Below are 144,179 nucleotides of genomic sequence, written 5' to 3' on the forward strand. Positions count from 1 at the left end.
ATCCGCAAGGTATCCTACCACCCAAGCTCTCCTACCCGCCAAACACTCCTACCCCCAAACTCTCCTACCCCGCAAGCTCTCCAACCACCACAATTCTCCTGACCCCAACTCGCCTACCTACCCGAGCTCACCTAACCCCCAAAGCTCTGCTAACACCCCAAGCTCTCTTGCACCCCCGCCCAGCTCTCCACTCCATCAAGCTCTCATACCACCAAGCTCTCCTAGCCACTCAAGCAATTTTACCCCCACAGTATCTGTTACCGACCACAAGCTCTCCAATCCAGAACTGTCCTACTCCCCAACCTTTGCCACACTGCAAGTGCTCCTACCCCACACCAAGCTCTCTTACCCACCAAGTTCACCGACCATCCCAAGCTCTCCGACAACCAAGCTCTCCTGCGCCTCAAGCTCGCCTACACCCCAACCGCTCGTACACCACTAGGTCACCTACCACCCCAAGCTCTCCTACACCCAAATTCTCATACCTCCAAGCTCTCCTATCACCCAACGAGCTATCCTACCCACCCAAACTCTCCTAACCCCCAAAGCTCTAATAACACCCCAAGAGCTTTTGCCCCTCCAAGCTCTCCTCCCCCCAGGATCTCATAACCCCCAAGCTCTTCTGCCCCCCAAGACCTCCGAAATCTGCAAGCTCTGCTAATCCTCCTAAATAGTCCTACCCGCCCAAGCCCACGTACCACCAAGCTCTCCTACCACGCAAGCTCTCCTACCTCCCAAGCTCTCCTGCTACCCTCCGAGCTCTGCTGTCGATCAAAGTGCTCCTACCGCTCAAGCTCTCCTACCTCCCAAACTTCAGAGCCCCCAAGCTCTCCTACCTCCCAAACTCTCCGAGCCCCCAAGCTCTCCTAACCCCCAAAACTCTCCTACCCCCGCAAGCTCTCTACCCCAAAGCTCTCCTACCCACCAAGCTCTCCACAACCTCCAAGCTCTACTAACCAACCCAAACCTCCCTACCCGCGCAAGCTCACGGACCCCCAAGATCTGCTTCACACGAGCTCTCCTATATCCCCAAGCTCTCCTAGTCCCCCGAAGCGCTCCCACCCCCCAAGCAATCCTACCTCCACAAGCTCTCCTAACACCTCAAGCACAACTAGCTCCCAAGATCGCCAAACTCCCTATTTCTCGTACACCCCAAGCTCTGTTTCCCCCCAAACTATTCTACGCCCAAGCTCTCCGACACACGCAAGCTCTCGTACCCCTCCCTAAGCTCTGCTTCCCCGAAGTTCTCCTACCACCCCCTACGCTCTCCTACCCCTGCAAAAGTTATCCTACCCGCTAAGCTCTCCTATCACCTCAAGCTCACCTATCCGCGATGCTCTCCTTCCACCGCAAGCTATGCTCCTCCGCAAGCTCTCCTAACCCCGCCAAAGTCTCCTACCCCGCAACCTCACGTACTCACGCAAGCGCTCCTGCCGATCGCAAGCTATCCTACCTCCCAAGTCCTCCTATCACCCAAGATGTCAGAATCCCTAAGCTTTCATGCGCCGCGAGCTCTCCTACCCCTCAAACTCTACTACCCCCGAACCTCTCAACCCCCCAAAGCTCTCCGACCCGCCAAACACTCCGAAACCTCCAATTTCTCCTAACCACCCCAAAACTATCTACCTGCCCTAGCTCACGAACTCCCAAACTCTCCTGCACTCCAAGCTCTCATACCACCACCAAGCTCTCCTAAACCCCAAGCTCTCCTACCCTGCCAAACTCTCCTACCCCTCCAAGCTTACCTACTGTCCAAGGTCTCCTAACCCCCAAGTTCTCCGACCTCGCAAAGCTCTCCATCATCCAAAATGTCGTACCCCCAACCCCGAGTTGTTCCACCAGCCCCAGCTCTCCTATCCCAACGAGCGCTCCGAAACACCAAGTTGTCCTACCCCCACAAGCTCCTACCCACCCAAGCTCTCCTACCTCCCCAAGCCCTCCTGCACCAACAAGCTCTCTGACAACTCCAAGCTCTCCTGCACCAACAAGCTCTCTGACAACTCCAAGCTCTCCTAACCCCCGGAAAATTCTCCTACCCCCAAGCTCGCACACCAGCCAAACGCTGCTACCCACCCTAAGCTCTCCTACCAGCCCGAAGTTCGCCTACACCGTAAGCTGCCATACCACCCTCTGATCTCCTAGCCCCTGTACTCTCCGATCCCCCAAGCTCTCATACCTGCCCAAGCTCTCCTACCACCCTCCGAGCTTTCGTACACACCCAAGCTCTCCTAACCCCAAAGCTCTCCGAACACCCCAAGGTCTCTTGCCTCCAACCTCTCCAAACCCCCCAAGATCTCATAACCCCCAAGCTCTCCGATGCGCCAATCTCTCCCACATGCTTGAAGCTCTCCTACCCCAAAATATCGCCGAAACCTGCACGCTCTCCTAACCCTCTCAAATTGTCCTATCTGCTAAAGCTCACGTAACACCAAGCTCTCCTACTCCCAAAGCTCTCCTATACCCCGAGCTCTCCTTCGCACCCCAAGCTCTCCTAGCTCCCAAGCTTTGCGACCAACCTCCGAGAACTCCGACCCACCCAAGCTCTCCTAACCACCAAAACGTTCCTAACAGCCCAAGCAGTCTTGCCCCCCAAGCTCTCCAACCCACCAAGCTCTCATAACCCCCAAGCTCCACTACCCCGCAAGTTCGCCTACTCCCCGCAAGCTCTCTACGCTCACAAGCTCTACTACCCCAAAAGCTCTCCGAAACCTCCAAGCTCGCCTAACCTCCGCCAAAACCTTTCTACACGCCCGAGCTCACGTATCCCAAAGCTCTACTTCACCTCAAGCTCGCCTACACTCCGAGCTATCCTACGGCACCAAGCTCCCTTACTCAACAAGCGTCCCCACCCCCGCCAAGCAATCCTAACCCCACAAGCTCTCCTAACGCCTCAAGCTCTCCTAGCGCACAAGCTCACAAAACATCCTACTTCTCATACACCCCAAGCTCTGTTAGCCCCCAACTTCACCCAACCCTCAAGCCCTCCTACCCGCAAGCTCCCCAAACCGCCCCCAACTTCTCCTACCCCTCCACAATTTCTCCGACCCACCAAGCTCTTCTACCCGCGATGCTCTCCTACCACCCTAAGCTCTTCTTCCCCCGCAATCTCTCCTTACCCCGCCAAACTCTCCTTCCCACCAAGCTCACGTATTCCCCAATGGCTCCTACCAACGCCAAAGCTCTCCTACCTACCCCAAAGCTCTCCTACCTCCCATAGCTCTCCGACACCAACAAGCTGTCCGACGTCTCCAAGCTCTCCTAATCCCCGACGAACTCTCCTACCCCCAAGCTCACATAGAAGGCAAGCGCTCCGACCCACCCCAACCTCTCCCTCCTGCCAGAAGCTCATCAACACCCCAAGCTCTCACACACGCCCAAGCTCTCCTACCACCCACAGAGCTCTCCTACGCACCGAAGATCTCCTAACCCCCAAAGCTCTCCTAACACCACAAGATCTCTTGCCTCCAAGCTCCGCAAACCACTAAGATCTCATAACCCCCAAGCTCTTCTATCCCCCAAGCTCTCCTATATGTCTCAAGGTCTCCTACCCGCCAAAATCTCCGAAAACTGCAAGCTGTCTCAACCCTCCCAAATGTTCCTACCCGCCCAAGCTCACATACCACCACGCTCCCCTACTCCTAAGCTATCCTTACCCCGCCAAACTCTCCTACCCCAAAGCTCACCTACTCCGAAAGTGCTCCTACCCAGCCCAAAATCACCTACTCCCCGCAAGTCCTCCTAACTCCAAAGATCTCATAATCTCCAAGCTCTCCTTCACCCCGAGCTCTCCAAACGTCCCAAACTCACCCATGACCCCAACTCTCCTCTCTCCATCTATCCAACACCACAGGCTCTCATACCACAACCAAGCTCTCCTCGAGCTCCATGATCTCCTAACCCACCAAGCTCTCCTTCCCCTCCAAGCTCTCCTACCATCCAAGCTCACCAGCACCCCATAATCTATTACCCCGCCAAAAGTTCTCCTAAACCTTAGATCTCGTACCACCAAATCGAGATGTTCTGACAGCCCCGAGCTCTCCTATCCCATGGAACGCTCCTAAACGCCAATTCTCGTAACCCACTCAAGCTCTCATCAACCCAACTCGCCTACTTCCCCATCTCTCATTCACCACCCAAGTTCTCCGACTGCACCAAGCTCTGCTAGTACCCCCGCAAGCTCTCCTATCCCCTGAGCTCTCCTACCCCGCAAGCACTCCTATACCACCCAGGCAACCCTACCACCCCATGCACGACAAACGCCTTAATGCTCCTACCGGCCCAAGCTCTCCTACACAAAACAAGCTCTCTGACCACCCCAAATTCTCCTACCTGCACCCCACTCCTATCCCCCCAAGCCCACCCACCCTCACAAGCTCTGCAACCCCTCAAGCACTCCATGCTGCCAAGCTCTCCGACCACCCCAAAGCTCTCCTACACGCAAATTCTCACATCCCAAACTCTCCTACCCACCAAGGTTCTCCTACACGTACAAGCTCTCCCACACACCCCCAAGCACTCCAACCACCCACAAGCTCTCCTACCACCCCAAAGCTCGACTACCCGCAAGCTCTCCCACCTTCCAGAAGCTTGCTTGCCGCACAAGTTATTCTACCCGCCAAGCTCCCCTATGCCACAAGCTCTCCTCCTCCCTGAAGCTCTCCTACTTCCCAAAAGCTCCTCCTAACCCCACAAGTTCACCTACCCCCGCAGCACTCCTACCCCCCAAGCTCTTTTAACCCCACAAACTCTCCCACCCAGCCATGCACCCCAACCCCCCGAGCGTTCCTACCACGCCCCCGCCTGCAACCCCAAGGTGTCCTACCCCACAAAATATTCCGACCACCACAAAGATCTCCTCCCCCCCAAATACTACTTCCCCCACTCCCAAACACTCCACCCCCACAAGCTCTCGCACCTTCATGCTTTCCTACCCCCCAAAGCTCTCCTTCAACCCAAGGTCTCCGAACACCCCAAGCCCTCCTTCCCCCCAAGCTCACCTAAGCCCCAAGCTCTCCGTCCCTCCCAAACTCTCCTACCACACCAAGCTCTGCTACCCCTCTAAACTCTCCTACCCCACAAATTCTCCAACCATCACTAGCTCTCGTACTCCTCAAACTCTCTTATCCCAAAAGTTCATCCACCCTCAAGCTCTCCGAGCACCCCAAGATTTCATACTCCCACCAAGCTCTTCTACACCCCCTCAGGCTCTCCTGCATCCACCCGCAAGCTCTCCGACCAATCCCGAGCTCTGCTAACCCCCACGTCTCCTGCCCCGCATGCTCTCCGAACCCGACAAGATCTACTTCGCCAGCCATGCACTCCTACCACGCCAGGCTCTCCTGCCCCGCGCCCCAAGCTCTGCGAACCGCACAAGATCTCTTACCCTGCTCAGCTCTCCTGCCCGCCAAACTCTAGTACCCCGCCAAGGTCCAGGACCATTAAAAGCTATTGTACTCACCGAGCATGCCTAACCCCGCACGCTCTCCGAAACCTCAAGCTCTCCGGCCCCTCCTAACAAACGTAACCCCCCAAACTCACCTACCCAAGTCAACGACCTCCCAAACTCTCCTATCCCCAAGCTAGTCGACGCCAAGGCTGTCCTACCCCTAAGTACACCTCGCCCACAAGCTCTCTTCTGCTCCTCCCCCTCTCTTCAATACCTGCATACTCTCTTCTACTCCCGCTCCAAGGTCTCTTGTACTCCCCAAGCTCTCTCTCCCCAACCAACTCTCGGTCTTCAACTCCAATTCCCAAAGTCGCTCTCTTTCTCCTCCGACACAATTCAATCTCTCTCTCACCTCCCCCGCCTCCCGCCCAAGCCTTCTCTTTTCCCCGCTCCATCTCTTTCTTTCCCACCCACCAAAGCTATCTCTCTTCCCGCCATCCAAGCCCTCTCTATTCTCCCTCCACCCAAGCTCTTTCTCCCATGCCCCCGCCAAGCTCACAGTCTCCACTTCCCAACAAGCTTGCTCCACCCTAAGCTCTCGAGCTCTACTCCCACACCCTAGGCTCTCTCTCCCTCGTGACAAATGCTATTCTAACTGGCCCGAAGTTCCATTCTACCCTTCCAAGCTACCTAATGCCCATACATCCAATCTCCTACCCCGCCCCGCAACGCTCCTCTACCCCTTACAATCTCCAAGCTCCTACTACCTAAAGCACTCCGACGCCAAAAGCTCTGCTACAACCCCAATCTGTCCTAACTCCCCAATCTCTCCTACCAACCCCCAATCTCTCCTACACCTCCAATTCTAACTATCCACCGAGGCTCTCTGCCCCCAAGATCTCTCCCCGCCAAGCAAGCTCCCTGCCCCCAAGATCTCACACCCTCCCCCACGAGCTCTCTTTCGACCCCCAAGATCCATTCCCCACAAGCTCACTCCCCCAAGCACACTTTCCCCCACATGCTCCCTTCTATTCCCTCCAAGCACATTTCTAACCGCCCCCAATCTAACTTCTACGCACCAAGGCTCTCCTCTACCCCAACACAAGCTCTCTTCTACAACCAACACTCTTCTACCCCACTCCCCACTTCTCTTCTCCCCCGAAGCTCTTCAACCTACCAACCAAACCCAGTCCCCACAACCTCTTCTGTACTCGCAAGCCCTTGTGCGCCCTAAGCTCGCCCCAAATGTCTCTACACACCAAGCTCTCTCACCCATCTCTCCAATCCCTGCAAGCATTCCTAAACCCTCAAGCTCCTCCACAAGCCCCCATGCTAATTTCTCCTACACCCCTCCCCAAGCTGTGAAACTTTCTAATAATCCTACTTTTCATCTTTCAGGAGCAAATTCCACAGTTTCTCGACGTTATTCCCATATTTCTGGCGCTAACTAACTTGTTTCTGCGCTAACAATGCACATCGAGCAGCGAATTCGATGCTGCCCATTTTGCACCTCTGACCGAGATAAATTTCGAGGCCATACTTTGTAATATTTTGCAGCATGATAAATGCTTCCTGCAATGATCAGTGGCTATTCTTTTCACCCCCAAATTCCAAACAGCAATCAAAATAGATGGATGACTCCTGAAAAGTGTGCAGCAGTATTCATAATTCTCCATCTCTTTAGCATACCTTTGTTCTGTTGCACTGTTCAAGTAAATACGAAAGCAGAATATTATCTCAATGCCGGTAGATTAGGAAAAGAAGAGGTGCAACTCGACCTGGACCTCTTCAAAAATCAGTCATTGAAAGTTGGCATGAAGGTATAGCATTCAGTGAAAAATGGCAAATTATATGTTGACCTTCATACCTAGGAGATTTGTGTATAGGAGCAGGGAGTTCTTACTGCAGTTATACAGAGCCTTCGTGAGGCCTCATCTGGAATATTTTGTTCAGTTTTGGTCTCCTAATCTGAACAAGGACGTCCTTGATATTGAGAGAGGGCAGACTGATTCCAGGGATGGCAGGACTGACATATGAGGAGAGAGTGGATCGACTGGGTCTGTATTCATTGGAGTTTAGAGGGATGTGAGGCGATCTCACAGAAACATATACCATTCTGAAAGGATTGGACAGTTTAGATGCAGGTAAAGTGATCCCGACGTTGGGGAGTCCACAGCCAGAGGACACAGACTAAGGATAAGGAGTAAGCCATTTAGGACTGAGATGAGGATGTGGCCCTTACGGCTAAAGGAATCAAGGGGTATGGAGTGAAAGCATGAAACAGGTACTGAGATGAATAATCAGACATGATCTTATTGAATGATGGTGCACGCTCGAAGGGCCGAATAGCCAATTCTGCAACTATTTTCTGTGTTTCTATGTTTCTAATTCCCGTGTTCCTGGAGCTCCAACTGGCCCTCTTCCTGCAACTCGCAATTTCCTTGCACCTACATGGAATGCTCCTGCATCTGTAGATAATTCAACTGTTTCTGGAACTAATAGCAAGGACAGCTACGTCACCTCTATCTAGAGCTAACTCTGCAATTTCTAAACAGAATTCTCCGGTGGCTGGAGCTAATTGCGCTGTTTCTGGTGCTGTTAATTTTTCAGTCTGTGGAGCTCCTAATTATTCTGTTTTTTGAGCACCTTCCCCTATTCCTGGAACTAAACACCTTGTAACTATAGCTGAAAAGTCCTCTGCTTCTGGAGCACCTGATTGCCCTTCTTTCTGGAACTAATTGCGATATTTTTGGACATAATTCTCCTCTTTCTTGAGCTCCTAATTCAGGTGTTTTAAAAGCACTTAATTCCCCAGTTTTTGGAATTAACTCCAACAGTTCCACGATTCAGGGATTAATTCCTGTAATTAAAGATATTCCTTTCCCGTGTTTCTAGAGCTATATCTCTTGTTCCGGGGTTAGTTTAAATGTTCTTGGAGCAGCTAAGTCCCAGCTCATGTGAACTCCAAATGCAACTGTTGCTGGAGCTCCAACTACCCGAGGTTATGCAGGTCCTAGTTCCCCTGTTTCTGGAGCTATTTCCGTTGTTTATGGAGATCTTAATTTCCCTCATCAGGATCTACAAATTGCACTGTTTATGATGCAACTTATTGTGCTTTTTATGTGGCTACCATTTTCCCGATATATTTAGCTACGAATTATTCTGCTTATGTTGTGCTCTCCTAAATTCCTTGCGACAGGAATAGCTCGATACCTGTTTCTTGAGTAAACTCTTCTCTTTCTAAATGTAATTCCTGTGTTTTCATTGTGTACTGAACAAATTCCAGCGTTTCTGGAGCTCCTAATTCTCCAGTTACTCCAGTGCCCAATTTGACAGTTTCGGTTAATCCTACGCCTCATCTTTCTCGAACTAATTCCCGCCTATCTGGTGCTAATACGGATGTTTCGTAACTAACTCCAGTATTCCTAGAACTCCCAGTTCCCCGCTCTGCAGCTCCCAATTCCCATGTTCCTGGAGCTAATTCCCCTGTTTCTGGACGTCATCTTTTTTCTGGAGTTCCGAATATCCCAGATTGTGGATTTCCTAATCTGTTTCTGGAGGTAACTCCCCTGTATCAGTTGCCAATTCAACTGTTTCTGGAGCTAATACTTTTTTTTTCTGGCGACAATTCCTGTGGAGCTTCAAATTTCCATATATCTGGAGCTCAAAATTGTGTGTTTTATGAAGCACATAATTTTCCTTTTTACGTGTCTAGTAGTAAGCCGATATATAATGCTCCGAATTGTCCAGATAATAGTGCGCTCTCCTAATTACCCTAAAACATGAATAGAAAATTCACCTTTTCTGGAGGTAACGCTCCTCTTTCTAAATATAATTCCCATGCTTCTGGAGCTAATTACTCTGTACTTTGATTATTCCTGTGTTCCTGGAGCTCGTTTCCCCTGTTTCTGCAGCTCTGTATTGCCCTGTTTCTGGAGCTGCTAATTTACCAGCTTCTGTAAATCCTACTTTTCTTCTTTCAGGACCTAATTCCACTGTTTCTAGATCGAATTCCCTTGTTTCTGCGCTAATTCCCGTGTTCCTGGAGCTGCTAGTTCCCCTCGTTCTGCGACTCCTAATTTCCTCGTTCTTGGAGAGCATTCCCCTGTTTCTGTCGCTAATTCAACTGTTTCTGGTGCTAATACCTATATTTCCAGAAAAAATTCCAGTTTCTAGAAGTTCTTGTTCCTCTATTTCTGGAGATTCTGAGTTGTTTATGGAGCTCGTAATTGGCCTTTTTCTGCCGCTCCAAATTGCGATGTTGAAGAAGCACCTAATAGTCCTATTTAGTGTCTACTATATATCCGAAATGTACTGTATATGGTGCGCTCTCTTAAATCCTCTGCTGGAGGGACAGATAAGTCATCTATTTCGAGAACTCACGCTCTTCTTTCTAAACGCAATTCCCGTGTTTCTGGAGCTAATTATGCTGTTTCTGTAGCTAATGCCGCTGTTCGTGGAGCTAATAATTTCCCAATCTATGGATCTCCTAATTCCTCTGTTTCTGGGAAATTCCACGGTTTCTGCAGCTAATCACCTAGTTTCTGTAGCTAATAAGTCCATGTATCTGGAGCACCTGATTCTCTATCTTTCTTGATCTAGTCACTATATTTCTGGACATAATTCCCTTCTTTCTGGTGCTTCTAATTTTGCTGTTACTGGAGCACTTAATTCCCCAGTATGTGGATTTTACGCCAATATTTCTGGAGCTAATTCCCCGGTTTATGTAATTAATTCCTGTAATTAAGGATATCCCATTGACCCTGTTTCTGGAGCTATTTCCCTTGTTCTGGGGTAAGTTGCAATGTTCTTGCAGCTGCTAAATTCCACGTTATGGGAGCTCTGACTGCCGCTATTGCTGGAGTTCCTACTATCCCAGGTAATGCAAATCCTTGTTCCACTCTTTCTGGACCTATTTCAGTTTTTTGTGAAGATCCTAAGTCCCCTCTTTCTGGAGCTTCATATTGAGGTGATTATGAAACACCTACTTGTTCTTTATATGATGCTACCATTTCGCTTAAATATTTAGCTCTGAATTAATTGCTTATGGTGCGCTCTCCTAATTCCCCTGCTACAGGAATAGCTAGTTTACCTGTTTGTTGAGCCAACTGTTCTCATTCTAAATGCAATTCCATTGTTTCTGGAGCTAATTCCGCTGTACTGAACACATTCCGGTGTTGCTGGAGCTGCTAATTCCCCAGTTTCTCCAGTGCCCAATTCGGCAGTTTCTGTAACTGCTAATTCTCATATTTTTAGATATAATTCGCCTTTAGCAGTTGCTAATACTGTTGTCTCCGAACTAATTCCAGAATTCCTGGAATTTATAATTCCCCTCTGTGCAGCTACTAATTCCCCTGTTCCTGGAGATAATTCCCCTGTTTCTGGAGCTCATGTTTTTCTGGAGTTCCGAATATCCCAGATTGTGGATCTCTGATGCATCTGTTTCTGGAGGTAACTTCCCTGTTTCTGTTGCTAATTCAACTGTTTCTGGACCTAATACCTTTTTCTCTGGGGAAAGTTCCTGTGAAGCTCCACATTTCCATATTACTGGAACTCCACATTGTGTGGTTTATAAAGCACATATCTGTCCTTTTTATGTGTCTAGCATTTTGCAGAAATATATGGCTACGAATTGTTCTTTTTAAGGAGCGCTCTCCTAATTACTCTGCAACGTGAACAGAAAATGTTTCTTGAGGTAAATCTCCTCTTTCTAAACATAATTCCCCTGCTTCTGAAGCTAATTGCGCTGTACTGCGATTATTCCTGTGTTGCTGCAGCTCATTCCGCTGTTTCTGCAGCTCACCATTACCCTTTTTCTGGAGCTAAATCGACTGTTTCTGGAGTTGCTATTATTCGAGTTTCTGTAACTCCAACTTTTCAACTTTCTAGATGTAATTCCACAGTTTCTAGACCTAATTCCCTGTTTCTGAAGCTAATTACCTTTTTCTGCTCTAATTTCCGTATTCCTGGAATTCCACCTTTCCTCTTTCTATGACTCCTAATTTCCCTGTTCCTGGAGGACATTCTCTGTTTCTGCAGCTAATTGTCCTATTTTAGTGTCTACTAGTTATAAATGTATATCTACGAAATGTCCTGTTCGTGGTGCGCTCTTCTCAATCCCCTGCTGCAGGGTCAGCTAAGTCACGTCTTTCGAGAGCTAACTCTGCTCTTTTTAAATGCAGTTCCCCTATTTCTGGAGCTAATTGCGCTGTTTCTGCAGCTAATTCCAATATTCCTGCAGGTGTTAATTTCCCAGTCTTGTGGAGCTCCTAAGTCTTATATTTCTGGATCAACTTCCCCTGTTCCTGGAGCAAAACCCCTTGTCTCTGTAGCTGAAAATCCTGTGTTTCTGGAGCACCAGATTCTCCCTCATTCGGGAGCTAATCACCATATTTCTGGACATAATATCCCCCCTTTCTGGAGCTCCTAATTCCGGTGTTTCTGGAGCACTTAATTCCCCTGTTTGTGGAGTTAACTCCAAAAGTTATGGCACTAATTCCCCGGTTTCTGGAATTAGTTCCTGTAATTAAGGATATCCCATTTCCACTGTTTCTGGAGCTATTTCTCTTGTTCCAGGGTTAGTTTCAATGTTCTTGGAGCTGCTAACTCCCATCTTATGGGAGCTCCGTTATGCCGCTTAACCTGATGCTCATGTTACCCCAGGTTATGCAGGTCGTTGTTCCCCTGATTCTGGAGATATTTTACTTGTTTGTGGAGAACCTAATTGGCCTTTTTCTAGACCATCAATTACCCTGTTTATGAAACATCTAATTGTGCTTTTTATGTGGCTACCATTTCCCCAATATATTTAGATCCGAATTATTCTGCTTATAGTGCGGTCTCCTGTTTCTTGAGCCAACTCTTCTCTTTCTAATTCCTTTGTTTCTGTAACTACTTCTGCTGTCCAGAATAATTTCCCGTGTTGATGGAAATCCTAATTCCGCAGTTTCTGCAGTGCCCAATTCGGCAATTTCTGTAACTCCGAATGCTCATCTTTCTAGTCCTAATGCACCTGTTTCTGGAGCTCATACCCATGTTCCTGAACTAATTCCAGTATTCCTGGAACTCTTAATTCCCCTCTCTGTAACTCCTAATTCCACTGTTCATGGAGCTAATTCCCGTTTCTGGAGCTAATCTTTTTTCTGGCGTTCGAAATATCTCATCTGTTTCTGGTGGTAAATCCCCTGTTTCTGTTTGCTAATTCAACGGTTTCTTGTGCGAATACCTTTTGTTCTGAGGTAAATTAAGGTGGTGATCCAGATTTCCATATTTCTGGAGCTCCACATTGTGCAGATTATGAAGCACATTTTTGTCCATTTTACTTGTGTACTAGGCTAGTAGATATTGCTCCGAATTATCCTGTTTATGGTGCGCTCTCCTAATTACCCTGAACATGAAAAGAATATTCATCTTTTCTGGAAGTAACTCTCCGATTTCAAAACATAACTCCCCTGTTTCCGAAGCTACTTATGCACTACTGTGATTATTCCTGTGTTCCTGGAGCTCGCTTCCCCTGCTTCTGCATTTCCCCCTTGCCCTGTTTCTGGAGTGAATTCCATTGTTTCTGGAGTTTCAGATATTCCAGTTTCCGCACCTGCTATTGTCATCTTTCAAAACGTAATTCCACGGTTTCTGGAACTAATTCCCTTATTTCTGCGCAAATCCCCGCGTTCCTGAGCTCCTACTTCCCCTCTTTCTGCAATTTCTAATTTCACAGTTCCTTGAGTGAATTCCCCTCTTTCTGTAGCTAATTCAACTCTTTCTGGAGCTAATAACATTGTTTCCAGAGAAGATTGCATGGTTTCGGTAAGTCCTAGTTCCCCTCTTTCTGGAGATTCTGATTTGTTTGTGGAGCTCCTAATTGTCTATTTTCTCGAGCTGCAAATTGCGCTGTTTGGGAAGCACCTAATTGTCCCATTTAAGTGGCTATTAGTTATATATATATTTGTATATCACCGACATGTCCTATTTATGCTGCGCTCTCCTAAATCCCCTGCTGCAGGGACAGCTAAGGCACCTCTTCCTGGAGCTAACTCTGCTCTTCACAAACGTTTCTGGAGCAAATTTCGCAGGTTCTTGCGCTAATATCCCTGTTCCTAGAGGTACTAATTTCTCAGTCTGTGGAGCTTCTAATTCCTCTATTTCTGGAGCAACGTTCCTTGTTCTTGGAGCTAATCACCTTCTTTCTGTAGCTGAGATGCCCACTATTTCTGGAGCACCTGATATTCCCACTTTCTGGAGCTAATCATATTTCAGGACACAATTCCCTTCTTTCTTGAGCTCCTAATTTTGGTGTTACTGGAGCAATTAATTGCCCAGTTTATGGAGTTTACTCCAATATTTATGGATTTAATTCCCCGCTGATGGAACTAAAGCCTGTAATTAAGTCTGTCACATTGCCCCTGTTTCTGCTGCTATTTCGCTTGTTTCAGGGTTCGTTGCAATGTTCTTGGAGCTGCTAAATCCCACCTTATGTGAGCTCCGAATGCAGCTGTTGCTGGAGTTCCTACTACCACAGGTTATGCAGGTCCAATTACCCTGTTGCTGGAGCCATTTCAGATATTTATGGAGATCACAATCACCTGTTGCTAGACCTTCAAATTTCGCCGTTTATGAAAAATCTAATTGTGCTTCCATTTACCCGATATAATTCCTTTGCTTCTGGGACTACTTCCGCTGTACTGTACAATTTCCCCTGTTTCTCGAAATCCTAATTCCACTGTTTCTGCAGCGCCCAATTAGACAGTTTCTGTGACTTTTGATTTTCATCTTTCTAGAACTAATTCCCCAGTTTCTGGAGATAATACCCTTCTTTCAGAATTAATTACAGTAATCCTGGAACTCCTAAGTCCCGTCCCTGCAGCTCCCAATTCCACTCTTACTGGAGCTAATTCCCTTGTTTCTGAAGCTCATCTTTTTTCTGCAATTACAATATCCCAGATTGTGGATCTCCTACTGCAGTTGTTTCTGGAGCAAATTCCCCTTTTTCCTTTGCTACTTCAACGGTCTCTGGAGATAAGAATTTTTCTGTGGGAATTTCCTCTGGAGCTCCTAATTTCCCTTTTTTGTAGAGCTCCAGGTTGAGCGGTTTATGAAGCCCATAATTGTCCTTTTTACGTGCCTAGTACTTTGCCGAATTGTCCTGTTTATTGTGCACTCTCTTAATTAAGCTGCAACAAGACATACTTCCACAGTTTCAATATCTAACTCCCCTGTTTCTGGCGCTAATTCCCTTCTTTCTGAGCTAATTCACGTCTTCCTGGAGCTCATACATCCCCTCTTTCTGCGGCTCCAAATTCCCCTGTTCCAGGCGTTAATTTCCCTGCCTCTGGAGCTATTGTAACTTTTTTCTGGATGTCCTAATTTCCCAGTTTGTGGAGCTTCTAATCCGTTTCCGGAGGTAACTCCGCATTTTCGGTAGCTAATTCAACAGTTTCTCGAGCTAATGCCGATGTTGCTCGAGCTAATTCCCAAATATCTGGAGGTCCTAGTTCTCCTGTATCTGCAGATCCTAATTCCTCTGATTCTGAGGCTCTCAATTGCCCTGTTTATGTTATATCTAATTGCGCTTTTCATGTGGCCACTCATGATATATATATCTCGAACCACAGTATATTGTTTATGATACGCTCTCCGAATTCCGCGACTACATGATCAGCTAATTTACTTGTTTCTGGAGCTGGCTCCACATTTCCCAGATTCTGCAGCCTGCTTCAGAGGCCCACGTTGATGCTGCAATCTCCTAATTACCCTCTATCTGGATCAACTAAATCTCTTGTTTCCTTTGCTCCAAATATATTTGTTTATGGAAACATACTTCCCTCGATTGTGGATCGTATAATTCCACTGTTTTTGCAGCTAATTCCCCTGATTCTGGAGATCATAGCACTGCTTCTGGAGTTGAGTCCCCTGTTTCTGGCGCTAATTGCCTTGCTTAATAGCTAATTCACGTCTTCCTGGTGCTAATTCCCATGTTTCCAGACATGATTTAGCTTTTTTCTGAAGCTCCGAATTCATCAGTTTCTGGAGAGAAAATCCCGGTTTCTGTAGATATTTCAACGGCTTCTGTAACTAATAATTCTGCCTCTTGATCTGAATCCATATATTATGGAGGTACTAGTTCCCCTATTCCTTGAGATATATCAGCTGTTTCTGAAGATCGCAATAACCCCGTTTCTGGAGTTAATATTGCGCTTTTTATCGAGCAGGTAATTGTCGTTTATACATGGTTCATGTCCCATCCACCAGCGCAAGTTCGGGCCCCATTCCAGCCCAATTTTCTGCACCATGCCGATCCAAGTTCCTGTCCATTCCCCAGACCATTTCACAATTTATGGAGCCTGCTCCTAAGTTCTATGGTGAAGGAGTCCTCTCCTAATACCCTTGCATCTGGATCTACTAAAGCGCCTGTATATTTTGCTCCAACTTATTTTGTTCATGGAACCATACTTCCCTTGTTTCTGGAATTTATATTTCCCCAGTTTCAGAATATAATTCCAAATTTTATGGATTAATTTCCCTGTTTCTGAAGATAATGGCCTTATTTCTGAGTTAATTTCCGTGTTCCTGGAGCTCCAATTCTGCAGCACCCAATTCCCCTGTTGATCGATCTATTACCTCTGGTTGTGGAGGTAATTCATATTTTTCAGGAGCTCCTAATATCCCAGTTTGAGGAGATCCTAAATCCTCTGTTTCTGGATGTAACTCCTCTGTTTCTCTTGCTAATTCAACTGTTTAAGTCGGTCATACCTCGGTTTCTGGTGCTGATTCCACAGTTTCTGGAAGTCCTATTGCACCTGTTTCTGGAAATGTTGCAATTGTTTGCGGAGTTTCTAATATCCCCGTCACTGGAGCTCCAAATTGCGCAGTTTATGGAGCACACCATTGTCCTTTTCTTGAGGCTATGATTTCCCCTATAGCTCCGAAGTGTCCTGTTAATGGTGCACTCTCCTATTTCCCCTGCTTTAGGAACAGCTAATTCGCCTTTTTTCGGAGCTGTCTCCAAATTTCCCACTTTCTTGTTCCCTCTCCTATGTTCCAGATTGAAGCTGCAATTTCCTTATTTCCCTGTATTCAGATCTCCTAAATCTCCTTTATCTTTTGCTTCAAATTGCATTTTTTATTGAACCATACTTGCCTTGTTTCTGGATCTCGTAATCTCAGTTTCTGAAGCTAAACAACCTGAATCTGTAGCTACGATGTCTTCTGTTTCTGGAACTCTTGATCTGCCCCTTGGTGGATCTAATTCCAATATGTCTGCAGGCAATTCCCCTGTTTCGAGAGCTCCTAATACCTGTGTTTCTGGAACTAATTACCTGTTTTGGGGATTCACCTTCTATTCCTGGAGCTGGTATCATCAATTTATCTGGAGTTTCTAATACTCCAGTTACGAGAGTTCCCATTATTCCTGTTTCTGGAGCTATTTCACTTGTTTGTGGATCTCCTCATTGCGCAATTTCAGGAACTCCAAATTGCACTGTTTATCGAGTACTTAATTATCCTTTTTATGTGGCTACTATTTGCCCTATATATATGTTACCGAATTGTCTATTTATGCTCCACTCTCCTAAATCTCCTGCGAAAGGAAAACCCAAGTCGCCTTTTTATAAAGCTGTGCCCAATTTCCCAGTTCCTGGATCTGTCTGCTATGTTCCATGTAGATAGGGCGCTCTCCTAATCCACTCTATCTCGATCTCATAAATCTCCTGTTTATTTTGCTCCAAATTACATTGTTTATGGAACCTAAACTTCTTTTGCTTCTAGATCTCATGATTTCCCTGTTTCTATAGTCGGAATGTCCTCTGATTCTGGAGCAACGGATTCTCTCTCTTTCCGGAGGTAATTACCATATTTCAGGGCATAATTCACCTCTTGCTGTAGCTCCTAATTCCAGGGCTTCTGCAGCACATAATGCCTTGGTTTGTGCAGTAAATACCAGTGTTTATCGAGCTAATTGTCTTCTTTCTGGAATTAATGCATATATTTAATGAGGTAATATTCCGTCTATTCTGGAGCTAATTCCCTTGTTCTGTGGCTCATTTTTCTGTTCCTGGAACTGTAAATTCTCATCTTTAGGAAGTTCCTAATGCCCCTGTTGCTGGAGCTTCTAATACCGCAGGTTATGTAGATATTTCTCTTGTTGTGCAACTCCTAATTCCCCTGTTTCTGAAGCTGAATTGCACGGTTTACGAAGCTTCTAATTCTTTTTTAATGCGGCTCACATTCCCCCGATATATATAGCTCCGAAGGGTTCTGCTTATGGCGCGCTGTGCGAATTCCCCTGCGACAGGAACAGCTAATTTTCCAATTTATTACACTAACTCCCTTCTGTCTAAACCCAATTCCCATGTTTCATATATAATTCCGCTGTAATGAGCGAAGTCCTGTGTTCCTGAGCTCCTAAATCCCCAGTTTCAGCAGCGTACAATTATTCTGTTCCTGGAGCTAATTCCACTGTTTCTGGAGCTGCTAATTCACCACTTCATGTAACTCCTAATTATCCACTTTCTGGACACAATTCCTCTGTTTATAGAGCTAAGTCCCTTATTTTGCGCTAATTCCCGGGTTCCTGAAGCTCCTTCTTCATCTTTTTTCTGGAGGTCCAAATATCCCAGTTTGTGAAGCTCCTAAATGCTGTTTCTAGATGTAACTCTCCTGGTTCTGTAGCTAATTGAACTGTTTGGAGCTAAAACTTTGTTACTGCGAAAAAAATCCCCCAGTTTCTGGAACTGCCTCCAAATTTCCCACTTTGTCGAGCCCTCTCCTAATTTCTATGTTCATGCTGCCCTCTCCGAATTCCCCTGTTTCTTATCTGTATCACCTAAATCTCCTCTTTCTTTTGCTCCAAATTAATTTGATTCTTCAACCATACTTTCCTTGTTTCTGTATCTCTGAATTTCCAAGTTTTTGAGCTAATTCTCCTGATTATGAAGATAATTTGCGTGTTCCTGCAGCAATTCACGTGTTTCTGGAGCTAAATCATCTTTTGATGGGGAGTTACGAATATCCTAGTTTGTGGAGCCACGAATTCTTCTGTTTCTTCAGGAAACTTCCCTGATTCTTTAGCTATTTTATCTATAATGTAGTGTAACAAATGAATACACCAGTCGATGACTGTTGAATGTCAAAGAATCGATTATTCACTTGCAAGTGAAAATCGGGTAGTTGATAATTAGCCCTTAACTGAGCTCTCCGCCCCGATCTCTTCGATAAACTCTTGGTCTGGGACAGTTATACATTGCAGCAAATAGTTGTGTACCATACATTGCAGCCATTGTCCTTTTATATGCCCTTTTTCAGTCCGACACAGATATATGATCTATATGAGGCTTACATCCTTAATTCTAAGCAGCTGCGAGCGAGGCTTCCTGTAATGCAACACTCGTCTGAACCACATGAGTCGAAATATGGAATTGATGATGTATGTTGCTATCGGCAACTTGAAAACTCTATCATTGAATCAGATACAACGGAGGCCCATGGAATACTTCAATTCCCCCTTTTGCTCCTTGACTCCCCACCTCAACGTAACCAGCCCTTCTAAATTTAACAGTTGCGGTAATGAGCCTAGTGCACATGTAGCTATATTGCTCCCTCTATCTCAGTAGGTTACTCTGCTTCTTTACTATCGCTTTAACCTTGCTTTTATTCCTACATTTCGACTAAGCTGCACCTGTCTTTACATGCCAGGCTAATACAATAACAATTGTAGACCTGCCAGCACACGAGAGATGATGCTTTAGAATTTGGTAAATTTGTATATTCTCCTTCAGTGGATCCTTTTTCTCATTTATGTCGTCTGGTAGATAGGGTATGGGTGCTGGGAGATGTTTCTCATACAGCCCCAGTTCTGCCCTTCATTCGTCCGTTAGATTCAGAGCAATAGATCACCATGCATGAATGTAGGTTCATGAGTGTCCTATGCTAACACGTAGGATGAAGGTGCAGCAGACGCTGGGGTTAGTAATGTTAGAAAAAAATTATTAGCTCCACAAGCCGTTGAATTAGCTACAGATGCAGGATAGTTATCCCCAGAAACATATGCATTCGGAGATCCACAACCTGGGATATTAGGAACTCCAGATAAAACCGGGGCTCCAGAAATAGGGGAGTTAGCTGCAGGAACAGTGATATTAGGAATTGCAGAGAGGGGAATTAGGAGTTCCAGGAATACTATAATTAGTTCAGAAACAAGGTTATTAGTACCAGAAACATGGGAATTAGGTCTAGAATCATGACAATTAGGAATTACTGAAACTGCGGAATTGGACACTGCTGAAGCTGACGAATTAGGAGCTCCAGAAAACGGGAATGTGTTCAGTTCAGCGGAAAAAGCTCCAGAAACAAATGAATTAAATTTAGAAAGAAAAGAATTTGCTCAAGAAACAGGAAACTAGCTATTCCCGTAGGAGGTGACTTAGAAGAGAACACCATACGCAGGGCATTTCGGATATATATGTAGACATATATATATATATATATATATATATATATATATAAAACTAGTAGACACTTAAATATTAAGTGGGGAACTAGGACTTCCAGAATCCATGGAATTTTATGCGGCAACAAAGGTATGAGCGAGTTTACTCCAGAAAGAGGTAACTTAGCGCTTCCTGCAACATGGGAATTAGGAGCGCGCACCATAAACAACACATCTCCGATAGGTATATATATATATAACTAGTCGACACTAAAATAGAACAATTAGCTGCTTCATCAACAGTGCAATTTGGAGCTCCATAATCAGACGAACAGGGGCTCCACAAACAAAACATAATGTCCACAAAGTGGGGAACGTGGACTTCAAGAAACTATTGAATGTTCGACGTAAATAAAGGAATTAGCTCCAGAAACAGTTGAATTACCTCGAGAAAATAGAGAAACATGGACATTCCATGTAGGTATAGGGAAATTAGGAGTCTCAGAAAGAGGGTTAGTAGGAGTTCCAAAAACATGGGAATTAGAAACATAGAAAATAAGTGCAGGAGGAAGCCATTCGGCCCTTCGAGCCTGCACCACTGTTCAAGAAGGTCATCGTTAAACATTCACCTCAGTACCCCTTTCCTGCTTTCTCTCCATACCGCTTGATCTCTTTAGCCATAAGGGCAATATATAAGTCCCTATTGAATACATCTAACGAACCAGCATAAACAACTCTCTCCTGAATTGGGTTCCACAGGTTAACAACTCTCTGAGTGAAGAAGTTCGTCCTCATCTCAATCGTAAATGGCTTACCCCTTATCCTTAGACTGTGTACACTTGTTCTGGACATGCTCAACATCGGCAACATTCTTCCTGCATTCAAACAATCCAGTCCCGTCAGAATATTATATGTTTTTATTAGATCCACTCTCATCCTTCGAAACTCCAGTGAATACAGGCCCAGTCGAACCAGTCTCTCCTCATATGTGGTCCTGCCATCCCGGTAATCGGTCTGGTGAACCTTCGCTGCACTCCCTCAATAGCAAGAACGTCCTTCCTCAGATTAGGAGACCAAAATTGAACACAATATTCCAGGTGAGGCCTCACCAAGGTCCTGTACAGCTGCAGTAATCCCTCCCTGCTCCTCTACTCATATCCCCTCGGTATGAATGCCAACATACCATTTGCCTTCTTCACCGCCAGCTGTACCAGCATGCCAAATTTCAACGACTGATGTACCTGACACCCAGGTCTCGTTGCACCTCTCCTTTTCCTAATCTGCCGCCATTCAGAAAATATTCTGCCTTCGTGTTTACTGGAAGAGAGCATTAGATCTAAGGTATGCTAAAGTGATTGGAGAATAATGAATACGACTCCCTTTTCAGGAGTCATCTATCTTTTTTGACTGCTGTTTGCAATTTAGCGGTGAAAAGAATAGCTACTAATCATTATAGGAAGCATTTTATGAGACAATATATTATAAGGTATGGCCTGGATAATTATCTCGCACAGTGGTGCAAAATGGGCAGCATCGGATTCGCCTCTCGATGAGCATTGTTAGCACAAAAGTAAGGGCGTTAGCGACAGAACCTGTAATTTGGTCTAGAAAATGTGGATTGTGGTCTTGAAAGAGGAAAAGTAGGTGTTTTAGAAACTGGTAAATTAGCAGCTCCAAAAACATTGGAATAAGCTCCAGAAACAGGGCAATGGAGAGCAGCAGAAATTAGGGAAGCGAGCTCCATGAACACAGGAATAATCACAGTACAGAGCAATTAGTTCCAGAAACAGGGGAATAAGGTTTAGAAAGTGGAAAGTTACCTGCAGAAAAGCTGAATTTTCTGTTCATTTTGCAGGGTATTTAGGCGAGTGCACCATCAACAATTCGGAGCCATATATATCGGCAAACTACAAGACACCTATGAAGGATAATTATGTGCTTCACAGCTTGGGGGGTAGGAGAGCAGGGGGTTTAGGAGTGCTTGTTGGGTAGGAGATCTTGGGGGGGTAGGAGAGTGTGGGGGTATAGGAGAGCTTGGAGTGTTAGGAGAGCTCGAGGGTATAGGAGAACATGCTTGTGGTGTTTCGAGAAATTTGGGGGGTAGAAGTGCTTGCGGAGGGGGCTAGGAGAACTTAGTGACATTGGAGAGCTTGGGTGGGTTAGGAGAGCTGCTGGGGTAGGAGAGGTTGGGGGCTAGGAGCGCTGGGGTGGTTGAAGAGCTTGGGGGGTAGGAGAGCTTGGGCTGGTGGGAGAGCTTGGGGCGATTGGAGAGCATGGGGGGTAGGAGAGCTTGGGGGGTGCTAGTCGAGCTTGCGCCGGTATGAGGGCTTGGGGGCGTAGGAGGGCTTGGAGGGTTGAAGAGATTGGGCGGGTCGGGAAGCTTGGGGGAATAGAACAGAATGGGAGGCTGGAGAAATTGACGGATGGTAGGAGAGCTATGGAAGTAGAAGTGCGTGCAGAGGAAGGAGAGCTTGGCGGTTACGGGAGCTTGTGGGGAGAAAGAGAACTTCGGGGATGAGAGACCTTGGGGGGAGAAGTGCTTGCGGCATGCAAAAAATGTTCGGGGTTTGAAGAGTTTGGGGGGTTGAAGGGCTTTTAGGCTAGGAGAGCTTGGAGCGGCAGGAGAGTTTGGGTGTAGATGAACTTCTGGGATAGGAGACTTTGATGATTCCGAGTGCTTAATGGGTAGGAGAGCTTGAGGGTAGGAGAGATTGGCGGCGTAGGAGAGCTTGTGGGGAGGAGAGCTTGGGGACTAGGAGATCTTGGGAGTTTAGGACAGTTTAGGGGATATGTTGTAGGAGGTAGGCACCTTTAGAATATACCAGAATACTAGGTGTTAGCGTTAGTGTTTTCTCAGAAGAATCACTCAACACTCAGAGTCGGTTCCAATGCTGATGCGGTCTTTATTACGCTTAGTGGGGAGGAAATCACAAGACTGAGTCCAGGCTTCTCTCCACAGAACAAAGGGTTACATTCACCTTTATATGTTTCACAACAGTTACAAACATTTTACTGCAGTTACACAGCCCATCACGGCTGGACACAAGCCAATCACAACGATTATAGATTACATATAGGTTCTTTTAATCCAATAGAATTCCCCTTATGTCTCAGGAATCATGACTTCGTCTCTTGTCAGCTTGGGCTGATTGATATAGGTTCTCTCACTAGTTCTTTCTTCTTGGAGAAATTATTGGTTTATAACCTTGTTTACAGGAGATGGGTTCTTTTATCTCTTTCTTCCTGGGGAATTAATTGGTTTATGGCTTGAATACGGGAGATGGGTTCTCTCCTCATTCTTCTTATCCTGCATCCAAGGTATTCCTATAGTGGGCCTCACAGGGTTATGGCTCGGTCATTGAACATTCAACAGTTCACAGCTTGACTACCTGATTTCCCATCATGCCTGGGCAGCCATTTTATGTGTGGCCACTTTAAACTTATATGCTTTTAGATATATCTAGCAGGTGCCTAATGCCTAGTACTCTGGTATATTCTAAAGGTGCCTAACTCCTACAACAACTCCCCCTTTCGGTAAAGGGACAAGTCCTAGTTCCCTTTAACCGACCATTCGACCTTTATTAGATTTTGTGCACGGCCCGGTACTCCCTGCCTCAACGTGCTGGCCAGTCACGCGGTTTCAGGAGTCCCGGTTGCTTAAATCGAATTGACAAAGGCCAAATCCTCCTGCCCCTTTATTAAACAGGCTTGTTTAGTATCCGGGGAACGGTGATTTGTCCGTCTTCATTGTGCGTGGTGTCTGCATGCCTGGCAGGCGATTACGCCCCATGTTATTGCTAAGATCAATTGTATCCGGACCAGTATATGTGAAATTATTCGAATCCATGGGTCGATGTTCACATTTATTCCCCAGTCCCAGACCTTTCTCCACCAACTCTGACTTTGTAAGTCTACCTCGGTATCTTCTTCCAGTACTTTGATTTTAGTTTGTAGTTGGTGGTAAAGCTTTACGGATTGACCCACTCTGAGCCTCAACTCTCGTAATACTTCGGTTAGATGTGGGATAAGGACCTGATCTGGTTCGTCAAAATCCTGTAAATGATCATGGAGCTGATCGGTTACCTCAATAACTTCGGACTTCCGGCGCCTAACCTGGGTGATATGCGCTTGCCCAATCGCGACAGCTCGTAGTGGTGTAAAGCAAAAGTTTGACTGTGGTATCGGGCACTGCAGGTCATTATACTGGAATGAACGCTCAGTAGTAGAGACGCAGTATCTTCCCTTCCCTCCGGAGCCTGCCCTCGCGAAGTGCATGTGTGCGGGCACTATTTCTAGTACACACCCGTCGGTTCGATTAAACCCGCACACGTCTAGCTCCCCTCGGCCCACCGGGTGAGGGCATACTGTGATTTCCCGCTTTTGATTGAAATCTGCTAGGGAAATCCCGGTAAGTATGTTGTTTCGACGAACGGCAGAGGTGGTGGTCAGGTAGTAGCGTATGGAGACATTTTCCCGAATTATTCCGATATTCTCTCGTTGGTATAGGGGGAACGGCCCTGAGTCCGATGTGGCTATAGGCATCATCAGGACTATCCCTATCCCGGTAGTCCTACATCTGGCAATCTGGAATTGCTGTGTATACTCTGGTCAGTCCCTTCAGAGTACAATTATCCAGTGTCCCCCTTTGGTTAGCCAACTGAGCTAAATGTGAACTGTCTATCCAATCGGCTACTTCCCCGCGTTGGATCTGGTCGAGATTGTGGCGGATCTGTCCCACCATCCACAGACCATAAGCCTGACCGAGTTGCCCCTGTCTTTGCTTTCCCTGTATCTTCCTGTTCTCTATCAATGAGGTGATTGATGGTTCTGGCGTGAGCTTCCAGGACTGAGATGCCATCCAGCTGGATTTTGGCACCCTCCTTTCCGAGGTTGGCTTGGTCTTCCTGGTTTTGCTCCACCCTCTCCAATAACACCTTCATCACCCCTCTAAGCTGTTCCACCCTCTCATTTAATCCTTGTATGTCTATCGAGTTCACTACGGAGGTCCCTGTATTGAAAACGGTAGCAACATCATTAACTATTTCCCTCTTCATCCTGGGGGCTAACCCCCGTCCCCGGAACCTACTGGCACCCATTGCATCGGCAGCCTGCTGCATTAAAATTTTACATATTACATTGTAAATCTTCCTTGACTGTTCTGTACAGTATTCCGGCATCTGGATGCCTGAAATATTGATCAGAACAGGCACAATTTCATGTTTAACATTATCATACAACAGTTCCCCCTTGTTGTACATTACAATTCCATTCTCTGGTCCCTTCGAAGTTATGGGACAAGGCAGTTCCTCGGGCAATGTAGTGATTCTTAAGGGGCGCGGTGTCGGAGGGGGTGGGAAACATACATACAATGATATTGCAGACGCCACCGCCTCCTCGTAATACCCACACAGCCCCATTACCTTCTTGCGGATGACTGATTGCTGGGATTGTCCCGGAGGCGCGCAAATTATGCCGAAAGTACATTCATCAGGCCCTTTGACATCCCTCCGTTTAATGCATCTGCTCCTTATACCCGTTGAGCACTGTACACATAATCTTATTCTTTTAGGATTCTTATTAGTATTCACTTGTAACCATGCATTAAAATAAGTCCTGTCCTTGCTCCAGTCCTTGGCTGCTGGGATGCACATTCCGTCCGTTAAATTAAACAAGACTCCATAGTTCATGTAGTTGTTTATTTCCAGCGTGCTCTGCGTGCGGTGTTGCCCAGCGTACGTGAATGTCGCAGGGCAATCCATATTACGAGTAGCGCCTTTCGTATTCCCATTCCGGTATGTATTATCTGTAATTTTAAACAGACGGCCTGGTCGTCACCAAGGGTTAAGTTTTTTGCTCTACGAGTGTCCCTGTCATCCTGCAAAATCAGAAGCACAAGGTTATAATCGAACCATTTCGAGCTGAATCTATAGGGCGTGCGCCCATGTCTTTACCCACTTAAATATTACCCAAACTCCTATTATGACCAAGGCCAAAGCTATTCCTCCAAATATCGCTGTCTGCTTTACCGTTAGGTTGAGTTTGTGGACTACACCTACCCACCATGGGGTACATTGGCTCTATTGCCAGAGGTGATGGTGCTATGGCTGCGCACTGCACTATCCGTCTAGTCCCGTTATCTCTTCCAGCCTGTTTATCTTTGCTTTTAACTCTTCAATTTGTTTTATTGAGTATCTATTTCTTTATTGTATCAGGCAAGTATTATTACATAAGCTAGTTCTGTTTTTATTTTTGTTTCCTCCGTTAGGCGAGTCTTTTTTTTCCTATTAAGAAGTCCAAATTAATAATGTTCAGTATAAAACCGCTGTCAATGGAAAGGTTTAACTCCTTTCTAGGATTGTAAGAAGACCTGATGTCATTCCGTGACTTCACGTAATCATCAAAAAAAAAGTCTTTGTGCCTTCAAAACTGGCTTCGAAATTAGGAATCCGTTAAAAACAGCATAAATCATTAGAGTAAACTCCAATGTTTTCTTAACTTCTAATTCAAGTACTTGCCAAAGAATTTTATTTTAAATTGTTTTAAAACAGGACCACACATACAATAGCAATTTTGTTTACTGAAATTCAATTCTGTTTTTTTTTTATTTCTCTCTTTCTCCTCGTTATCTCCAAAACCCTTCTGCTTGTTTAGACTGTTCGAGACTTTTTTTGATAAACACTGTCCATTTTGGAAATCTTTTCAAACTGCATTGAAACTTTTTCATAATTTAAAATTCGAATCCATGTAGAGTGTTTTTTACTTATTCAATTTTTTTTTCCTTCTAATTAAACCAATATCTTTTTCACAGCAAACATCAACTAGTATTTAGTAAGTTATGTCTTTTTCCATTTAGTCCGTTACATCTTTTTTTTCTTTCTTCAAATTAGGTTTTGTATTTTACATGGAGGGTTCGAACTCTATTAAGTTGTTAATTTAAAATCATTTATTTACTTTCAAAGTGACATCTTTATCTTTTTCTTTTTCTCCATAACTGGAATGGAGTCCAGCTTTGAGAGATTGAGGGCTGCCTTTCGTTATCTCAAAATGCTCTAGTTTCAAAGTCGTTACTAAAGCTTGCTGTTTTTAACATTTTCCAAAAGTCCCTTTTATACCTTCGCAGATAGCTCGCCATTCGCCCAGAAGTTTGACCTGATCAGATTTAATTTAATAATTTTTTTTTTGAATCCACCTCAGTATTTTCTGTGCCTTCTCTGAATATCTCAAAATCCCAATTCAAACTTTGTAATTTCAATCTTTATTCAAAACTTATTTTTTTTTGATAGAAGCTCTTTTTTTTTAAAGCATTCTTTATCTCATTCCGAGACTAAATTAATGTCTTTCAACCCATGTTTTCTTTCGGCAACTACGTGAGCGTGTCAAATAAATTTTTTGCTCAACAAACCTATCCTTTATTTGTTTATTTTCCTAGCTCCGTAACTTATCATCCGAATAAATCCACACCTGCGTTTCTAACTTAAATGTCTTAAAATTTCCAACATACAGGACAACATTACAAAGGGTGAAAAAAAGACTTTCACTCTGGTTCTAAAATAAACAGACACTTGCATTCCTCTTCCAACCAGGCTTTCGGAACATGAAAACATAAAAAAATTCATTCTGCAGTCAAAAATCACACAGACACTTCTCACTCAACGAGCAGACATTTTTACACAAGTCTCTCTTCTTGTTTTGGCCGGCTCTATTTTTGGATCCATGACCTTTCAGGGAATTCGTAGTTTTATCTTAAGAATTCCTCACATAACTAGTTCCTGAGGATTCCACCCTGCTTTAATCAATTTTTCGATTAGCTTCTTTTGTTTCTCCGCCAGGTGGCGGGTAAGCCACCCTTCTGGTCCCCACTCGAGTTTAATTGTTTTCATGGCCATTCCTGGGTAGGACTAGTACCATTAGGAATCTAATCTCAGAGGTTCGCTTTCGTTCCAGCGCGACTTGTAGTAAACTGTCTCTTGGCTAATGTCAGGTCACAAGTTCTGCTGTTACACAAACTTATAATATTCTTAAAAACGCGTTTAAGCAATTCCCGCAGTGCTCTACGTATCTTTAACGACTACCTACCACCCCTCGGCCCGTTGGTCCGACCCTGTTCACAGTTTTGGATTCCGTTAGCCACTGTACACCGCTTGGTTCTACCCCGGGGTATTTCAAATTACACTACTGGGTCCGGAAGATGTCCCTCGATATCACGATCCCACGGTCTAATTGTGTTCCCTACGCCGACTTGGTTCCTGGCCGTCACGTGGGACAAAAGTCCTCTTAATTCAGGCTCAGGCTAGGCGTTTGGGATATTAGACCGTCTCCTCGTGTCGATCAACCAGCTTCCACCTTCCGCACCCTTTATACTTAAAAATCGTTTTGTTTTTTATAAACACCCGGGTTTTTCCAAGAGCGTCCAGCGACTCCGGGAAATCCTGCCGACTACGCCACTGTTAGCGTTAGTGTTTTCTCAGAAGAATCACTCAACACTCAGAGTCGGTTCCAATGCTGATGCGACCTTTATTACGCTTAGCGGGGAGGAAATCACAAGACTGAGTCCAGGCTTCTCTCCACAGAACAAAGGGTTACATTCACTTTTATATGTTTCACAACAGTTACAAACAGTTTACTACAGTTACACAGCCCATCACGGCTGGACACAAGCCAATCACAACGATTATAGAATACAAATAGGTTCTTTTAACCCAATAGAATTCCCCTTATGTCTCAGGAACCATGTGTTCGTCTCTTGTCAGCTTGGGCTGATTGATAACTTTACTTCAGGAGATCAGTGGTTCTCTCACTAGTTCTTTCTTCTTGGAGAAATAATTGGTTTATAACCTTGTTTACAGGAGATGGGTTCTCTTATCTCTTTCTTCCTGGGGAATTAATTGGTTTATGGCCTTGAATACGGGAGATGGGTTCTCTCCTCGTTATTCTTATCCTGCATCCAAGGCATTCCTATAGTGGGCCTCACAGGTTTATTTCTCGGCCATTGAACATTCAACAGTTCACAGCTTGACTACCTGATTTCCCATCATGCCTGGGCAGCCATTTTATGTGTGGCCACTTTAAACTTATATGCATTTAGATATATCTAGCAGGTGCCTAATGCCTAATATTCTGGTATATTCTAAAGGTGCCTACCTCCTACGACACTTTGATTCTGTCTTCACGAAGGAAGACACACATGCGGATATTAATGCTCGGCCGTATATTTCCAAAAAATGGTGGTCACTTTATATTTTGGGGCAAAGTGGTCGACATAAGGGCGTTACACATCATTTTCGCGTTACAAAATGACGATAAGTGGGCGTTATGCATGCCAAAATAATACAACGTCTAGTTCAGACTGTGTAACAAGTGTCTCTGTCTTCAGTGTGTGTCTCTCCCAGTGAGGATTCAGACTGTGTAACAAGTGTCCCTGTGTACAGTGTGTGTCTCTCCCAGTGAGGAGTCAGACTCTGCCAGAAGTGTCCCTACAACGTTCCGCAATCTCTCCACTGCTATAAGCTGTTGGGCGCTCTCGATGTTCATCACATTGGCGCCCATGATTTCAGCTGCCAAGGTCCTAAACTCTGAATTCCCTCCTAAAATCTCTTCGTAGCTCCACCTCGCTCCTGCTCGTTCAAACGCGACTGAAACCTCTCGCTTTCACTGAACTTATGAGAATCTGTCCGAACATATTTTTACGTGGCTCAGTGTCAGATTAACTTGGAACGTTTCAATACAGTAAAGCCGTTAGAAAAATGCAAGTCGTTCTTGTCCCGGTGTTGTGTTAATAAAACTCTACCTCTTACTGCAGCTTGAGGCTGATCTCCGAGTTATTTTCATCACACCTGGCTTCATTGTTTGAATATATTAAATAAAGGTTCCTTCTCCAAATGACCTATCGACAAGAACTGTCCGCCTGTGGGTCCTACTCGAAGGATAGATAAGCAATTTGCACACGATGGTGAGACTGAGTGGGAACAGAATAGCAGAGCTGCGACTATGAAAATACCATCACACAGATTACCGGGAAATGGCCCCATAAACCTGCAACAATTGAGAGAATTAAACAGGTCATTCGGCCCATCCACTCTCTGCTTGGTAGAGGGACCAATCAGTGCCTCGCTCTCCCTGTAGCCCTGCAAACTATTTCTTAACAAGTGTACACAGCATAACAACACAATGCATAAAAAAGTCCTCCTCATCTCTGCTCTACTTGCTTTGCCAATTATTGAAAAACTGTTTCCTTTGGTTACCCACCATCCTACCACTCGATATATTATCTCTCGAATTACTCCATCAAACCCCCACAAGTTGCCTCCATGTCCCCTCCAGATTGTCGCCTCACTCCCAAACAGGTGCATTACATTGTACTCTTCATCCATACGTTCACCTTTCCATCCATACTCTCCTCTCAGATCCTGTTCAGCAGACAGCGAGTTAACATTTGTTTGTTGCATTGCCAGCCGAGCAATTTAAACTCCGGCGTTAACCTCTTTAAAACAAAAGGGCCGCAACGAATAGAAACTTAGATACCTGGAAATTTACAGTGCAGAAGCAGGCCAGTTCGGCTTATCGTATCTGCGCTGCCCGTCAAATATCTACTCGGCCCTCGGTCAGTGGCGCTGAATGTTATCTATACAACTGTGAACAATGAACAATGGCGGAAAGGCAAAGAACACCCTGCCAAACCAGTCCGCCCCACACAACTTCGACACGCCTTACACCCTTACACTGAAACATTATGCTCTCCACCCCAACTTGAGTCATGTGATCGACTTGTAGAGGAATAATCAGATTTAAACCTCCAGGACAATTTAGTGGAAAGAAGGTTGGGAAAATTCGCCTCGAACCAATGCAGGCGATCGAAACTAGTTCAGAAGATGGCCGTGGCCGTATTCCATTCCCTGCAGTACTTACCATCGTACATTAACGGGCCAACAAGAGGATATCCAGTCGAATCGCACGAACCAGCTCCACGTCGGTAAACCTGCAGGTTACGGCACTTTAAGTTCCCATCCAACCATGTCTTAAATATGGTGAGGATTTCTGCATCCATCGCTCTTTCAGACCGTGAGTTCTAGATACGCGCAATACTGATCATAAAGAAACACCTCGTAAAACCTCTCTAAACTTTTCAATAACCACCTTTAAACTATGCTCCAGCTTACTAGTCACTCCACCAATGGAAATTGGCCCTTATTCTCCACTATGTACAGGCCGCTCAATATTTTGTACACCTGTACACATAGTTTTGCATACAGATAGAGCAGGCAGTGAAGAAAGCATATGGCATGTTGGCAGTCATAGCTGGAGGATTTCAGCATAAAGCAGGGAGGTCTTACTGCAGTTGTACAGACCATTGGTGAGGCCACGGCTGGAATATTGTGTTCAGCTCTGGTCTGCTAATCTGAGGAAGGACGTTATTGCTATTGAGGTCGTAAAGCGAAGCTTCACAAGGCTGTTCCTGGGGTTGCCGGACTGACTGGATCAACTGGGCTTGTATCCACTGGTGTTTAGAAGAATGAGGGGGGGGTCTCATAGAAACATAGACAATTCTGACGGGATTGCACAGGTTAAAGGCAGGATGAATGTACCGTTGCTGGGGAGTTCCAGAACCAGGGGTCACAGTCGAAGAATAAGGTGTAAGCAATTTTGGATCGAGATGAGGAGAAACTTCTTCATTGAGAGAGTGTCTAACGTGTGGAATTCACGATCGCAGAATGTTGCTGAGGCCAGTTCGTAAGATGTATTAAAAAGGGAGTTATATATGGCCCTTACAGTTAAATGCATTAATGGGTATGGAGAGAAGCAGGAAAGGGGTTCTGAAGTTGAATGATCAGCTATGACCTAATTGAATGGCGGTGCAGGTTTAAAGGGCCGAATGACCTGCTCCTGCACCTAATTTCCATGTATCTATATTTCAATGAGGTCTCCTCTCAACCTCCTCTGTTCCAATGAGAAGAAAATCCAGACTATCCAATCGGCAACATGTTAACTCGAGATAACAAAACAAGGGCCCAGAGACAGAATTAAACGCCAGGTAATAAACACAGAAAACTCAAGTGAATCCCTTGCGTCCAAATTCTGGTTAGGGTCCCCGTCAGTCCGCTGGGGATTGGTCCCGGTCAGTCCTCTAACGACGAGGTCTCGTTCAGTACCCTGGTCAGGGGCCTGTGTCAGTCTCATGTGGAGAGGTTTCCAGTCAGTCCCCTGGGCAGGGGGACGTGGTATGTCCCCTGGGGAAGAGGACTCGGCCAATCCACTCTGGAGAGGGTCTCATTCACTCCCCTGGGGAGAGGGTCTCGATCAGTCCCCTTGGGAAGTTCTTGGTCGGTTCCCTGGGGAGAGGATCTCGGTCGGTCCCCTGGGGAGAGGGTCTCGTTCAGTCCACTCCAGAGGAAACCTCATTACGCATGGAAGCCACAGCCAGTAAGGGACGCTGTCAAAAGTGACACAACCGGGCTGCAACTCTTTCAAAAATCAATGCCATGAGAGAGTGTTTATATGTGAGTATAAGTTTGTTAGTGTATTTCGGAGTATGTCTGTGTCACTGTCTGCATCAGTGTATCTGTGAATGTGAGTGTGTGTGAGTGGCTGTGTGTGTGAGTGTCAGTGTGTGTGAGTGTCTGTGTGTGTGTGTTTGTGCGTGTGTCCGTGTGTGTGTGTCATTGTGCGAATATCAGTATGTGTGTCAGTGTGTGAGTGTGTGAGAGAGCTTATGTGAGTGTGACTGTGTGAGTGTGACTGTGTGTGTGTGTGTTTCTGTGTCAGAATGTATGCGTGCGTGTGTGAGTGTGATTGCGTGATTGTGCGTGCATTTGTGTGTGACTGAGTGTATGTGAGTGTGTGAGAGTGTGTGAGAGTGTGTGTGAATGTGTGTGAGAGTTTGTGAGAATCTGTGTGCATGAGGGTGTGTGAGATGTATGTGTGAGTGTGTGTGTGAGTGTGTGTGTCAGAGTGAGAGTGTTTGTGTGAGTGTGTGTGAGAGTGTGTGAACTTGTGCGTGTGTGAGGGTGTGTGAGAGTGTGTGGGAGAGCGTGTGTGAGTGTGTGTGTGAGTGTGACTGTGTGTGTGTGAGTGTTTGTGTGTGAGAATGTATGCGTGTGTGTGTGAGTGTGATTGCGTGAGTGTACGTGCCTGTGTGTGTGTGACTGTGTGTATGTGAGTGTGTGGGAGTGTGTGAGAGTGTGTGAGAGAGCGTGTGTGAGTGTGTGTGTGAGTGTAACTGTTTGTGTGAATGTTTGTGTGAGAGGGAATATGCATGTGTGTGTGAGAGTGTGTGAGAGCGTGTGCAAGACTGCGCGAGATTGTAAGTGTGTCTGTGATGGTGTGTGTGATAGAGTGTGAGCTTGAGTGTGAGCTTGAGTTTGTGTGTGTCTGTGTGTGTGTGAGTGTGTGAGTATATGTGTGAGTTCGTGTGAGTGTGCGTGAGAGTGTGTAATTGTAAATGTGCCTGGTCTCCAGCCACAATCGTATTAAATGATGGAGCAGGCTCGAGGGGCAGTATGGCCCACTCTGACAACTATTTCGTAAGTTCTTTTAATTGACGTCAGCGCGGACACGTTGAGTCGAAATGCCCTCCTCCTGCTGTCTAAAATTCTAAATGATTCTATGTTTCTATGTTCTCGATTAGTTTGTGGGGCTGTGTTATTTTGAGGTTCTCCATCACTTTCTGGTTCACTATTGGTTTGAGGATTTGTATTAAATTCAGGTTCTCTATTAGTTTATCTTTCTCTATTAGTTTGACGATCTGTACCAGTTTGACGTTCTCTATCAGTTTGAGGTTCAGTTTTAGTTTGAGTGCATATGCTAGTGTGAGGGACTGTATTAATTTAAGGTTCTTAATTAGTTGAATGGCTGTATTATATTCAGGAACACAGCAACAAAAGAGATAGAATCATGACTTGGCCACTTGGCCTCTCGAGTCTGCTCCACCGATTAATAAGATCGTGGCAGTTCTGAAAAAGGAGTGAGCTGCACTTCCCTTTCCGCTAACCCATAACTCCTTATTCCCATATCGCTCAAAAATCTGTCTATCTCCGCGTTAAATATAATCAATGGCCCAGCATCTACAGCTCTCTGCGGCAGAGTATTCTGCAGCTATGCAACCCTCGGAGTGAATTAATTCGTCCTCATCTCAGTTTTAATCAGTCGACGTTATCCTGAGACGATGTACCCAACTATTACTTTCCGCTATGAGTTGAAATATCCTCTCTGCATCCAGTCTGTCAAGCGCCTCATTATTTCACATGTTTCGATAAGATCAACATTCATTATTCAGTGCTCCAGTGAGTATATGCCCAAACTACTCAGCTTAAATTGATAAATCAATCCCACCCATCTCCGGAATCAACCGTCTCGAAATAGCCTCCAATCCAATTATATTCTTCGCATCAACAGAGACCAAAACAGGACTCAGTACATTAGTGTGGCCTGTACAATGCCCTGTACAGTTGTAATAGGACCTCGCTGCTGTAAAGTCCATTCCCCTTGCAATAAAGGGCAACATTCCATTTGGCTTCCTGCTTACTTGCTCTCCCTGCATATCAACTTTCTGTGCTTCATGCACAGCGGCTCACAGGTCTCTCTGTACTGCAGCACTCTGCACTTTTTCTCCAATTAAATTATTATTTGCTTTTCTATTTTTTCTGCCAAAGTGGATAACCTCATCTTTTTCCCACATTATTCTCTATGTGCCAATTTTTTCCCACTCACTTAGCCTCTCTCCATCTGTTTCAAGATTTCTTTGCTGTTGCACCCATTTTTGTAAGATCAACAAACTTGGATATGTTACACTCGGTCCTTGAATCCAAATCATTGTAAGTATTTGAGGCCCCAGCACCAATCACTCCGGCACTCCAATTGCTACTGTTTGCCAACTGGAAATATCAGTTTGATATACTGTATGAGTTGAACATGCTGTATGAGTTTGAGGTGCTGGAACAGTTTTAGATTACTCTATGAGTAAGAGGCAATATATGAGCATGATGGGGTCTATTAATGTGAGGTGCTGTACGAGTTTGAGTGGCGGTATTGTTTAGAGGCGTTGCGTTAGTGTGATCGGCTGTATTAGTTGGAGGGGATGTATTAGGTTGAGGGGCTCTATTATTTGAATGTCTTTTTTCGTTTGATGACGATTGACATAAATTAATCTCTTTAATTGTTTGTCTGAACGGCCAGAGTTAAGGAGCGCAGCTGCATCCTCGAGTCGAATCCAACAGGCCTGGACGGCCACTCTAACATTGGGATTGGGATTACTGAACGGCCACAGCTGATTGAAGTACTGTACCGAAAAAATATACGACGTAAAGATGGGCCTGATTGTGTTTTATACAACAACCACATTGCTGGCAGAATGCAGATGACGACTTTCAACGTTTAATTAATTGGATCAGAATTGTGCAGTCTTTGGGGTTTTACATTTCAATCTCTGCACTGAATATATTCCATGACAACAGAGACGTATCTGTTTGTCGTAATCTGTTTGTTCAAATTGTTAAAATAACTATGTTGAGCGATGTTGCATCCTCAGTGTCCCCATGGAGAAACCGCAGGGTATAAATTTAAGGCGCTGGGAAAGTAGCGTCTCAGAATATAATTCCTGGAGATTGCCTGCAGCACAAAGGGTCACATCGCTTCACACACAAAATGCATCAAACACTTTACAGTGCGAAGAAAATATACTGTGTAATCGTTGCCGTTATTGGTGTTCCTGGTAATTGAATATAACCATTGAAGTTGCGTAAATCTGTGTCTGAGCTGGTCTCTGATTTCGATCTATGACTGATAATGTTACACGCTGGTGTAGTGGTCACGATTTTAAAGACACAAGCTCCGAGAATACATTCTGTTGCGTCAAGCGTTCTCATTATCCTCTGCGAATTGATTCCATTGAATCAGCTGAATATAAATTTATGTTTGTAACTAATAGGCTTGTATAACTATCAAGTTATTGCCCTTAGTGGAATTTCGTGTACTTTTGAATCAGTCCTCAGTATACCCATCTCTCTGATAGAAGGTAGGAATGGCCGTGTCTTGCCCCTACACAGCTGTACTGTGTGAGGGTCTCAAGCCGGTGTGTAAAACATACCGTGACCATGTATTTATAGGAGTGTAGTTCAATGTGGAATTTACTGAGTGTGGTTCGCCAAATGGTGTGGAACGCCGTATCCCAGTGACCATATATTTATGGGAGAGTCTGTCATTGTGGGATGAACTGAGTGCTGATTACTAATCTGTGTAGAACATCATAGCCCAGTTATCAGGTGTTACTGTGAATACAGCAACATAGAAAATAGGTGCAGGAGTAGGCCATTCGGCTCTTCGAGCCTGTACCACCATTCGATAAGATCATGGCTGATCATTCCCTCGCCACCCCTTTCCTGCGTGCTCTCCTTATACCTTGAACCCTTTAGATGTAAGGGCCATATCTAACTCCCTCTTGAATATATCCAATGAACTGACATCAACCACTCTCTGTGGAGGCGAATTGCACAAGTTAACAACTCTCCGATTGAAGAGCTTTCTCCTCAGCTCAGTCCTAAATGGCCTCCCCTAATCCTAAGATTGTCTCCACTGTTTCTGGAATTCCGCAACATCGGGAACATTCTTCTCGCATCTAACCTGTCCAATCGCTTCATAATTTTATGGTTCTATGCGATCCCCTCTCATCTTTCTCTGTTGGATATACTGAGTATGGCTCACTTACTGGTGTTAAGTAATTTGCTTCTATTTTTCAGTTATTGCTTTAGATGACTGATCTCTGCATGCAAAGGAGCGGCATGTCTATTTTATGAATGTAGTCGATGTCAAATGAGAATGTTGAAGATGGCTGACAATACGTGCATTGATATTGCTCCCTTTCCTATTGAACTCAACCTATAGAAGCACATGTTAACTATCTACTGACATTTACAGAGCATCACAGCAACGTTACATTATTCAAATACACTGTATATTGACTTATTCTTCATTTAAGCATAGTTAGTGCAAACACATTAAATTTTTGGTGCTGATTAATGTTCTACCCCCCCACACGGTCATGAGAATCTGTGGGTCATGTGTGCTGTATTTAGTGATCCTGCTATTGCACAGAGTGTATATTGGGCTGATGTTATTGACTGTTCCACTGCTGTAACAATTTAAGGTTTGACGAACCGCTTACTAATTATGATTCAGAGTCTCCGCCCAGATAATGATGCCTGAAGCAAAGAGAGGACAGTTACGTATAACTGAAAAAAACACACATCGGGTTTTCATAATACAGAGTCCGTCCGGGGCCAGTAAATAATAACATTATTAAATCGATAATAATGAAATAAATAGTGCAATGGTTCATTAAATAAACCATTTGAAAATCTGCAATGTTGTGATATAATTGATGACAGTTGTTAGTTTGTACGCAATTACGAATAACTGCATAGAAATTTCAGTGCAAAACAGGCCATTCTTCGAATTAATTAATGCCGGCGTTTAATCTGCATATTTGCCTCTTCCCACCACTCTTCATGTAACCCTATCAGCATAAACCTCGACTGCATTATACCCCATGTACTTGCAAAGGCTAATGAGTCCTTCGTCCCTCATATCTTTTCGGCCATCGATGTGCGGCCCTAATTTTTATATAAGTAACTGTAAATCTTTGACACAAGGTTGGTTGAGCAATATCATATATAAATGCAAGTTATAACTTCAGATGTACAAAATATAATGTCGTTACTGCTCAAGGTGTGTTTAAAATTAAGTGACAATCAGAATGAGTAAAAAATGCCCCCCAAATATTGCCTGGAGAGTTACGTATGCTGTTCGTAGGACAAATGTACAGGAAGAAACTACTCTTTGGTTTAAGAGACGTATTCAGAGAATTTGCTGTTTGATATCGCAGTTGAAGCAAGGAAGAATCCAATCTCTGCTTCAACTGTATAATGTTTGTGCTGTTATTTTTAATGTACATGGCTTTGATTTTTGCACTTTGTTTGCCACAGTCAAGACCATGATCTTACCAGTCTTTCTGCCAATTTCCGTTTGATATCACTGTTTAAATCGAGGAAGAAACCATTCTGTGTTTCAATTGTATGCTGATTTTTTAACGCACATAAGTTTAATTTGTGTCAGTTGTTCAATTTGGATAAATAGTCAATTATATTTGTTTGATGATTTTATGAATTGTTTGCAAAATATTGTATTAATATAGGGCCTTCGCTACTGTTAGACTTAGATGTGTTAGTTGTTAAATTTGGATAAATAGACAATTATATTTGTTTGATTATCTTCTGAATTGTATGCAATATATAGTATTAATATAGGGCCTTCGCTCATGTTAGCCTGAGGCCTCACAGAGCCGTAAATGACCCTGTGTACTGGTATCACTCCCCGTTACCTGCTCATCACTTCAAGTACTCCAACTTGTCGTAAGTTCCACATTCTCACCCGTCTCAAAGTCAATACATTTCTCATCAATTACTTAACTGATTTGTTCTTGAACATTTTACATCGATAATCGACATTGATGGGCTGAAGTCATCAGTGCAAATATTTACCTTATGTTCGTCTTTCATAATGTAAAACGCCTCTTTCAGGCCAGCCCTCAGCCTTCTCCTTTGTAAATAAAACAGCCCAGCCTGTGCAACCTTGAATGATGATGATAATCTCAGTTGTGTTATAATTTTTTAACACGATTTGCACTTTCACCAGTGTCTCGATATCGGATTAGTTATATGAAGACCAGAGTTGTATACATTGCGCTAATTATGATATAGTCATGGTTATATGCAATTGTATAATAATCTCTTTGTTTTTGATTAAATTCCTCTAGCAACGAATCCCAGAACTTTGTTTGCATTTCGATGGCCTTGTTCACGTGCTTTGCTGCAGTAAATGATTTTTGAAATTATGCCTCTGAAAATCTTTGCCCCTCTACCCCTTCCAGGCTCTAATTTAGCAAGTGTAATTTCTTCCTACCGAAATGCAGCGCCTCACACTGCATTATTCCTCTGTATAAACGTGCAAATTTTGAATTTGTGTTTTTCCTGCTCGATTCAATATAGTTTATGTAAATGTTGATCAACACAGTTATCAGTGCCTATCCTGGTGAAACAACACTTCTCCCGTTATGCTAATCTGAGTAAATGCCTTTTTCCCAAACTCCCTTTTTCTACTTGTGCAGCCAGCTCGCTAACCATTCTGTTGTTGTCGCCTTACTCCACTTGCTGTGTGATTGTTCATGACTCTGCTATATGGTATCTTATCGAAGGAATATTTATGAATCAATCCGTATTGCCTCCAGTGCCTTACCCTCATCTACTGATTCTGATCCATATTCAAAGATTTCAAGAAGACTGGTCAAGCATGACCTTTGCTTTTTGAATATCTGCGGACGACAGGAAGATATCAATCAACTGGTCGGGTGGGCAGAGTAGTGGCAAATTAATTTAATCCGGAGAAGTGTGAGTTAATGCATTTGGGCAGAACTAACAAAAAAGGGAATACACATTAAATGGTAGCACATTGAGAAGTGTAGAGCAACAAAGGGACCCGGAAGTGGATGTCCACAGATCCCTGAATGTAGCAGACCAATTGGATCAGGTGATTAAGAAGGCATACGGAAAGCTTGCCTTTATTAGCCGAGGAATAGAGTATAATAGCAGGTGGGTTATGCTTGAACTGTATAACATTTTGGTTTGGCCACAGCTGGAGATCTACGTGCAGTTATGGTCACCACATTAAAGGAAGGACGTGATTGCACTAGAGAGGGCACAGGGGAGATTTACGAGGATGTTTCTGGGAGTGGAGAATCTTTGCTATGAGGACATATAGGATAGGCTGGGTTCCTTTTCCTTAAAATAGAGGGGGAAGCTCAATGAGGGGCCTAGATATAGGCTTATTTCCCTTAACCGAGGGGTGAACAACCAGGGTGATATACATTCAAAGTAATTTGAAGAAAGAGGAGTGGGGATTTAAGGGCAGACTTCTTCACTGCAGAGCGTTGTGGGGGACTGTAACACGCTGCCTGAAAGGTAGGGAGAGGCAGAAACCCAAAACTGATTGAAAAATATGTGCATGCGCACTTGAACTGCCTTAAGCAGAGCTGGAATGAGGGATTAGGCTGGATAACCTTTTGTTGGCCGGCTCGTTACGATGGGCATACATGACCTTCTTCCGTGCTGTAAACTTCTCTGATTCTATGATTCTGTGATTATCTTTGTGTTTCTCGTTGTTTTTATTTTATTTTTGAAGTATTCCATTATCTTTCTCAGCACCGCCAGTATGTGAACTGATCTGTAGTTCTTCCAAGTTGTTCTGCCTTCCATTTTAAATACAGGAAAAACATGTAAAAGTTGAAGCACATGGAATTGTGGGTACTGTGCTGACATGGATTGAGAACTGGTTTGCAGACTGGAAGCAAAGAATATGAGTAAATGGATGCTTTTCAGAATGGCAGGCAGTGACTAGTGGGGTACCGCTAGGTTCTGCGCTGGGGCCACAGCTGTTTACATTGTACATTAATGATTTAGACGAGGGGATTAAATGTAGTATCAAATTTGCGGAAGACACTAAGTTGGGTGCCAGTGTGAGCTGCGAGGAGGATGCTATGGGGCTGCAGAGTGACTTGGGTCGGTTATGTAAGTGGGCAAATGCATGGCAGATGAAGTATAATGTGATAAATGTGAGGTTATCCACTTTGGTGGGAAAAACAAGAGACAGCCTATTATCTGAATAGTGACATATTCGGAAAAGGGGTGGTGCAAAGAGACCTGGGTGTCATGGTACATCAATCATTGAAGGTCGGCATGCAGGTACAGCAGACGGTTAAGAAAGCAAATGGCATGTTGGCCTTCATAGCGAGGGGATTTGAGTACAGGGGCAGGGAGGTGTTTCAACAGTTGTACCGGGCCTTGGTGTGGCCACACCTGGAGTATTGTGTACAGTTTTGGTCTCCTAACTGGAGGAAGGACATGCGTGTTATTGAGGAAGTGCAGCGAAGGTTCACCAGACTGATTCCCGGGATGGCGGGACTGCCATATCAAGAAAGACTGCATCAACTGTGCTTGTATTCACTGCAGTTCAGAAGAATGCGAGGGGATCTAATAGAAACGTTTAGAATTCTGACTGGTTTAGACAGGTTAGATGCAGGAAGAATGTTTCCAATCTTGGGGAAGTCCAGAACCAGGGGTCACAGTCTAAGGATACGGGGTGAGCCATTTCGGAGCTTGGTGAGGAGAAAACCCTTCACCCAGAGAGTGGTGAACCTTTGGAAATCTCTACCACAGGAAGTTGATGAGGCCAATTCACTAAATATATTGAAAAATATGTTAGATGTAGTCCTTCCTACGAGGGGGATCAAGGGGTCTGGCGAGAATGCATAAATTGGGTACTGAAGCTGCATGTTCAGCCATGAACTGATTGAATGGCGGTGCAGGCTCGCAGGGCCGAATGGCCTACTCCTACACCTATTTTCTATGTTTATATGTTTCTATGCATCTGAGAAGACTTCATTCTTCTCATCCAAGGACTCACCTCCTCTGTGGTGGACAGTGCCCGCGACCCTGTCAATCCTGCATTTCTGCCACCACCTTTGCAGCAAAAACCGTATGTACTTTCAACTTGACGTCACCTTCCACTCCACCCGCCTGCACATTCAACCAATTGTCCTCGAACATTTTCGCCACAGCCAGCTAAGACCAGTACCAAACCTATCTTCCCCTGCGCTTCCTTGCACCCGCGATACACTTGTCCACTATTCCATCACTCCCAACACATCCGCCCCTTCACCAGCAACTCGCTTTGCAAGCACAGGAAATGCAATACGTATCTTTCCCCTCTTTCCATCCCCACAGCCATGGCCCCAAATATTGCTTCCACATGAATCAGTGATAGACTTTTACTTCTTGTAATTTGGTGTCCTGTATTGGCTGATCAGGATGCAGTCTCCTGTATATTGAGGAGGACTAAACGCAGATTGCGTGATTGCTTTGCTGAACGCCTCTGTTCAATCCACCAGCGTCACACTGAGCTTCAGCTCATTTGCTCATTTAATTTTACATCCCGCTCCCAGGTTTGTGTCTCTGTTCTCGGCCTCCTTCACTGAGTTGCTGCTCGCTGTCCGCTACACTGTTTATCTGTTCTCAAATTCCGACGCTGTTCCTCCGTTATATGTGTCCTATGCTTTTACTCTGTTCCGAGCCTTCTACACGGTTCTCGGCCTCATGCAGTGTTCCTCCTTTCTCAACCTCATGCATCATTCTGTACTCATGCACTGTTTATCAGTTCTCGGTGCCATACAATGTACTGGCTTCCTACACTGTTCCGATGATCTCGCCCTTCTTCACCGTTTTGGCCTCCTACACTCTTCAACTGTTCTCGGCCTCGTTCACTGTAAACATAGAAACATAGAAAATAGGTGTAGGAGTAGGCCATTCGGCCCTTCTAGCCTGCACCGCCATTCAATGAGTTCATAGCTGAACATGCAACTTCAGTACTCCATTCCTGTTTTCTCACCATACCCCTTGATTCCCCTAGTAGTAAGGACTTCACTAACTCCTTTTTCAATATATTTAGTGAATTGGCCTCAACAACTTTCTGTGGTAGAGAATTCCACGGGTTCACCACTCTCTGGTTGAAGATATTCCTCCTCATCTCGGTCCTAAATGGCTTGCCCCTTATCCTTAGACTGTGTCCCCTGGTTCTGGACTGCCCCAACATTGGGAACATTCTTCCTGCATCTAACCTGTCAAACCCGTCAGAATTTTAAATGTTTCTATGAGGTCCCCTCTCATTCTTCTGAACTCCAGTGAATTCAAGCCCAGTTGATCCAGTCTTTCTTGATAGGTCAGTCCCGCCATCCCGGGAATCAGCCTGGTGAACCTTCGCTGCACTCCCTCAATAGCAAGAATGTCCTTCCTCAGGTTAGGAGACCAAAACTGTACACAATACTCCACGTGTGGCCTCACCAAGGCCCTGTAGAACTGTAGGAACACCTCCCTGCCCCTGTACTAAAATCCCCTCGCTATGAAGGCCAACATGCCATTTGCTTTCTTAATCGCCTGCTGTACCTGCATGCCAACCTTCAATGACTGATGTACCATGACACCCAGGTCTTGTTGCACCTCCCCTTTTCCTAATCTGTCACCATTCAGATAATAGTCTGTCTCTCTGTTTTTACCACCAAAGTGGACAACCTCACATTTATCCACATTATACTTCATCTGCCATGCATTGGCCCACTCACCTAAACCATCGAAGTCGCTCTGCAGCCTCATAGCATCCTCCTCGCAGCTCACACTGCCACCCAACTTAGTGTCTTCCGCAAATTTGGAGATACTACATTTAATCCCCTCGTCTAAATCATTAATGTATAGTATAAACAGCTGTGGCCCCACTCGTTACTGCCTGCCATTCTGAAAACTCGCCATTTACTCCTCTTTGCTGCCTATTCTGACAACCAGTTTTCAATCCATGTCAGCACTCTACTCCCAATCCCATGTGCTTTAAATTTGCACATTAATCTCTTGTGTGGGACCTTGTCGAAAGCCTTCTGAAAGTCCAAATACATCACATCAACTGGTTCTCCCTTGTCCACTCTACTGGAAACATCCTCAAAAAATTCCAGAAGGTTTGTCAAGCATGATTTCCCTTTCAAAAATCCATGCTGACTTGTACCTATCATATCACCTCTTTCCAAATGCACTGCTATGACATCCTTAATAATTGATTCCATCAATTTAACCACTACCGATGTTAGGCTGACCGGTCGATAATTCCCTGTTATCTCTCTCCCTCCTTTTTTAAAAAGTGGGGTTGCATTGGCTACCCTCCACTCCATAGGAACTGATCCAGATTCAATGGAATGTTGGAAAATGACTGACAATGCATCCACTATTTCCAAGGCCACCTCCTTAAGTAATCTGGGATGCAGTCCATCAGGCCCTGGGGATTTATCGGCCTTCAATCCCATCAATTTCCACAACACAATTTCCCGACTAATAATGATTTACCTCAGTTCCTCCTCTGTACAAGACCCTCCGACCCCTTTTATATCCGGAAGGTTGTTTGTGTCCTCCTCAGTGAATACCGAACCAAAGTACTTGTTCAATTGGTCCGCCATTTCTTTGTTCCCCGTTATGACTTCCCCTGATTCTGACTGCAGGGGACCTATGTTTGTCTTTACTAATCTTTTTCTCTTTAAATATCGTCTTAATGTACCCTGCAAGCTTCTTCTCGTACTCCATTTTCACTGCCCTAATCAAACCCTTTGTCCTCCTCTGCTGAGTTCTAAATTTCTCCAAGTCCCCGGGTTCGCTGCTATTTCTGGCCAATTTGTATGCCACTTCCTGGGCTTTAATACTATCCCTGATTTACCTTGATAGCCACGGTTGAGCCACCTTCCTTTTTTTATTTTTACGCCAGACAGGAATGTACAATTGTTGTAGTTCATCCATGCAGTCTCTAAATGTCTGACATTGCCTATCCACAGTCAACCCGTTTAGTATCATTCGCCCATCTATCCTAGCCAATTCACGCCTCATACCTTCAAAGTTACCCTTCTTTAATTTCTGGACCATGGTCTCTGAATTAACTGTTTCATTCTCCATCCTAATGCAGAATTCCACAATATTATGGTCACTCTTCCCCAATGGTGCCTCGCACAACGAGATTGCTAATTAATCCTCTCTCATTACACAACACCCAGTCTAAGATGGCCTCCCCCCTAGTTGGTTCCTCGAAATATTGGTTTAAAAAACCATCCCTTATGCACTCCAGGAAATCCTCCTCCACCGTATTGCTTCCAGTTTGGTTAACCCAATCTATGTGCATATTAAAGTCACCCATTATAACTGCTGCACCTTTATTGCACGCACTCCTAATTTCATTTTTGATGCCCTCCCCAACATCACTGCTAATGTTTGGTCTCCTCCATAGTCCCGATGTTCTCGGCCTCCTTCACTGCAATTGGCCTCCTTCACTGTTCCTCTGTTCTCGACCTCCTTCAACTTAAAAGGCCTCTTACTTTGTTCTCGGCCTCCTTCACTGTTACTGCCTTCCAAAACTGCAGCTCTGTTCTCGGCCTCCTTCACCTTAATTGGCCTGCTACTCTGTTCCTCAGTTCTCGGCCTCCATCACTGTAATTGGCCTCCTACTCTGTTCCTCTGTTCTCGGCCTCGTTCACTGTTATTGGCCTCATCCATAGTCCTTCTGTCCTCGGCCACCTTCACTGAAATTGGCCTCCGACACTGTTCGTCTGTTCTCGGCCCATTTCACTGTAATTGGCCTCCTGCTCTGTTCCTCTATACTCGGCCTCCTACATTTTTCCTCTCTTCTCTGCTGCCAACATTGTTCATCTGTTCTTGGCGTCTTCCACTTCTCGTCAGTTCTCGGCCATCTTCAGTATTCCTGGCCCCCTATGCTGTTACTCAGTCCTTGGCATTCTTCACTTTTCTCACCCTCCAACACCGGTTTTTAGCTTCCTACACTTTTCGCAACTGCCTACAATATGCTCTAGCTCCAACTCTATTCTCAGTCTCCTAACTTATTTCTCCATTAAACTCAATGAGGAACAGCAATGTTTTCGATTCGGCATTCTGATACTTGACGGAGTCAAATCTGAGTTTCAAAACTGCAGTTCATAACCTCCGCTTCCGCTTTCTCGGACGACAATTGCTGCTGATGGTGGACTGCTGCACTCTAACCTCTGCGGGTGGAGCAGTTATGGGCTGCTTCTGTGGATTCCTGGCATTGGCCGCCCGGGCTTGTCTACACAACTGCGGGTGGAGAAGATATGGGCTGGGACTTGGGATGGAGGGGATCCCTGATACAGGTACGGCGGGGCCATACACTGTGGTCTACCCACATTTCTCTGCACATTTGTCATGCTGCACTCTCTCGCAGATCTGCTGCAAAAATTTAGAAACATAGATACAAAGAAAATAGGTGTAGGAGTAGGCCATTCGGCCCTTCGAGCCTGCACAGCCATTCAATGAGTTCATGGCTGAACATGCAACTTCAGTACCCCATTCCTGCTTTCTCGCCATACCCCTTGATCCCGCTAGTAGTAAGGACAACATCTAACACCGTTTTGAATATATTTAGTGAATTGGCCTCAACAACTTTTGTGGTAGAGAATTCCACAGGTTCACCACTCTCTGTGTGAAGATATTTCTTTTCATCTCGTTCCTAAATGGCTTACCCCTTATCCTGAGACTGTGACATCAACTCTGGGGCCAACTTCTATTTCTTTAATTGCCTCATTAGCTTTGCACCTTCATCACTTTTGTCGTTGAATAAATCTTGCCCAACAGCCAATCAAAGACTTTCCCGTTTTCCTCTCCTCATCCTACCCCAATGTTCTCTGTCTCTATCATCGCATTAATGCTGTTCATCTCTGATATCTTCCATTTCTGACCAAATCTTATCGACATTAAAAGTTAACTCTGTTTTTCCCTCCATAGATGCTGCCTGACCTGCTGACTCTTTTCAACATTGTTACTTTTCAGTTATATTTATTGCAGTATTTTGAATTTGCTCAAATATTGAGGCATGGATATTAACAAGGGTGGCTTATGTCGGCGCTGGGCATGAGGAAGGGGTTGGAACATTGTTTCAGACAAGATGCACAAGGGTCTGGATATTTACAGGGTTGGTTATGTAGGCGGTGGGTGTAAGGAAGGGTAGGAGTGGAATTTCAGACATGATAGACGGAGGACTGGATGTTGGGAAGACTGAAATCCTCAGTGTACGCCCTTTGTCCCTGATGGGTAGCACACGCTGGAATTCAGCCAGATTGATATTCGGACTTCCAGTCCATCGAAGGAAACGGAGACAGGACTCAGTAGGAATGATCCAAGCCCAAACGCAAAGCTTTCTGTTTTACAAGTCAGCCCTTACTGCCTGCACTCAGGCACCGAGTATGTTTCTTCAGTAATTATAGTCTATTTTCACTTCTCTTTATTGAAGTGAATTTAGTGGCGATTGTGATCCTGTCCCGGGGACAGTGCGGATTGTCGAGCTGCACCACTCGCTACCTGGTGGCCATGGCAGCGGCGGATCTACTGGTTGTCACCACTGAGGTCACACTGAGGCAGGTCAATTGGTATTACTTACCGATCTGTTTTCTGCATATTACCCCTGTGTATCGTGTGATCGCTGTCCTCTCCAGTGCGGCGACAGACTGTTCTGTCCGTTTAACCGCCACTTGCACCTTTGATCGTTTTGTGGCCATTTCTTGCCCGAAGCTGAGAACCAAATATTGCACCGGGAAATCTGCGGCTGTGGTTCTGGCAACAACCGGCATTCTCCTCTGTTTAACAAACGTTCCCACCTACTTTACACATACAGCCGCGATGATAATCGACAATTTGCCATGGTTATGTATCCCAATCCCAACCTATTCTACTGAGCCAGGATGGTGGGGATTTATTTGGTTTGATACAGTTTTAAACCCACTGCTCCCATTCGGTTTAATTTTGTCGCTCAGTCAGTACGGCAAATTCTACTGGGCAGCCGAGTCCGTAAAGGACTGAGGGGTGAGAGCAAGGGAGGGAATGGCAGTGACCCAGAGATGGAGAGCAGGAGGAAGTCAATGATTTTACTCTTCACCATATCCGGAAGCTTCATACTGCTGTGGCTGGTATATGTTGCAGATGACTTATATTATATTATTACAGAAGCAGGTGGCTATGAAACCTATGGTTCTTTGTATATCTCTGCACAAGCAGGAATTATGCTGCGGAATTTATGTTGCTGCACAAACACATTTATTTACAGGGTGACCAAGTCCAAGTTCAGAGAGCAGTTGAAGAGCGCGGTAATATATCCGGTTACCTCAATTATACAATTACTCAATAATCAGAACAACTGAGCGCAGCCCAGAGGCGGGTTCCAGAGTTTCCATACCAGAAATGTAATATTTAGCTGCAGACTTCCGATTTTAGCTGCTCCACCAAAGGCAGGCGGGCTTTCTGCTGCCTGGGCCCCAAGTTCTGAGATTCCCTCCCTAATACTCTGCACCTCGCAAACTCTCCGCCAACTTCTGGCATTGCTGTAAGTTCTGGGATTCCCTCCCTAAACCTCTCCACCTCGCGAAATGTCCTGCTCCTTCAGCTGCCTGGGTCCCACGTTCTGGGATTCCCTCCCTAAACCTCTCCACCTCGCGAAATCTCCTGCTCCTTCAGCTGCCTGTGTCCCAAGCTCTGGGACTCCCTCCCTGAACCTTTCCACCTCGCGAACTTTCTGCCGACATCTGGCTGGGCTACAAGTTCTGGGATTCCCTTCCTAAACCTCTCCACCTCACGAACTCACCTCCACCTTCAGCTGCAAGCCCCAAAAAGCTTTGCGTACTCTCCCTAAACGTCCATTCCTTTGTAACTTTCCTCCTCCTTTAAGAGACTCCTTAAAATTAAATATTTGACCAAGATTATATCCTAAAACCTCATTTTGTGCGTCGATGTCAAGATGCCTTGTATTCCCTGTTGCATTTATTAATAGCATCATAGAAACAAGAAAATAGGTGCAGGAGTAGGCCATTCGGCCCTTCGACCCTCACCGCCATTCAATGTGTTCATGGCTGGACATGTAACTTCCGTGCACCATTCCTGCTTTCTCGCCATACCCCTTGATCCCCCTAGTAGTACGGACTACAACTAACACCTTTTTGACTATATTTTGAGCATTGGCCTCAACAATTTTCTGAGGTATAGAAATTCACAGGTTCACCAATCTCTGGGTGAAGAAGTTTCTCCTCATCTCGTTCCTAAATGGCGTACCCCTTATCCTTAGATTGTGACTCCTGGTTCTAGAATTCCACAAGATTGGGAACATTCTTCCTGCATCTAACCTGTACAAACCCGTCAGAATTTTAAACGTTTCTATGGGATCCCCCCTCATCCTTCTGAACTCCAGTGAATACAAGCATAGTTGATCCAGTATTTCTTGATATGTCAGTCCGGCCATCCTGGGAATCAGTCTGGTGAAACTTATCTGCACTCCCTCAACAGCAAGAATGTCGTTCCTCATGTTGTGTGACCAAAACTGTACAGAATACTCGAGGTGTGGCCTCAGGTGTACAACTTGAGTAAAATCTCCCTGCCCCTGCACGCAAATCCACTCGCTATGAAGGTCAACATGCCATTGGCTTTCTTAACCGCCTGCTGTACCTGCATGCCAACCTTCAATGACTGATGTACAATGACACCCAGGTCTCTTTGCACCTCCCATTTTCCAAATCTGTCACCATTCAGATAATAGTCTGTCTCTCTGTTTTTGCCACCAAAGTGGATAACCTCACATTAATACATACTATACTTCATCTGCCATGCATTTGCTCACTCACCAAACCTATCCAAGTCACTCTTCAGCCTCACACCATCATCCTCACAGCTTACACAGCCACCCAACGTAGCGTCATCTGCAAATTTGGAGATACTACATTAAATCCCCTCGTCTTAATCATGAATGTACAATGTAAACAGCTGTGGCCCCAGCACAGAACCTTGCGGTACCCCACGAGTGACTGCCTGCCATTCTGAAAAGTACCCATTTACTCTTACCCTTTGCTTCCTGTTTGCCAACCAGTTCTCAATCCATGTCTGCACACTACCCCAAATCCCATGTGCTTTAACTTCGCACAGTAATCCCTTGTGTGTGACTTTGTCGAAAGCCTTCTGAAAGTCCAAATACACCACATCAACTGGTTCTCCCTTGTCCACTCGACTGGAAACATCCTCAAAATATTCCAGAAGATTTGTCAAGCATGATTTCCCTTTCACAAACCCATGCTGAATTGGAGCTTGGCTGTTGTAAATCTATGACACTGAGATTTGGTCTCTCTCGCGAGTTTAAACATCTTGTCTCCCTCTATCCTATCCAAGCCTTTCATATTCAGAAAGAAAAAAATCTGATCTTCACTCCGTCTTCCCTTTGGTAAAGAAAAGATCCAGGCCTTTTCGAAATTTCCTGATCGATATACCCCCTCAGTTCTGGTCGCATATCAGGTAATCACTTTGCACCTTCTCGAGCACCTCGGTTACTTTATTGAAGATTTATAACAGTGATCTATAAGAATATAAGAACATAAGAATCAGGAACATGAGTAGGTCATCTAGCCCCTCGAGCCTACTCCGCCATTCAAAATTATTATGGTTGATCTGGCCGTGGACTCATTTCCACTTACCCGCCCACTCCTCATAACCCTTAATCCCTTATTGATTAAAAGTCTATCTATCTGTGATTTGAATACATTCAGTAAGCTAACCTCAACTGCTTCCTTGGGCAGAGAATTCCACAGATTCACAACCCTCTGGGAGAAGTAATTCCTTCTCAACTCGGTTTTAAATTGGCTCCCCCATATTTTGAGGCTGTGCCCCCTAGGTCTTGCCTCCATGACCACTGGAAACAACCTCTCTCCCTCTATCTTATCTGTCCCTTTCATTATTTCAAATGTTTCGATATGATCACCCCTCATCCTTCTGAACTCCAAAGTAAAGACCCAGTCTACTCAATCTATCATCATAAGGTAACCTCCTCATCTCCGGAATCAGCCAAGTGAATCGTCTCTTTGCCCCCTCAATCTTTTATTATTCTATCCCTCTAGACATGAAAACAAGCGCGTTCTTTGTTTTTAGCAGCTCCACCAAAGCTAAATATATAGCAGTTAATAATGTGAGCCGATAAATTGATAGGCAGGAATTAGACTCAGTTGCATAGTGTTAATTAATTTTTCCTTTTACCGATGATCTTCTTAATCTTTCTCATGTTCACCAGTCTGCCTATTACCTCCTGCAGTATATCACTATTGTCCGAATTGTGTACTGCACTTCTTCATGTTGTATCATCTATGAACTGTAAAATGATACATATATACGCAAATTCAGTTGATGAATAAATTTATAAAAAGTAGTCCTGCTGTCACCGCTCCCTGAGGTGGACAGCAGTATAGAACCGTTCAGTCTCAACAACAACCAGTCACGCATAATCATTGTTATCTATGTCTCAGCCATTGGCATGTCCATGCTGCCCTGCCCTTTTAATCCTATGTGATAGAAATTTATGAACTAGTCTGTGAAGTGATAGTTTGTCAAACGCCTTTTCAAAATCTGTATCATCATCAACAATAACTGGATATTTCGACATTTATATATCCAGATTCCAAAAAAAAGTGTATCATCTGGCATTCATGTACAATAAAGATCACTTGCAACAACTGCACAGGCTGCATTTCTCCTATTGTCTACTGGGAATCTCCTTTAGACAAAAGCGTCTTCAATATAGGATGAAAAGCAACTTTTATTTATTAAAAAGCAATAATGTTCAGTCAAGCAGACATCTATAGCATTGTGAGGTTTGGGAATTTGATGAGAAATGCGGAAGGTTAATTAGCGGAGCAGGCTCGAGGAGCCAATTGGGCTACTCCTTCTCCTATTTCTTACGTTATGTCACTTTGTACCGCTGCTTTTCAGGAACGTTGGTGGAGATATTATTTATATCAACTACAAGAACCGTCGCCCTATTTACATCAGCCTCACTTTGTGTCACTCCATATCTAACAATGCACCAAATATCCTTATCTCCTCTCCATCACCCCAATTTCCTCCGATCCTACTCACCGGACCCAATATCCTCAGACCTATCCCACAGAAAATCCTCAGACGCTATCCATCCCGCACAATATCTTGAGCTCCTCCCCACCCCACCCAATATCCTCAGTTCCTCCACACCCCACGTAATATCCTCAGCTCCTCTCCACTCCAACCAATATCCTCAGACCCTCTCCACCCGACCGATGATCCTCAGCTACTCCTCACCACTCCCAATATCCTCAGCTACTCCCCACCACAACAAGTATTCTTAGCTGCTCCTCACAGCACATATTACCCTCAGCTTCTTCCCTCCCAATCTATTATGCTCAGCTCCTCCCCTCCAAATCTAATATCCTCAGCTACTTCCCACCAATGTTCTCTCTATATTTTGTTGTAATGATCGGGTCAGAAACTTATTTTAGTGTGAGCTTTTCACTCGAAGGCATAATTTACAACAACAATATTTACAACAGCTTTTTCAACAACGACAGCACCAGCAACCACTTGAAATCATTTATAGCATTATGACATATCGGCACAGCACAATATCACGTCATTAGGCAATCACCCAAGATTCGACACAGGTTTTAGATAACTTCTCTCCTTTTAATTCTAATCCTCTCCAAAGGAACTACAGTGCTACATTTGCATGTGTATGGCTTTGTTATCCTCCATTGCTGCAAAGTGACTTTAGTATGTGTACCCCAAAGGTCCCTTTGCACTTCCAACATATCTATGCTCTTATTTTCAAGGGATAGGTAGGGTTTTTAGCCCTCCTTCCAAGAGGTATCAACGCACTCTTATCTATTAAGAAAATCATTTGTTATTTACAAGCCCATTGTGCATGTTTGGTTGCAGTATAATTAATTAATAGCTTTTAGTTCGTTATGTAGATAAATCTGTTTAAAAATATAACTAATCAGAAATGTGTGGGATAGATACGAACGGCAAAATATGCGGTAATACTTCAGAAACGTCACTCAGTTACATGGTTATGCATCGACAAACTAGCCAAAAGCCCAAGGAGATCTGAAAGGGGCATATGTATGCTTGCAAATTGTATTAATTTTAAAGTTGTCAATTTATTAACCCTATCCCTCATTCACCATATCAATATCTGCATAAGCAGCAGGGTAATTGCCATTCGTATGGTGCTGAAATCCTGGACGTCCACATAAGTAAGTAGAATATTATTCATAATGCAAACAAACAACTCGCAAATAAAAATGCCGTGGCTCTTTAGTTCAGGCTATTAAAGAGAATTGAACAAAACTGACCCGAATTTCCAACTACAATCACCTCCATTAATAAACTTGTTTTTCTTGTACCAATACCACCACATGTAACATGTCAGAAATGAATCACTTATTCACAAGTGCAGATCAAAACATACACAATGTGCTTCACCGAATTAAAAACAAAATGCAGGGAACTCTATGAGTTAACGAAAATAACGATTCATCTTTCTTCCTGTGTTGGGAAACCAATCAGAATAACATCGAAATTGATTTAACAAGGTGTAGTAAAGATATTAATTTACGAATTTCTCTTCTCATGTTTTTCGCTGAATGAATGAGGTACTCCTGATTAATTAGTGGGACATAAACCTCATTATACTCTCAGTTTTTAATCTCCTATTTTAAAAATATACACCAAATCGAAATTGTTATGTTATCAGTTTAATCAAAGTAATTTGTGTGTTTCTCTATAAACAATTGTGGAATCTTCTAACGTTGCCGCCTGCCATATTTATACACATTTACATAATTCTTATTTCTATTAACATTCTACTGGACGTTTCAGACAAAATCTAATTTACATTTTACAATCGGACTTGTTTGGACAATGGAAAGACATCCCAAATAAAATAGTTCACAATTGCTAAATAGAGAGAAATAGAGAGAATGCTGTAATCCTAAACGAAAATGCTAGAACTACTCAGCAGATAAGGCAGCTTCTGTGGAGAGAAAAACAGTGTATAGGTCTGTGACCTTTCGTCAGAACTGGAAGACGTTAGAGATGTAACAGATTTTAACCAGGTGTCGAGGCAGGATTTAACCGCTCCTGCCTTCCACCATAACACACACCTTCCCTTTTGATCTTTCCTCCCCTCCCAACGTTCCCTGCCTCTGCACCTGATTGAAATCTGTTCTATCGTTAACATTTTCCAGTTTTGATGAAAGGTGACAGACCTGAAACAATAACTCTCTTTTTTTTCTCCATATTAACTGCCTGTAATGCTGAGTATTGACAACATTTTATTTTATTATTTTGGAAAAGAGATGGCTGAGTGGAGATCTGATTGGGGTGTACAAAATTATGAATATCCTGGATAGATTGGACTGGAAGGACCAGTTTCCTTTTGCCACGTTACCAACAACTAGGGACATAGATTTAAAGTAATTGGGCGCGGTTTAGTTGAGATATGAGATTAAATATCTTCACCTAGTGGGTGGCGGGTATCTAGAGCTCACTGTCTGAAAATTTGGTGCAGGCAGAAAGCCGCACCACATTTAAAAATACTTGGATGTGCAATTAAAATGCATGCACCTACAAGGCTACGGACCAAGAGCTGGAAAGTGGGATTCGGCTGAAAAGCTCTTGGTTGGCTGGTGCGGACACGATGGGAAAAAACGTCCTCCATCTGTGCTGCAAATTTCTCTGATTCTAAACCACACCTAGAATAATGCGTACAGTTTTGGTCTCCTTAAGTAAGGAGGGATATACTTGCATTGGAGGCAGGTCAGATAAGATACATGAGGTTATCTTATGAAGAAAGCTTGAGATGATTGGGCCTAAATTTATTGGAGCTTAGAAGAATGAGAGGTGTACTTTTGGAATCTCCTAAGTCTCTGAGGGGGCTTGACAGGGTAGATGCAAACAGCAAGTTTTCTCTCGTGGCGCGGGAGGGTGGGGTCTGGAACTGGGGGGCATAGTTTCAGAATAAGGGGTCGCCAATTCTAAACGGAAATGAGTAGGAATTTCTGATCTCAGAGGGTCGTGAACTTTTGGAATTCTCCACCTCAGAGAGCTCTGGAGGCTGGGTCATTGTATCCATTTAAGGTGGAGAAAATCAAATGTTTCAAAAGTAAGGATTATTGAGAGCCGGCAGGAAAGTGGAGCTGAGGCCAATATCTGATCAATCATGATCTTATTCAATGGCGGAGCAGGCTCGAGGGGCAAAATGGCCGACTCTTGCGCTTAAGTCCTACGTTCTTATGTTATATTAAATGTCAAATTATTTCAAAGTCATTTCAAAATAATTTCACTTTACTTGAGGCGTCTGATTCAGAATGTTCATTTTAACTTGTACTTGCCATTTTGGAAACAGTAAGACGGACATTAGCGCAAGGGTTAGGTTAATGTGAAACAGCAAAGAAAATATAAATTCTGGAAGCACAATATCGAAACGAAACGTGAACCCGACGTGATTTAAAGCTGCAGCCTTCTGATTGGAGTCAGACACGCTACCGTTGTATCACGAGTTCTACAATTCTGGCAGCGGATGTTCGTACACATGAATGTTACTCAAACACAGATTGATTTATCCTGCATCGATGGAATAAAAATAGGTTACAATCTCCGCCCACTCCCACCGGAAATCACACAGCATCAGAAGCAGCGCTCACCTGTCAGTCTCCCTCTCACGCCCGCTGTCATCACCAGCTTCTAGCGGACTTCAGCAAATCGAGAAAGTTAGAGAGGCAGAGAGGTTTAGGGAGGTAATTCCAGATCTTCTTGCCCAGGCAGCTGAAGGCACGCCCATTAAGTGTTGGGAAGTTTTAATTGGGAAACTCAAGAGCGCAGGATTTGAGGAGTGCAGATACCTCGGGGGCATGTGAGGTTGAAGCAGTCAACGATTTAATTCAAAAGAAAGAATGACTATCACATTGAAGCCAATGGGAATCACGGGGGAGTCTTTCCACTGGCTGGAGTGAAAGCAAGCAGAGAAAACGATGGTTGTTGTTGTTGGAAATCAACCATCCCAGCCCCAATACATTGCGCAAAGAGTTCCTTCGGGAAGTGTCCTATGCGGAACCCTCTTCAGCTCCTTCATCAATGATGTCCCTGCTACATGAAGTCAGAAGTGGTTATGTTCACTGAAGATTGCACAGAGCTCAGTACCACTCATAGCTCCGCTGATAATGAAGCAGCCCATTCCCACATGCAACAAAACCTGAACGACATTTAGGCTTCAGCTGATATGTGGCATGTAACATTCGCGCCATGCAGTTGCTTGGCAATGCCTATCTACAAGAAGCAAGGGTTTGACGACCGCTCCGCGGCATTCAACTGCATTACCATTAAAGAATCCCCAACTATCTACATCCTGTGGGTCATCTTTGACCAGAGACTTGACTGGAGCAACCACATAAATAGTGTGGCAGCAAGAGAAGCTCGGAGGCTGGGTATTCTGCGGCGAATGTCTCATCACCTGACTCTCCAAAGTCTTCCCACCTGCTACAATGCACAAGTCAGCATCTTGGCGGAATACTCTGCACTTTCCTCAATGAGCGCAGCTTCAATTCCACTCCAGAAGCTCGACAACATTTAGGGCAAAACAACAGCGTGATTGGTACAACACCCACCACCTTAAACTTTCATATACTCTATCACCAACGTAACGTGGCTGCAGTGTTTGTCATCTACAAGATGCACTGCGGTTACTCACGAAGGTTTGTTCGGATGCACCTCCCAAACCTGCGAGCTGTATCCCTTAGGAGGACAAGGGGAGCAGGTTCAAGTTCACAACATGATGTAGAAAGCCCCGGGCCCCCTCCCGCAAGTAAAATGCGATCCTGACTTGGAAGTATATCAACATTCCTTCATCCTGCATCGGTCATAAATCCTGGAAATCCCTCCCTAACAGCACTGCAGGAGCACATGCACCACACAAATTTCAGCGGTTCAAGCAGGCGGCCAACCATCACCTTCTCAAGGACAATAAGGGATGGGCAATAAATGCTGGCTCAGTCTGCGACTCCCACATGCCATGAACTAACATTTAAAAAACACTGCATTTTCAGAGAATGGCTCAAAATGTTCATTTATGGTGAGACAAAAATCTGGGCAATTTTTTCAAATTTAACTGGCCAAGTTACTGCTGCCATGCACAGAAATTTGAATCAGTAATGAAGACAAAATCCCATGGTCCTCATTTTCAGTTTCAAAGCAATAAGATTTTAAATAACGTGGAAAAATGTTGCAGTGAAACGGTTTCGAAATTGAGTGTGACTTGCATTTCCGCCTTTAATTAAACTTTGTGGTGTCTGACTCCCGTTCATGTCTCTTCTTCCTCTGTTGAATGACAAAGGAGGGTTTTGACATTGACTGGACTGAACTGCTCCTGATATTTCTGAGCTCATTGCTTATATTGAGTTGTTTCTCGTCTCGTGATGGGCGCCAGCTTTAGCTCAGCCGTTCCTTCGCAGGCACCAAGTTCTTCAGAAGTTCGAATCTGTCCCACTGCGGGCGCTTCCTGGCGTTTTTGTTGTCATTTCCAATCCCCTTCTTTGACACCGAAAAAATTGTACTTAAAATAGCAGTGCGAGATTTTTAAAGCACACCTATAATGAATCACACAACCATTCATATTACAACAGCGACTGGGTTCCATTCCCGGTTTGGGAAGTAACTTTGATATCACCCTTTTTAATTAGAGTCAATTGATTTCATTAAATTACATGGAAGAAACGTAGCACTTCACAATGGTGTCAAAAAAATGAGTTCTTAATTAAAAATAATAAATTTCGGAAGTGCGATTCTAACCAAATACTCTGGAGGAGACAGCGACCTGACTATGGCACTTTAGAACGCTCAGCATTACTGACGGTGGAATATGCAGTTGCAAGTTATTACTTCAGAAATGTTCACACCAGGCGCTTGTTCAATGCTGCTGGAAGGCCCAGTGACCAGTATAACGTCTCCTGAGCCTGTGCTCAGTGTATGGGGAGGTTTGACCCGGGTCCGTGGTATCTTGTCTCCGAGGGATGGAGAATCACCCTCTGAGCTCTGGAACTCGGGAAGAGTGAATTATTAATCAGTTGCTTAACGGCTTGAAAGGTGGCGCTGATCTGCTGATATTAGCCGATAGCTTTGTTTAGAAGAATGAAAGACCTGCTAACATGGTCACGGAGAGACAGACAAAACTTCAACAAATGAACTTTAATAATTCTTGAAAATGTAATCATTGAGAACGTTTTTATCCTCGATTTGATTTTATAAACCGTCTGTTTTCAGGTGATATGTTTCAAATGTTCATTGTTCATGTAAATTTGATCAGCACACAGAGAGAAGTGTTCAGCGAGCAGCTCAAATGCTGAATCCATTTTCTGCAAAAAATTCATTTGACGAACATTTCTCTGATTGTAAATAACAACAATGATCTTTTACATGTCAATAAAGTCACCAATTTCTGCGACTGCTCAAAATCTTCTGAATGAGATGCCTCTAAATGCTATCTTAGATCAGGTCCTGTGAAATCAGACAGGATTAATGAAGATTCTCATGGTAAAGGATCCCCTTAGGATGAATGATCAGAGCAGGGTTGAATTTCAAATTCAAATGGAGAGCGAGAAAGTTCGACCTCAAACCAGCATACCAAACATAGGGAGAAGAAATTCCTTCTCAACTCGGTTTTAAATTGGCTCCCACATATTTTGAGGCTTTGCCGCCTAGTTCTAGTCTCCCCGACCAGTGGAAACAAACCTCTCTGCCTCTATCATGTCTATCCCTTTCATTATTTTAAATGTTTGAAAAAGATCAACCCTCATCCTTCTGAACTCCAACGAGTAAAGACCAAGTCTACTCAATCTATCATCATAAGGTAATGCCCTTATCTCCGGAATCAGCTTAGTGAATCGTCTCTGTGCCCCCTCCAAAGCTATTATATCCTTCCTTAAGTAAGGTGAAGCAAACTGCATGCAGTACTCCAGGTGCGGCCTCGCCAATACCCTGCACAGTTGCACAAGACCTCCCAGCTTTTGTATTCCTTCCCTCTCGCAATGAAGTCCAACATTCCATTTGCCTTCCTGATTATCTGCTGCACTTGCAAACTAACTTTTTGGGATTCATGCACAAGGACCCCCAGGTCCCTCTGCACCGCAGCATGTTGTAATTTTTGCCCATTCAAATAATATTCCCTTTTTCTGTTTTTTTTCCAAGGTGGATGACCTCACATTTTCCGACATTGTATTCCATCTGCCAAAACTTAGCTCATTTGCTTAACCTATCTAAATCTCTTTGAAGCCTCTCTGTGTCCTCTACACAACCCGCTTTCCCACTAATCTTTGTGTCATCTGCAAATTCTGTTAAACTACACTCTGTCCCCTCTTCCAGGTCATCTATCTATATTGTAAGCAGTTGTGGTCCCAGCACCGATGTCTGCATCACACCACTAACAACCGATGTCCCAACCTAACAGGATCCATTTATCCCGAATCTCTGCTTTCTGTTCGCCAGCCAATTCTCTATCCATGCTAATACATTTCCTCTGACTCCACGTACCTTTATCTTCTGCAGTAACCTTTTGTGTGGCACCTTACCGAATGCCTTTTGGAAATCTAAATACACCACATCCATCTGTACGCCTCTATCCACCATGCTCGTTATGTCCTCAAAGAATTCCATTAAATTAGTTAAACATGATTTCCCCTTCATGAATCCATGTCTTGTCTGCTTGGTTACACTATTCCTATCTAGATGCCACGCTATTTCTTCCTTAATGATAGCTTCAAGCAATTTCCACACAACAGATGTTAAACTAACGGGCCGAATGTTACCTGCCTTTTGTCTGCCCACTTTTTTAAACAGAGGCGTTACATTAGCTGCTTTCCAATCCGCTGGTACCTCACCAGATTCCAGAGAATTTTGGTAGATTATAACGAATGCATCTGCAATAACTGCCACCATCTCTTTTAATACCCTGGCATGCATTTCATCAGGACCAGAGGACTTGTCTACCTTGAGTCTCATTAGCCTGTCCAGCACTACCCCCTAGTGATAGTCATTGTCTCCAGGTCCTCCCTTCCCACATTCCCGTGACCAGCAATTATTGGCATGGTTTTTGTGTCTTCCTCAGTGAAGACCGAAAGAAAATAATTGTTTAAATTCTCAGCCATTTCCACATTTCATATTATTAAATCCCCCTTCTCATCGTCTTAGAGACCAACATTTATTTTCTTACGCTTTTCCGTTTTATATATCCGTAAAAGCTTTTACTATCTAGCTTTTACTATCAATAAAGACTTTATCAACTGAGCTTGTATTCACTGGAGTTCAGAAGAATGAGAGGGGACCTCATAGAAACGTTTAACATTCTGACGGGTTTAGACAGGTCGGATGCAGGAAGAATGTTCCCAATGTTGGGGAAGTCCAGAACCAGGGGTCACAGACTAAGGCTAAGGGGTAAGCCATTTAGGACCGAGATGAGGAGAAACTTCTTCACCCAAAGAGTGGTGAACCTGTGGAATTCTCTACCACAGAAAGTAGTTTAGGCCAATTCACTAAATATATTCAGAAGGGAATTAGATGAAGTCCTTACTACTAGGGGGATCAAGGGGTATGGCGAGAAAGCAGGAAGGGGGTACTGAATTTGCATGTTCAGCCATGAACTCATTGAATGGATGTGCAGGCTAGAAGGGCTATCTGATTTCATGTTTTGCGCAAGTTTACTTTCGTAATCTATCTTTCCTTTCTTTATTGCTTACTTAATCATTCTTTGCTGTTGTTTAAAATTTTCCCAATCTCCTAGTTTCCTACTAAACTTGGCCACCTTATACGCATTGGTTTTTAATTTGATAATCTCCTTTATTTCCTTTGTTATCCACGGCTGGTTAGCCCTTTTCTTACCACCCATGTTTTTCACTGGAATATATTTTTGTTGAACACTATGAAAGAGCTCCTTAAAAGTCCTCCACTGTTCCTCAATTGCTCCACCGTTTCGTCTGTGTTTCCAGTCTACTTTAGGCAACTCTGCCCTCAGACCACTGTAATCCCCTTTGTTTAAGCAAAGTACGCTGGTTTGAGACACTACTTCCTCACCCTCAATTTTTCTTACAAATTCAACCATGCTGTGATCACTGATTCCGAAAGTACCTTTTACGAGGAGAAAGTTTATTATTCCTGTCTCATTACACAGGACCAGATCGAAGATAGCTTGCTGCCTTGTAGGTGCTCTTGCATACTGTTCTAGGTAACAATCCCGTATGCATTCAATTAATTACTCCTCAAGGCTCCCCCGTGCGATTTGATAGGACCAATCGATATGTAGGTTAAAATGCCCCATGGTTACTGCCGTTCCTTTTCCACATGCCTCCATTATACCCTTGATTATTGCCCGCCACACCGTGAAGTTATTATTTGGGCGCCGATAAACTACGACCACCAGTGACTTTTTTCCGTTACTATCCCTAATCTGCACCCAAAATTATTCAACAATGTGTTCATTGGAGCCAATAGCGTCTCTCCCAACTGCCCTGATATCATAAGAACATAAGAACATAAGAATTAGGAACAGGAGTCGGCCATCTAGACCTTCGCGCCTGCTCCGCCATTCAACAAGTTCATGGCTGATCGGATGATCTGGCCGTGGACTCAGCTCCACTTACCCGCCCGCTCCCCGTAACCCTTAATTCCCTTATTGGTTAAAAATCTATATCTGGGATTTGAATACATTCAATGAGCTAGCCTCAACTGATTCCTTGGGCAGAGAATTCCACAGATTCACAACTCTCTGGGAGAAGAAATTCCTTCTCAACTCGGTTTTAAATTGGCTCCCCCGTATTTTGAGGCTGTGCCCCCTAGTTCTAGTCTCCCCGACCAGTGGAAACAACCTCTCTGCTTCGATCTTTTCATCCCTTTCATTATTTTAAATATTTCTATAAAATCACCCTTCATCCTTCTGAACTGCAACGAGTAAAGTCCCAGTCCACTCAATCCTTTATTAACAGAGCTACCCCACCTCCTTTCCCTTCTTTTATATCTTTCCGAATTGTCAGATACACCAGTATGTTTAATTCCCAGTCTTGGCCAACCTGCACCACGTTTCTGTAATGGCGACCAAATCATACCCATTTGTAATGATTTTTACCGTCAGCACATTTATTTTGTTTCGATTGCTGTGTGCGTTTAGGTAGATTGTTTTAATACTAGTTTTTAAACCAAGATTTTTAGTTTTCACCCCTCCTGCAGCCCCTTATATTTATAGATATTGTCCCTTCCTCTCACCTTGTGGTTTACACTTACCCCAGTGCTGCTCTGCTCTGTTGCCTCCTGCCTTTTGCATTTTTCTTGGAGTCCTGTTCATCTGAGCTCTCACCCACTCTAACTAGCTCAGAGCCCTCTCCTGGGTTCCGAATACTCCTTGCATTGAGGCACCGAGCTTTCATGCTTGTCTTTTTATTACACATTGACCCTTTAGAATTATGCTGTACAGTGGCTATTTTTGTTTTTTGCCTTGAGTTTCTCTGTCCGCCACTTTTACTCATCTCCTTTCTGTCTTTTGCTTCTGTCTCCATTTTGTTTCCCTCTGTCTCCCGATATTGGTTCCCATCCCCCTGCCATATTAGTTTCACTCCTCCCCAATAGCACGTGCAGACACTCCTCCGAGGACATTGGTTCCGGTCCTGCCCAGGTGCAGACGGTTCGGTTTGTTCTGGTCCCACCTCCCTCAGAACCGGTTCCAAAGCCCCAGGAATTTGAATCCCTCCATGCTGCACCAATGCTCAAGCCACGTATTCATCTGAGCTATCCTGCGATTCCTGCTCTGACTAGCACGTGGCACTGGTAGCAATCCCGAGATTACTACTTTTGAGGTACTACGTTTTAATTCAGCTCCGAGCTCCTTAATTTCGTCTTGTAGGATCTCTTCCATTTTTTTACCTATAACGTTGGGACCAATGTGCACCACGACAACTGGCTGTTCACCCTTCCTTTTCAGAATATCCTGCACCCGCTCCGAAACATCCTTGACCCTTGCATCCTGGAGTCTCGGTTGCAGCCGCAGAAATGCCTATCTATTCCCCTTAAAATCAAATCCCCTATCACTATCGCTCTCCCACTCATTTTCCTGCCGTCCTGTGCAGCAGAGCCAGCCACGGTGACATGAACTTGGCTGCTGCTGCCCTCCCCTGATGAGGCATCCCCCTCAAAAGTACTCAAAGCGGTGCATCTGTTTTGCAGGGGGATGACCGCAGGTGACCCCTGCACTAACTTCCTTGCACTGCTCTTGCTGCTGGTCTTCCATTCCCTATCTGGCTGTGAACCATTCACCTGCGGTAAGACCAACTCGCTACACGTGCTACTCACTTCATTCTCAGCCTCATGGATGCTCCAGTGTAAATCCACCCTAAGCTCCAATTCCGCAGCGAGGACCGTCAGGAGCTGGAGGCGGATACACTTTTCGCACACGTAGTCGTCAGGGTCACCGGAAGTGTCCCTGAGTTCCCATATGGTACAGGAGGAGCATAACACCCGACCGAGCTCTCCTGTCATGATTTAACCCTTAGATACACTTAAATTGGCAACAACAATGCTAAAGTATACTCACTGATATAGAAGAGAAAAAAGAAAAGGTACTCACCAATCACCAGCCAATCACTTAATCCCTTGGTTGTGACGTCACCTTTCTATTTCTTTCTAATTTTTTGCCTTCTCCCTGAAGCTGCACAAACTTGCCTCTTCCTCGACGCTGCAGGAACTCCTGAACTCGCGACCTTTTTATTGGCCTCTGACCCCGGATTGTCGCCTCCTCCTCGACGCTGCGTGAACTCCTGAACTCACGGCCTTTTTATAGGCATCTGACCCCGGATTGTCGCCAACTCCTCGACGCTGCGGGAACTCCTGAACTCGCGGCATTTTTATAGGCCTCCGACCCCGGACTGTCGCCTCTTCCTCAACGCTGCCTGAACTCCTGAACTCGTGGCCTGGATAACCTCTTGTAACCTAGCAGCTATAATGGTGAGTACTGCAGGGAAGCAAATACGACCAGGGTGATCTCCTGCATTGTTTAGATCACCTGGATGTGTCGGAGAGTAATTTTCCCGGAATTGGCCTGGTTTTAAACTGACTTTGGCATCTTCAAGGGATCCCATTTCTCCGGTTGGGGTGGAGTGTAGAATGTTTCAGTGTCAGGGGTTTTGCAGTTGTTTGGGGTGGACTGGTTGGACTGGTGCTCTTTACATTTCCGCCATTGTTCTTACGTTTATGGAGAAATTTCAGGGCTGCTGACCGAGGGCCGTGTGGCTTTTATTTGGCCAGCATAGAGACGCTGGGCCAAAACGGCCTCCTTCTGCGCTTTAAATTTCTATGTTTCTATGTTTCTACAACCATGCTCGCTCTCTGCCCCCATCCCCAACTACCAGGCACTCTCCCCCCGCAAGAACCATGCTCCCATTTCCCGCACCTCCGACAGAAGCAGAATCTATCTACCCACCCTCGCCCAACAATCAGGCTCTCACTACCCGCCTCCCAACAACCTGGACCTCTTTACCCATGCCCAACTTCAAGGTTCTCGCTACACGCCAAACTTCGAAACAACCAGTCTCTCTCTCGCTCCTCTCCAATATACCAACAACCACGTTCTAGCTGTTGAATAATACGGAGGGGTTTGAAGTCTTCAGCGAGAAACGGCACAGCGCCATATTCTCAAGGGCAATTAGTTATGGATAACAAGTACCCAGATTCCATGCACATAGAAACATAGAAACATAGCAAATAGGTGCAGGAGTCGTCCATTCGTCCTTTCGAGCCTGCCCACCATTCATTAAGGACATGACGGATCATTCACATCAGTACCTGCTTTTCTCCATACGCCTTGAGCCCTTTAACCATAAGAGCCATATCGAACTCCCTCTTCAATTAATCCAACGAACTGGTATCAACAAATCTCCGCTTTAGGGAATTCCAAAGGTAAACAACTCTCTGAGTGAAGCAATTTCTCCTCCTCTCACTCCTAAATGGCTTACCCCTTATCCTTAGATTGTGTGCCATGGTTCTGGACTTCCCCACATCGGGAACATTCTTCCTGTATCTAACCTGTCCTGTCCCGTCAGAATTGTATATGTTTTTATGAGCTGCCGTCTCATCCTTCTAAACTCCAGTGAATAATGTCCAAACCGATCCACTCTCTCCTCATAGGTCAGGCCAGCCATCCCAGCAATCAGTATGGTAAAACTTGGCTGCACTCGCACAAGAGCAAGCATGTCTTTCCTCATATTAGGAAACCAAAACTGAATACAATATTCCTGATGAGGCATCACCAAGGCCCTGTATATCTGCAGAAAGACCTTCCTATTCCTATACTCAAATCCCTAGCTATGAAGGTCAACATACCAGTTGCCTTCTTCACTGCCTGTTGTACCTGCATGCCAGCTTTCAATGAGTGATGTACCATGACACCCACGTCTCGTTGCAAAACCCCTTTTCCTAATCTGCCACCATTCAGATAATATTTTGCCTTCGTGTTTTGCCCCCAAAGTGGATAGCCTCACATTTATGCACATTACACTGCATGTGCCACTCAGCAAACCTGTCCAATCACTCTGCAGCCTCTTAGCTTCCTCCTCGCAGCTCCCACCACCACGCAGTTTAGTGTCATCTGCAAACTTTGAGATATTACACTCAATTGCTAGATCTAAATCAGTAATATATATTAAAAAAGCTGGGGTCGCAGCACCTTGTCTTGCGGCACCCCTCGAATCACCGCCAGTAATATTGAAAAGGACCCGTTTAATCCGACTCTCTGCTTCCTGTCTGCCAACCAGTTCTCTATCCACGTCAGTGCATTATTCCCAATACAATGTCCTTTAATTTTGCACACCAATTTCTTGTGTGGGAACTTGTCAAAAACCTTTTGAAAGTCCAAATACACCACTTCCACTGGTATTCCCTTGGCCATTCTACAGGCTACATCCTCATAAAATGCGTGAAGATTTCTCTAGCATGATTTCCCTTTCATAAATCTGTGTTGACGTGGATCGATCCTGTCACTGCTTTCCAAATACGCTTTATTTCATCGTTAATAATTGATTCGAACATTTGCCCCACAACTGACGTCAATCTAACCAGTCTATAATTATTCATTTTCTCTCTCTCTCCATTTTTCAAAAGTGGTTTTACATTAGCTTCCATCCAGTCCATAGGAATTGATCCAGAGTCGATAGACCGTTGGAAAATGATCACCAATACATCCACTATTTCTATGGCCACGTCCTTATGTTCTCTGTGATGCAGACTATCAGGCCCCGGGGATTTATCCGCCTTCAAGCCTTCAATTTACTTCAAACAATTTGCCGCCCATAAGGATATCATTCAGTTCCTCCTTGCCGCTAGACCCTCGGTCCCCTAGTACCTCCGAAAGATTATTTGCGTCTTCCTTCGTGAAGACAATACGAAAATATTTGGTCAACTGCTCTGCCATTACTTTGAGCCCCATTATAAATTCTCCTGAATCTGACTGCAAGGGACCTGCGTTTGTCTTCATTTATCTTTTTCTCCTCACATATCTATTGAAGCTTTTGCAATCAGTATTTATGTTCATGGAAAGCTTCCTCTCATACTCTATTTTCCCCCAGCTCATTGAACGATGTGTCGTACTCGATGAATTCTAAATTTCTCCCAGTCCTCAGGTTCTCTGCTTTTTCTGGCCAATTTATATGGCTCTTCCTTGGATTTAACACGATCCTTAATTTCCGCAGTTAGCCATGGTTGAATCACCTTCCCCGTTTATTTTTTACTTCAGAGGGAGACGTAAAATTGTTGAAGTTCATCCATGATTTCTTTAAATGTTTTACATTCTCTATTCACCGTCAATTCTCTAAGTATTATTTCCCAGTCTAGACTAGCCAAATCACGTCTCATATCATCGAAGTTACCTTTCCTTAAGTTCAGGATCCTAGTCTCTGAATGAACTGTGTATCTATCCACCTTAAAAAGAAATTCTATCATATTATTGTTACTCTTCCCCAAGGGCCCTCCCAGAGCATGATTGCGAATTAGTCCTTTCTCATTACACATCATTCAGTCGAGGATGGCCTTTTCTCTAATTGTTTCCACGACATATTGGTTCCGAAAACCATCCCTGGAACACTCTAGGAAATCTTCCTCTATCATATTGCTACCAGTTTGGTTAGCCCAATCTATATGTAGATTAAGTTCGCCCATGATAAATGATGTACCTTTCTTGCACGCATCTCTAATTTCATTTTTGATGCTGTCCCCAACCGAACTAATACAGTTTGGTGGTCTGTACACAGCTCCCTCTAGTGTTTTCTGCCCTTTCGTATTCCGCAGCTCCACCCACACAGATTCCACATCATCCAAGCTAATCTCCTTCCTTAATCTTGCGTTAGTTTCCTCTTTAACCAGAAACGCTACCCCACCTCCTTATCCTTTCTGTCCATCCTTCCTGAATGTGGAATACGCCTCAATGTTGAGTTCCAAGCCTTGATCACTCTGGAGCCATGTCTCCGTGATGCCATTCATGTCATATTCATTAATTGCTGCTTGTGAAGTTAATTCATCCACCTTATTACGAATATTCCTCGCATTCAAGCACGGAGCCATCAGGCTTGTAGTTTTAACACACTTTATAAAATACACTACATTTTAGAAGTCTGATTGATAATGTTCATTGCTGAAGACACCTGGAAACTGGGACAACTTTTGTCAAATTTAAATGGACAGGTAAATCCTACCGTGCAAGGAGTAATAGAATTATTATTGACGATACTATTTAGTGATGCTCATTTCCATATTCAACGCATTACGATTTGAAAGAAGGTTAAAAATTTTTAGTGAAATGTTTTGGAAATTATGTGTAATTTGTATTTCGTTCTAATTAACTTTTGGCGTCAAATCCCGTTCATGTCTCTTCTTCCTCTGTTAAATAACAAGGGCGGGATTGGACGTTGATCAGACAGCACTGCTGTTGATATTTGTGAGATCATCCATTACTTTGAGTTGTTTCGACTTTGTTTCTGGGCGTCACGTGTAGCTCAGTGGTTACCTCACAGCGTCAACTTCATCAGAATGTTCGGCTCTCTCTCACTTCGTATGTGGCGCAGTGATTGTAATGTTATTTTCATTCTTCTTTATATACACGTGCTGATATATTAGCACTGTGAGATTTTCGAAGGCTCCTTTAAATAATGAACAAAACACTTTCTAATGATACTGCCACCCACAGCGATTACGGGATAGGGAAGTTTTGAAAGTCACTCAGTGATACCACAGTTTTTAATTTAAATGACGTAATTTTAATTAAATGACATAGATGACCCAAAGCACTTCAGAGTGGTTGAAAATAAATGAGTTTGTAGTTAGAAAGAAAGGATGTCAGAAGCGGGATTTGAATCCACAAGTACAAATGCCATCGCTTGGCCATCTTGACTATTGAATGCCCCTGTTTAAACTTATTATTTCAGAACGGTTCAGTCTAAAAGCTTTTCAATGCTGCTGGAGGCTCAGTGACCTTCATAACATCTCCTCCGGGGTTTTCCTGAGCCTGTGTTTGGTGTATGGGGAGGTTTCCATGAAACATGGTATCTTCCATCCGAGTGATGGAGAAATACCCCCTGAGCTCTGGAACTGGAACAGAGCAAATAATGAATGAGTTGTTTCCGGTTTTGAAATGTGGCTTAATTCTACTGTTATAAGCGTTGCTTCGCAGAATGAAAGAAATGCTAAAATGGTCACTGAGGACGGTCAAAAGTTCAACAACTGAACCTTAATAATTTGTGAAACTTCACTCATGGAGGGAATTTTATCGTCTATCTGACTTTACACCGTCTGTCTTTCAGTAGACGAGTTTAACATGTTCATTGCTAATGTAACACAGCTCAACAACAGAGAGAAATGTGCAGCGAACGGCTGAAATGCTGCTTCCCATTTTCTGCAAAAAATTCCTTTGACAAACTTTTCTCTGACTGGAGCTTTATCAAACAAAATGTTCTTTTCCAAGTCATTAAATTCTCAATTTCCGCGACCAATCCCAATCATCTGAATCGGAGACTTCAAAATGTTCAGCAAAAGATAATCGCTCAATGAAGGTTTCGAATCCTCGACCTTGCAATTAAAAAATCGCGTGTTCTACCGACTGTGCTAGCCATGCCTGCATAAACTGTCGGTTGATGTCCCTGATTACAACCAGGTGCACTTTGGCTCCGTCCCAGAGGAGTAACGTGTTCTTCAGAGCATGACGCAGTTTCTAATGAATTATAAGGTGTGCAAGGAAATCAACCATTAAAAGCCCTTTCACTAACCATAAGGAATCAGGCAATTTTCTTATCGCAGAGTGCTTTTATTCCTTGTCAGTACCTCTTGTCTATGTCCAGCTCTTTCCCCATTCAGCCTGTCTATCTGGCTCTGATCAATCAGACCATGGAGAAAAAATGAGCCAGACTTTAGAGCAAGCCTATTGTGAGGCAGCAAAGAAAATAACAATTCGGGAAGAATAGGAATTTATCCCGCTGCAGCTTAAATGCTGCTTCCCACTTTCTGCAAAAAATTCCTTTGACACCATTGTGAAATGCAACGTTTCTTCCATTTAATTTAATAAAATCAATTGACTCTAATTAAAAAAGGTGATATCAAAGTTACTTCCCAAACCGGTAGCTGTTGTGATATGAATGGTTCTGTGACTTATTATAGGTGTGCTTTAAAAATCTCGCACTGCGATGTTAAGAGCAATTTGTTCGGTGTCAAAGAAGGGGATTGGAAATGACAAAAAAACGCCAGGCAGCGCCCGCAGTGAGACAGATTCGAACTTCTGAAGACGTTGTTGCTGCGAAGTTTCCGCTGAGCTAAAGCTGACGCTGATCAGAAGGTGATAAACAACTCAATATAAGCAATGAGCTGAGAAATATCAGGAGCATTGCAGTCCAGTCAATGTCAAAACCCTCATTTGTCATTCAACTGAGGAAGAAGAGACATGAACGGGAGTCAGAAACCACAAAGTTTAATTTAAGGCACAAATACAAGTCACACTTAATTTCGAAACCGTTTCACTGTCACATTTGTCCACGTTATTTAAAATCTTACTGCGTTGAATCTGAAAATGGGGACCATGGGATTTTGTCTTCATTACTGATTCTAATTTCTGTGCATGGCAGCAGTAACTTGTCCTGTTAAATTTGTAAAATTACCCTGATTTTTCTGTCACCAGAAAGGAAACATTTTGAGCCATACTCATAAAATACAGTGTTTTTTTTAAATATTAGTTCATAGGATGTGGGCGTCGCTGGCAAATCCAACATTTATTGCCCATCCCGTATTGCCCTTGAGGATGTGGTGGTGGACCGCCTGTTTGAACCGCTGAAGTTTGTGTGGTGTGTGTGCTCCTGCAGTGCTGTTAGGGAAGGATTTCCAGGATTTATGAGGCATTCATGATGAAGGAATGGTGATATACTTCCAAGTCAGGATCGCATGTTACTTGCGGGAGGGGGCGGGGGACCTTCTACATCATGGTATTAACAGGAACCTGCTGTCCTTGTCCTTCTAAGGGGCAGAGGTCGCCGGTTTGGGAGTTGCATCAGAACAAACCTCCATGAGCTGCCGCAGTGCAAGTTTGCAATAGCAAACACTGCAGCCACGTTACGTCGGTGATAGTGTGAATGAAAGGTTAAGGTGGTGGGTGGTGTACCCATCACGCTGCTGCTTTGCTCCAAGTGTTGTCGAGCTTCTGGAGTGTAATTGAAGCTGCACTCATCCAGGCAAGTGGAGAGTGTTCCGCCAAGATGCTGTCTTGTGCCTTGTAGCTGGTGGGAAGACTTTGAAGAGTCAGGAGGTGAGACACTCGCCCCAGAATACCCAGCCTCTGACCTGCTCTTGCTGCCACACAATTTATTTGACTGGTCCAGTCATATTTCTGTTCAATGATGTGCCATCGGATGTTGATAGTGGGGGATTCGGTGATGGTAATGCAGTTGAATGCCAAGGAGCGGTCGTCAAACCTTGCTTCTTGTCGATAGGCATTGACTGGCAACTGTATGATGCGAATGTTACATGCCACTTATCAGCTGAAGCCTAAATATCGTTCAGGTTTTGCTGCATGTGGAAATGCGCTGCTTCATTATCAGCCGAGCTATGAGTGGTACTGAGCTCTGTGCAATCTTCATTGAACATAGCCACTTCTGACTTCTTTTGGCAGGGAAGATCATTGATGAAGGGTCTCAAGAGGGTTCCGGCTCGGACACTGGCCGAAGGAAATCTTTCTGCGATGCATTGGGGCTGGGATGATTGATTTCCAACAACCAAACCATCTTCTTCTGTGCTAGGTATCACTCCAGCCAGTGAAAAGTCTCCCCCTTGATTCCCATTGACTTCAATGTGAGAGTCATTCTTTCATTTGAATATAATCGTCGAATGCTTCAGCCTCACAAGCCCCCGAAATATCTGCGCTCCACACATTCTGCGCTCTTGAGCTTCCGTGAATATAACTTCACAACAATTAATGGACGTGCCTTCAGCTGCCTGTGCCAGAAGATCTGGAATTATCTCCCTAAACCTCTCCGCATCTCTAACTTTCTCGATGTGCCGCTGTCTGCTGGAAGCAGGTAATGAAAGCGGGCGTGTGAGGGAGACTAATAGGTGAGCGCTGCTTCTGATGCTGTGTGATTTCCGGTGGGAGTGGGCGGAGATTGTAACCTATTTTTATTCAACCGATGCAGGATAAATAAATCTGTGTTTGAGTAACATTCATGTGTGCAAACATCCGCTGCCAGCATTGTAGCACTCGTCATACAACGGTAGCGTGTCTGACTCCAATCAGAAGGCTGCAGGTTTAAATCACGTCGGGTTCACGTTTCGTTTCGATATTGTGCTTCCAGAATTTATATTTTCTTTGCTGTTTCAATTTAACCTAACCCTTGCTCTAATGTCCGTCTTACTGTTTCCAAAAGGGCAAGTACACGTTAAAATGAACATTCTGAATCAGACGCCTCAAGTAAAGTGAAATGATTTTGAAATGAATTTGAAATGATTTGACAGTTAACATAACATAAGAACGTAGGATTTAAGAGCAGGCGTCGGCCGCATTGCAGCTCGAGCCTGCTCCACCATTCAATAAGATCACGATTGATCAGATATTGGCCTCAGCTCCACTTTCCAGCCGGCTCCCCATAATCCTTATCGTTGAAAAATCTGATTATCTCCACCTTAAATATATACAATGACCCAGCCTCAACAGCTCTCTGGGGTGGAGAATTCCAAAAGTTCACTACCCTCTGAGATCACAAATTCCTGCTCATTTCCGTTTTGAATGGGCGACCCCTTATTCTAAAACTATGCCCCCGAGTTCTAGACCCCCCCGCGGGAGAAAACTTCCTGTTTGTATCTTTTCTGTCAATCCCCCTCAGATACTTAGGAGGTTCCAAAAGTACACCACTCATTCTTCGAATCTCCAATAAATTTAGGCCCAATCTGCTCAACCTTTCTTCATAAGAGAACCTCATGTGCCTTATCTGACATGCCTCTATTGCAAGTGTATCCCTCCTTCATAAGGAGACCAAAACTGTACGCAGTATTCCAGGCGTGGTCATAGAGTCATAGAAATTTGCAGCAGAGATGGAGGCCTTATTGTCCCGTCTTGTCCGCACCAGCCAACCAAGAGCTAATAAGCCGAATCCCACTTACCAGCTGTTGGTCCGTAGCATTGTAGGTTCATGCATTTTAATTGCACATCCAAGTATTTTTACATGTGGTGAGGCTTTCTGCCTGCACCAACATTTCAGACAGTGAGCTCTAGATATCCGCCACCCATTAGGTGACGATATTTAACTTCATATCTCAACTAAACTGCTCCCAATTAATTTAAATCTATGTCCTTGGATGTTGGTCACGTGGCAATGGAAACTGGTCCTTCCAATACAATCTATCCAGGATCGTCATAATTTTGTACACCACAATCAGATCTCCACTCAGCCATCTGTTTTCCAAAATAATAACAGAAAATGCTGTAAATACTCAGCATTACAGGCAGTGGTTTTTGAGAAAAAAAGAGAGTTATTGTTTCAGGTTTGTCACCTTTCATCCAAACTGGAAAAAGTTAACGATAGAACAGATTTCAATCAGGTGCAGAGGCAGAGAAAGTTGGGAGGGGAGGAAAGATCAAAAGGTAAGGTCTGTGTTATGGTAGAAGGCAGGAGCGGTTAAATGCTGCCTCGACACCTGGTTAAAATCTTTTACATCTCTAACGTCTTCCAGTTCTGACGAAATGTCACAGACCAATACTCTGTTTCTCTCTCCGCAGAAGCTGCCTTATCTGCTGAGTAGTTCTAGCATTTTCTGTTTTTGTTTAGGATTACAGCATTCTCTCTATTTCTATTATTTTGCAATTTTGAACTATTTTATTTGGGCTGTCTTTCCATCGTCCAAACAAGTCCGAGTAAAAATGTAAATTAGATTTCCTCTTAAACGTCCAGTGCAATGTTAATAAAAATAAGAATTATGTAAATATGTATAAACATGGCAGGTGGCTACGTTTGAAGATTCCACAATTGTTTAAAGAGAAACACACACATTCCATTGTTTAAACTGAGAACATAATAATGTCGATTGGGTATATATTTTTGAAACAGAAGATTAAAAACTGAGAATATAATGAGGTTTATTTCCCACTAATTAATCGGGATTAAAATCTTTACGACACCATGTTAAAACAATTTCGATGTTATTCTGATTGCTTTCCCTGTACAGGAAGAAAGATGAAATCGTTATTTTCGTTAACTCAAAGTGTTCCCTGTATTTTGTTTCTAATTCGGTGAAGCACATTGTGTATGTTTTTACTGCACTTGTGAATAAGTGCTTCATTTCTGACATGTTACATGTGGTGGTATTGGTACAAGAAGAACACGTTTATTAATGGAGGTGATTGCAGTTGCAAATTCGGGTCGGTTTTGTTCAATTCTCTGTCATAGCCTGAACTAAAGGGCTACGGCATTTTTATTAGTAAGTTGGTTGTTTGCATTATGAATAATATTCTAGTTACTTACGTGGACGTTCAGGATTTCAGCACCATACGAATGGCAATGTTCCTGATGCAAGTGCAGATATTGCTATGGTGATTGAGGGATAGGGTTAATACATTGACAACTTAGAATTAATAAAATTTACAAGAATACATATACCCCTTTCAGCTCTCCTTGACTTTTGGCTTGTTTGTATGCATAACCATGCAACTGACTGATGTTTCTGAAGTATGACCGCATATTCTGCAGTTGCCAAAAATCCCATACATTTCTGATTAGTTATATTTTTAAATAGATTTATCTACATGACAAACTAAAAGCTATTAATTAATTCTACTGCAACCAAACATGCATAATGGGCTTGTTAAATCAGAAACGATTTTCTTAATAGATAAGAGTGCGTTGGTACCTTTTGAAAGGAGGGCTAATGACACTACTTAACCCTTGGAAAATAAGAGCATAGATATGTTAGAATTGCAAAGGGATCTTAGGGGTACAGATACAAAAGTCACTTTGCAGCAATGGAGGATAACAAAGCCATACATATGCAAATGTAGCACTGTAGTTCCTTTGGAGAGGTTTAGAATGCAAAGGGGAGAAATTATCTAAAACCTGTATCGAACCTTGTGTGATTGCCTAATGAGGTGATATTGTGGTTTGCCGATATGTCATAACGCTCTATAGGATTTCAAGTGGTTGCTGGTGCTGTCATTGTTGTAAAAGCCGTTGTAAATATTGTTGTTTTAAAATATGCCTTCGGGTGAAAAGCTCACACTAAAATAAGTTTCTGACCCGCTCAGTACAACAGAATAGAGTGAATATTGGTAGGATGTAGCTGAGGATATTAGATTTGGAGGGGAGGAGCTGAGCATAATAGATTGGGAAGGAATAAGCTGAGAGTAAAATGTGCGGTGAGGAGCAGCTGAGAATATTTGTTTGGGGTGTGGAGGAGCTGAAGACATTAGGAGTGGTGGGGATGGGCTGTGGATATTAGGTCGGCGGGGAGGGTCTGAGGATATTGGGTGGGATGCGGAAGTTCTGAGGATACTGGGTGGTGTGGAGGGTCTGAGGATATTGGGTGGAGTGGGGAGGAGCTGATGATATTGCGTGGAGTGTGGAGGAGCTGAGGATATTGGGTGGGGTGGGGCGGAGCTGAAGATATTGTGCGGGATGGATAGCGTCTGAGGATTTTCTGTGGGATGGATCTGAGGATATTGGGTGCGGTGAGTAGGTTCGGAGGAAATTGGGGTGATGGAGAGGAGCTAAGGATATTTGGTCAATTGTTAGATATGGAGTGACACAAAGTGAGGCTGATGTAATCAGGGCGAAGGTTCTTGTCGTTGATATGAATAATATCTTCACCAACGTTCCTGTATTGCAGCGGTACAAAGTGACATAACATAAGAAATAGGAGCAGGAGTAGCCCATTTGGCTCCTCGAGCCTGCTCCGCTAATTAACCTTCCAAATTAATGAACAAATTCCCAAAACTCACACAGCTATAGGTGGCTGCCTTTACTGATCATTATTTCTTTTTAATCAATAAACAGATGTTGTTCATCCTATATTGAAGAGGCTTTTCTCCAAAGTAGATGCACAGTAGACAATAGGAGACATGCAGCCTGTGCAGTTGTTGCAAGTGATCTTTAATGTAGATGAATGCCAGATGATACACATTCTTGGGAATCTAGATATATAAATGTAGAAATATCTAGTTACTGTTGTTGATGATACAGATTTTGTAAAGGCTTTTGACAAAATATCACTTAACAGACTACTTCATAAATTTCTACCGGATAGGATTAAAGAGCCAGTGCAGCATGGACATGACAATGGCTGAGAGACAGATAACCGTGAGTATTGGTGACTGGTTGTTGTTCAGAGTGAAGGGTGCTGTACTGCTGTCCACCTCAGGGGTCGGTGACAGCAGGACTACTTTTTATATATTTATTTATCAACTACATTTGCGTATATACTGTATCATGTAATAGTTCATCGATGATACAACATGAAGAAGTGCAGTACACAATGAGAACAATATGGATATACTGCAGGAGGTAATAGACTGACTGGTGAACATGAGAAAGTTTAAGAAGATCATCAGTAAAACGTACAATTAATTAACACTATACAACTAATTCTAATTCCTGTCTTTCAATTTATCGCCTCACTCTATTAACTGTGATATATTTTGTATTAATCGAAGAACATATAAATGGAGCCTAAAACCGGTCTTACATGCCCAGCAAATATATTCATGCTGGAGGGCCTCAGAACGACAGAGAAGTCCCTGACCTGATCCTACACTTCCAGGATGGTGTTTGTATCCACATCGAAACCATTCGCTTAGAACATAGAAACATAGAAACATAGAAAATAGTTGCAGGAGTAGGCCATTCGTCCCTTCTAGTCTGCACCGCCATTCAATGAGTCCATGGCTGAAGATGCAACTTCAGTACCCCATTCCTGTTTCTCGCCATACCCCTTGATCCCCCGAGTAGCAAGGACTTCATCAAACTCCTTTTTGAATATATTTAGTGAATTGGCCTCAACAACTTTCTGTTGCAGAGAATTCCACAGGTTCACCACTCTCTGGGTGAAGAAGGTTCTCCTCATCACGGTCCTAAATGGCTTACCCGTTATCCTTAGACTGTGATCCCCTGTTTCTAGAATTCCCCAACATTGGGAGCATTCTTCCTGCATCTAACCTGTCTGAACCCAACCGAAACAAACCTGACCCCAACCGAACCAAACCCGGCCCCAACGAAACCGAACCCGGCGCCACACCATACCTTGATCCCAGTAGAGGGACAGAGAGAAACAGAGAGAGCGCGTGTCATCGGGGAAGACAGAGAAAGACAGAGTGATAGCGAGAGAGAGAGAAAGACAGAGCAAGAGAGAAAGAGAAAGAGAGAGAGAGAGACAGGGTGACAGCTAACGTGGGATGCTAGAGAGAGAGAGAAACAGAGACGGAGAGAGAGAGATAGAGTGAGAGAGTGAGGCGGAACTACACAGAAAGACAGAGAGAGTGACAGAGAGATAGGCAGAGAGAGACAGCGAGAGAGCGAGACAGAGAGAGAGAGACAGAGAGAGAGAGAGAGAGAGAGAGAGAGAGGGATAGACACAGATAGATAGAGAGAGGGACAGACACAGATAGAGAGAGAGAGAGAACTAGAGACAGAGAGATAGAGAGACAGGGAGAGAAAGAGACAGACACAGGCAGACGGACAAAGCGAGAGAGAGAGCGACATAGAGAAAGAGAGAGACAGAGAGAGACAGAGATAGTTGGAGAGACAGAGAGAGATAGAGAGTGACTCAGAGAGAGAGGGTAAAATTGACAGAGGCAGAGAGAGAGAGAAAGAAAAAGGCAGAGCGAGACAGACAGACAGATAGAGCCAAACACAAAGAGAGAAATACAGAGAGAGAGAGCGGTACAGAGGGGAAGACTCAGAAAGAAAGATAGAGTGAGAGAGAGATAGGGGGAGATAAACAGACAGAGGGAGAGAGATGGAGAAAATAGCAAAAGATGGATATATATAGAGAGGGAGAGACAGAAAGAGAGATAGAGATAGAGACAGAGAGAGAGAGAGAGAGAGAAAGACAGTGTGAGAGAGAGCGAGAGAGGCAGAGTGAGAGAGAGACAGAGACAGAGAGGCAGGGAGAGAGGGAAAAAGAGAAAGAGACAGATAGAGTGATATAGAGAGACAGAGATAGAGAGAGAGATAGTGAGATAGAGAGAGAGAGATAGAGAAAGAGAGAGAAAGACAGCGATAGAAGTAGACAGAGCGAGAGAGAGCGAGATAGAGACAGATAGAGAGAGAGAGAGACAGAGAGACAGAGAGCAAAAGAGCGAGAATGTAAGAGGGAGATAGGCAGACAGAGCGAGACAGTGAGAGAGATAGAAAGAGATAAAGTGAGAGCGAGCGAAAGAGAGCCAGAGAGTGAAAGACAGTGAGGGGAAACAAGAGAGATAGAGAGAACGAGATAGAGAGAGATATAAAGAAAGACAAAGTGAGAGACAGGGTGAAAGAGAGAGAGAGAGAGATGGAGAGAGAGAGAGAGAGAGCGAGAGAGAGAGAGAGAGAGAGAGAGAGCGAGAGGGAGAGAGAGAGAGAGAGAGATGGAGAGAGAGAGAGAGATGGAGAGAGAGGGAGAGAGAGAGAGCTAGAAACAGATAAAGAGATAGAGATATATAAATAGGGAAAGATATACAGACAGAGAGAGAGAGAGAGAGAGAGAGAAATATACACAGATAGAGAGAAATTCAAAGACAGAGATATATAGAGAATAACAGAGGCGGAGAGAGAGAGAGAGAGAGAGAGAGAGAGAGAGAGGGAGAGAGAGAGAGAGAGAGAGAGAGAGAGAGAAAGACAGAGATGGAGTATTTCAGAGATCGGCAGATGGAAAGACAGAGAAAGAGAGAGATACAGACACAGAGATACAGAGATACAGAGAGAGAGAGAGACAGACAGAGCGAGAGAATCATAGTGAAGTATCGGGGCAGTGGGATTAGTTTTGGGATTGATACAGGGCTATGGAGAGAGAGCGGGGCAGTGAGGTTAGTTTGGGGATTGATGCAGTTCTATGTGGTTACATCGGGGCAGTGGGATTAGTTTTGGGATTGATACAGGGCTATTCTGAGAGAGTGGGGCAGTAGCATTTGTTTGGGGATTCAAACAGGGCTATGGGGAGAGCTTGGGGCAGTGGGTTCGATTGAGCAGCCACTTTACATGAGATGTGTGGTGGCGTTTTTATACCACGATTCGTGTAACAGAGACTGAGTGACAGAGAGCGAGAGAGAGAGCGAGACAGACAGAGAGATAGAGCCAGACAGAGAGAGAGAGAGAGAGAGAGAGAGAGGTAGAGAACGCAAGAGACGAAGAGGGAGACAGCTAGCCAGAGTGATAGTGAGAGATAGAGAGAGACAGAGACAGAGAACGAGAGAAACTGAGAGCGAGAGAGAGAGAGAGAGAGAGAGAGAGAGAGAGAGAGAGAGAGAGAGAGAGAGAGAGGGAAATACAAATAGAGAGAGACAGAGCGAGACAGAAACAGGACAGAGGGAGAGAATGAGGCAGAGAGAGAGAGAGAGAGAGAGAGAGAGAGAGAGAGAGAGAGAGAGAGCTAGTGTGAGACAGAGCGGATGACTGAGAAAGACAGCGATAAAAAGAGAGAGAGAATGAGAGATAGAGACAGAGTGAGATAGAGATATATAGAGAGGGAGAGAGACAGAGAGAGAGGGAGAGCGCAGAGAGTCACAGAGAGTGAAGGAAAGACAGAGAGAGAGATATATCGAAAGAGAAAGACAGAGATAGGAAGAGAAAGATAGAGCAAGAAAGAGACTGAGAGAGCGACAGAGAGAAAGAGATAGAGAGTGAGAGACAGAGAGAGAGACATGGAGAGAGAGAGACGGATAGACAGATAGAGCGACAGTCAAAGAGAGAGAAATACAGAGACAGGTGGAGAGATAGAGAGACAGAGAGATAGAGAAAGATAGAGGGAGAGACAGTGAGATCGAGCGAGAGAGAGAGAGGAAGGGGGAGAGAAACAGAGAGAGAGAGTGAGAGAGAGAGAGTTATAGAGAGATACAGATAGTGAGACAGAAAGATACCGAGAAAGAGAGAGACAGAGCGAGAGAGGGAATGATGGGGGGAGAGAGCGAGTGAGACAGAGATCGGCAGGCAGAGAGAGATAGAGAGAGAGACTGAGAGAGAGCGAGGGACAGAGAGAGAGAGATAAAGATAGAGAGAGAGACAGAGAGAGCGAGCGAGCGAGGGAGAGAGAGACAGAGAGGGCGATAGACAGACAGAGAAAGCGAGAGAGAGTGAGTTACATAGAGATACAGAGAGTGAGACAGAGAGATACTGAGAAAGAGACAGGCAGAGAGAGAGAGGGCATGATGGGGAGAGAGAGCGAGAGAGACAGCAATCGGCAGACAGAGAGAGATAGAGAGAGAGTCTTGGAGAGAGGGACAGAGAGAGAGAGAGAGAGAGAGAGAGAGAGAGAGAGAGAGAGATCGTCTTAGAGAGTCAGAAAGAGTGACAGAGAGAGACAGAGGGAAAGAGAGTGAGACAGAGACATAGAGAGAGAGAGAAAAACAGAGACAGAGAGAGAGTGAGTGTGACAAATATAGCGAGAGAGAGAAACAGAGAGAGAGAGACAGAGAAACATAGAGATAGAGGGAAAAGCAGATAGAGATGTAGAGAGAGAGCGTCAGAGAGAGAGAAAAACAGAGAGACAGATAGACAGAGAGAGAGAAAAATAGTAATCGAAAGAGTGAGTGAGCGAGAGTGAGAGAGAGAGAGAACGACAGCGAGAGGGAAAGAGAGAGAGAGAGACAGACAGAGAGAGGCGGAGACAGACTGAGACAGAGAGATAGAGAGAGACAGTTAGAGAGAGAGAGAGAGACAGAGAGAGATACAGAGAGAGAGAGAGAGACAAAGAGAAAGGCAGACAGAGAGACTGAGAGAGACAGAGAGCGATATACACAGAGCGAGAGAGTCTCTCTCTCTCTCTCTCTCTCTCTCTGTATATCTATATATATATATATATATATATATGTCTGTGTGTATGTCCTCATTATCTGTCTCTCTTTCTGAACAGATTCTGGGATTGATACATTGAATGCGGAGAGAACGGGTCAGTAGCATAAGTTTGGGGATTGATACAGGGTATGGGGAGAGAGCGGGTAAGTGATATTAGTTTGGAGATTGATACGGGGCTATGAGGTGAGACGGGGCAGTGGGATTAGTTTGGGGATTCATACAGGGCTATGGTGAGACAGCTGAGCAGTGGGATTAGTTTGGGATTGATACAGGGCTATGGGGAGAGAGCGGGGCAGTGGGATTAGTTTGGTTGAGATTGAGCAGCCATTTTACACGAGATGTGTGTTGGCTGTTATGTATTGTCCAGATACATTAAATGTCTAAGTACAATGGTGCGCCACAGGTGGCACTTTGGTGGGAGACCCGGTAGCACCTGCGAGACAGAATATAAAAGGCTGACCATCACACCTGAAGGGCACTCTGGAGTTGCACAATAAAGGACTAATGTCACAGCAGTTACGACAACACCAGACCGTGTGGAGTTAGTCATTCGCGACAAGGACACGGACGAACATCACTCAACCATGGCTACTCTGGGCTCGCCAGAAGATTTTATGGTGGGCAATGATTGGGAGGCCTTCAAGGAAAGGCTTGAGTACGACTTCAAAGCAAACGACCTGACAGCGGACACGGATGCAATGATAGCGAAGCGTAAGGCGATATTGTTTTCCAGTTGTGGTGATGAGGTTGACTGTCTCGTCAGGGATTTGCTGGCACTCGCGAGCGCCAGGGACAAGTCATATGAGCAGCTGATCGCACTCATTCGTGACCAACTGACACCGAAGAAGAGCCGGCACAAATTCTATCACCACTGCAGACCCGAGGGCAGGATGTCACCAAATATGTTGCGGACCTCAGGAGACTCGCGGCGCCGTGTGACTTTGGCACACACCTTGACTGACGAGGCATTGCGAGACGTTTTTGTTATGGGGATTGGCCACGAGGGGTTCCTTCAGAAGCAGCTATCCCATGTACATACAGTTACCCTGAAGCAAGCCATCACCATCAGCCGGGCATTTATGGCATCGACTTGCAGCACCAGGCAGATGATCCACACAATCTCGAACGCGGCAGACACTGTCCACAGAATAGTGCCGGCCAAGGACAAAACTGCAGAACGTGGCTCTACTCAGGGCAGAGAGCACGGATATCGGTGTCCTGGATCTCAGAGACCGCGGAAGGGGTCTAACCGAATAGCACCATGCTGGCATTGCGGAGGAAGTCATCGGGCTCACCGGTGCAGGTTTGCGGAGTAAACGTGCAATACCTGCCACACGAATGGCCACTTTCAGCTTAAGTGCATAAGAAACAGGACACACCTTGTGGCTGAGGAGATGGTAGATGATCTACTATCCAGGGAGGAGCAGGCAGAAGAAGAGAAGGTGCTTGGACTATACATGTACACCGACAATTCCGCTCCAGTGATTGTGGAGTTCAAGATTCACGGAGTCCCAGTGAGTATTGAAGTGGACACTGGATAGGGTCCATCGTTGATGAATCAGAGAACTTTTGATAAACTGTGGATTAACCCAACTGTACGTCCCAAGCTGATCCTGGTCACGGCGAAGCTGCGTACCTACACCAAGGAACTAATTCCTGTCCTCGGCAGAGCGGATATGCAGGCATCTCACGGGGGGAGATGCAGAGTTTACCCTCATGGGTCATTGCAGGCGATGGGCCAATGCTGATCGGCAGGAGATGGATGGGGAAGGTCCGTGGGAGCTGGGAAGACTTCTTTCCGCCACAGACTGCTGGCCACCGTGTTCCCAAAGAGTAGCGCCGACCGAACTGGAGGAAAAAGAAGCCACACACAGGCGAGCAAACCCTGGAAGAGCACGTGCTGAAAGGCAAACCAATCGACAGCCGCCAAACCGGGAGCGGCGGGCGCCGTGCGGAGAAAAAGTCGGGCGGTGGTGGCGGCGGCCACGGCGGCCGCAGGAGAGGCGGCACTTACTGGGAGCACAGCGGCAAAGGAGGCTATGGAGGCAGCCAACTGCAGGACATGCGCCTGTGAGGCCAGGATGTTGCCGGTGCCGACGCGGTGTATTGTGCGATGGGCGAGAGCGGTGCCAGCGAAGGTGATTGCGAGGGGTGGCTGCTCCACACCATCCTCAGCCGGCTCTACCAGTACGGTGGAAGAATCTGGTGAACAGAACAAGAACGAGCTGTTAGGCTTGGAGCTAGGCCCCTAAAACGTGAGGACGTAAATTACAAGAGGTCTGAAATACTCGCTAGTGGGCAGGTGGGAAGATTTAAAAACGGAGCGCTGATTCTGATTAACAGCGACATCAAGAGATATAACTCTTGACATTTCTTGGCTGCTGCCTTCCTCGCCTTCCTTCCCACTTTCCCCTGGGGAGCCGTCGTGGGGGTTTGGATGAGCCCGAGGCGCCCGTGCCCTTGATCTACTTCGGGGAGTCATTAATCACATTCCTCTTCTCACTCAGATCCTGGGTTTGGGCGGCGGCGTCAGGACGAGCCGTTGCGGCGGCTGCAGTATACGGATGCAGTATCAGTCATGTTCGTGGCCGTTTTTCTTTTTTTCCTCTTCTTTATGCCCTCTATCCCTTCTTAACTGCAGCGCCACGTCAGGCCAGCGAGCTCAAGATGGTGGCAAGCCTCGTGGCTGCAAAGAACAAAGGCATGCAGTCCAAAAAGCTAAAATCGCAGCGTCCAAGAGAAGTCTCGTGGGAACCACAAGATGGGGTCTTAAAAGGGAAATGCACCGAAAGTCTTAAAAGGGCCTTGTACCGTTGGCGGTCCCCACAAAAGTACTTTTGTAAGACAAGAGTGAGTCTAAATGTGTAACGTGATTTGTATGATGAAGTGATTTAGGATATGAAGTGATATTTTGATGCTGACTGGTTACTGTGTTTAAAATGATGGATATGAATGATTTACGAAAAGATTTAATACCACGAGGTGCAAGTAATAGGTTTAATGGGTCCTTGACGAACATGCCTCAGGAGCCAATGCGATTTCCGATTTTATGTGCTTCATGCAATGGTTCAGCGGCTGCAGATGAACCACTAAGCCGACTATTGAGAACAGATTCAACGCACTAGTTGTGATAGCCTGTCTCAGCACAGCCATCGCCTCAGGCAAAAAGAGGCAGTACAGTGCTACCGCACCTCACCCAATGGAGCTGGGATTAAATAACTGTTCAGTGCACCTGCAACCTTTTGACATAATATCTGTACAATATATCATACGTACCATACAAATGTAGCGTCTATGTGTACCTGCTTTCTGTTGGAGTTTAAACTCGTGCACTTCATCACCCATGCAAGGACTGCAAATACAACATAATCTCTACATGGGGGTGGGGGAAGAGGGAAGTGGATGGTCATGGACTCACGCTAACAAACCAACCGGGACGAACAAGGCCGAGGTTACTGGCAATGGCTTTTGGAAATGCGTGGGGGTGGGGGGTGGCGGCAGTGGGATGTTATGTATCGTCCAGTTACATTAAATATATAAGTGCAATGGTGCGTCACTGAGGGTGCTGAGGTAGGAGACCTGACAGTACCTGCAAGACTGAATATAGACGGCTGCCCATCACACCTGAGCAGCCTCTGGATTTAACATTAAAGGACTAAGGTCAAAGCATTTACAAAAAAACAAACCTTGTGGAGTCAGTGATTTGAGTGCCACATACATCACATTGGCCATTTTACACCAGGACTCTTGTTACAGAGTCCGAAACCGAGAGAGACAGAGAGAGAGAGAAAGAGAGAGAGACATACAGAGAGAGAAGAGTGTGAGAGAGAGACAGAGCTAGAGAGGGAGACAGATACAGTTAGAGAGAAAGAGAAAGAGATAGAGCGACAGATAGACAGCGAGCGAGAAAGATAGAGCGAGTCAGAGATAGAGCGAGGGAGAGAGATAGAGATAGAGAGATACAGATAGAGAGAGAGACAGGTAGAGAGAGAGACAGAGAGATAGAGACAGATGGAGATAGAGTGAGAGTGAAAAACAGTGAGAGAGAGACAGAGAGAGAGAGACAGACAGAGAGAGTGAAAGAGAGAGAGAGAGAGACAGAGTGAGTGAGAGAAAGAGACAGAGAGAGATACAGAGCGAGAGAGAGACAGAGTTCGGCAAACAGCTCGATAGAGATAGAGACACAGAGAGAGAGGGAAAGAGAGAGAGAGAGAGAGCGAGAGAGAAAGAGAGACAGAGAGAGAGCAACAGAGAGTGAGAGAGACAGAGCGAAAGAGAGACAGAGAGATAGAGAGAGAGACAGAGAGAGCGATAGAGAGTGAGAGACAGAGAGGGAGAGAAACAGAGAGAGAGTTAGCAAAAGAGAGAGATACACAGAGTAAGAGACAGAGAGAGACAGACAGAGAGAGAGAGACAGAAAGAGAAATAAACAGAGAGAGAGATAGAGAGCGAGACAGAGAGCGAAAAAGAGAGAATGAGAGATGGAGACAGAGATTCAGAGGTTGGCAGACAGCGAGAGATAAAGCAATAGACACACAAATGGAGAGAGACAGAGAGAGAGACAGGGAGTGACAGAGAGAGAGAGGGAAAGACAGAGAGAGAGAGAAACAGAGAGACAGAGGGAAAGACAGATAGAGACAGAGAGAGATTCAGAGAGAAAGAAAAACAGAGTGACAGATAGACAAAGCGAGTTAGACAGAGAAGATAGAGAGTGCACGAGAGACAGAGAGAGAGGCAGTGAGGGAGACAGACAGGCAGAGTCAGACAGAGAAAGTGAGAGATACAGAGAGACAGAGAGAGAGGCATAGAGAACGAGAGAGAGTGAGAGACAGAGCGTAAGATAGCGAGCGAGAGGGAGAGATAGAGATAGTGAGAGACAGAGAGTGAGAGAGAAAGATCGAGGCAGAAACAGAGAACGAGACAGAGAGAGATAGGCAGAGAGAGAGAGACAGAGAGAGACAGAGAGAGAGAAAAAAATACAAAGAGAGAGATAGACAGAGAGAATGAGAGACAGATCGAGAAATAGAGAGACTGAGATCGGGAGAGAGAAAGCGAGACAGAGAAACAGCGAGAGAGAAATGCAGAGAGAGATAGAGAGAGAAAGATAAAGACAGGGAGACAGCGATAGAGAACAACAGACAGACAGAGAGAGACAGACGCAGGCTGACAAACAGAGCGAGAGGGAGAGACAGAGCGAATGAGACAGAGAGAGAGAAAGAGAGAGAGAGAAAGAGAAATAAAGAGAGAGTGAGCGAGAGAGACAAAGAGTGCAAGACAGAGAGCGAGAAAGAGAGAATGTGAGATGGAGAGAGAGAGTCAGAGGTAGGCAGACAGAGAGAGATAGATTGATAGATACACAGATGGAGAGAGACAGAGAGATGGACAGAGAGTGACAGAGAGAGAGACAGATAGAGAAAGAAAAACAGAGAGACAGAGAGAAAGACAGATAGAGAGACAGAGAGAGTATCAGAGAGAGAGAAAAACAGAGAGACAGATAGACAAAGCGTGAGAGACAGAGAGCGAGAGAGAGAGAAAGCGAGAGAGTGAGAGACAGAGAGAGAGATATAGAGAGACAGAGAGGGAGATAGACTGGCAGAGTGACACAGAGAGAGTGAGAGAGAGAGACAGAGAGAGAGAGATACAGAGAGAGAGTGAGAGACAGAGACAGAAAGAGATAGAAAAATAGAAACATAGAAACAGAGAAAATAGGTGCAGGAGTAGGCCATTCGGCCCTTCTAGCCTGCACCGCCATTCAATTAGTTCATGGCTGAACTTTCAACTTCAGTACCCTATTCCTGCTTTCTCGCCATAGCCGTTGATCCCCCTAGTAGTAAGGACTCATCTAACTCCTTTTTGAATATATTTAGTGATTTGGCCTCAACAGCTTTCTGTGGTAGAGAATTCCACAGGTTCACCACTCTCTGGGTGAAGAAGTTCCTCCGCATCTCGGTCCTAAATGGCTTACCCCTTATCCTTAGACTGTGACCTCTGGTTCTCGACTTCCCCAACATTGGGAACATTCTTCCTGCATCTAACCTTTCTAACCCCGTCAGAATTTTAAATGTTTCTATGAGGTCCACTCTCATTCTTCTGAACTCCAGTGATTACAAGCCCAGTTGATCCAGTCTTTCTTGATTGGTCAGTCCCGCCATCCCGGCAATCAGTCTGGTGAACCTTCGCTGCACTCCCTCAATAGCAAGAATGTCCTTCCTCAGTTCAGGAGACCAAAACTGTACACAATACTCCAGGTGTGGCCTCACCAATGCCCTGTACAACTGTAGCAACACCTCCCTGCCCTTGTACTCAAATCCCCTTGCTATGAAGGCCAACATGCCATTTGCTTTCTTAACCGCCTGCTGCACCTGCATGCCAACCTTCAATGACTGATGTACCATGACAGCCAGGTCTCTTTGCACCTCCCCTTTTCCTAATCTGTCACCATTCAGATAATAGTCTGTCTCTCTGTTTTAACCACCAAAGTGGATAACCTCACATTTATCCACATTATACTTCATCTGCCATGCATTTGCACACTCACCTAAACTATCCAAGTCGCTCTGCAGCCTCACAGCATCCTCCTCGCAGCTCACACAGCCACCCAACTTAGTGTCATCCGCAAATTTGGAGATACTACATTTAATCCCCTCATCTAAATCATTAATGTACAGTGTAAACAGCTGGGGCCCCAGCACAGAACCTTGCGGTACCCCACTAGTCACTGCCTGCCATTCTGAAAAGTACCCATTTACTCCTACACTTTGCTTCCTGTCTGACAACCAGTTCTCAATACATGTCAGTACACTACCCCCAATCCCATGTGCTCTAACTTTGCACATCAATCTCTTGTGTGGGACCTTTTCGAACGCCTTCTGAAAGTCCAAATATACCACATCAACTGGTTCTCCCTTATCTACTCTGCTGGAAACATCCTTAAAAAATTCCAGAAAATTTGTCAAGCATGATTTCCCTTTCACAAATCCATGCTGACTTGGACCTATCATATCACCTCTTTCCAAATGCACTGCTATGACATCCTTAATAATTGATTCCATCCTTTTACCCACAACCGATGTCAGGCTGACCGGTCTATAATTCCCTGTTTTCTCTCTCTCTCCTTTTTTAGAGAGAGACAGAGAGATAAAGTGAGACTGATCGTGAGAGAGAGACAGAGAGAGGGAGAGAGACAGAGAGCGAGAGAGACAGAAAGACAGAGAGTGAGAGACAGACAGAGACAGATAGGGAGAGAGAGTGTATTTGTTTGTGTCTCTCTCTATCTGTCTCACTTTCTGCGTAGTTTCTGGTATTGACACAATGCTACGGGGAGAGAGCGGAGCTGTGGGATTTTTGGGGGATTGAGACAGGGCTATTGGGTGAGTGTGGGGCGGCAGTGTGATTAGATTGGGATTGCTACGGGGGTATGTGGAGAGAGCGGAGTAGTGGGCTTAGTTGGGGATTAATACAGGGCTATGGGGAGAAAGCAGGGCAGTGCGATTAGTTTGGCGATTGAAATAGGGCTAAGTGGAGAGAGTAGGACAGTGAGATTAGTTTGGGATTGATACAGGGCTATGGGAAGAAAGCAGGGCATTGGGATGAGTTTACGGATTGATAAAGTGCTAAGGGGATCGAGCGGGGAAGTGGGATTAGTTTGGTGGTTGATACAGGGCGACGGATTGAGAGCTGGGCAGTGGGATTCGTTTGGGGATTGATAGAGGTCTAAGGGGAGAGGGCTCGGCAGTGCAATTCGTTTGGGATTGATACAGAGTTATTGGGAGGGAGAAGGCAGTGGGATTAGTTTGGCATTGATACAGGGCTATGGGGAAAGAGTGGGGCAGTGGGATTAGTTTGGGTGAGATTGAGCAGCCATTTTACATGAGATGTGTGGTGGCCATTTTATACCAGGTTCGTATTACAGAGAGCGAGAGAGAGACACACAGACAGAGAGAGAGAGAGAGAGAGAGAGAGAGAGAGAGATAAGAGAGAGATAGATAGAGACAGAACGTGAGAGACAGAGAGAGAGAGACACAGAGAGGGGGACAGACAACCAGATAGACAGAGACAGAGAGCGAGAGAGACTGAGAGAGAGAGGGCGATAGACAGAGAGAGACGGAGACAGAGAGAGACAGAGTGAGAGTGAGAAACAGAGAGAGATAGAGACAGAGAACGAGAGAGAGAGCCAGAGAAGTTGAGAGACAGAGATAGAGACAGGCAGACAGAGGGAGAGACAGAGAGAGAGGGAGAGAGACAGACAGAGTGAGAGAGAGTGAGACAGAGGGAGAGAGAGACAAAGACAGAAAAGACAGGGAGTGAGAAAGAGAGACAGAGACAGACATAGAAAGAGAGAGAAAGAGAGACAGAAAGAGAGTGAGACGGTGGACGACTAAGAAATACAGACATAAAGAGAGAGACAGAGATAGGCAGAGAGATAGAGACAGACAGAGAGATATAGAGTGAGACAGGTATATATAGAGAGGGGTGAGAGACACATAGAGAGACAGAGAGAGACACACAGAGAGACAGAGAGAGAAGGAAAGATAGAGAGAGAGAATGACAGAAATAGGAAGAGAAAGATATAGAAACATAGAAACATAGAAAACAAGTGCAGGATTAGGCCATTAGGCCCTTCGAGCCTGCACCGCCGTTCAATGAGTTCATAGCTGAAAATGCAACTTCAGTATCCCATTCCTACCTTCTCGCCATACCCCGTGAAGTCCCTAGTAGTAAGGACTACAACTAACTCCTTTTTGAATATATTTAGTGAATTGGCATCAACAACTTTCTGTCGTAGATAATTCTGGGTGAAGAAGTTTCACCTCATCTCGGTTCGGAATGGCTTACCCCTTATCCTGAGACTGTGACCCCTCGTTCTGAAATTCCACCCAACAAGATCATGGCTGATCTCGCCGTGGACTCAGCTCCACATAACCTCCCGCTCACCATAACTCTTAATTCCCTTATTAGTAATAAATCTCCCTATCTGTAATTTGAATATATTCAATAGCTAGCCTCAACTGCTTCCTTGGGCAGAGAATTCCACAGAGTCTCAATCCTCTGGGAGAAGAAATTCCTTCTCAACTCGGTTTTAAATTGACTCCCGCGTATTTTGAGGCTGTGCCCCCTAGTTCTAGTCTCCCCTACCAGTGGAAACAACCTCTCTGCCTCTGTCCTGTCTATCCCGTTCAGTATTTTAAATATTTCTATAAAATCACCCCTCATCCTTCTGAACTCCAACGAGTAAAGACCCAGTCTGCTCAATCTATCATCATAAGGTAACCCCTCATCTCCGGAATAAGCCTAGTTAATCGTCTCTGTACCCCTTCCAAAGCGAGTATATCCTTCCTGAAGTAAGGTGACCAAAACTGCACGCAGTACTCGAGGTGCGGCCTCACCAATACCTGTGCAGTTGCAGCAGTACCTCCCTGCTTTTGTACTCCATCCCTCTCGCAATGAAGGACAACATTCCATTCACCTTCTTGAATAACTGCTGCACCTGCAAACTAACCTTTTGGGATTCATGCACAAGGAAAGCCAGCTCCTCTGCAACGCAGCATGTTGTAATTTCTCACTATTCAAATAATGTTCAATTTTACTGTTTTTTTCCCCAATGTTGATGACCTCACATTTTTCGACATTGTATTCCATCTGCCAAACCGTAGCCCATTCGCTTAACCTATCTCAATCGTTTTGCAGCCTCTCTGTGTCCTCTACACAACCCGCTTTCCCATATATCTTTGTGTCATCTGCAAATTTTGTTAGACTACACTCTGTCCCCTCTTCCACGTCCTCTATGAATATTGTAAACAGTTGTGGTCCCAGCACCGATCCCTTTGGCATACCACTAACCACCGATTTGCAACAGGGAAAAGACCCATTTATCCCGACACTCTGCTTTCTGTTAGCCAGCCAATTTTCGATCAATGCAAATACAGTTCCTCTGACTCCGCGTAGCTTTATCTACTGCAGTAACCTTTTGTGTGGCACCTTATCGAATGCCTTTTGAAAATCTAAATACTCCACATCCATCGGTACACCTCTATCCACCATGCTCGTGCTTTCCTCAAAGAATTCCAGTAAATTTGTTACACATGATTTCCCCTTCCTCAATCCCTGTTGCATCTGCTTAATTGCACTATTCCGATCCAGATGTCCCGCGATTTCTTCCTTAATGATAGCTTCAAGCATTTTCCCCACTACAGATGTTAAACTAAACGGCCCATAGTTACCTGCCTTTTGTCTGCCCCCTTTTTTAAACAGAGGCGTTACATTAGCTGCTTTCGAATCCGATGGTACCTCCCCAGAGTCCAGAGAATTTTGGTAGATTGTAACGAATGCATCTGCTATAACTTTCGCCATCACATTTAATCACTTAGGATACATTTCATCTGGACCAGGGGACTTTTCTACCTTGAGTCCCATTAGCCTGTCCAGCACTGCCCCCCGAGTTGTAGTGATCGTCTCAAGGTCCTCCCTTCCCACATTCCCGTGACCAGCTATTTTTGTCATGGTTTTTGTGTCTTCCACTGTGAAGACCGAAGCAAAATAATTGTTTAATGCCTCAGCCATTTCCACATTTCCCATTATTAAATCTCCTTTCTCATCTTCTAACGGATCTACATTTACTTTAGTCAGTCTTTTCCGTTTTATATATTGGTAAAAGCGTTTTTCTATTGTTTTTATGTTTTGCGCAAGTTTAAATTCGTAATCTATCTTCCCCTTCTTGAGTGCTCTCTTAGTCATCCTTTGCTTTCGTTTAAAATGTTCCCAATCATCTAATTTCCCACTAACCTTGGCCACCTTATAGGCATTGTTTTTGAATTTGAAACTCTCCTTTATTACATTGATTATCCGCGGCTGGTTATCCCTTCTCTTACCGCCTTTCTTTTTCACTGAAAAATATTTTTGTTGAGCATTATGGAACAGCTCCTCAAAAGTCCTCCACTGTTCCTCAATTGTGCCATCGTTTAGTTTTTGTTCCCCGTCTACTTTACTCAACTCTGCCCTCATACCACTGTAGTCCACTTTGTTTAAGCATAGTACGCTCGTATGAGACACAACTTCCTCACCCTCAATCTGTTTTACAAATTCAATCATACTGTGATCACTCATTCCGAGAAAATCTTTTACTTGGAGATCGTTTAATATTCCTGTCTCATACACAGGACCAGATCTAAGACAGCTTGATCCCTTGTATGTTCTGTAACATACTGTTCGAACAAGCAATCCCGTATGCATTCTATGAATTACTCCTCAAGGCTACCCCGTGCGATTTGATTTGACCAAACGATATGTAATTAAAATCCCCCATGATTACTTCCGTTCCTTATTCACATGCTTCCATTATTCCCTTGATTATTGTCCGCCCCACCGTGAAATAATTATTTGGGGGCCAAGAAACCATGCCCACCAGTGACTTTTCCCCCTTTTTATCTCTAATCTCCACCCACAATTATTCAACATTTTGTTCATTAGAGTCAATATCGTCCCTCACAACTGGCCTTATATCATCCTTTATTAACAGAGCTACCCCACATCCTTTCCCTTCGTGTCTATCTTTCCTAATTGTCAGATACCCCTGTTTGTTTAATTCCCAGTCTTGAACACCCTGCAACCACGTTTCTGTAATGACCACCAAATCATGCCCATTTGCAATGATTTGTGCCGTCAACTCATTTTCTTTATTATGAATTCTGCGTCCGTTTAGGTAGAGTGTTTTAATACTAGTTTTTAAACCATGATTTTTTTTTGGACCCCTCCTGCAGCCCCTTTATATTCATACATGTTGTCCCTTCCTATCACCTTGTGGTTTACACTTACCCCAGTGCTAATCTGCTCTGTTGCCTCCTGCCTTTTGCATTCTTTCTTGAGTTCCTGTTCATCTGAGTTCTCACCCACTCGAACTAGCTCAGAGCCCTCTCCTGGCTTCCCATCACCTTTCCAAGCTAGTTTAAAGCCCTCCCAACCGTACTATCAAAACCACCCGCGAGAACATTGGTCCGGTCTCTGTTGAGGTGCAACCTGTCCGACTTGTGCAGATCCCACCTTTCCCAGAAGCGGCCCCAATTGTTCAGGAAACTAAAGCCCTCCCTGCTACACCAACAAAGGGTGGAGAGCACCAGTTCCAACTGTCACAGGACTGGAGAATGGAGAGCGCCAGTTCAAAATGTCGCAAGAGAGAGAGTGGAGAGCACCAGCTCCAACTAGCGCAGGACGGGAGAGTGTAGAGCACAAGTTCCAACTGTCACAGGACGCGAGAGTGGAGAGCACCTGTTCCAACTGTCGCCGCAGAGAGAGTGGAGAGCACCAGCTCCAACTGTCGCAGGAGAGAGAGTGTTGAGCACCAGCTCCAACTGTCACAGGACATATAGCAAGGGGGAGACGGAGATAGAGACAGAGGGAAAGAGAGAGCGAGACAGACAGAGAGAGAGAGACAGAGAGAGAGAGAAGGAAAGACAGATAGAGCGACAGTCAGAGAGAGAGAAAAACAGAGACTGGCAGAGAGAAAGAGAGAGTGAGGTAGAGACAGATAGAGAGAGAGAATGAGAGAGAGAGCGAGAGAGAGAGAGGGGGGGAGACAGAGCGACAGAGAGAGACACGGAGAGAAAGACAGAGAGAGAGAGAGACAGAGAGACAGAGAGAGAGAGAGATAGCGAGAGCGAGAAAGCACAGAGAGAGAGAGAGAGGGAGAGGGACAGAGTGACAAAGAAAGACAGAGAGGGAGAGAGACAGAGTCAGAGATAAAGAGAGAGATGTAGAGATAGTGAGAGAGAGAGACAGAGACAACGATTGAGAGTGAGGGACTGAGCGTAAGATTGCGAGAGAGAGATAGAGATAGATAGAGTGAGACAGAGAGATAAATTGAGATTCTTCTTCAGAGAGAGACATAGAGATGGAGACAGATAGATAGCGAGAGAGAGAGAAAGAAAGAAAGTGAGAGACAGAGAGAGACAGAGAGGGAGAGAGAGTGTGTTTGTGTGTGTCTCTCTATCTGTCTCTATTTCTGCGTAGTTTCTGGTATTGACACAGGGCTACGGGGAGAGAGCGGGGCAGTGGGACTTTTTGGGGATTGATAAAGGGCTATTAGAAGAGTGTGGGGCAGTGTGATTCGAATGTGATTGATACTGGGGTATGGGGAGAGAGCGGGGCAGTGGGATTAGTTTGGGGATTAATACAGGCTATGGGGAGAAAGCGGGGAAGTGGGATTAGATTGGGGATTGATACAGCGCAAAGGGGAGAGAGCGGGGCAGTGGGATTAGATTGGCATTGATACAGGGATATGCGGAGGGAGTGGGGCAGTGGGATTAGTTTGGTTGAGAATGAGAAGCCATTTTACATCAGTTGTCTGGAGGATATTTTATACCAGGAATCGTGTTACAGAGACCGAGAGAGAGACAGACAGAGACAGAGAGAGAGAGAGAGAGAGAGAGACAGAGAGAGAGAGAAGGCAGAGATAGAGAGAGACAGAGCGTGAGAGACAGAGAGAGAGAGAGAGAGAGAGAGAGAGGGAGACAGACATCCAGAGAGACAGAGAGAGAGATAAATAGAGAGACAGAGATAGGAAGAGAAAGATAGAGCTAGAGAGAGACTGAGATAGAGACAGAGAGAAGGAGAGAGAGAGAGAGACAGAGAGAGAGAGAAGAAAAGACAGATAGAGCGACAGTCAGAGAGAGAGAAAAACAGACAAGGTAGAGTGAAAGAGAGAGGGAGCTCGAGACAAAGACAGGGAGAGAGAGCGAACGAGAGAGAGTGACAGAGAGGAAGACAGAGAGACAGATGGAGACACGAAGAGAGAGAGACCGAGAGAGAACAATAGCGAGACAGGCAGAGAGAGAGAGAGAGGGAGAGGGACAGAGAGACAAAGAAAGACAGAGAGGGAGAGAGACAGAGTCAGCGAGAAACAGAGAAAGAGATTGAGATAGAGAGAGGCAAAGGGAGCCATTGAGAGTGACGGACCGAGCGTAAGATAGCGAGAGAGAGAGAGAGATAGCGAGGGACAGAGAGAGAGGTAGAAAGAGCGAGACAGAAACAGAGAAGCGCGACAGAGAGACAGAGAGAAAGAGAGACAGAGTCAGAGATAGAGAGAGAGAGAGAGCGAGAGACAGAGAGAGTGAGATAGGCATAGCGAGAGAGAGAAGAGACAGAGAGAGAGAGAGAGAGAGAGCGAGAGCGAGAGAGAGAGAGACAGAGACAGAGACAGAGACAGAGAGAAAGACAGAGAGACAGACAGAGAGATAGGGTGCGAGACAGAGGGAAAGATAAATAGAGAGGCAGAGAGAGAGAGAGTAAAGAGAGAGAAAAACAGTGAGACAGCTAGACAAAGAGTGCGAGAGAGATACACACAGCTAGAGGGAGAGAGAGATGGAGGGAGAGATTGAGAGAGAGAGAGGAAGAGAGAGACAGAGCGAGACAGAGAGAGCAACATATAGACGGACAGAGAGACAGAGGGAGAGAGAGACTGAGTGCGAGAGAGAGAGAGAGAGGGAGAGAAAGAGAGAGAAGAGAGAAAGAGAAAGAGATAGAGAGGGAGAGAGACACAGATAGAGAGAGAAAGATTAAAAGATAGAGCGACAGATAGGCAGAGATCGAGAGAGATAGAGAGAGACAGAGACAGAAGAAGGGAGAGAGATAGAGACATAGAGAAATACTGATGGAGAGAGAGAGACAGATAGAGTGAGAGACAGAGTGATAGAGATAGAAGGAGTTAGAGATAGAGTGAGAGACAGAGAAAAAGTCAGAGAGAGAGAGAGACAGACAGTCAGAGAGAGTGAAAAGCGAGAGAGAGAGAAAGATAAAGAGATAGAGCGACAGACAGACAGACAGACAGAGATAGCGAGAGCGAGACAGGCAGAGAGAGAGGGAGAGGGAGAGAGACACAAAGAAAGACAGAGAAAGAGGGAGACTGAGAGAGAGAGAAAGAGAGAGAGGAGGACGGAGAGAGAGAGAGAGAAAACGAGAGAGAGAGGGACAGAGCGAGAGCGAGTCAGAGATATGCAGATAGCGAGAGATAGTGAGAGTGAGAGAGACAGAGAGAGTGTGGAGTCCTCAACTCTAGAACATATTCACACGAGGCATATACTGCAGACAAAGTCACTCATGACCTGAACCTTTATTCCTAGGACCAAGGAGTGCTGAGCCTGCGTGGAACCTCCCTTCAAGTACCTGGCTGACCAGGTAAGGAGTGTCTCCCACATGTTCACCCCCTGTGGTCAAGGTGTGTATTTCACGGTTATATACAGTTTACACTATATTTACATGTTGGTTACATTTATGTGATGGTTACAAACATGACATCACCTACCCCACAATGTCTTTGGGTCAAAGATTGAGTCTTTCAGCTGGTCGATGCTCTCCCATTGAGCGTTGCAGTTCTGGCTCTGGTGGTTGAGCCGTGGCATGCGTCTCTGACGCCTGAATTGGTTCCAGCCTGTCCAGGCTGTCCGCAGGGACTGTGCATGCTGTTTACTGCCCTAGGTGCTCGTTCACTAGCAGTGGTGTGGTTAACATCCCATGGTCTATTTCAGGTTCCTCAGTGTCCATGCTGAACCTTTTCTATACCTGGTCCAGATGTTTGCGGCCTAGCTGCCCATTATTTAGTCTTACCACTATGACACTTAACACCTTTTTACCAATTACGGTGCCCTCGAACCACTCGGTTCCTTGTGCATGTTTCAGCACAAATACCGGGTCATCCATTTCTATACACCTCCCCCTTGAGTTTCGATCATGGCAGTCGGTTTGGTACTGCCGCTTGCCCTCAGCAATATCTGCCAGGCTTGGGTGAAAGTTCGTCAGCCACGTTTTAAGCGAGCGTTTCGTGAGGAGTTCCGCCACCTGGACTCCCGTGAGCGAGTGCGCGCGGGACCTATCGGCCAGCAGGAGGCGCGATAGGCGGTACTGAAGAGAGGGACCCTGGAAAAGGACCATGCCTTGTTTTATGACTTGGACCGCACGTTGCACCTGGCCATTGGAAGCCGGCTTGAACGACGCTGTCCAGACCTGCTTGATATCATTGCCCGTCATGAACTTCTGGAATTCATGGCTGGTGAAACACGGGCCATTGTCTCTGAACAGAATGTCCGGCAAGTCATGGGTCGCGAAAACTGTACACAGGCTCTCCATGGTGATGGATGTCATGCACAAGTTTAATATGATGCACACGATCCATTTCGAGTATGCATCGACTCCAATCAGGAACATTTTCCCATGAACGGCCCCGGATAGTCCACATGGATGCGTGTTGCTCCAGTGCCACGGGCTGAGCGGGGCACCCCTGGGGGCATTGCCCGGCTGGGTACACGTTGTTGACCTGCGAACCCAGTGTTCCAAGTCTGAGTCAATCCGCGGCCACCATGCATGTGATCGGGCAATAGCTTCATTAGCACAATGCCAGGGTGCTCGCTGTGGATTGCACTGATGAATGCTTCCATTCCTTTCTGCGTCATGACCACCCTTCTGCCACATAGTAGGCAGTTGGCTTGGATGGAGAGCTTGTCCATCCGTCTCTGAAATGGTCTGACCTCCTCGTGGTACGCCCCGTGTGCGGGCGCCCAATGCACAGTCAGGACACATTTCCTTATCATGGATAGGAGGGAGTCCCTGTTGGTCCATAGTTTGATCTGGCGGGCTGTGATGGGGGAGCCTGCCGTGTCAAAATCTCAACGGCCATGACCATCTCAGCGCTTTGCTTCACTGCCCCCTCTGTGGTGGCCGGAGGAAGTCTTCTGAGCGCGTCAGCGCAATTTTCGGTGCCTGGCCGGTCCCGTATGGTGTAGGCATATGCAGCCAGCTTGAGTGCCCATCGCTGTATGAGAGCTAACGCATTCGCGTCGACAGCCTTGCTGTAGAACAACAGGAATGTTAATGGCTTGTGATCCGTTTCTAACTCGAACGGTCGGCCGAAGAGATACTGGTGCATCTTCTCACACTATAATCGCAAGCGAGTGCATCCTTTTCGACCATGCTGTACCCAAGCCCTGCCTGGGAGAGCGACCTGGAGGCATAAGCCACCGGTTCTAGTCGGCCGTCGACATTTCCCTGCTGCAACACACACCCAACCCTGTACGATGATGCAATGCATGTTAAAACCAGTTTTTTACAGTGATTATACAAAGCCAACAGTTTGTTAGAACAAAGCAGGTTGCACGCCTTGTTGAAAGCCCGGTCCTGACAGTATCTCCAGAACCAGTCACAACCCTTACGCAGGATCACATGGCTAGAACAACATGCTTAAATTAGACAGGTAGTTCCCAAAATAGTTCAAAAGTCCCAGAAACGATTGCAACTGCGATGTGTTGCCGGGGTGGGGCGCAGAACGGATCGCCTCCGTTTGGGATTTGATAGGCCGGATTTCGTCTGCCGTAACCCTCCTGCCCAAAAACTCGACCTCTCGGGCCAAAAACACATACTTGGCCTTTTTCAACCGCAGGCCTACCCAGTCCAGTCGGCGTAGTACCTCCTCCACGTTGTGGAGGTGTTCTTCGGTGTCTCGACCCGTTATTCGGATGTCGTCTTGGTATAGATTGTGACGGAAATGGATGTGAGCAAGCTTTCCATGTTCCTCTGGACGATTCCGCCCGCTGGACGAATGCCAAACGACCCCTGCTGTCGATGCATAATCCCTTGTGCGTCGTGATGGTGGTCAGAAGCTTGGATTCTTCAGCCAGATCCTGTGCCATGTAGGCCGAAGTCAGCTCCAACTTCGTGAACAGCTTGCCAACTGCCAACCTGGCACAAAGGTCTTCCGCTCTCGGGAGCGGGTATTGGTCCTGCAGCGACAAACGTTTGATGGGGGCTTTGTAGTCGCCGCAGACCCTGACTGAACCATCCGGTTTAAGGACAGGAACGATGGGGCTCGCCCGGTCATTGAATTCAACCGGCGAAATTATGCCCTCTCTGAGCAGCCTGTCCAATTCACTCTCACTTTTCTCACCCCTCACATACGGCACCGCTCTGGCTTTGTGCTGCACTGGCTTGGCATCCGGGGTGATGTGTATCACTACTTTGTTGACCTTGAATGTTCCGACACCGGGTTGAAACTATGACTTGAATTTTTGCAGCATGAACTTCACTCCACAGACGAAATGGTGTGCACATCACGCCATTTCCAGTTTATCTCGGCTAGTCAGCTCCTTCCCAAAAGCGCGGGGCCATTTGACGGAACAATCCAGAGTGGCAGGCGGCTCTTTGATCCATTGTGTATTACCACCAGATTTGCACTGCCGAGCACTGGGATGATTTCTCTGGAGTATGTGCGTAGCTGAGTTTCAATGCATTCCAGTTTGGGCCTGATAGCTCTGTGTGGCCATGATCTCTCAAATTATTGGACGCTCATAAGGGACTGGCTGGCTCCAGCATCTTGCTCCTTGCGCACCGGATACCATTCAATAAAAATGTCATCATCATGGGTGGCGTGTTGGTGTATGAGATGTGGACGTCAGCCACATGAGCCCTCTGAATTTCAGCACCAATGGCGTTGCCCCAGGCATCATCCTACATTGAAGAGTCTCGTCTGATTCCTCTGTTTCATAGATTAGCCTCGCTACAGCCTTTTTGCACTTTGTAGCCAAATGTCCTCTGGCATTACAATTCCTGCAGGTGAACTGCTGGAACTTGCAACTTTTAGCAGTTTGTCGACCCCCGCATCTCCAGCATTGGCTGAGATTGTTGTTCACAAAGGGGATGTTACCAGGCAATCCGAACTGATTGTCCCCTTGGTTGTTTCTAAGCAATCTGATGGTGGTTGTCAATGGTCCCATCACGGGACGCATTGTTCCTCTTGACGGCGTGAACTGCCGATCCTCCTACCATTGTCTCGCTTGCTGTCCCACCCAAGATCCTGTTGCTGCCTGGGCGATGTCGAATTGCCCTTGGCTGCTGCGGGTTCTGTATCAATTTTGCAACATTAACTCCAAGGTTCATCACAACTTTAAAACCAGGGCTGCGTGCGTAAATTATCTTGGTATCCTCTTCCCCCGCGAAGAAGTTCTGAGCTTTCAAAGCTGCCCTTTCCAAATTCAAGTCCTTGTCCTCAGTAAGCTTCCTGAAAATACCGGCATGACTAATGGCCTCTATGAAAAAAATCCCTTAACATCTCCCCCCTGCAGGCGTCTGTGAACTTACAGAAGCTGGCGAAGCGTTTCAGGTCTGCAACGAAGTCCGAGATGTTTTGCCCTTCCCAACGTCTGTGTGTGTAGAACCGGTGCCGGGCCATGTGTACGATGCTCGCCGGTTTCAGATGTTCACTGATTAGCTGGCTGTGCTCTTCGAACGACTTGTCGGCCGGTTTGAGAGGTCCAAGCAGGTCAAAGCAGAGTGTACGTTTTTGTCCCGCAGCTTGTCAGTAGATGTGCCCTCCGCTTGTCAGCTGCTTCCACTCCCAGCCAGTCCTTTGTGACAACGGTCTGCTGGATTCGCTCCACATAATCGTGTCAGTCCTCACCCACACCGTAACGTTAGAGCACATGGGATTGGGGGTAGTGTGCTGACATGGATTGAGAACTGGTTGTCAGACTGGAAGCAAAGAGTAGGAGTAAATGGGTACTTTTCAGAATGGAAGGCAGTGACTAGTGGGGTACCGCAAGGTTCTGTGCTGGGGCCCCAGCTGTTTACACTGTACATTAATGATTCAGATGAGGGGATTAAATGTAGTATCTCCGCATTTGCTGATGAAACTAACTTGGGTGGCAGTGTGAGCTGCGAGGAGGATGCTGTGAGGCTGCAGAGCGACTTGGATAGGTTAGGTGAGTGGGCAAATGCATGGCAGATGAAGTATAATGTTAATAAATGTGAGGTTATCCACTTTGGTGGTAAAAACAGAGAGACAGACTATTATCTGAATGGTGACAGATTAGGAAAAGGGGAGGTGCAAAGAGACCTGGGTGTCATGGTTGATCAGTCTTTGAAGGTTGGCATGCAGGTGCAGCAGGCGGTTAAGAAAGCAAATGGCATGTTGGCCTTCATAGCAACGGGATTTGAGTACAGGGGCAGGGAGGTGTTGCTACAGTTGTACAGGGCATTGGTGAGGCCACACCTGGAGTATTCTGTACAGTTTTGGTCTCCTAACCTGAGGGAGGACATTCATGCTATTGAGGGAGTGCAGCGAAGGTTCACCAGACTGATTGCCGGGATGGCGGGACTGACCTATCAAGAAAGACTGGATCAACTGGGCTTGTGTTCACTGGAGTTCAGAAGAATGAGAGGGGCCCTCATAGAAACATTTAAAATTCTGACGGGGTTCGACAGGTTAGATGCAGGAAGAATGTTCCCAATGTTGGGGAAGAACAGAACCAGAGGTCACAGTCTAAGGATAAGGGGTAAGCCATTTAGGACCGAGATGCGGAGGAACTTCTTCACCCAGAGAGTGGTGAACCTGTGGAAATCTCTACCACAGAAAGTTGTTGAGGCCAATTCACTAAATATATTCAAAAAGGAGTTAGATGAGGTCCTGACTACTAGGGGGATCAAGGGGTATGGCGAGAAAGCAGGAATGGGGTACTGAAGTTAAATGTTCAGCCATGAACTCATTGAATGGCGGTGCAGGCTAGAAGGGCCGAATGGCCTACTCCTGCACCTATTTTCTATGTTTCTATGTTTCTATGTTCCTCTGTGCTCCAGGTGACCATTCTTGTGGTTCAGTGATTCACGTTTCTCGTCGCCAGATGTGGAGTCCTCAACTGTAGAATATATTCACTCAAGGCATATACTGCAGACAAGGTGACTCATTACCTGCACCTTTATTCCACGGACCAAGGAGTGCTGAGCCTCGTGGAACCTCTCTTTACGTACCTGGCTGAACAGGTAAGGAGTGTCTCCCACAAGTTCACCACCTGTGGTAAAGGTGTGTATTTCCCAGTTGTATAAAATGTACAGTGTTGTTGCATGTTGGTTACAGTTATGTGAAGGTTACACACATGACAAAGAGAGCTACCGAGAGAGAAAGCGAGAGAGAGTGAGAGAGAGATACAGAGAGAGAGAGAGATAGAGAGAGAGAGAGAGAGAGTGAGAGCGAGCGAGAGAGAGAGAGAGAGAAAGAGAGAGATCGAGAGAGAGAAAGAGAGATCACAAAGAGAGAAGATCAGAGAGAAAGCGAGAGAGACAGAGTGAAAGAGTGAAAGACAGAGAGATAGCGACAGAGAGAGAGAGAGAGCGACAGAGAGAGAGACAGAGAGAGATAGAGTGTATGACAGAAAGAGAGACAGAGAAAAATAGAAAGCGAGACATAGAGACAGAGAGAAAGAGAGACCGATCGAGAGAGAGAGATAGAGAGAGAGACAGACAGAGAGAGAGAGAGACAGGGTGGGTGGGAGACAGAGGTAGAGAGAGCGATACAGAGAAAAAGAGAGAGAGACAGGCAGAGAGAGAGAGACTCAGGGAGAGAGTGAAACACAGAAAGAGAGAGAAAGCTGGATAGATAGATAGAGCGAGACAGAGGGAGAGAGAGAAACAGAGATAGAGAAAAAAAGAGATCGACAGGCAAAGCGAGAAAGCGAGAGAGACACACATTATCTCTCTCTCTCTTCCTCACTCTGTCTATATATATCTAGGTTTCTGTGTGTGTGTGTGTCTCTCTATCTGTCTCTCTTTTACTATAGATTCTGGGACTGATACAGGGCTACGGGGAGAGAGCAGGGCTGTGGGTTTTGTTTGGGGATTGATAGAAAGCTATGAGGAGAGAGTGAGGCACTGGGATTCGTTTGGGATTGAAAAGGGGCTATGGGGAGAGCGCGGGTAGTGGGATTAGATTTGGATTGATACAGGGCTATCGGGAGAGAGCGGGGCAGTGGGATTATATTTCGGGATTGATACAGGGCTATGGGGAGAATGCTTGGCACTGGGATAAGTTTGGGGATTGATACAGGGCTATGGGGAGAGAGCGGGGCAGTGATATTAGTTTGTGTAAGATTGAGCAGACATTTTACATCAGATGCGTGGTGGCCATTTTATACCAGGTCTCTTGTTACAGTTTCCGAGACAGAGACGGACAGAGAGAGAGAGAGAGAGAGAGACAGACAGAGAGAGCGAATGAGAGAGAAGAGACAGAGAGAATGAGCGAGGGTGGGAGATAGTGACATAGAGAGATACAGATAGAAAGAGAGACAGATAGAGAGAGACAGAGAGATTGAGATAGATAGAGATAGAGAGAGAATGAGAGACAGAGAGAGGGAGAGAGACAGACAGAGAGAGACAGACAGACAGAGAGAGGGAAAAATAGAGATGGACAGGTAGGGAGAGAAAGAGAAAGAGATAGAGCACAGATATTCACAGAAAGAGAGAGAGAGAGAGAGAGAGCGCGAGCGAGATAGGCAGAGAGAGAGAGAGGAAGAGGAAAATTAACACAACGAAAAACAGAGAGAGACGGAGACAGAGAGAGATAGAGAGAAAGATAGACAGGGAGAGAGAGAGAGAGAGAGAGAGAGAGAGAGAGAGAGACAGAGAGAGAGAGAGACAGAGAGACAGAGAGACAGAGAGACAGAGAGTGCGAGGGACAGGCACAGGGACAGACAGAGTGAGGGAGAGAGACTGGCAGAGAGGGAGAGAGAGAAAGAGAGACAGAGATAGATACAGATCGACAGAGAGAATTATACAGGCAGAGAGAGAGGGAGATAGAGAGTCGCATAGAGCGAGAGAGAGTGAGATACAGTGAGGGAGATAGCGAGATAGTGAGATACAGAGACGGAGAAAGTGATAGATAGCGAGACATTGAGATAGAGAGAGAACGAGCGAGGCAGAAACAGAGAGTGAGACAGAGAGAGCCAGAGAGAGAGATCGACAGAGAGAGGGACAGAGAGAGAGAGACAGACCCACAGAGAGAGGAGCAGAAGAGAGAAAGAGAGAGAGAGAGACAGACAGAGACAGAGATAGAGAGAGAGAAAGAGAGAAAGAGAAAGAGACAGAGAGAGAGCGACAGATAGACAGAGAGACAGAGAGAGAGAGACAAACAGAGAGAGGGAAAAGAGAGCGAGAGAGACAGAGTCAGAGAAAGTGAAAGACACGGAGCGAGAGAAAGAGACAGAGAGAGACATACAGATCGAGAGAGAAAGAGCGAGGCTGAAACAGAGAGTGAGAGAGAGAGAGAGAAAGAGAAAGAGAGACAGAGAGACAGAGCGACACAGAGAGAGATCAGAGATAGGCAGACAGTGAGAGATAAAGAGAGACACTGAGGGAGAGCAACAGAGAGAGAGAGATTCAGAAATAGAGCGAGGGAGAGAGATAGAGAGAGAGAGAGACAGAGAGAGAGAAAAAGAGACAGAGGGAGAGAGAAAGAGAGAGATATCCAGTTAGAGAGAGAAAGAGCGAGGCTGAAACAGAGAGTGAGACAGAGAGAGACAAAAAGAGAGCGAGTGAGAGAGAGAATGAGAGAGAGACAGAGAGTGAGATAGAGCGACACGGAGAGAGAGTCAGAGATAGGCAGGAAGCGAGAGATAGAGAGAGACACACAGAGGGAGAGCAACAGAGAGAGAAAGAGAGTCAGAAACAGAGCGAGGGAGAGAGATAGAGCGATGCAGATAGAGAGAGACAGACATATAGAGATAGATAGAGATTGAGAGAGAGTGAGAGGCAGAGAGGAAGAGACAGAGAGATGCAGAGAGACAGAGAGATAGAGAGAGAGACAGACGAGGCAGACAGAGAGGCAGAGAGAGAGAAAAGAGAGTGTGAGACCGAGAGAGTGATAGAAAGAGACAGAGAGAGAGCGAGACAGAGCCAGAGAGAGACAGAGACAGGCAGACAGCGAGAGATAGAGAATGACACAGAGCGAGAGCTACAGAGTGAGAGAGAGAGAGACAGAAAGAGAGACACAGAGAGAGAGCGACACAGAGAGAGTTATTGAGACAGAGAGAGAGCCACAGTGAGACAGAATGACAGAGAGATAGAAATAGAGAGAGGGACAGAGGGGGACAGAGAGAGCATGAGAGAGAGAGAGACAGAGAGACCGAAAGAGAGAGAGAGAGACAGAGAGACAGAGAGAGACAGAAAGAGAGAGAGAGAGAGAGAGAGATAGAGACAGAGACAAATACAAAGCGAGATAGAGAGACAGAGAGAGTGAGAGACAGATCGAGAGAGAGAGAGAGAGACAGGGAAAGAGACAGAGTGAGAGTTAGAGAGAGGGAGAGAGAGAGAGAGGGAGAGAGATAGAGACAGAGAGAGCGAAACAGAGAGTCAGAGAGAGAGACCGAAAGAGAGAGAGACAGAGAGAGACAGAGAGAGAAAGTGAGAGACAGAGAGAGAGACAGAGAGAGAGACAGAGAGAGAGAGAGAGAGAGAGAGAGAGAGAGAGAGACAGGCAGACAGAGAGAGAGACAGAGAGAGAGAGATAGAGAGATAGAGAGAGAGACAGACAGAGAGCGAGGGAGATAGAGACATATATATGTGTCTGTGTGTGTGCGTCCCTCTCTATCTGACTCTCTTTCTGTATAGATTCTGGGATTGATACAGGGTATGGGGAGAGAGGGGAGCAGTGGTATTAGTTTGCGGGGGTGGAGAGCTCTACTATCCCAACAAGCTCTCCGAACCCTCGAAGCTCTCCTACCCTCCAAGCACTCCTAACCACGCAAGCTGTCCTACACCCAAAGCTCTCCGACCCCTCCAAACTCTCCCAAACCTTCCAAACTCTCCTACCCCCAAGCTCATGGAGCCCCCATGGATAGCGCTCCTATCCCTCCTCACAAGCTCTTCTACGCCCATCCCGAGCTCTTCTACCAACCCAGAGCTCTCCGAACACCGCAAGCTCTCCTGCCCCGCCAGCTCTCCGACGCCAGCAAGCTCTCCGACGCCTCCAAGCTCTACTAACCCCCACAAACTCAATTACCCGATATCACATGCCCGCCAAACTCTTCTACCCACCACAATCTCTCCAACCTGCCAGAAGCTCGCCTAAACCACAAAATTGACCGACCACCCTAATCTCTACTAGCCCCCGAGCTCTGCTACCCCCGAGCTCTCCTAATTCCACAAGCTCTCAAAAACCCCCAAGTTCTCCTTTCCACCAAGGCAATCCATCTCCCTTCAAGCTCTGTTATCGATCTCAAGTTCTCCAATCCGCAAGCTATCCTACCACCAAAGGTCTGCTACCCTCCAAGCACTCCTACCCGGCAAGCTGTCCTACCCCACAAGCTCTCCTATCATCCCAAGCTATTCAATCCCCAAGCACTCCTACCGCCATGCACTCCTACCCCCAAACTCTCCTAGCCACCCATGCAATCTTAAACCTACCAATCTCTGCTACCGATCCCAAGCTCTCCAATCCAGATTGACCTAATCCGCAAGCACTGCCACGCTGCAAGTGCTCCGACCCCACACCAAGCTCTCTTAACCACCAAGTTCAGCGACCTTCCCAAGCTATCCGACAAACAAGCTCTCCTGCGCCCCAAGCTCTCCTACACCCCAACCGCTCGTACACCCCAACCTCACCTAACCCCCAAAGCTCTACTAACACCCCAAGAGCTTTTGCCCCCTCCAAGCTCTCCTTTTCCCCAGGACCTGATAACCCCCAAGCTCTCCTAACCCCAAGCTCTCCGACACCCCAAAGCTCTTCTACCCCCAAGACCTCCGAAACCTTCAAGGTCTGCTAACCCTCCCAAATAGTCCTACCCGCCCAAGCTCACGTACCACCAAGCTCTCCGACCCCATTAGCTCTCCTACACCCCGAGCTCTCCTACGCCCACAAGCTCTCCTACCTCCCAAGCTCTCCTGCTACCGTCCGAGCCCTGCTACCGAACAAAGCGCTCCTACCCCTCAAGCTCACCTACCTCCCAAACTCTCCGTGCCCCCAAGCTCTCCTACCTCCAAAACCCTCCTAGCACCCAAGCTCTCCTAACCCCAAAAACTCTCCTACCCCCGCAAGCTCTCTACCCCAAAGCTCTCCTACACACCAAGCTCTACGCAACCTCCAAGATCTCCTAACCACCCCAAACTTCCAGAGCCGCGCAAGCTCACGAACCCCCAAGATCTGCTCCACCCGAGTTCTCCTGCACACCAAGCTCTACGCAACCTCCAAGATCTCCTAACCATCCCAAACTTCCCTAGCCGCGCAAGCTCACGAACCCCCAAGATCTGCTTCACCCGAGCTCTACTACTTCTACAAGCTATCCGACAACCAAGCTCTCCTGCGCCCCAAGCTCTCCAACACCACAACCGCTCGTACACCACAACTCACCTACCACCCCAAGCTCTCCTACCCCTCCAAATCTCTCCTACCTCCAAGCTCTCCTACCCATCCAAACTCTCCTAAGCCCCAAAGCTCTACTACACCCCAAGAGCTTTTGCCCCCTCCAAGCTCTCCTATCCCCCAGGATCTCAAAACCCCCAAGCTCTCCTACCCCCCAAGCTCTCCTGAACCCCCAAGCTCCTCTACCCGCAAGATCTCCGAAACCTGCAAGGTCTGCTAACCCTCCCAAATAGTCCTACCCGCCCAAGCTCACGTACCACCAAGCTCTCCGACTCCATTAGCTCTCCTACACCCCGAGCTCTCCTACGCCCACAAGCTGTCCTACCTCCCAAGTTCTCCTGCTACCCTGCGAGCACTGCTACCGACCAAAGCGCTCGTACCCCTCAAGCTCTCCTACCTCCCAAACTCTCTGAGCCCCCAAGCTCTCCTACCTCTCAAACTCTCCTAGCACCCAAGCTCTCCTAACCCCCAAAACTCTCCTACCACCGCAAGCTCTCTAACCCAAAGATCTCCTACACACCAAGCTCTACGCAACCTCCAAGATCTCGAAACCACCCCAAACTTCCCTAGCCGCGCAAGCTCCCGAACCCACAAGATCTGCTTCACCCGAGCTCTCCTATGTCTCCAAGCTCTTCAACCCCCCCAATCGCTCCAACCCCCCAAGCAATCCCACCTCCACAAGCTCTCCTAACACCTCAAGCACTCCAAGCCCCAAGATCGCCAAACCCCCTAATTCTCGTACACCCCAAGCTCTGTTTCCCCCAAACTATTCTACGCCCAAGCTCTCCGACACACCCAACCTCTCCTATCCATCCCTAAGCTCTGCTTCCCCGAAGTTCTCCTCCCTCCCCCTAAGCTATGCTGCCCCCTGCACAAGTTCTCCTACCCGCAAAGTTCTCCTAACACCTAAAGCTCTCCTATCCGCGATGCTCTCCTTCCACCCAAGCTCTCATACCACCCTATTCTCTCCTACCCCCGTGCTCTCCGACCCCCAAGCTCTCATACCTGCATAAGCTCTCCTACCACCCTCCGAGCTCTCCTACACACCCAAACTCTCCTAACCCCCAAAGCTCTCCGAACACCCAAAGTTCTCTTGCCTCCAACCTCTCCAACCCCCCCAAGATCTCGTAACCCCCAAGTTCTCCGATGCCCCAGGCTCTCCCACATGCTTCAAGCTCTCCTAGCAAACAAGATCGCCGAAACCTGCACGCTCTCCTAACCCTCTCAAATCTTCCTATCCACCCAAGCTCACGTACCACCAAGCTCTCCTACTCCCAAAGCTCTCCTACACCCCGAGCTCTCCTTCGCACCCCAAACTCTCCTCCTCCCAAGCTTTCATACCAACCTGCGAGCACACCTACCCACCCAAGCTCTCCTTAGCACCAAAGCTTTCCTAACAGCCCAAGCATTCTTGCCCCCCAAGCTCTCCAACCTCCCAAGCTCTCATAACCCCCAGGCTCTACTACCCCCAAGTTCGCCGACACCCCGCAAGCTCTCTACGCCCACAAGCCCTACTACACCCAAAGCTCTGCGAAACCTCCAAGCTCGCCTAACCCCCGCCCAAACTTTTCTATCCGCCCTAGCTCACGCACCCCAAAGCTCTCCTACCCCTCAAGCTCTCCTACAGCCCGCGCTCTCCTACGGCACCAAACTACCTTACTCAACAAGCGTCCCCACCCCCGCCAAGAAATCCTAACCCCACAAGCTCTCCTAACCCCTCAAGCTCTCCTCGCCCACAAGCTCGCAAAACACCTTCGTTCTCGTACACCCCAAGTTCTGTTAGCCCCCAACCTCACCTAACCCACAAGCCATCCTAACCGCAAGCTCCGCTACCCCCGCCAACCTCTCCAGCCCCCTCCACAAGTGCACCGACCTAACAAGCTCTTCTACCCGCGATGCTCTCCTTCCACCCTAAGCTCTTCTTCCCCCCAAGCTCTCCTTACCCCGCCTAGCTCATGTATTCCCCAAGCGCTCCTACCAACCCCAAAGCTCTCCTACCTCCCCAAGCTCTCCTACACCAACAAGCTCTCCGACGTCTCCAAGCTCTCCGAACCCCCGACGAGCTCTCCTACCCCAAGCTCACATACAATCCAAGCGCTCCGACCCACCCCAAGCTCTCCCTCGTGCCAGAAGATCATCTACACCCCAAGCTCTCACACACGCCCAAGCTCTCCTACCACCCACCGAGCTCTCCTACGCACCCAAGATCTCCGAACCCCCAAAGCTCTCCGAACACTCCAAGATCTGTTGCCTCCAAGCTCTGCAAACCCCTAAGATCTCATAACCCTCAAGCTGTCCTATCCCCCAATCTCTCCTCCATGCCTCAAGCTCTCCTACCCGCCAAAATCTCCGAAAACTGCAAGCTGTCCCAATCCTCCAAAATGTTCTTACCCGCCCAAGCTCAGGTACCACCACGCTTCGCTACTCCCAAGCAATCCTTACCCCGCCAAACTCTCCTACCCCCAAGCTCACTGACTCCGAAAGCGCTCCTACCGAGCCCAAAATCACCTACCCACCGCAAGTCCTCCTAACTCCCAAGATCTCATAACCCCTAAGCTGTCCTTCACCCCGAGCTCTCCAAACGTCCCAAATTCACCATGACCCCAACTCTCCTCTCTCCAATTCTCCAACACCACAAGGTCTCATACCATAGCCAAGCTCTCCTACCCCGCAAAGCTCTCCTTCCCCTCCAAGCCCTCCTACCATCCAAGCTCACCAACACCCCATGATCTATTACCCCGCCAAAAGTTCTCCTAAACCTTAGATCTCATACCACGAAATCCAAAATGTTCTGACAGCCCCGAGCTCTCCTACCGCACGGATCTCTCCTAAACGCCAATTCTTGTAACCCACTCAAGCTCTCATCCCCCCAACTCTCCTATTCCCCATCTCTCATTCACCACCCAAGCTCTCCGACTGCACCAAGCTCTCCTAGTACCACCGCAAGCTCTCCTATACCCTGAGCTCTCCTACCACGCAAGCACTCCTATACCACCCAAGCAACCCTACCACCCCATGCACTACAAACGCCGTAAGTGCTCCTACCGGCCCAAGCTCTCCGACCCAAACCAAGCTCTCTGACCACCCCAATTTCTCCTACCTGCACCCCAAACTCTCCTATCCCCCCAAGCTCACCCACCCTCATAAGCTCTGCAACCACTCAAGCACTCCATGCTCCCAAGCTCTCCGACCACGACAAAGCTCTCCTGCACGCAAATTCTCACATTCCAAACTCTCCTACCCACCAAGGTTCTCCTACACACACAAGCTCTCCCACACCCCCGCAAGCACTCCAAACACCCACAAGCTCTCCTACCACCCCAAAGCTCGACTACCCGCAAGCTCTCCCACCTGCCAGAAGCTTGCTTGCCGCACAAGTTATTCTAACCGCCAAGCTCTCCTATGCCACAAGCTCTCCTCCTCCCTGAAGCTCTCCTACTTCCCAAAAGCTCCTCCTAACCCCACAAGTTCACCTACCCCCGCAGCACTCCTACCCCCAAGCTCTTTTAACCCCACAAACTCTCCCACCCAGCCAAGCATCCCAACCCCCCGAGCGTTCCTACCCCGCCCCGCCTACAACCCCAAGGTGTCCTACCCCACAAAATACTCCGACCACACCAAAGATCTCCTCCCCCGGAAATATTACTTCCCCCACTCCCAAACACTCCACCCTCACAAGCTCTCGCACCCTCATGCTCTCCTACCCCCCAAAGCTCTCCTTCACCCCAAGGTCTCCGAACACCCCAAGCCCTCCTTTCCCCCAAGCTCACCTAAGCCCCGAGCTCTCCGAACCTTCCAAATTCTCCTACCACCCCAAGCTCTGCTACCCCTCCAAACTCTCCTACCCCAAAATTCTCCCACCACCACAAGCTCTCGTACTCCTCAAACTCTCTTATCCCAAACGTTCATCCACCCTCAAGCTCTCCGAGCACCCCAAGATTTCATACTCCCACCAAGCTCTTCTACTCCCCCTCAGGCTCTCCTGCATCCACCCGCAAGCTCTCCGACCAATTCCGAGCTCTGCTAACCCCCAATTCTCCTGCCCCGCAAGCTCTCCGAACCCGACAAGATCTACTTCGCCACCCATGCACTCCTACCACGCCAGGCTCTCCGGCCCAGCGCCCGAAGCTCTCCGAACCGCACAAGATCTCCTACCCTGCTCAGCTCACCTGCCCGCCAAACTCTAGTACCCCGCCAAGGTCCAGGACCACTAAAAGCTATTGTACTCACCGAGCACGCCTAACCCCGCACGCTCTCCGAAAGCTCAAGCTCTCCGGCCCCTCCTAACAAACTTAACCCCCCAAACTCACCTACTCAAGTCAACGACCTCCCAAACTCTCCTACCCCCAAGCTAGTCCACCCCAAGGCTGTCCTACCTCCAAGTACACCTCGCCCACAAGCTCTCTTCTGCTCCTCCCGCTTTCTTCTATACCTGCATACTCTCTTCTACTCCCGCTCCAAGGTCTCTTGTACTCCCCAAGCTCTCTCTCCCCAACGAACTCTCGGTCTTCAAATCCAATTCCCAAAGTCGCGCTCTTTCTCCTCCTACACAATTAAATCTCTGTCTCACCTCCCCCGCCTCCCGCCCAAGCCTTCTCTTTTCCCCGCTCCATCTCTTAATTTCCCACCCACCAAAGCTATCTCTCTTCGCGCCATCCAAGCCCTCTCTATTATCCCTCCACCCAAGCTCTTTCACCCATGCCTCCACCAAGCTCACACTCTCCACTTCCCAACAAGCTTGCTCCACCCTAAGCTCTCGAGCTCTACTCCCACACCCTAGGCTCTCTCTCCCTCGTGACAAATGCTATTCTAACTGGCCGAAGTTCCCTTCTACCCTTCCAAGCTACCTAATGCCCATACATCCTATCTCTTACCCCGCCCCGCAACGCTCCTCTACCCCTTACAATCTCCAACCTCCTACTCCCTAAAGCACTCCTATGACACAAGCTCTGCTACAACCCCAATCTCTCCTAACTCTCCAATCTCTCCTACCAACCCCCAATCTCTCCTACACCTCCAATTCGAACTATCCACCGAAGCTCTCTGCCCCCAAGCGCTCCTCCCCGCCAAGCAAGCTCCCTGCCCCCAAGCTCTCACACCCCCCCCACGAGCTCCCTTTCCACCCCCAAGATCCATTCCCCACAAGCTCACTCCCCCAAGCTCACTTTCCCCCACATGCTCCCTTCTATCCCCTCCAAGCACATTTCTAACCGCCCCCAATCTAACTTCTGCGCACCAAGGCTCTCCTCTATCCCAACACAAGCTCTCTTCTACAACCAACACTCTTCTACCCGACTCCCCACTTCTCTTCTCCCCCGAAGCTCTTCAACCTAACAACCAAACCCAGTCCCCTCAACTACTTCTGTACTCGCAAGCCCTTCTGCGCCCTAAGCTCTCCCCCAATGTCTCTACACAGCAAGCTCTCTACCCCATCTCTCCAATCCCTGCAAGCATTCCTAACCCCTCATGCTCCACCACAAGCCCCCCTGCTAATTTCTCCTACCACCTGCCCAAGCTGTGAAACTTTCTAATAATCCTACTTTTCATCTTTCAGGAGCAAATTCCACAGTTTCTCGACGTTATTCCCATATTTCTGGCGCTAACTAACTTGTTTCTGCGCTAACAGTGCACATCGAGCAACGAATTCGATGCTGCCCATTTTGCACCACTGACCGAGATAAATTTCGAGGCCACACGTTGTAATATTTTGCAGCATGATAAATGCTTCCTGCAATGATCAGTGGCTATTCTTTTCACCCCCAAATTGCAAACAGCAATCAAAATAGATAGATGACTCCTGAAAAGTGTGCAGCAGTATTCATCATTCTCCATCTCTTTAGCATACCTTTGTTCTGTTGCACTGTTCAAGTAAATACGAAGGCAGAATATTATCTCAATGCCGGTAGATTAGGAAAAGAAGAGGTGCAACTCGACCTGGACCTCTTGAAAAATCAGTCATTGAAAGTTGGCATGAAGGTATAGCATTCAGTGAAAAATGGCAACTTATATGTTGACCTTCATACCGAGGAGATTTGTGTAAAGGAGCATGGAGCTCTTACTGCAGTTATACAGAGCCTTCGTGAGGCCTCATCTGGAATATTTTGTTCAGTTTTGGTCTCCTAATCTGAACAAGGACGTCCTTGATATTGAGAGAGGGCAGACTGATTCCAGGGATGGCAGGACTGACATATGAGGAGAAAGTGGATCGACTGGGCCTGTATTCATTGGAGTTTAGAGGGATGTGAGGCGATCTCACAGAAACATATAACATTCTGAAAGAATTGGACAGTTTCGAAGCAGGTAAAGTGATCCCGACGTTGGGGAGTCCACAGCCAGAGGACACAGACTAAGGATAAGGAGTAAGCCATTTAGCACAGAGATGAGGATGTGGCCCTTACGGCTAAAGGAATCAAGGGGTATGGAGAGAAAGCATGAAACAGGTACTGAGATGAATAATCAGACATGATCTTATTGAATGTTGGTGCAGGCTCGAAGGGCCGAATAGCCTACTTCTGCAACTATTTTCTGTGTTTCTATGTTTCTAATTCCCGTGTTCCTGGAGCTCCTACTGGCCCTCTTCCTGCAACTCGCAATTTCCTTGCACCTACATGGAACGCCCCTGCTTCTGTAGATAATTCAACTGTTTCTGGAACTAATAGCAAGGACAGCTACGTCACCTCTATCTAGAGCTAACTCTGCAATTTCTAAACAGAATTCTCCGGTGGCTGGAGCTAATTGCGCTGTTTCTGGTGCTGTTAATTTTTCAGTCTGTGGAGCTCCTAATTATTCTGTTTTTGGAGCACCTTCCCCTATTCCTGAAACTACACACCTTGTAACTATAGCTGAAAAGTCCTCTGCTTGTGGAGCACCTGATTGCCCTTCTTTCTGGAACTAATTGCGATATTTCTGGACATAATTCCCCTCTTTCTGGAGCTCCTAATTCAGGTGTTTCAAAAGCACTTAATTCCCCAGTTTGTGGAATTAACTCCAATATATCTGGAGCCAGTTCCACGGTTTCAGGAATTAATTCCTGTAATTAAAGATATCCCCTTCCCCGTGTTTCTGGAGCTATATCTCTTGTTCCGGGGTTAGTTTAAATGTTCTTGGAGCAGCTAAGTCCCAGCTCATGTGAACTCCAAATGCAACCGTTGCTGGAGCTCCTACCACCCGAGTTCATGCAGGTCCTAGTTCCCCTGTTTCTGGAGCTATTTCAGTTGTTTATGGAGATCTTAATTTCGCTCATCAGGATCTACAAATTGCACTGTTTATGATGCACCTTATTGTGCTTTTTATGTAGCTACCATTTCCCCGATATGTTTAGCTACGAATTATTCTGCTTATGTTGTGCTCTCCTAATTTTCTTGCGACAGGAATAGCTCGGTACCTGTTTCTTGAGTCAACTCTTCTCTTTCTAAATGGAATTCCTTTGTTTCCTTTGTGTACTGAACAAATGCCAGCGTTTCTGGAGATCCTAATTCTCCAGTTACTCCAGTGCCCAATTTGACAGTTTCGGTTTCTCCTATGCCTCATCTTTCTCGAACTAATTCCCGCGTATCTGGTGCTAATACGGTTGTTTCGTAACTAACTCCAGTATTCCTAGAACTGCCAGTTCCCCACTCTGAAGCTCCCAATTCCCGTGTTCCTGGAGCTAATTCACCTGTTTCTGGACGTCATCTTTTTTCTGGAGTTCCGAATATCCCAGATTGTGGATCTCCTAATCTGTTTCTGGAGGTAACTCCCTTGTATCTGTTGCCAATTCAACTGTTTCTGGAGCTAATACTTTTTTTTTCTGGGGACAATTCCTGTGGAGCTTGAAATTTCCATATTTCTAGAGCTCACAATTGTGTGGTTTATGAAGCACATAATTGTCCTTTTTACGTGTCTAGTAGTTTGCCGATATATATGGCTCCGAATTGTCCTGATAATGATGTGCTCTCCTAATTACACTGAAACATGAATAGAAAATTCACCTTTTCTGGAGGTAACTCTCCGCTTTCTAAATATAATTCCCATGCTTCTGGAGCTAATTACTCTCTACTGTGATTATTCCTGTGTTCCTGGAACTCGGTTCCCCTGTTTCTGCAGCTCTGTATTGCCTTGTTTCTGGAGCTGCTAATTGACCAGCTTCTGTAAATCCTACTTTTCTTCTTTCAAGACCTAATTCCACTGTTTCTAGATCTAATACAGTTGTTTCTGCGCTAATTCCCGTGTTCCTGGAGCTGCTACTTCCCCTCTTTCTTCGACTCGTAAATTCCTCGTTCTTGGAGAGCATTCCGCTGTTTCTGTCGCTAATTCAACTGTTTCTGGTGCTAATACCTATCTTTCCTGAAAAAATTCCATAGTTTCTAGAAGTTCTTGTTCCTCTATTTCTGGAGATTCTGAGTTGTTTATGGAGCTTCTAATTCGTCTTTTTCTGCTGTTCCAAATTGCGATGTTGAGGAAGCACCTAATAGTCCTATTTAGTGTCTACTAATTATATATATATATATATCCGAAATGTACTATATATGGTGCGCTCTCGTAAATCCCCTGCTGGAGGGACAGATAAGTCATCTATTTCGATAGCTAACTCCCCTCTTTCTAAACGCAATTCCCGTGTTTCTGGAGCTAATTATGCTGTTTCTGTAGCGAATGCCACTGTTCATGGAGATACAAATTTCCCAATCAATGGACCTCCTAATTCCTCTGTTTCTGGAGCACATTCCACGGTTTCTGCAGCTAATCACCTTGTTTCTGTAGCTGATAAGTCCATGTATCTGGAGCACCTGATTCTCCATCTTTCATGATCTCGTCTCCATATTTCTGGACATAATTCCCTTCTTTCTGGTGCTTCTAATTTTGCTGTTACTGGAGCACTTAATTCCCCAGTTTGTGGATTTTACGCCAATATTTCTGGAGCTAGTTCCCCGGTTTATGTAATTAATTCCTGTAATTAAGGATATCCCATTGACCCTGTTTCTGGAGCTATTTCCCTTGTTCTGGGGTAAGTTGCAATGTTCTTGCAGCTGCTAAATTCCACGTAATGGGAGCTCTGACTGCTGCTATTGCTGGAGATCCTACTATCCCAGGTAATGCAATTCCTTGTTCCACTCTTTCTGGACCTATTTTAGTTTTTGGTGAAGATCCTAAGTCACCTCTTTCTGGAGCTTCATGTTGAGCTGATTATGAAACACCTAATTGTTCTTTATATGATGCTATCATTTCGCTTAAATATTTAGCTCTGAATTAATTGCTTATGATGCGCTCTCCTAATTCCCCTGCTACAGGAATAGCTAGTTTACCTGTTTCTTGAGCCAACTGTTCTCATTCTAAATGCAATTCCATTGTTTCTTGAGCTAATTCCGCTGTACTGAACACATTCCGGTGTTGCTGGAGCTGCTAATTCCCCAGTTTCTCCAGTGCCCAATTCGGCAATTTCTGTAACTCCTAATTCTCATCTTTTTAGACATAATTCGCCTTTTCAGTTGCTAACACTGTTGTCTCCGAACTAATTCCAGAATTCCTGGAATTTTTAATTCCCCTCTGTGCAGCTCCTAATTCCCCTGTTCCTGGAGATAATTCCCCTGTTTCTGGAGCTCATGTTTTTCTGGAGTTCCGAATATTCCAGATTGTGGATCTCTGATCCATCTATTTCTGGAGGTAACGTCCCTGTTTCTGTTGCTAATTCAACTGTTTCTGGACCTAATACATTTTTCTCTGGGGAAAGTTCCTGTGACGCTCCACATTTCCATATTACTGGAACTCCACATTGCGTGGTTCATAAAGCACATATCTGTCCTTTTTATGTGTCTAGCATTTTGCAGAAATATATGGCTACGAATTGTTCTTTTTAAGGAGCGCTCTCCTAATTACTCTGCAACGTGAACAGAAAATGTTTCTTGAGGTAAATCTCCTCTTTCTAAACATAATTCCCCTGTTTCTGAAGCTAATTGCGCTGTACTGCGATTATTCCTGTGTTGCTGCAGCTCGCTTCCGCTGTTTCTGCAGCTCACCATTACCCTTTTTCTGGAGCTAAATTCTGTAGTTGCTATTATTCGAGTTTCTGTAACTCCAACTTTTCAACTTTCTAGTTGTATTTCCACTTTCAAGACCTAATTCACTGTTTATGAAGCTAATTACCATTTTATGCTCTAATTTCCGTGTTCCTGGAATTCCACCTTTCCTCTTTCTATGACTCCTAATGTCCCTGTTCCTGGAGGACATTCTCTGTTTCTGCAGCTAATTGTCCTATTTCGCTTGTTTCAGGGTTCGTTGCAATGTTCTTGGAGCTGCTAAATCTCGCCTTATGAGAGCTCCGAATGTAGCTGTTGCTGGAGTTCCTACTACCACAGGTTGTGCAGGTCCAATTACCCTGTTGCTGGAGCCATTTCAGATATTTGTGGAGATCACAATTAACTGTTTCTAGAGCTTCAAATTTCGTCGTTTATGAAAAATCTAATTGTGCTTCCATTTACCCGATACAATTCCTTTGCTTCTGGGGCTACTTCCGCTGTACTGTACAATTTCCCCTGTTTCTCGAAATCCTAATTCCACTGTTTCAGCAGCGCCCAATTAGGCAGTTTCTGTGACTTTTGATTTTCATCTTTCTAGAACTAATTCCCCAGTTTCTGGAGATAATACCCTTCTTTCGGAATTAATTACAGTAATCCTGGAACTCCTAAGTCCCGTCCCTGCAGCTCCCAATTCCACTCTTACTGGAGCTAATTTCCTTGTTTCTGAAGCTCATCATTTTTCTGCAATTACAATATCCCAGATTGTGGATCTCCTACTGCAGTTGTTTCTGGAGCAAATTCCCCTTTTTGCTTTGCTGCTTCAACGGTCTCTGGAGATAAGCATTTTTCTGTGGAAATTTCCTCTGGAGCTCCTAATTTCCCTTTTTTGTAGAGCTCCAGGTTGAGTGGTTTCAGATGCCCATAATTGTCCTTTTTACGTGCCTAGTACTTTGCCGATTGTCCTGTTTATTGTGCACTCTCTTAATTAAGCTGCAACAAGACAGACTTCCATAGTTTCAATATCTAACTCACCTGTTTCTGGCGCTAATTTCCTTCTTTCTGAGCTAATTCACGTCTTCCTGGAGCTCATACTTCCCTTCTTTCTGCGGCTCCAAATTCCCCTGTTCCAGGCGTTACTTTCCCTGCCTCTGGAGCTATTGTAACTTTTTTCTGGATATCCTAATTTCCCAGTTTGTGGAGCTTCTAATCCGTTTCCGGAGGTAACTCCGCAGTTTCGGTAGCTAATTCAACAGTTTCTCGAGCTAATGCCGATGTTGCTCGAGCTAATTCCCAAAAATCTGGAGGTCCTAGTTCTCCTGTATCTGCAGGTCCTAATTCCTCTGATTCTGAGGCTCTCAATTGCCCTGTTTATGTTATATCTAATTGCGCTTTTCATGTGGCCACTCATGATATATATATCTGGAACCACAGTATATTGTTTATGATGCGCTCTCCGAATTCCCCGACCACATGATCAGCTAATTTACTTGTTTCTGGAGCTGGCTCCACATTTCCCAGATTCTGGAGCCTGCTTCAGAGGCCCACGTTGATGCTGCCCTATCCTAATTACCCTCTATCTGGATCACCTAAATATCTTTGCTCCAAATAAATTTGTTTATGGAAACATACTTCCCTCGATTGTGGATCGTATAATTCCACTGTTTTTGCAGCTAATTCCCCTGATTCTGGAGATCATAGCACTGCTTCTGGAGTTGAGTCCCCTGTTTCTGGAGCTAATTTCCTTGCTTAATAGCTAATTCCCGTCTTCCTGGTGCTAATTCCCATGTTTCCAGACATGATTTAGCTTTTTTCTGAAGCTCCGAATTCATCAGTTTCTGGAGAGAAAACCCCTGTTTCTGTAGATATTTCAACGGTTTCTGGAACTAATAATTCTGCCTCTTGAGCGGAATCCATATATTATGGAGATACTAGTTCCACTATTACTGGAGATATATCAGCTGTTTCTGAAGATCGCAATACCCCCGTTTCTGGAGTTAATATTGCGCTTTTTATGGAGCAGGTAATTGTCGTTTATACATGGTTCATGTCCCATCCACCAGCGCACGTTCGTGTCCCATTCCAGCCCAATTTTCTGCACCATGCCAATCCAAGTTCCTGTCCATTCCCCAGACCATTTCACAATTTATGGAGCCTGCTCCTAAGTTCTATTTTGATGGAGTCCTCTCCTAATTCCCTTGCATCTGGATCTACTAAAGCGCATGTATCTTTTGCTCCAACTTATTTTGTTCATGGAACCATGCTTCCCTTGTATCTGGAATTTATATTTCCCAGTTTCAGAATATAAACCAAATTTTATGGATTAATTTCCCTGTTTCTGAAGATAATTGCCTTATTTCTGAGTTAATTTCCGTGTTCCTGGAGCTCCTAGTTCTGCAGCTCCCAATTCCCCTGTTGATCGATCTATTACCCCTGGTTGTGGAGGTAATTCATATTTTTCTGGAGCTCCTAATATCCCAGTTTGAGGAGATCCTAAATCCTCTGTTTCTGGATGTAACTCCTCTGTCTCTGTAGCTAATTCAACTGTTGAATTCGGTAATACCTCAGTTTCTGGTGCTGATTCCCCAGTTTCTGGAAGTCCTAGTGCACCTGTTTCTGGAAATGTTTCAATTGTTTGCGGAGTTTCTAATATCCCCGTCACTGGAGCTCCAAATTGCGCAGTTTATGGAGCACACCATTGTCCTTTTCTTGAGGCTATGATTTCCCCTATAGCTCCGAATTGTCCTGTTATTGGTGCGCTCTCCTATTTCCCCTGCTTTAGGAACAGCTAATTCGCCTTTTTCCGGAGCTGTCTCCAAATTTCCCACTTTCTTGTTCCCTCTCCTATGTTCCAGTTTGAAGCTGCAATTTCCTTATTTCCCTGTTTTCGGATCTCCTAAATCTCCTTTATCTTTTGCTTCAAATTGCATTCTTTATTGAACCATACTTGCCTTGTTTCTGGATATCGTAATCTCAGTTTCTGAAGCTAAACAACCTGAATCTGTAGCTACGATGTCTTCTGTTTCTGGAACTCTTGATCTGCCCCTTGGTGGATCTAATTCCAATATTTCTGCAGGCAATTCCCCTGTTTCGAGAGCTCCTAATACCTGTGTTTCTGGAACTCATTACCTGTTTGGGGGATTCACCTTCTATTCCTGGAGCTGGTATAATCAATGTTTCTGGAGTTCCTAATACTCCAGTTACGAGAGTTCCCATTATTCCTGTTTCTGGAGCTATTTCACTTGTTTGTGGATCTCCTCATTGCGCAATTTCAGGAAAACCAAATTGCACTGTTTATGGAGTACTTAATTTTTCTTTTTATGTGGCTACTATTTGCCCGATATATATCGTAGCGAATTGTCTATTTATGCTGCACTCTCCTAATTCTCCTGCGAAAGGAAAACCCAAGTCGACTTTTTATAAAGCTGTGCCCAATTTCCCAGTTCCTGGAGCTGTCTGCTATGTTCCATGTAGATAGGGCGATCTCCTAATTCCACTCTATCTCGATCTCATAAATCTCCTGTTTATTTTGCTCCAACTTACATTGTTTATGGAACCTAAACTTCTTTTCCTTCTGGATCTCATGATTTCCCTGTTTCTATAGTCGAAATGTCCTCTGATTCTGGAGCAACCGATTCTCTCTCTTTCCGGAGGTAATTACCATATTTCAGGACATAATTCCCATCTTGCTGTAGCTCCTAATTCCAGGGCTTCTGCAGCAAATAATTCCTTGGTTTGTGCAGTAAATACCAGTGTTTTTCGAGCTAATTGTCCTCTTTCTGTAATTAATGCATATATTTAATGAGGTAATATTCCGTATATTCTGGAGCTAATTCCCTTGTTCTGTGGCTTATTTTTCTGTTCCTGGAACTGTAAATTCTCATCTTTAGAAAGTTCCTAATGCCCCTGTTGCTGGAGCTTCTAATACCGCAGGTTATGTAGATATTTCTCTTGCTGTGGAGATCCTAATTCCCCTGTTTCTGAAGCTGAAATGCACGGTTTACGAAGCGTCTAATTCTTTTTTAATGCGGCTCACATTCCCCCGATATATTTCGCTCCGACACTTACTGCTTATGGCGCGCTGTGCTAATTCCCCTGCTACAGGAACAGCTAATTTTCCTATTTATTACACTCACTCCCTTCTGTCTAAACCCAGTTCCCATGTTTTGGTATATAATTCCGCTGTAATGAGCGAAGTCCTGTGTTTCTGAGCACCTAATTCCCCAGTTTCAGCAAAGTACAATTCTTCTGTCCCCGGAGCTAATTCCACTGTTTCTGGAGCTGCTAATTCACTATTTCTTGTAACTCAACTCCTAATTATTCACTTTCTGGACCCAATTCCTCTGTTTATGGAGCTAAGTCCCTTGTTTTGCGCTAATTCACGGTTTCCTGAAGTTCCTACTTCATCTTTTTCCTGGAGGACCGAATATCCCAGTTTGTGAATCTCCGAAATCCTGTTTCTAGATATAACTGTCCTGGTTCTGTAGCTAATTGAACTGTTTGGAGCTCAAGCTTTGTTTCCGCGAAAAAATCTGGAACTGTCTCCAAATTTCCCAGTTTGTCGAGCCCTCTCCTAATTTCCATGTTCATGCTGCCCTCTCCTAATTCCCCTTTTTCTTAACTGTATCACCTAAATCTCCTCGTTCTTTTGCTCAAAATTACTTTGGTTATTCAACCATACTTTTCTTGTTTCTGTGTCTCTTAATTCCCAAGTTTTTGCAGTTAATTCTCCTGATTATAAAGATAATTCGCGTGTTCCTGCAGCAATTTACGGTTTTCCGGAGCTAATTTATATTTTTGTGGTGAGTTACGAATATCCCAGTTTGTGTAGCCCCGAATTCTTCTGTTTCTTTAGGTTACTCCCCTGTTTCTGTAACTATTTTAACTATAATGTAGTGTAACAAATGAATACACCACTCGATGACAGTTGAATGGCAAAGACTAGATTATTCACTTGCAATGGAAAATCGGGTAGTTGATAATTAGCCCTTCACTGAGCTCTCCGCCCCGATCTCTTCGATAAACTCTTGGTCTGGGACAGTTATACATTGCAGCAAATAGTTGTGTACCGTACATTACAGCCATTGTCCTTTTACATGGCCTTTTTCAGTGCGACACAGATATATGATCTATTTCACTCATATGATACACCTTGGACTGTTTGGGGACTTTACTTCTTGAGCATGAGGTTTACATCCTTAATTCTAAGCAGCTGCGAGCGAGGCTTCCTGTAATGCGACACTCGTCTGAACCATATGGGTCTATATATGGAATTGATGATGTAAGTTGCTATCGGCAACTTGAAAACTCTATCAATGAATCAGATACAACGGAGGCCCATGTACTACTTCAATTCCCCCTTTTGGTCCTTGACTACCCACCTCAACATAACCAGCCCTTCTAAATTCAACAGTTGTGGGAATGAGACTTGTGCACATGTCGCTATATTGCTCCCTCTGTCTCAGTAGGTTACACTGCTCTTTACAATAGCTTTAACCTTGCTTTTATTCCAACAGTTCGACTAAGCTGCACCTCTCTTTACATGCCAGGCTAAGGACACTAACAATTGTAGAGCTGCCAGCACACGAGAGATGATGCTTTAGGATGTGGTAAATTTGTATACTCTGCTTCAGGGGATCCTTTATCACATTTATGTCGTCTGGGAGATAGCATATGGGTGCTGAGAGGTGTTCCTCATACAGCCCCAGATCTGCCCTTCATTCGTCCGTTAGGTTCAGAGCAATAGATCAACGTGCATGAATGTCGGTTCATGACTGTCCTATGCTTACACGTAGGATGAAGGTGAAGCAGACGCTGGGGTTAGTAATGTTAGAAAAAAAGGTATTAGCTCCAGAAGCCGTTGAATTAGCTGCAGATGCAGGATAGTTACCCCCAGAAACAGATGCATTCGGAGATCAACAACCTGGGATATTAGGAACTCCAGAAAAAACCTGAGCTCCAGAAATAGGGGAGTTAGCTGCAGGAACAGTGATATAAGGAATTGCAGAGAGGGGAAGTAGGAGTTCCAGGAATACTATAATTAGATCAGAAACAAGGTTATTAGTACCAGAAACATGGGAATTAGGTCCAGAAACATGACAATTAGGAATTACTGAAACTGCGGAATTGGACACTGCTGAAGCTGGCGAATACAGAGCTCCAGAAAACGGGAATATGTTCAGTACAGCGGAAGTAGCTCCAGAAACAAAGGAATTAAATTTAGAAAGAGCATAATTTGCTCAAGAAACAGGAAACTTCTATTCCCGTAGCAGTTGAATTAGAAGAGAGCACCATACGCAGGACATTTCGGATATATATATAAAACTAGCAGACACTTAAATATTAAGGTGGGAACTAGGACTTCCAGAAACGATAGAATTTTGCGGCAAAAAAGGTATGACCGATTTTAATCCAGAAAGAGGTAACTTAGCGGTTCCTTCAGCATGGGAGTTAGGAGTGCACACCATGAACAGCACATCTCCGATCGTTATATATACATAACTACTCGACACGAAAATAGAACAATTAGCTGCTTCCTCAACAGTGCAATTTGGAGCTCCAAAAAGAGACGAACAGGGGCTCCACAAACAAAACATAATGTCCAGAAAATGGGGAACGTGGACTTCAAGAAACTATGTAAAGGTCTACGTAAATAAAGGAATTAGCTCCGGAAACAGTTGAATTACTTAGAGAAACTAGAGAAAAGGGACATTCCATGTCGGCATAGGGAAATTAGGAGTCGCAGACAGTGGAGCTCCAAGAACATGGGAATTAGAAACATAGAAACATAGACAATATGTGCAGGAGGAGGCCATTCGTCCCTTCGAGCCTGCACAACTGGTCAAGAAGATGATGGTTAAACATTCACCTCAGTACCCCTATCCTGCTTTCTCGCCATACGCCTTGATCTCTTTAGCCGTAAGGGCAATATACAAGTCTTGAATACATCTTACGAATCAGTATGAACAACTCTCTCCGGAATTGGGTTCCACAGGTTAACAACTTTCTGAGTGAATAAGTTTCTCCTCATCTCAATCGTAAATGGCTTACCCCTTAACCTTAGACTGTCTACACTGGTTCTGGACTTCCTCAACATCGAGAACATTCTTCCTGCATCCAAACAATCCAGTCCCGTCAGAATGATATATTTTTCTATGAGATCCACTCTCCTCCTTCTAAACTCCAGTGAATACAGGCCCAGTCGATCTCGTCTCTCCTCATATGTCAGTCCTGCCAATCCGGTAATCAGTCTGGTGAACCTTCGTTGCACTCCCTCAATTGCAAGAACGTCCTTCCTCAGATTAGGAGAGCAAAACTGAACACAGTATTCCAGGTGATGCCTCACCAAGGTTTTGTACAACTGCAGTAATTCCTCCCTGCTCCTCTACTCATATCCCCTCGCGATAAATGCCAACATACCATTTGCCTTCTTAACCGCCAGCTGTACCAGCATGCCAAATTTCAACGACTGATGTACCTGACACCCAGGTCTCGTTGCACCTATCCTTTTCTTAATCTGCCGCGTATTCAGCAAATATTCTGCCTTCGTGTTCACTGAAACAGAGCATTTGATCTAAGGTATGCTAAAGTGATTGGAGAATAATGAATACTACACGCTTTTCAGGAGTCATCTATTTTTTTGACTGTTGTTTGCAATTTAGCGGTGAAAAGAATAGCTACTAATCATTACAGGAAGCATTTTAATGCGACAATATATTATAAGGTATGGCCTGGATAATTATCTCGCACAAGTGGTGCAAAATGGGCAGCATCGGATTCGCCTCTCGATGAGCATTGTTAGCACAGAAATAAGGGAGTTAGCGACATAATCGGGAATTTAGTCTAGAAACTGTGCAATTTGGTCTTGAAAGAGGAAAAGTAGTTGTTTCAGAAACTGGTTAATTAGCAGCTCCAAAAACAGTGGAATACGCTCCAGAAACAGGGCAATGGGGAGCTGCAGAAATAGGGAAAGCGAGCTCCATGAACACAGGAATAATCACAGTACAGAGCAATTAGTTCCAGAAACAGGGGAATTAGGTTTAGAAAGTGGAAAGTTACCTGCAGAAAAGCTGAATTTTCTGTTCATGTTTCAGGGTATTTAGGCGAGTGCACCATCAACAGGACAATTCGGAGCCATATATATCGGCAAACTACAAGACACCTATGAAGGATAATTATGTGCTTCACAGTTTGGGGGGTAGGAGAGCTTTTGGGTTTAGGAGAGCTTGTTGGGTAGGAGATCTTGTGGGGGGGTAGGAGAGTGTGGGGGTGATAGGAGAGCTTGGGCGGATAGCAGAGTTTGGGGTATTAGGAGAGCTCGGGGGTTTTGGAGAACTTGCGGGGGTTGGAGAGCTTGTGGTGTTTCGAGAGATTTGGGGGTCGGTGATCTTGCGGAGGGGGCTAGGAGAGCTTAGTGGCATAGGAGAGCTTGGGTGGGTTAGGAGAGCTGGTGGGGTAGGAGATGTTGGGGGCTAGGAGAGCTTGGGGGGTAAAGAGCTTGGAGGGTTAGGAGACCTTGGGCTGGTTGGAGAGCTTGGGGGTATTGGAGAGCATGGTGGGTAAGAGAGCTTGGCGGGTGCTAGTAGAGCTTGCGCCGGTAGGAGAGCTTGGGGGCATAGGAGAGCTTGGGGGGAGAGGAGAGAATCGGAGGCAGGAGAACTGGACGGATGGTAGGAGAGCTATGGAAGTAGAAGTGCGTGCAGAGGAAGGAGAGCTTGGCGGTTACGGGAGCTTGTGGGGAGAAAGAGAACTTCGCGGAAGAGAGACCTTGGGGGGAGAAATGCTTGCGGCATGCATAAAAGTTCGGGGTTTGAAGAGTTTGTGAGGTAGAAGGGCTTTTAAGGTAGGAGAGCTTGGAGCAGCAGGAGAGTTTCGGAGTAGGTGAACTTGTGGGATAGGATACATTGGGGATATGTAGTACTAAATGGGTAGGAGAGCTTGGGGCGTTGGAGAGCATGGGGGTTAGGAGCGCTTGGCGGTTATGAGAACTTGGGGGTAGGGGAGATTGGGAGGTAGGAGCGCTTGGGGAGAAACGGAAGTTTGGGGGTTGGCAGAGCTTGGGAGTTGGGGAGCTTGGGAGGATTGGAGATCTTGGGGTGCAGGAGATTTTTGGGGGCCTGGAGAGCTTTGGGGTGTTGGACAGATTGGGAGGGGTAGGACAGCTTGGGGGGTAGAAGAGCTTGTGGGGAGGAGAGCTTGGGGAGTAGGAGAGCTTGGGAGTTTAGGAAAGTTTAGCGGGATAGAAGAGCTTGGTTGTTCGGAGAGGCCACGGATAGGAGAGCTTGCGGGGGTTGCAGTGCTTGGGAGGGAAGTAAAGCCTAGGGGGAAGGAGACATTGGGGCGTAGGAGTGCTTGTGACGTGTCGGAGAGTTTGGGGGGGTCGGAAAGCAAAGGATGGTAGGAGAGCATGGGGGGTGTAATAGAGCTTGGGGCTGTAGGAGAGCTTGGGGTGCAGGAGAGCTTGGAGAAGTAGCAGAAATTGGCGACGTAGGAGAGCTTGGTGGAGTAGGAGATCTGGTGGGATAGGAGAGCTTGTGGAGTAGGAGGGCTTGGGGGTAGGAGAGCTTGGGTGTAGGAGAGCTTGGGGCTGATAGGAGAACATGGGGGGGCTAGGAGAGATTGAGGGTGTAGGATAGCTTGGGGCTGTGTTGGAGAATTGTGGGTGTAGGAGTGCTTGGGGGTTTAGAGATCTTTGGGGATAGGAGAGTTTGAATAGGGGAGCAGGAGTGTTTTGGCAGGGGTAGGAGAGCTTGGTGTAGTACGGGACCTTAGGGTGTTGGAGAGATTAGGGGAGGTAGGAGATATAGCGTGGGTAGGAGAGTTGCGGGGAAAGGAGTGCTTGAGGGGTTTGGACAGCTTCGGGGGTTGGAGAGTTTGGATGGGTAGCAGAGCTTGCATGGTATGAGAGCTTGGGAGGGTAGGAGAGCTCGAGGGGTGGGTACGAGAGTTTGGCGTGGTAGGAGAGCTTGGCGGGTAGGAGAGCATGTGTGGGTAGGAGAGCTTGGGCGGTTGGAGGGCTTGGTTTGTAGGAAGGCTTGGGGGGTAGGAGTGCTTGGTGGGTAGGAGAGCTTGGGTTGTAGGGAAGCTTGGTGGGTTAGGAGAGCTTGCATGAGTAGGAGATCTTGGGTGATTGGTGAGCGTGTGCGGCTTGGAGATCTTGCGGGGGTAGGAGAGCTTGATAGGTAGGCGAGCTTGAGGGGATAGGAGACCTTGTGGAGGTAGAAGCGATTGGGGCGGTGATAGAGCCTGGTGTGTAGGTGAGCTTGATGGTGTCGGAGAGCTTGGGGGTGTAGGAGAGCTTCAGGGCTAGGAGAGCTTGAGGGGTAGGAGAACTTCTGGGTAGTAGAGTTTGTTTTAGGAAAATGTTGGGAGTAGGAGTGTCTGGGGGTAGGAGAGCGTTGAGTGCTAGGAGAGTTGAGGGGTCGGGGAGGTTGAGGGTTAGGCCAGTTTGGGGTGGAAAGGAAGCTTGTGGGAGTCGGAGCGCTTGAGGATTGGAAGAGCTTGCGGGGTCGGAGAGCTTGGGGGGTAGGGGAGCTTGGTGGGGTAGGGGAGCTGGGGGGTCGCAGAGCTTCACGGGTTAGGAGAACTTGGGCGAGGTAGGAGAGCTTGGGCATGTTCTGGAGTTTCGTGTGTTCGGAGAACTTGGGAGGGGGTTGGTGAGCTTCGGGGTTGTAGGAGAACTTGGCGGGGTAGGAGAGCTTGGCATCGTCGGGGAGCTTGGGTCTCGGAGGAGAGCTTGTGGTGTTGGTGAGTTTTCGGGGGTAGATGAGCTTGGGGGGGTGTAGTAGAGCTTGGGCGTGTAGGAGAGCTTGGGGGTGTAGGTGGGCTTTGGGCTGGAGGAGTGCTTGGAGGGTGTAAGTGAGCATGGGGGCTAGGAGTGCTTGGGGGGGAGGAAAGATTGGCGGGTAGTTAAGTCTCGGGGTAGGAGATCGTTGGGGATTAGGAGAACCAGATGGGTAGGAGAGGTAGGGGCTTTAGGAGAGCATGGGCTGGTGAGGGAGCTTGGGGGAGTCGGAAAGCTTGAGGGTTTGCAGAGCTTGCGGGGCCGGAGAGCTTGCGAATAGGAGAGATTGGGGGTTAGGAGAGCCTGGGGGTGTCGTGGAGCTTGGGCGGGTAGGAGAGCTGGGCGGGTAGGAGAGCTTGACGGGTAGGAGAGCTTGTTGGGGTAGGAGTGCTTGAGGCGTAAGAGAGAGTGGAGCTGTTGAGACCATTAGGGTGCAGCAGAACATGTGGAAGGTTGTAGGAGAGCTTTGGGCGAGTAGGAGAGCTTGGGTTGGGAGGATATCTTGGGAGGGTAGGAGAGTTTGATGGCTTTAGGAGAGCCTTGGCGTGGAAGGAGAGCAGGGGAGGTTGGAAAGCTGGGGCGGTCGGACAGCTGGCGGGGTAGGAATCCCTGGGGGATAGGTAAACTTGGGATGTCGGAGACCTTGGTGTGTCGGATAACTTTAGGGCTAGGAGTGCTTGGGGGATGTAGGAGAGCTTGGGGTGAATGAGAATTTGGGGCGGTAGGAAAGATTGCGGTGGTAGTAGAAATTGGGAGCATAGGAGAGCTTGGGGCTTTGGGGAGCTTGGGGATGGGTAGGAGAGCTTGGCGTGGTAGTTGAGCTTGGGGGGTTTGGATACTTTGGCTGGGTAGTAGAGCTTGTGAGGGTAGGAGAGTTTTGGGTGTTGGGAGAGCTTGACAGGGTAGGAGAGCTTGGCGGGTAGGAGAGCTTGGGAGTAGGTGAGCTTAGCGGGTAGGAGAGCTTGGTGTTTAGGAGAGCGTGGGAGGCAGGACAGCTTGTAGGTTAGGAAGCATGGGGGTTAGGAGAGCTTGGTGGTTAGGAAAGCTGTAGGGGTGGCAAAGTTTGCGGGTAGCAGAGCTTAGCGGGGAAGGAATGTTTGGGGTGTAGGATAATTTGGGTTGTAGGAAACCATGGGTAGTAGGAGATCTTGGGGGCATTGGAGAGTTTGGAGGGTATGAGAACATGGGGCGGTCGGAGAGCTTGGGGGTGTAGGAGAGCTTTGCTGGGGGGTTAGGAGTGCATGGAGGTGTAGGAGACCTTCCAGTGGATAGGGGTGCTTGGGCGGTGTAGGAGAGCTTGTGTGGGTTGGAATGCTTAGGGTGCAGGATAGCTTGCGAGGTTAGGAGAGCTTGTGGGCGACGGAGAGCTTGGGGGTGGCTAGAAGAGCTTGGAGGGTAGGAGAGCTGGGGAGTGGGAGAGCTTGGAGGGGTAGGCGAGCTTGGAGGGGTAGGGAGATTTTTGGTGGTAGGAGAGCTGGTTGGTTAGGAGAGCGTGGGAGGCAGGACAGCTTTTAGGTTAGGAAGCATGGGGGTTAGGAGAGCTTGGGGGTTAGGAAAGCTGAAGGGGTGGCAAAGCTTATATGTAGGCGAGCTAAGCGGGGTAGGAATGTTTGGGGGATAGGGTAATTTGAGGTGTAGGAGACTTAGGTGTTAGGAGATCTTGGGGTTAGGAGATCTTGGGGGCATTGGAGAGCTTGGGGGGTATGAGAATATGGGGCGGTAGGAGAGCTTGGGGGTGTAGGAGACCTTGCAGGGGATACGTATGCTTGGGGTGTGGGATAGCTTGCGGGGGTAGGAGAGCTTGGGGGCGACGGAGAGATTGGGGGGTTTAGGAGAGCTTGGGCGGTAGGAGAGCGTGGTGGAGCAGGAGAGTTTGGGGCTGTAGCAGAGCGTTTTGGGATAGGAGAACATCGGGTATAGCAGAGCTTGGTGGGGTTAGGAGAGCTTGGGTGGGTAGGAGATCTTGGGAGGTGTGTAGGAGAGCGTGGTTTGGTAGGAAAGCTTGGATGGGGTAGAAGAGCTTGGCGGGTTTGGAAAGTTTATGGGGTTAGGATAGCTTGGCGGGTACGAGAGCTTGGTGTGGTAGGGGAGCTTGCGGAGGTAGGAGAGCTTGGGTGGGTAGGACAGCTTGGGGTGTGTCGGAGAGCATGGGGGCAAAGGAGAGATTGGCGGGTAGGAGAGCTTGCGGGTGAAGGAGAGCTTGGGAGTGGGAGAGGTTTTCGGGGTTGGGAGATTTTAGGTGGTAGGAGAGCTTGGCATGTAATAGAGCTTGGCAGTAGGTGAGCCTGGGGGGTAGGAGAACATGGAGGCTAGGATAGCTTTGTTGGGTAGGACAGCTTGGGGGGATTGAGAGCTTGGGGCGGTGGTATAGCTTGGGGCGTTGGGAGAGCTTGTTGAGTTGGAGTGCTTGGCGGGGCAGGAGAGCTTTGGGGTGGTAGGTTAGATTTGGGGTGGGTAAGAGATCTTTGGTGGGTAGGAGAGGTTGCGGGGTAGGAGAGCTTGCCCGGGGTTTGCAGAAATTGCGGGGGTAGGAGATCTTGGGGTGGTTGGAGAATTAGTCGTGGTAGGAGAACTTGGGGAGCGTGTAGGAGAGCTTTGGAGGTGTTAGAGAGCTTGTTGTGGTAGGAGTGCGTGGGTTGGGTTGAAGTGATTGGCGGGTTTTTGGAGAGCATTGGGGATCGGAGAGCTTGGTGGGGTTACGACAGCTGGGGTGGTAGGAGAGCTGGGGAGGCAGGAGTGTTGGGGGGGTTGGGAGAGCTTGGGGGGTAGGAGAGCTTGGGGGCAGCAGAGCTTGTGGGTGGGTAGGACAGCTTGTGGGGGTAGGAGAGTTGGGGTGATGGAGAGCTTGTGGGACTAGGAGAGCTTGGGGGTGTAGCAGAGCTTGTGAGGTAGGGGAGCTTGAGGGTAGGTGAGCTTGCGGGGGTAGGAGAGCTTGTGGTGGGTAGGAGTGCTTAGGGGATAGTAGAGCATGGGGTGTAGGAGAGTTTGCGGGTGTCGGAAGCATGGGGGTTGGGAGAGCTTGGGGATTAGAAGAGCTTGGGGGTAGGAGAGCATCTGGGGTAGGAGAGCTTGGCGGGGTAAGCGAGCATGGGTGGGGTAGGGGAGATTCGGTGGATTGGAGAGCATGGGGGTGTAGGAGACCTTGCCATGGAGTAGTAGAGCTTCGGGAGTGTAAGTGAGCTTGTGAGTCTGGGAGTGCTTGTGGGGTCGGAGTACTTGTGGGGGTAGGAGAGTTGTGGATTTAGGAGATCGTAGGTGGGGTAGGAGAGCAGAAAGGGTAGGTGAGGATTGCGGGCTAGGAGAGCTTGAAGGGTTAGGGGAGCTTGGGGTTAGTAGAGCTTGGGCAGGTCGGAGAGCTTGTTAGGGGTAGGAGGGATTGCGGGGGTAGGGGAGCTTGCGGGAGTAGGGGAGCTTGGGGAATAGGAGAGCTTCAAGATGTAGGAGAGCTTGGGGTTAGGAGAAGTTAGGGGGGTAGACGAGCTTGGGTGGGGTTGAAGAGCTTGGCAGGGTAGGAGAGTTTGCGGCGTTGGGAGCGCTTGGGGGATAGGAGAGCTTGGGAGGGGTAGGAGAGCTTGGTAGTGAAGGGGAGCATGGAAGGTAGGAGATCTTGGCGGGGTAGGAAAGCTTGCGGGTGCGTAGAAGAGCTTGCGGTGGAAGGAGAGTTGGATGGTAGGAGAGCATGGGTGGGTAGGAGAGCGTGGGCGTGTAGGAGAGCTTGGGTGGGTAGGACAGTTCGGAGGTGTAGGAGAGCACGGCGGGTTAGGAGAGCTTAGTGGGGTGGTGTAGGAGAGGTTTGTGGGTTGCAGAGTTTGCGGGGTAGGATAGCTTTGGGGTGGGGGTAGGAGAGCTTGTGGGACATGAGAGGTTGTGGTGGTAGGAGAGCTTGGGTGTTTAGGGTGGATTGGGGAAGGTAGGAGATCTTGGAGGAGTAGGAGAGCTTGGGGTGTAGGACAGCATGGGGATTCGGAATGCTTGGGTGGGTAGGAGAGCTTGATGGGTAGGAGAGCTTGTTGGGTATGTGAGCTTAGAACGGGTAGGAGAGCTTAGGTTGTTGAGATCTTGGTGGGGTGGAGTGTTGAGGGGTTGGGACCTTGGGGTTAGGATCACTTGGTGCATAAGAAAGTTTGGCTGGTAGGAGAGCATGCGGGGTAGGAGAGATTGGGCGTGTAGGAGACCTTGCGGGGGGTAGGAAATCTTGGCGGCGTCGGAGAACTTGGGTCGTATCGGAGAGCTTGGGGTGTAGGAGAGCTTGGGCGTGTCAGAGAGCTTGCGGGGTGTTGGAGAGCTTGGGCTGGTAGGAGAGCTTGGCGTGTTAAGAGAGCTTGGGTGGGGTAGGAAAGCTGGAGGGGTACGTAACCGTAGGGGGCTAGTAGAGCTTGAAGGGGTAGGAGAGCTTGGGGTTAGTAGAGCTTGGGCGGGTAGGAAGGCTTGGTGAGTGCAGGAGAGCTTGCGTGGGGTAGGAGAGCTTTAGAGGTAGGTGCACCTAGGGGGCTAGGAGAGCTTGAAGGGGTAGGAGAGCTTTGGGTTAGTAGAGCTTGGGCGGGTCGGAGGGCTTTGTGAGTGTAGGAGAGCTTGTGTGGGTAGGAGATCTTGGGAAGGGTGCAGCAGAGCTTGGTGTGGTCGGAGAATTCTGATGGGGTCGAAAAGCTTGGCGCGGTAGGAACGTGTATGGGGTTAGGAGACTTTGGTGGGTAGGAGAGCTTGGTGGGGCAGGGGATCATGCGGAGGTAGGAGAGCTTGGGTGGGTAGGACAACTTGGGGTGTGTAGGATAGCATGGGGGCGTAGGAGAGATTGGCGGGGCAGGAGAGCTTTGAGGGTAGGAGAGCTTTTCGGGGTAGGGAGATTTTAGGTGGTAAGAGAGCTTGGCGGATAGGAGAGCTTGGGAGCAGGTGAGCTTCGCGAGTAGGAGAGCTTGGTGGTTAGGAAAGCTGAAGGGATGGCAAAGCTTTTGGGTTGGAGATCTTAGCGGGGTAGGAATGTTTGGGGGATAGGATAATTTGGGGTGTAGGAGACCTTAGGTGGTAGGAGATCTTGGGGTTAGGAGGTCTTGGGGGCATTGGAGAGCTTGGAGGGTATGTGAATATGGGGCGGTATGAGAGCTTGGGGGTGGCGGAGAGCTTTGCTGGGGGTTTAGGTGTGATTGGAGGTATAGGAGACCTTCCAGGGGATAGGGGTGCTTGGGGTGTAGGATAGCTTGCCGGGATAGGAGAGCTTGGCGGCGATGGAGAGATTGAGGTGTTTAGGAGAGCTTGGACAGTAGGAGAGCGTGGTGGGGCAAGAGAGTTTGGGGCTGTAGGAGAGCGTTTTGGGGTAGGAGAGCTTGAGGGGATAGGACAGCTTGGTAGGGGTTAGGAGAGCTTGGATGGTAGGAGATCTTGGGATGGGTGTAGCAGAGCTTGGTGTGGTAGGAGAGCTTGGATGGGGTGGAAGAGCTTGGCGCGGTAGGAGCGTGTATGTGGTTAGGAGACCTTGGCGAGTAGGAGAGCTTGATGGGGTAGGGGAGCTTGTGGAGGGAGGAGAGCTTGGGTTGGTACGACAGCTTGGGATGTGTAGGAGAGCATGGGGGCGTAGGAGAGATTGGCGGGGCAGGAGAGCTTAAGGGGTAGGAGAGATTGGCGGGTAGGAGAGCTTGCGGGGGTAGGAGAGCTTGGGGGTGGCTAGAAGAGCTTGGAGGGTAGGAGAGCTGGGGAGTGGGAGAGCTTTGATGGGTAGGCGAGCTTTTCGGGGTAGGGAGATTTTAGGTGGTAGGAGAGCTGGTTGGTTAGGAGAGCGTGGGAGGCAGGACAGCTTTTAGGTTAGGAAGCATGGGGGTTAGGAGAGCTTGGGGGTTAGGAAAGCTGAAGGGGTGGCATAGCTTATATGTAGGAGAGCTAAGCGGGGTAGGAATGTTTGGGGGATAGGGTAATTTGAGGTGTAGGAGACTTAGGTGGTAGGAGATCTTGGGGTTAGGAGATCTTGGGGGCATTGGAGAGCTTGGGGGGTATGAGAATATGGGCGGTAGGAGAGCTTGGGTGTGTAGGAGACCTTGCAGGGGATAGGTGTGCTTGGGGTGTGGGATAGCTTGCGGGGGTAGGAGAGCTTGGGGGCGACGGAGAAATTGGGGCGTTTAGGAGAGCTTGGGCGGTAGGAGAGCGTGGTGGAGCAGGAGAGTTTGGGGCTGTGGCAGAGCGTTTTGGGATAGGAGAACTTGGGGTACAGCAGAGCTTGGTGGGGTTAGGAGAGCTTGGGTGGGTAGGAGATCTTGGGAGGTGTGTAGGAGAGCGTGGTTTGGTAGGAAAGATTGGATGGGGTAGAAGAGCTTGGCTGGTTTGGAAAGTTTATGGGGTTAGGAGAGCTTGGCGGGTACGAGAGCTTGGTGTGGTAGGGGAGCTTGCGGAGGTAGGAGAGCTTGGGTGGGTAGGACAGCTTGGGGTGTGTCGGAGAGCATGGGGGCATAGGAGAGATTGGCGGGTAGGAGAGCTTGCGGGGGAAGGAGAGCTGGGGAGTGGGAGAGCTTTTCAGGGTCGGGAGATTTTAGGTGGTAGGAGAGCTTGGCGGGTAGTAGAGCTTGGCAGTAGGTGAGCCTGGGAGGTAGGAGAGCATGGAGGCTAGGATAGCTTTGGTGGGTAGGACAGCTTGGGGGGATTGAGAGCTTGGGGCGGTGGTACAGCTTGGGGCGTTGGGAGAGCTTGGTGGGTTGGAGAGCTTGGCGGGGCAGGAGAGCTTTGGGGTGGTAGGTTAGCTTTGGGGTGGGTAAGAGATCTTTGGTGGGTAGGAGAGGTTGCGGGGTAGGAGAGCTTGCCCGGGGTTTGCAGAAATTGCAGGGGTAGGAGATCTTGGGGTGGTTGGAGAATTACTCGTGGTAGGAGAACTTGGGGAGCGTGTAGGAGAGCTTTGGAGGTGTTAGAGAGCTTGTTGTGGTAGGAGTGCGTGGGTTGGGTTGAAGTGATTGGCGGGTTTTTGGAGAGCATTGGGGATCGGAGAGCTTGGTGGGGTTACGACAGCTGGGGTGGTAGGAGAGCTGGGGAGGCAGGAGGGTTGGGGGGGGTTGGGAGAGCTTGGGGGGTAGGAGAGCTTGGGGGCAGCAGAGCTTGTGGGTGGGTAGGACAGTTTGTGGGGGTAGGAGAGTTGTGGTGATGGAGAGCTTGTGGGACTAGGAGAGCTTGGGGGTGTAGCAGAGCTTGTGAGGTAGGGGAGCTTGAGGGTAGGTGAGCTTGCGGGGGTAGGAGAGCTTGTGGTGGGTAGGATTGCTTAGGGGATAGTAGAGCATGGGGTGTAGGAGAGTTTGCGGGAGTCGGAAGCATGGGGGTTGGGAGAGCTTGGGGATTAGAAGAGCTTGGGGGTAGGAGAGCATCGGGGGTAGGAGAGCTTGGCGGGGTAAGCGAGCATGGGTGTGGTAGGGGAGATTCGGGGGATTGGAGAGCTTGGGGGTGTAGGAGACCTTGTCATGGAGTAGCAGAGCTTCGGGAGTATAAGTGAGCTTGTGAGTCTGGGAGTGCTTGTGGGGTCGGAGTACTTGTGGGGGTAGGAGAGTTGTGGATTTAGGAGAGCGTAGGTGGGGTAGGAGAGCAGAAGGGGTAGGTGAGGATTGCGGGCTAGGAGAGCTTGAAGTGTTAGGGGAGCTTGGGGTTAGTAGAGCTTGGGCAGGTCGGAGAGCTTGTTGGGGGTAGGAGAGATTGCGGGAGTAGGGGAGCTTGCGGGAGTAGGGGAGCTTGGGGAATAGGAGAGCTTCAACATGTAGGAGAGCTTGGGGGGTAGGAGAAGTTAGGGGGGTACACGAGCTTGGGTGGGGTTGAAGAGCTTGGCAGGGTAGGAGAGTTTGCGGCGTTGGGAGCGCTTGGGGGATAGGAGAGCTTGGGAGGGGTAGGAGAGCTTGGAAGTGAAGGGGAGCATGGAAGGTAGGAGATCTTGGCGGGGTAGGAAAGCTTGCGGGTGCGTAGAAGAGCTTGCGGTGGAAGGAGAGTTGGATGGTAGGAGAGCATGGGTGGGTAGGAGAGCGTGGGCGTGTAGGAGAGCTTGGGTGGGTAGGACTGTTCGGTAGGTGTAGGAGAGCACGGCGGGTTAGGAGAGCTTAGTGGGGTGGTGTAGGAGAGGTTGGTGGGTTGCAGAGCTTGCGGGGTAGGATAGCTTTGGGGCGGGGGTAGGAGAGCTTGTAGGACATGAGAGGTTGTGGTGGTCGGAGAGCTTGGGTGTTTAGGAGAGATTGGGGAAGGTAGGAGAGCTTGGAGGGGTAGGAGAGCTTGGGTTGTAGGACAGAATGGGGATTCGGAATGCTTGGGTGGGTAGGAGAGCTTGATGGGTAGGAGAGCTTGATGGGTATGTGAGCTTAGATGGGGTAGGAGAGCTTGGGTTGTTGAGATCTTGGTGGGGTGGAGTGTTGAGGGGTTGACACCTTGGGGTTAGGATCGCTTGGTGCATAAGAAAGTTTGGGTGGTAGGAGAGCTTGCGGGGTAGGAGAGATTGGGCGTGTAGGAGACCTTGCGGGGGGTAGGAAATCTTGGCGGCGTCGGAGAACTTGGGTCGTATCGGAGAGCTTGGGGTGTAGGAGAGCTTGGGCGTGTCAGAGAGCTTGCGGGGTGTTGGAGAGCTTGGGCTGGTAGGAGAGCTTGGCGTGTTAAGAGAGCTTGGGTGGGGTAGGAAAGCTGGAGGGATACGTAACAGTAGGGGGCTAGTAGAGCTTGAAGGGGTAGGAGAGCTTGTGGTTAGTAGAGCTTGGGCGGGTAGGAAGGCTTGGTGAGTGTAGGAGAGCTTGCGTGGGGTCGGAGAGCTTTAGAGGTAGGTGCACGTAGGGGGCTAGGAAAGCTTGAAGGGGTAGGAGAGCTTTGGGTTCGTAGAGCTTGGGCGGGTAGGAGGGCTTTGTGAGTGTAGGAGAGCGTCTGTGCGTAGCAGAGCGTGGGGCGGTTGGGCAGCTTGTGGGGGTAAGTGACATTGGGGGTAGCAGAGCTTGGCGGTGTAGTAGCAATTGTGGGGATAGGAGATCTTGGGGTGGTAGGAGAGCTTGGGAGGAAGAAGAACTTGGGGGCCTGGTAGGAGAGGTTGTGTGGGGTTGAAAAGCTTGACGAGGTAGGAGAGTTTGCGGCGGTGGGAGAGCTTGGGGTGTAGGATAGCTTGGGAGGGGTAGGATAGCTTGGGAGGGTAGGAGAGCTTGGCGGGTAGGAGCGCTTGTGCGGTAGGAGAGTTTGGTTGTAGGAGAGTTTGCGGGGTGGGAGAGCTTGTGGGGATTGGAGAGCTTGGTGGGGTTAGGAGAGCGTGGTGGGTAGGAGATCTTGGGAAGGGTGCAGCAGAGCTTGGTGTGGTCGGAGAATTCTGATGGGGTAGAAAAGCTTGGCGCGGTAGGAACGTGTATGGGGTTAGCAGACCTTGGTGGGTAGGAGAGCTTGGTGGGGCAGGGGATCATGCGGAGGTAGGAGAGCTTGGGTGGGTAGGACAGCTTGGGGTGTGTAGGAGAGCATGGGGGCGTAGGAGAGATTGGCGGGGCAGGAGAGCTTTGAGGGTAGGAGAGCTTTTCGGGGAAGGGAGATTTTAGATGGTAAGAGAGCTTGGCGGATAGGAGAGCTTGGGAGCAGGTGAGCTTCGCGGGTAGGAGAGCTTGGTGGTTAGGAAAGCTGAATGGATGGCAAAGCTTATGGGTTGGAGAGCTTAGCGGGGTAGGAATGTTTGGGGGATAGGATAATTTGGGGTGTAGGAGACCTTAGATGGTAGGAGATATTGGGGTTAGGAGAACTTGGGAGCATTGGAGTGCTTGGAGGGTATGTGAATATGTGGCGGTAGGAGAGCTTGGGGGTGGCGGAGAGCTTTGCTGGGGGGTTAGGTGTGTTTGGAGGTATAGGAGACCTTCCAGGGGATAGGGGTGCTTGGGGTGTAGGATAGCTTGCCGGGGTAGGAGAGCTTGGGGGCGATGGAGAGATTGAGGTGTTTAGGAGAGCTTGGACAGTAGGAGAGCATGGTGGGGCAGGAGAGTTTGGGGCTGTAGGAGAGCGTTGTGGGGTAGGAGAGCTTGGGGGGATACGACAGCTTGGTAGTTGTTAGGAGAGCTTGGGTGGGTAGGAGATCTTGGGAGGTGTGTTGGAGAGCTTGATGTGGTAGAAGATCCTGGATGGGGTAGAAGAGCTTGGCGGGGTTGGAAAGTTTATGGGGTTAGGAGAGCTTGGGTGCATAGGACAGCTTGGGGTGAGTAGGAGAGCATGGGGGCATAGGAGAGATTGACGGATAGGAGAGCGTGCGGGGGTAGGAGAGCTTGGGGTGGCTAGGAGTACTTGGAGGTTAGGAGAGCTGGGGAGAAGGAGAGCTTGGAGGGGTAGGAGAGCTTTTCAATGTAGGGAGAATTTAGGTGGTAGTATAGCTTGGCGGGTTGGAGAGCTTGGGAGTAGGTGAGTTTGCGGGGTAGGAGAGCTTGGAGGCTAGGAGAGCTTTGGTGGGTTGGCCAGCTTGGGGGGATTTGGAGCTTGGGTGGTTGGGAGAGATTGGTGGGTTGGAGAGCTTTGCGGGGCAGGAGAGCTTTGGGGTGGCAGGTGAGCTTGGCGGTAGGTAAGAGAGCTTTGGTGGGTAGGAGAGCTTGCGGGGTAGGAGAGCTTGCCCGGGGTTCGCAGAAATTGCGGGGGTAGGAGAGCTTGGGGTGGTTGGAGAATTTGTCAGGGTAGGAGAGGTTGGGTAGCGGGTAGGGGAGCTTTGGAGGTTTTTGAAGCTTGGGGTTCAGGAGAGCTTGGGGGTTAGGGGAGCCTGGGCGGGAGGAGAGCTGGTGAGTTAGGAGAGCTGGGGGTTGGGAGAGCATGGGGTAGGAGCGCTTTGGGTGTAGCAGAGCTGCGAGGGGTAGGTGAGCTTCGGGGTTGATAGAAGAGCTTGTGGGGGAAGGAGAGCTTGGAGGGTGGTGGTTTAGAGACATTGGGAGGGCAGGAGAGTTTGTGTGTGTAGCAGAGCTTGGGGGTGTAGCAGAGCTTGTGGGGTAGGAGATCTTAATGGTAGGTGAGCTTTTGGGGGTAGGAGAGCTTGTGGGAGGTAAGAGTGCTTCGGGGATAGTAGAGCGTGGGTTGTAGGAGAGTTTGGGGGTGTAGGAAGCATTGGGGTAGGGAGTGCTTGGGGAGTAGAAGAGCTTGGGGGTAGGAGAGCATCGGGTGTAGGAGAGCTTGGCGGAGTCGGCGAGCATGGGTGGGGTAGGAGGAATTCGGGGGTCGGACAGCTTGGGGGTGTAGGAGACCTTGCCAGGTAGTAGGAGAGCTTCGGGAGTGTAGGAGAACTTGTGAGTCTGGGAGTGCTTGTGTGGTCGGAGAAATTGTGGTGGTAGGAGAGTTGTGGGGTTAGGAGAGCGTAGGTGGGTAGGAGAGATTGGGGGTAGGAGAGGTTGTCGCGGTAGGAGAGTTTGCGGTGGTAGGGCCGAGGAGAGCTTCGTGTGGGGCGGGGTAGGAGAGCTTTGTGTGGTTAGGTCAGCATGGGTGGGTAGGGGAGCTTGGTGGGGTAGGAGAGCTTGAGTGTGTAGGAGAAGTTGCGTCGGTAGGAGAGCTTTGGGAGTAGGAGAGCTTGGGGGTATGAGAGCTTGCGGGGACTCGCAGAGCTGGTGCGGTAGGAGAGCTTGGGGGGCGAGTAGGAGAGCTTAGTGCGTAGGAGAGGTTGGGATGCAGGAAAGAACGTGGGGGAGGAGAGCTTGGTGGGGTAGGAGAGCTGGGGGTGGTGGTTGAAGGAGAGCTTGTGGGGTAGGAGAGCTCGGGGTATTAGAGGGTTTGTGGAGGTAGTAGAGCTTGTGTGCAAAATAGATTTGGTGTCGGGGAGCTTGCGGGCGTAGAATAGCTTGAGGAGGGGAGTAGAGATTGCGGGGTAGTAAAGATTATGATGGTCGGAGAGATTGGGAGGTAGGAGAGATTGCGTGGTAGGAGAGCTTGGGATGTTGGAGAGAGTGGGTGGCATCGGAGAGCTTGGCGGGTAGGAGAGCTTGGGGGTGAAGGAAAGCTTGGGGAGATAGGAATACTTGCGGGGTAGGAGAGCTTGTGGGGTAGGAGAGCTAGCGGTGCTAGAAGAGCTTGGAGGTGGCTAGGAGAGATTAGGGGTGTAGGTGAGCTTGGGTGGCATTGGAGAACTTGGCGGGGTAGGAGAGCTTGTGGGGTTCGGTAAGCTTGGGGGTAGGATAGCTTGCGGGTATGAGAGCTTGCCGGGGCAGCAGAACTTGCGGGGCTGAAGTGCTGGGGCGGTAAGAGAGCTTGGCGGGGTGGCTAGGAGAGCTTGGGTGTAGGAGAGCTTGGGGTGGTAAAGGAACCTGGAGGGTAGGAGAGATTGGAGGGGTAGGATGGCTCTGGGGGGCATATGAGAGCTTGGTGGGTCGGAGGGCTTGGGAGGTTAGAAGAGCTTGGGTGGGTAAGAGAGCTTGTGGTGGGTAGGAGAGCTTGGTGGGGTAGGAAAGCTTGGCGGGTAAGAGAGCTTGGATGGTTGCGAGAGCTTGGCGGCTAGGAGGTATCAGGAGTGGCAGGAGAGTTTGGAGGCGCGGTAGGAGAGATTTGGGCGGGTAGGAGAGCTTGGGAGTGGGGGTAGGAGAGATGGTGTGTCGGGGAGCTTGGGCGGGTAGAAGAGATTGGTTGTGTTATGAGATCTGCGGGGGGGGGGCGGGTGGGTAGGAGTACTTGTGGGAGTAGGAGAGCTGTGGGAGTAGGACAGCTGTGGGAGGGGGTAGCAGAGCAGTGGGGGTTGTAGGATAGATGGGGCTGGAGCACTGGGCGGTTCGGAGAGATTGCGGACTCAGAAATTTTAGGGGGAATAGGAGCGTTTGTGGGTAGGAGAGTTGAGGGGTTGGAGAGCTTTGGAGGTAGGAGTGTTTGGAGGTTAGGAGAGCTTGTGGTGGTGGGCGAGTTTGGGGGCAGTATGAGAGCTTTTAAGCGTAGGTGAGCTTGGGGAGTTCGGGGAGCTTGCAGGTATGGGAGAGATTGTGGGGTAGGAGAGATTGGGGTGGTAGGCAGCTTGGTGGGGTAGGAGAGCTTGGGGTTGGGTAGGAGGGCAGTGGGGGTGTTAGTAGAACTGGAGGGGTAGGAGAACTGAGGTGGAAGGAGAGATTTTGGTGATAGGAGTGTTTGACGGGGTTCGAGAGCTTTGGGGTTAGGAGAGCTGTTGAGGTAGGAGGCCTTGTGGTGGGCAGGAGAGCTTGGGGGGGTTAGAAGAGCTTTGCGTGTAGGAGAGCTTGGGGGAAGTAGATCTTAGACGTGTTGGATTGCTTGCGGGGACGAGAACTTGGGCGGGTAGGAGAGCTTGGGGTGTAGTATACCTTGTTGTGTATGAGCGATTGGTGGGTAGGAGAGATTGCGGCTGTAGGAGAGCTTTGCGGGGTAGGACAGCTGGGGCGTAGGGGAGATTGGTCGGTAGGAGAGCTTGAGGGGTAGAAGAGCTTCGGGGGTTTATTGGTGAGCTTGGGCGGGTAGGAGAGTTGGTGGTGTAGGAGATCTTGTGGGAATTGGAGAGCTTGGGGATAGGAGAGCTTGAGGATATGAGAGCTTGGGAGGGTTAGAGATTTGGGTGGTAGGAGAGCTTTGGGGTAGGAGAGGTTGCGGGCATAGACTAGCTTGGCAGGGTCGGAGAGATTGGGGGCGGGGGAGTAGAGATTGGGGTGGTAGGAGAGCTCGGGAGACATAGGAGAGCTTGGCGGGGTAGGAGAGCTTGCGGTGTAGGAGAGCTTGGGTGGCATAGGAGAGCTTGGCGGGTTAGAAGAGCTTGAAGTGTAGGAGAGCTTGGTGGGGTATTAGATCTTGGTGGGTTCGGAGATCTTGAGAGGTTAGGAGATCTTAGGGGGTAGGAGAGTTTGGGCGTGTAGGAGAACTTGGTGGGGTAGGAGAGCTTGGGCGGGGTCTGAGAGCTTGGGGGGTGGTTGGGAGAGATTAGGTGGGTAGGAGAAATTGGGAGGTAGGAGAGATTGTCGGGATAGGAGAGCTTGGGGGATAGGAGAGCTTGTGGAGCAGGAGAGCTTGCGGGGATAGAAGAGCTTGCCGGGGGTAGGAGATATTGTGGCTGTAGGAGAGCTTGGGGCGGAAAGGGAGCTTGGCGGGGCTGGTAGGAGAGGTTGTGGGGGTCGGAGAGCTTGGGGATAGGAGAGCTTGCGTACATAAGGGCTTGGGGTGCTAGGAGAGCTGCGGCGGTAGGAGAGAATGTGTGGGGAGGAGAGCTTGGGTGTTAAGAGAGATTTGGGGTAGGAAGCTTGCGGGCGTAGACTAGCTTGCGCGGGGAGGAGAGATTGGGGGGTAGCAGAGATTGGGGTGGTAGGAGAAATTGGGAGGTAGAAGAGATTGCGGGGTTGGGGAGCTTGGGTGGCATAGGAGAGCTTGCGGGGTAGGAGAGCTTGCGGGGTTTGGAGAGCTTTACGGGGTAGGAGAGCTTGGCGGTGTAGGAGAGCCAGTGGGGTAGGAGAGCTTGGTGGGATAGGAGAGATAGGAGATCTTGGGACATTAGGAGAACTTCGTGGGTAGGGGAGCTTGGATGGCAGGAGAGATAGGAGTGCTAGAAGAGCTTGTGGGGAGGAAGAGCTTGTGGGGTTGGAGAGCTTTCGGGGGTAGAAGAGCTAAGGGTGATAGGAGAGATTAGCAGGGTACGACAGATTGGTTGGGAGGAGAGATTTAGGGATAGGAGAGATTGAGGTGGTAGGACATGGAGAGCTTGGCGGGGGGTGGAGGCGGGTAGGTGAGCTTGTGGGGTAGGAGAGCTTGAGTTGGTAGGAGAGTTGAGGCGGTACGAGAGCTTGCGGGGTAGGAGAGCTTGGTGGGTTGGAAAGCTTGACGGGTAGGAGAGTTTGGGGGGTAGGAGACCTTTGGGATCGGGGAGCTTGCGGGTTGGAAAACGTGGGGTGTAGGAGAGCTTCGGTTGGTAGCAGAGCATGGAGGGGTAGGAGAGCTTCGGGGGTAGGAGAGTTTAGGGTGGTAAGAGTGCTTGGCGTGGTATGAGTGCTTGGAGGGTAGGAGAGCTTGGCCGGTAGGAGTGTTTGCACGGTAGGAGAGCTTGTGGTTGTAGGAGAGTTTGGGGGGCGGTTAGGAGAGCTTGCGGTCTCGGAGAGCTTGGGTGTGCAGGAGAGCTTGTGGGGGGAGCAGAATTTAGGGCGTAGGAGAGCATGGCGTGGTAGGGGAGCTGGGGTTGGTGGTCGGAGAGCATGCGGGGTAGGAGAGCTGGGGGGCTTAGAGAGATTGCGGGGGTAGGAGAGCTTGGATGGTAGGAGAGCTTTGGGGTCGGAGAAATGTTGTGAGTAGGAGAGCTTCGGGGGTAGAAGAGCTTGCGAAGTAGGAGAGCTGGGGGCGTGGAAGGAGAGCTTGATGGGGTAGTACAGATTGGAGGGGTCGGAGGGCTTGGCGGCTTACGACAGCTTGTGTGCTCGGAGAGTTTGTGGGTGTAGAATATCCTGCGGGTGTAGGAGAGATTGGGGGATAGTAGAGATTGGGATGGTAGGAGAGATTGGGTGGGACAGGAGAGATTGTATGGATAGGAGATATTGGGTGGTTCAGAAATCTTGTGGGGGTAGGAGATCTTGGCTTGGGGTGAGAGAGCTTGGGGTGGGGCTGGAGAGCTTGGGGGTGTTGGAGAGCTGGCGGGTGAAAGAGCGCTTGCGGTGTAGGAATGCTTGGCGGCATAGGAGAGCTTGTGGGCTAGGCGACCATGGGGGCATAGAATCACTTGGGTAGGAGGAGAAATTGGGGTGGTAGTAGAGATTGGGGTGTGAGGAGAGATTGGGTTGGGTAGGAGAGATTGTAGGGATAGGTGAGATTGAGGTGGTAGCGCGCAGGAGAGCTTGACGAAGAGGGCTAGTGGGAGAGCTTGGAGGGTTCGCAGAGCATGGGCGGGTAGGAGAGTTTGGGGGGGAGGAGAGCTTGAGTGGGTAGGAGACCTTGCGGGTGAGGAGAGCTTCGGTTGTTAGGAGAGCTTGGGATGTAGGAGAGCTTGGGGGGAAGGAGAACTTAGCGTGTTGGAGCGCTTGTCGGGTCGAAGAACTTGGCTGGATAAGAGAGCTTGGGGTGCAAGAAACCTTGTGGGGCAGGCGGGCTTGGTGGGTAGTAGAGATTGCGAGGGTGGAAAGCTTGGGGGATAGTGGTGCTTGGGGTGGGAGGATATTTTGGGGGATAGGAGAGCTTGGCGGGATAGGAGAGATTGTGGGGTATGAGAGTTTGGGGGGTTAGGAGAATTTGGCTGGTTAGGAGATCTTGGCAGGTTATGAGAGGTGGAGGAGTACCAGGGCTTGGGGGTCCGGAGAGCTTGGGCGGGAGGAGAGTTTGCGTGCTAGGTGGACTTGGGATTGTTGGAGAGCTTGGGGTGTTGGAGAGCAAGGGGGAGAAGGAGAGCATGTGGCGTCGGAGAGCTTGAGCGGTTAGCAGTGATGCGGGGGGCAGTAGGAGAGCTGAGGGGCGGGGTAGGATAGCTTGGCGGGTAGGAGATTTCGCAGAGGTAGGAGAGCTTGGTTATAGGAGAGATTTGGGGATCGAAGAACTTGTGTGGATTGGAGAACTTGCCGGGGAAGCAGAGCTGGGGTGATACGAGAGCTTGGCAGGTTCGGAGATATTGGAGGATGAGGAGAGCTTGGCAGGGTAGGAGAGCTTGTGCGATAGAATAGCTTGGGGGCATAGAATAGCTCGGTGGAGTAGGAGAGATTTGGGGGTGGTAGAGATTGGGGTGGTCGGAGAGATTGTGGGGTAGGATGGCTTGGGGAGTAGGAGAGCTTGGGTTGTAGGAGTGCTTGGTTGTGGAGGGCTTGAGGGGTAGGAGAGCTTGTGGTGTAGGAGAGCTTGGGCGGTCGGAGAGCTGGGCAAATTGGAGAGCTTGGCAGGGTAGGAGAGATTGGAGGGTTAGGAGAGCTTGGCGGGGAAGGAGAGCTTGTGCAAAAGGAGAGCTTGTTGGCGTGGAATAGCTTGGTGGGGTCGGAGAGATTTCGGGGAAATAGAGATTGGGGTGGTAGGAGAGATTGGAGTGGAAGGAGAGATTGGAGTGGAAGGATGGCTTGGGGGTAGGAGAGCTTAGCGGGTAGGAGAGCTTCGGGGGTAGGAGAGCACGTCGGGTAAGAGAGCTTGGCGGGTTAGGAGAGCTTGGGGGTGTGGGGAGTTTGGGGGGCAGGTGAGCTTAAGGGGGTATAAGAGTTTGGGGGTGTAGGAGAGCTTGCGGGTCGGGAGAACTTGGGGATAGGAGAGCTTGCTTGGGTCGGAACGCTTGGGGGCGTAGGAGAGCTTGGTTGCCTGGGAGAGCTTGGGCGGTGGGAGTGCTTGTTGGGGTACGAGAGCTTGGTGGGGAGGAGAGCTTGTCGGAGGTAGGAGAGATTGCGGGTAGGAGAGCTTGGTGGCTGGGTAGAAGAGATTGGTGGGTAATTGTGATTTGTAGGGTCGGAGAGCTTGGGTGTGTAGGAGAGCTTGGGAGGGTGGTAGGTGAGCTGGGATTTTAGGAGAGCTTGGCGGGGTAGGAGAGATT

This window comes from Pristiophorus japonicus, unplaced genomic scaffold (genome assembly GCF_044704955.1).
Source record: "Pristiophorus japonicus isolate sPriJap1 unplaced genomic scaffold, sPriJap1.hap1 HAP1_SCAFFOLD_90, whole genome shotgun sequence".
Classification (NCBI taxonomy): domain Eukaryota; kingdom Metazoa; phylum Chordata; class Chondrichthyes; family Pristiophoridae; genus Pristiophorus; species Pristiophorus japonicus.